The sequence below is a fragment of the Paramisgurnus dabryanus genome, chromosome 19 (assembly GCF_030506205.2).
Source record: "Paramisgurnus dabryanus chromosome 19, PD_genome_1.1, whole genome shotgun sequence".
NCBI classification, from domain to species: Eukaryota; Metazoa; Chordata; class Actinopteri; order Cypriniformes; family Cobitidae; genus Paramisgurnus; species Paramisgurnus dabryanus.
In genome coordinates, this window is record NC_133355.1 from 2,791,111 (window position 1) to 2,935,289 (window position 144,179).

Sequence of the window (144,179 nt, forward strand, 5' to 3'; positions counted from 1 at the left end):
TGTCTTCATTGTTGTTTTGTTTTTCTTCCTCCCCTTGCTTCCTGTAATCATGTCACTGCTAGAGCAAGCTCCTGATTGGTTAATGCGGCGTGAAAATCTGACAAAGTTCAGATTTTTTAACTCTTGGCTTTCCGTGCCGCGACATTCATGCTTATCACGCCACAGGATGCATATTTGCGTCTTTGCATTGAATTAACATATAAATCACTGCCGTTTGCCGCCTCTGGTGTGAACACAGGAGGTAATAGTTCATTATTTTTAAATCAGAAGAGATGTAGGAGTGTTATCCAAACATTATTGGTAAGGAAAGCCTCTTATACTTGGGAGTAGATAGTATTGAGGTGTTTCTGGGAGGTTACCACTTCATCTTCAAATAATGATTATGTCAATCAATAATGATTACATCAGTTGACATGGCAATGTTAATTTGCGCAATTGAAATAGAAATGGTAACACTAAAGCCGAGCGCACAACTCAACACCTTAAATATGTGCACTTAGACAAAAAGTCCAGAACCATACCCAATTTGTAGCATGTGATATCTGATACCTTGTAGTGTGCACTTGGATCAGTATTTTACTTCCTATGGCTCGGTTTTACAGACAAAGGCACATTTATAAAATCCACTTAAATGTCCCAATTAAACTATAAGGCTACTCTTGGCTAAATCTAAACCCTGTTTGTGAAACCCAGAGGCGATTCTAGGTTTTTAATATGGGGGGGGGCTTAGCCCCCAATGAGGGTGTGATTAAAAATGTTTGAATACAATGACTGGATTTTATGTGTACATTTGTGTACTGACTGCCTTTAATATATTCTGTGCATGACTGCCTTATCATGCAATGCCACATTCATAATAATTAAAAATACTTTGTTTTTCAAATGAACATAATGACCAAATATGATATGGTTTTTAAAGTACACTTTCATGATATTCAACTCTATTTCCACTGGAGATAAACAAGGCTTGAACACTTATTACAGTGGATGTGAAAGCGTCTTGTATTGCTACTGCACCACATTACTGTAAACTGTTTTATACAGATGTCATCTATCAGTTAATGCACACATCTTTAGCGTTTGCGCTGCTATGTGGCTGTGGAATTGCAATGAACTTGAAAAAGGTGCTAAATAACCCAGACTGAAAGCTGAAGCCCATCTCCGCTGTCATATGAGACTTAAAGGGATGAAATCAATCACAAATTCGTGTACAGATTGTGGAATAAATCACAGTTTTTAGTGGAGCTGGGCAGAAATTTCGGGGGGCTACCTAAAATGGCCCAATGATGATGTAATCTGAAACATAAGCAAAGTTTAAAACGGTTTGAAATCTTTTATTACTGTGTAATTCTTTTATAACTTAACACACATGACAAAAATACATACATGTGACTTCTAAAACCTCACCATACAAACAACCTCATTTACATGACAGGTTTTGTCATATTTACTCACTGGACATTATAAAGATCATCACTTTTATTTTTGAAATATTAAATACATTTACATTTGCATGTATACTGAAACTCGGTCTAACAAACACGTTTAAAAAAAGTTTTGCACGTACAGAGCTAAAGCGGTGTATAGCTGCTAACTACACCTTAAACCAAAACAGTTTTCTGTCAAGTGTCTTCTTCTGTTACTTCTGCAGTAACACATGACACTACTGTATAGATCAGTGGTCTCCAACATGGTGCCCGCGGAGTTGCCCGCCAAAGCACAGTTTATTAATAGCCTCAATTTTAATATGTATTTATTACATATTTTTTATATTAGCTTGGCTTCTTTTATGTATGTTAACTTTTTAAACATATATAAAACATATCAACAAGTAAAAAAAAATTTTGTGGTAAAGGTACAATTATATCCAAAAAGTGGCCCTCCAGATTGTTTTACACATTGTAGCAGCTCTTGTTCACAAAAAGGTTGGAGACCCCTGATATAGATCATCTGACAGCAATGTTTAATAAAGCCGACATACACATGCACTCCTGCAGATATCATCTTAAAATAAAAACACATCATCACTAAGTGAACATCCTAATTTCAGTTTAAACCATCATTGATCATTTAAAAATCCTGAGGTGATGAGGAGGAACTGATATTAAAATGAACATTAGGTCACTTCTGATCCTTAGATAATAAATTTTTCCTTATTATTGTTTAATGACCATCAGCACGTTTGTTTTTATTGAAATGGTTTCCTTTGATTTTCATTAGATCTCAGTAACAAATCAATACAACTTGATGTAATTTGTATTTTTCATATTTGTGATTTAGTTATCGGTGACCGCAGGGGCGCTGCTAAGGATTTTGGGCCCCATGAAAATAATCTTGACAGGGCCCCCAACACAGCTTAGACTTTTTGTCATATTAATTTACATAAAATCATGCGCTTTTATGGTATTTTGACTACCAATGGGGTGATAAAATTTTACTCGAATTAAGTGTTTAAGAAAAAAGAAATCTTTTTTCACAATTCTTTTCTCACCCCATTGGCAGATCATTTTGCTTGTTTTAAGGACAATTTCACTTAAATTGTATATTAATTTGTCTTAAAACTAGACTCATTTACTAAGGTAATTTTGCTCATCAAGAAAAAGCATCTTAATTTAAGAATTTTTAGATATTTCTACTGAAAACAAGACAAAAATACTAAGTAAGAAAGTCATTTTTTGCAATGTTGAACGTTTAACTAAAACTGTGTATTGTTATTTTTTCAGCGTTTTCTTGACCTAACATGGGGAGAAAATGAGTTCCCTTATCATGCACTTTTAACACTATAACGGCCACCAGCAGTCATTTTAACCGCAACATTTAAACTTATGCATTGCAAAAAATGATTTTCAAGAAAAAAAATCTTAGCATTTTTTCTTGTTTTCAGTAAAAATATCTTAAAATTCTTAAATTAAGATGCTTTTTCTTGATGAGCAAAACGACCCAAGAAAATAAGTCTAGTTTTTAGAGCAAAAATATTACATTTAAGGGATTTTGTGCATAAAACAAGCAAAAAAAATCTTCCAATGGGGTAAACACATTTTTCTTGAATTTTTCTTGAATTTAGTGTTTAGGAAAAATGTTCAAGATTTTTTTTGCTTACCCCATTGGCAGATTTTTTTGCTTGTTTTATGCACAAAATCAATTAAATGTAATATTTTTGGTCTAAAAACTAGATTAATTTTCTTGGGTCGTTTTGCTCATCAAGAAAAAGCATCTTAATTTAAGAAATTTTTGATATTTTTTACTAAAAACAAGACAAAAATACTAAGAATTTTTTTCTTGAAAATATTTTTTTGCAGTGTGGTAATAATCTTTAACACTAGAACTGTTCGTGTTTCCTAAACAAATAAATTTTTTTAATACCAGGAAACAGCAAATAGAATAATTTAAAGTTAATAATTTTTACTATTAAATATTTTTAGCACCACAATTTTGGGGGCTTCTCTGGGCCCCCTCTTACTCGTGGGTCCCGAGAATCGTCATTGTTTACCCCCCCTTTACAGTGCCCCTGGGTGACCGGCAGGAAAGCGTCATCCTTCTGAAGGATTATCACAAATGTGACAAATAGCACTAAAGCTCAAATTAAATTCCCATTAACAGAGACGTCCTGGCCGATTTCCACTCAGAAACACCTTAGCTTCCCAAATACAAGAGCGTTTGAGTCACTGGAAAGCATTGAAAGACTGAATCACATTAAAAACACATTAAAGTTACCGGTGTGAAGACTGCTCATTATTCCTTCCTGTTTTTTTTGGCAGGGGTGATTTTGGTGTGCTAACAGCCGCTCATCAACACCCAAGGCACAAATAGAGTCAGCCAGCTGTGGCATCAGGTTAAATTCTGTTCTCACATCAGCTCCTCAAGTCTGGCTCAGATTGACAGTCTGTAAATAACACAAACACACACGCTGTACATCTAACATGAGTTACCAGACATGGTCAAGAGTTCCTTCAGAATATATGTAAAGATATTCATTGATTTTTAATGAAGAACCACTGTGGGGAGGTTAGTGAAAGTTCCAGTGTACTTACAGTAAAAGCTTAAGTTGATCTGACGTAAACAAGACTGTCAACGACATTTTCTGCAACCCATTTTACTTTCACGTGAGTGAAACAAGAATTTCACTTAGAGAACACATCTATTGAATAAATCACATCATGGACTGTTCTTCAATTTCTTTTGATTTTTTGGCCTCATATTAACTCTTTCCCAGCCATTGATGAGTTATCTTGTCAATTTAAGGTCCCGTTCTTTCTGTTTTTGAAGCTTTGATTGTGCACAATATAACATATGTTCACGTTAAGTAAAAAAACTGTTCTAGTGATGTCATTTAAAGCAGGAAGTAGAGGACTGTAGTCCAAACCGGCCATTCGCTGTAGACTTTGAAAGAGGAATTCTGTTAAAGAAAATATATCGCCTGGCAGTGAACTTTGACCTTTATCATTGTACAGAAATTATTTTTTTTATAGCAACATTACACACTAACTAAAGTTTGAAAAAAACGTGACCTTTAAGAGAAAACATTTTCCTGCCAATGACACTTTCCTGATGAGTTTTTACGGTAATCTGGATTTTCGCTATTATCCACTAGATGGCACTCTTACTCAATTTATAAAAAAAACTGAAGCAAAAACTAATTTAATTTATTGTAAACTCCGTGAATGTTTTGATAATTGTTCTGAATCTGATCTCTAACAAAATTCCTTTTGATCTTTTTGCTCAAAATTTGGTATTTTTGAAGAAACCTATATTTATTAAACCCATATTTAAGAGGTTTTAAAGAGAGAACAAATGAAGATAGGAAGCATTTTTCCTGTTTGTTTGTTGTTTGAAAGCATAGGGTCTGTTCTTTCATTTGATATATTTGCATGTTTATATATTTATAGAAACATTTTTTCCCTAGAAGACATTTTGTAAAACTTTGGTGAAAATCACAAAAAATGCTGGCGGACAACTTTTTAAAAAAAGGTTGGGGGGAATGGGTTAAATATGCCATCAGCTTTGACTAAAATGACATCCAGATCAAGATTACACTACGTCAGGGGTTTTCAACTACTCTGAAGGCCAGATTTTAAAAATGTAAATATGATCCGGGCCAAACCTTTTACTCCTATTTTAGCTTTTATATTTTTTTACTTTTACCTATTATATATATTATGTAAGGAATAATTGACGACGGCCATTGAATTATAAGAAAATAATGCACACCCAAGGTGGTCATTCGCGGAGTGCTGTTACACCGTGGGTGTGCATTATTTTCAAATAAGAGTCAATTATTCCGCTTATACCACGGTTACCACAAACATTGATCTGGTGCCTATTTTTAAGACATTTGACAAGTTAAGTGTGCGGTTATGGAAAAATAATCAACACCCATGGAACATTTCTCAACCAATCAGAATACAGCATTCAACAGACCTGTGGTATAATATATACTATAGGCTAACTTGTGTTGTTTTTGTACTTTTTATTATAGGGTCATATTAAAAAACATTGAAAAACAAAAAAGATGCACACATTGTTGTATCCAGTATTTTGCTTATTAATTACTGAAAACTCATATTTGGCCGTCATTTGTTTTGTACAATGGAAAGGCAGCTTTAAAGTAACCACGCTGATTTTAAATGAGACAAAGATGACCGGCGGGCCTCCACTTGATTAACCCAGCGGTATACACAACCTTAAGCATTGAATTATTACAGGTCTGTAAATGTAAAGCTTACAGATTTTAAACCGTCAGTCGCTGGACTTTTTAACAAACGATTCAAATGACATATTGAATTCAAAATAATGTGGAAGATATTTTGTGCATACAATTCTGAGTTGAACATATATTTTAACACTCAAAGATATAAATACATCATTGTAGTCTTGTTTCTTCTTTACAAGTGGAGGTCAAAGTGCAGCGTGACTTGAGAAATGCTTTACAACCCTAAAGTGAGTGATGTCACATGATCTACCCCTTTACTTTCTAAAGCCACTTCATTAAAAAAAACTATAAATTGTGTAACAAAATGTACTGACATTCATCCATTGTGACGTCTTAAATACCGTATAGTCTTCTTCTGGTGTGAAGTGTTCAGTTGTGTATTCTCTGTGGTCTTCATCCATCACCTGGTTTCTCCTGTTAATGAGCTTTTCCTTCACTTACAACCGACGGAGCTCAGGAGAAATACGCTGTACATAATTTGAGTTTTGTGCTGCTGCTGCGAACGTTCAGTTTCTCTGAATATCATCCAGAAATGCTTGTCATTACAAAAACCCACCTCTCCAATCTTAACTCCACAAAGAAATAAGGAAAAAATAAGAGATTCACTCGCTTGGGTTACACATATTTTTGAATGCAGTGCACCCCGATTGACTCGATGAAGACACGTCATCAGAAGAGCTGCGATAGAAACTCAGGAGCCCAGTTTAAAGCCGTCTGGACCACGGCCAGCGCGGTCGCCCCTAGTGTGGCAGAAAGACCCCACACTGCCATTTTAACCAACTGATTAGTGGTTGTTGGTTGGGTGTTCATGGGAAGGGCTAACTGGTTTTCATGGCGTTTCTGGAGCTGCTCACGCAGGACTGAGTCTGGACGCTGCATCAGCGTTGACCTCTGGAAGTCCTTGAAGGTCCTGATGGCGACGCTGTGGAGATGAAGAGAGAGGTTATATATGAAAATACCTGAATATAAATGCTCAAGTATTTAGTACAGACATGCTTTCAAATATACTAACGGAGTCAGGGCAAATGTCACAAAAAAATCACGTTCTCACTTAGTATTTTTGTCTTTTTTTAAGTACAAATAGCTTGATAAAAAAGGAGAGGTCCCGCACACTATCCACTTGCAAAAATAGAAAAGATTTATTACAACGTTTCAATCTTTCGATCTTCTTCAGGCATCAAAACATCTAGGATAGATGTTTTGATGCCTGAAGAAGATCGAAAGATCGAAACGTTGTAATAAATCTTTTCTATTTTTGCAAGTGGATAGTGTGCGGGACCTCTCCTTTTTTATCAGTCTATATTTGGACTTTCGAGTCCTTTTTTCCTACGCACCTATCGCACACAGGTGTGCGACGTTTATTTGATTGAAGTACAAATAGCTTAAAATTCTTAAATCAAGATGCATTTTCTTCATGAGCAAAATAAAAAGTCAAAAAGAAAAAATATCACATTTAAGTGAATTTGTGCATAAAACAAGCAACAACAACAACAAAATCTGCCAATGGGGTTAGAAAAAAAATCTTAATTCAAGGCAACTTTTCTTACCCCATTGACAGATGGTTTTGCTTTTTTAAATACAAATTCACTTAAATTTATGTTATTTGTCTTTATACTAGACTTATTTTCTTAGGTCATTTTGCTTAAATGCATCATGATTAAAGTATTTTTAGATATTTGTATTAAAAACAAGACAAAAACATGAAGTAAAAAGGCATTTTTGCAGTGTGCATGTGGTTATTTTTGTATTATTATTTTACTTTAAAACAACTTTAACAAGATTTTGCAGTAAAAGAGCCGTGATAATATACATTTTTAATGTAAATCATAAGGTAATTTATAAATTTTACTTCTAAGAAAAACATACTTCTTATTAACTCTTTCGCCGCCATTGACAAGATTTCTCGTCAATCAAGAGAAAACGCTTCTCTGCCAATGACGAGATTTTCCGTCTCTCCGCAATAGTGCTATTATCCACCAGGTGGCACCCTTCCGCAACTTTTTAAACCCGGAAGTATTGACCTATGGCAAGCGACTGCATGTCCGTAGCCGTTTCTCAAAATGCGTTCTTGTCTGTACTTGTGTTCTTGTGGACTTGTGAAAAGTCATCAGCCACGGCCCAAGTTCCAATTCAAAGTTCGCATCAAGCCCAAGTTCACATAAAATCCCCGAATGTGTTCTTGATCCGCCCATTTTATCGAGGATGCATCAGAGGAGACTTGTGTGGACTTATGAGAGCGAAGTTTCCCAGAATGCATTTTGTGTCAGGAGTTCATTCTTCCGAGTCTGAACTTGCAAGTTAAATTTATCAAGTTATGTACAAATATATTTGTAATGAGAACAGTTATTTAGCAAAGAAAACACTAGATTGCATTTGTAAAGCATTACATTACCTAATACAGTTTGAAAACATAAAACACAGGCATTATGCTTTTAAATCGTGCTTCCTTATATTCCTTTCGACCACTGAATCAACATCAACACCTCATTTCTAGTCATGTGTGTGAGTCCAATCACCTGTCGCGAAGACTCATTCCCGCAGAACTGGCAGAATTCGGCATGCGGACCATCTACACTCCACCTGTGAAACCATCCGCATTCTCCTACTGAAAATGAACTAGACACTTGCGACTGCACCATCCTGCCTGAAAGTGTTTTTCAAATATGCATTTAATATTTAATAATACTGTATAAATCATCACGTGAGCCGGATTGGACACCCCTGCTCGACAGTCTGGAGTCTCTATGGAGTTTCATTACAGTCTCTATAGCAGAACAGTAAACACGAAACGCAAATTTATTTCACTCATGATAATAAAACATCCAGAAACTCATTCAGTGTTTAATGAAAGAGTGCCAGATGAATCGTGGGTACTCGCTGACGGGCTCAAAGTCTTTACTGGTTCTTCTGGTTTTCCTTTTCTTTGATTCCCAGTGTTCTCCAGCTCTCATTAGGATCTGTGGCTAATGCGACACAGCTGAAAATAGCTGACGGGTAACAGCAGAGCAATTAACTTCTAAACTTTTCCTTTAGCAGCCGAAGGCCCGGGAGACGCAGGGTTTGCTCTGATGAAAGTCAATCTGACGCCAGGACGTGGGATCTGTCACTCAACTCCAGCCTTAACCTCTTACTACACATGTGCTGGATTACAGGCAGGCATTTTAAGGAATACTTCGCCAAAAATGTTATTTGATTTTGCATTTTCTCACCATTCTTCTGTATGACAGTGCATATGACACCTGTAAAGCTACATAAAGGAGAAAAACATTGATGTACATGAGCACTATGTATCCAGATCTTATCTTCATGATCATGGATAATTTTTCACAGATAATGCATCATTTCAATATTTTTCTTACACAAGATAGAGTATATTATGGCTTCAGAAGACTTAAAAATATAGCACACGTCATAATTGCTCGTTTTGCGACGTGTTTAAAGTCCCTGACACATTAACTGTGAATGTATTGCATGTAAATCTACCTTTGTGATCAAGATTTTATGTTGTTGGGATGAGGGATGAACTATTCCTTAAACTCTTTACATCTGCATGGAATCTTTCCTTTCATCTACACCAAAGATTTCTCGGCGATGGTTTCCTCTCTTGGAGGTGGCACATGATGTTTGATGGTTTCTCTTGTTCCTTCTGGTCTGTAAAACGCTTTCTAATTTTGCCGTTTCCACTCTTGAAAGGCAGCAGATTGTGTGACCTCTGTCACATCAGTCTTCTGTTTTTCCCCTCGCTCTCTTCCTCTGCCTCAATCTGTTCCTTTTGTGGTGAAGGAAACGCAGCAGATGATGGATGTGTTTACACTGGAGGAACATTTCTATGCTTGTACTCAGTCACTTAACTTTAGTCTTGCTGGAAATCCTCTTTTCTGTCCTATCGGTGTGTATGGACCACCTGCTTTCATGTGATGCCGATGAACCTGATCACCATTAGATCCCTGGGAGCCAGCTACTAGCTTTCAAGTGTGCATGCTTAAACCTCTCTCTCTCTCTCTTTCTCTCTCTTTCTCTCTCTTTCTCTCTCTCTCTCTCTCTCTCTCTCTCTCTCTCTCTGATAATATAATGGGTTAACACAGTTCAGTGAGATGGTCTAATTCAATGAGTCCTTTCTAACACACATGATGGTCCTATTATTAGACACTTGCTGCTCAGATGGTATGCCCAATTACCCATGAGTCCACACTGTGCTCTTGTGTATCCTACAGGCTTCTGTGAATCAGCTCTGATGTCCTGTTGTCCCGATGACCCGTAAGCGCCGGCTCTTTGTCATGTCACCCAGAGCTGCTCATTCAACTGTGGTAACACTCACTGTAGGACTTTGCTTACTCGATTTTATCTCTCTCACACACATACAAAGAAAAAATGGTCTGCAGGACTCTATTCTTGTGTAGCCAGCATTATAAACTATTGTCCAAAAACCTTTGACAAAAAGAGACAGTCAAAAAGCCAAGTGTGGTCGAAAACACAGATCACTGTTACTCATTTGTTAAAGAGTTCAGTTTAGCAACTAGTCAGACCATTAAACAAACAGAAACCGGAAGTAAAGTTCTGACCAGATGCGCAATCGCGTCACCACACGTGTGTCCGATGAAACGAAAACCATCCAATTTTTTTCAAATATGCCGCACTTTCGCCGCATACATTGCAGATTTCCATGCACAAAATATGCGGGGCATGCATGATTTCATAATCCCTGCGCATTTTTGTAGGAAAAGTCACATAGATCTTGAAAGTTAAAAAATGTTGCATTAACGTCACACAAGCGCAGCCATGTCCCCTGCTGCCATGGGAATATTATGAAGTGACGTGATTATGTTATATGAACATTATTGAAAAGATGAAAGTTCACACAGTTTTTGCAAGTTCTCGCTATTTCATCGCAAAAATATCCCGCCTATTCCATCGCTTTTTTTTTTTTGCCCGCAACAATCACAAAAAAATTCCGCATTTTTCTGGAAGGACTGGTTAATGCAATGTCCCCAGCATGCGCTGGTCATAGCAGCAAGCACATGGTGCGTTGATCATGCTGAATGTTTGACACTGTCAGAAAACTGTCGTAGGAAAATGTCGTCTTTGAACCTCTCTCAATGTATGACATAGGACCACCGATGAAGAGCCACAATCACAAAAATCTCGACAATGGTTTCACGATGGCAATCTTTCGTCTGGGAGAGCCAAAAATCATGCTGTGACTTCTAGCTCGAACCCACAGTGTACAGCGCGATCTAAAGGCGATCGACGAAAACGCATCTTAATACCAGGTATAAACAACCTCAAACATCAGTAACACCTGTGTTTCTCATTCCTTGTACTGGCTTACCCGAGTGTATCTAAAAACAATATGTACTGATAGGCAAACATAATATCTTTAAGACAGAGATGCACAGATACAACCTTTCTGTCCTAATACCGATATTTGATTTCTTACAGTAGAATGACATCTACTGATATCAATAGTTGTGCTTTTAACTTCTTATTCCAAATTATGGTGTAAACTGCAACTCTGTATGTAAAATAATCCCACAGCTTGAGTTCTGAAGTGTTTTTTTGATTGCCAGGATATAATCTGCCCTGATCATCGGCTGTTTTCTGATAGTGGGGAAAATGATTTTATCTGCTGATACAGATTATACGCAGATATAGGAGTTTCACGTATGCAAGTGGTGAAAACAAAAGAAAAAAGAAAATAACTGGCACAAATGATAAACACAATATGAGCCGGTGGTATAACAGCTGCATGTCTGAGCTACATCCTACAGCAGACTGCAAAAACAGAAAATGCAGATCAGAAGTGAATACCCTTACAACGTTTTGCATTATTATAATAAATCTGCACCTTTAAAGTCGCCATGAAACGGAAGTAGCGATTGCCTTATTTTCCCCATGGTGACGTATATCCGAATGAAACAGCTTTTGAGATGAAATAAGGCAGGTCTGGATTTGAATTTATCCATCGAGATCTGATTGGATCGTTTGAAGTTGGGTCGTGTTGCTAATTGCTAATCGCTGCGATCTTTTCCTGGACCCCCCCCCACCTGCCATACTTATGACCGGAAGTGAAGAGAGATCGTTTTAAGGAAGGGAGGAGATTTGCATTTTTGATTAAAGATTATGAGCACACACAAATTTTTTAAAAATAATGAAGCTCACAGATAAGTCATTTGTTAATAATACCACAATATTAAAAAATATATATACAGTTTTTCATTTCAATTTCATTGCGACTTTAACGTGAGATGCACGGTGAAATGCAACAGGCAACACTAAACAATAAGATCATTCTAGGTGATAATATAAATCCAGTGTGTTTATAAAACATCAGCCGAACGCAGGGCCAGTGTTTTAGCCTCCGGTCGTGTTCGGGGGGATTAATGAAGAACATTTGGGGGTCAGAACCGTTAGGGAGAGCGTGCCACTCCTCATTACTGCACTCCATAGGGTCAAACAGTACAATAGAGAGCAAGGTCACAGGTCACGCCCCTCCAGAGAGTCTGCTCATTTCACTGAAACACACACGCAGGACCACAGATGAGCCTGGGGGAGGGGTTATGCAAAACACGCAAGGGCTTTAATAACCCAGTGAGGCGGGGCCTGATTTGCATAAGACATGCAGATAGATAAAAATTAAATCATCATTCTGTTCGTCTCTACTCCATCACTTCTGCCTCTCTCTCTCTCTCTCTCCCTCACTTCTATCTCTATTTATTTCTCATTCCTGTCTTTCCATCTCATTTCTGTGTCTCTCTCTCTCAATCTCCGTAGTCGACGGCAGACCTTAAACGAGACAGATCTTCTCTCTGATGGCTTTTTCGGGGCTCAGGGACTTGAATTCAGTTCCCTCAGAATGCCAGAGGAATGCCTTCCCCCCCGCCGTTAAGAGATAAATCATTAAAGTGCCTTCACCTGCATCTGTGAATGTGATCTGCAGGCTGACAGCGAGCGTTTAAACACACAGACGGCTCTGGCTGAGCGTCCTTCACATCACAACAGGAGCTCAACTGAGGGGATATCATATCATACTCAATAACTCCACCTGCTGGACACAACATGAAACAAACACCTCGCAGGACCCAACATGTGACTGTTGCATAGATCTGAAAAAAGTCTTTGGCCGGCCAAAACCAGCGCTGTTGTTTTAGCAAAGTTTCAATGATATTCATTTTTTACTCTCTTTGTTAAGATACAAATAATATGTACACAAAAACATGTTTTTAGAATTAAATGGCTTCTTTAGGTTAAAGTCAGTATTTAGTGTTAATCTCTCTTAACACATCTTGAACTCTTTTGAGGAAACTGAAGTCTTTGGATTAGGATTAGAAAATAGTATTGTATTTCATTTTGGTTTTAAGGGATAGTTCACACAAAAATGAACATTTTGTCATCATTTGTTCACCCTCGTGTTGTTACAAACCTGCTGAACACACCTGCTTACGTTTGTAAGCAAGCAGATCTGGGGCACCATTGACTTCCAAAGTAGAACAAAATAATAACATGGAACTGAATGGTGCCCCAGATCTGCTTGGTTACAAACATTATTCAAAATATCTTTATTTGTGTGGAAATTTATACAGGTTTGGACAAACTTGAGAGTGAGTTAATGATGACAGTATTTTCATTTTTCATAAACTGTCCCTTAGGAGAGCCTGCGTGTTCCCGCTATTGATATTGTCTATTTTTAGACAAGTCATCCCTCCAAGGTCAGAAAATACAGAAATCCGTATTAATACGGAAAAACCACATCTCTGAAAACAATACGTTTAAAGCGCACGACTTTCAACCCTCAACATGGCAGGAACATGTATGAAGTGAAATGTATCAGTTTATAAAATTAATTTGACTAGGGGGTTAACAAACAAGCAGAAATGATGAAGACACATCAGCCTATATATATTTATAGATAAACTCACATGTTGTGTGACTGCAAAGCTACAGATTGAGCCAGCAGAGAAGGCGGGCAGCTCATGAACAGACTCTGAGCTCGACCAATCAGATCCTCGTACGGCAGATCCTGAGGCATTCGTGAAAGCAGCTGATGAACGCTGGGCATATCACAATCACAGTTCTTCACCTCCTCCTGTCTGTACAACACAATCTGAACAAAGAGAGAAAGACAAACACAGAGAGACCTGTGAGCAGGGGAGTATGCCAGTCCACTTGATACATACTTGAAAATCTGTCGCAATCTGATTGGCTGGAGTTACGTAGTTTCCAGAAGTCATAGCAGTCCACGGGGACACAAAACTGAATCTAAGAAAAGTATATTTCAATGTGCACAATGTTTGTTTTGTAAATGAGAAATTATTACAACATCTTTAGACAAACATACACTTAATAGGGATGTTTCAATACTTTTACTTGTTGTGTATGTGTGTGCATGCATACTTAGCAAGCACGCTAGATTTACATCTAACATATGTAAGATATAAAGGTAAACTGTATTTTTCTAGAAATAGATGAATAATAAAAGTTGTGTGGTAATTATAAATAAGGTAATAATAGATCATTTCAATCTAAAGGCAAATCCTAGGGTTGTAAATAGACATGTAAAACTGTCTCGGGATCATTTTTGCACTTAATAAAGCCACAAACCTTCTGTGTAGATATCAGAGAATAATTTAACAGATTATTAAAATGCATTCTTTGGCACCTTTAAGCTCATAATAAAGCACTGATCACAGATCAGTTCACTACACAACAGCAGGATTAGAATCAGTATCTGCATCCCAGCAGAGGTCAAATAACAGCGCTCCATTTCTAAACCTCACTTCAACCCTGTGCTGTTCAGATCGAAGCTGGGTCACGTCCACCTCGACTGAGTATCCGCATATCTCCAACCTAAGAGGATGAACTACATCCCTTTATCCTGACATCAAACGGCCCACGGTCCCTTTGGTTTCCGTGTTGTGTCTGAGCTCGTGGAGACAGAAGAAAGAGGGGCGTTTAAAAGATTCGGCACAAACACATGCAGCCCTCTATAGAAACCTCTGGTGAATTCATTAGAGTTTGGTTAATTAACTCATTCCCAATACAACAAAGTGCCCTGGATTCTCACATTAGACGAGGGGGAAAATGCAAAAAAATCTTCTCTTCTCTTTGAAACAAGTTGTTTTTGTTGTTGCTGTTGATGAATTAGCCATCACGTATCGCCTAAATAAGTGAATTAACAAATACAGAAGCAAACATAGTAAACAGTGTCTGGATTTCAAATGCTTGTGTATATTCTTACGGGCTATATGACTCAATCGTGTGGAGGAATAGTTTCTATTCAATCATATAGATTCAACCTTTTTCAGACCAAAGTCAAGGATGCATTAATGGACAGAGAGGAGGAGCAGGGAATGTTGAAACATTATTTGGAGGACTCCCAGTAATAACACGGATTTAAAGGGTCCCAACCCGGACCCCCTGTTGAAGACTAAAATAAATAACTGCTTTCTCCTTTACATCTGATATGCTTTAGCAAATGAAAATACTTCATTAAACTATACACCTTTCCCTGTTTTTTTACATTAACACACTGTAAATAAGGGCTGTAAAACGATTAATCGCGAATAATCGTTTCCAGAATAAAAGTTTTTACATTATATATGTGTGGGTATTTTGTATAATAATTATGTATAAATAAATACACACAGATGAAGACATTTTTAAGAATTTAAATGTGTATATACATTTTAATATTTATATATAATTTCTATATTTTTTTCCTTAAAATTATACGTGCATGTGTGTGTATTTATTTATACATAATTATTATACACAGCACACAAACATATAGGATGTTAACAAAAACTTTTATACTGCAAACAATCAATCACAATTAATCGTTATGCAGCCCTACTGTAAATGTAGAATTTTTTGTCAAATCAACATATATACTTAAAAATAAGTTAAACAACTTCAACTAGTTTTTATAAGTTATGTTAATTATTCACAGGTCAAAACTTAAAATAGTTTGTTGAATTGACTTGCAAAACAAAGTTGTTTTTTACCATTTTTTACAGTGCATTTAAAGGTGCTGTGGAATGTAAAACTGTTCTGACTGCCGAGTTAGCGCTATATGCTAGTTAATGCTATATGCTAGCGTTTAGGCTGAAGTTCTACTATTGACGTTAAAGCAACACTATGTAGTTTCCATGTAAAAATGACTTACAGCTCCCCCATGAGGTTGAAAAGCGCAACAGTGCCTGGTATCAGACACTCTTTTGCAGGCAGGTGGAGGGGCGGGGCTCTGTTTCCTACCCTCCACCGCCACTTTCAGAGTGTGCTTGTAGCAGCTAGGAGGCTGCTCGGGTTGCAGCAACAGTACAATTTGTCCAGTTAAAAGTTGTTATATCGCTGAAATAATTTTAGAGACATTATTTAAAGGTAAAAAAACTACATAGTATTGCTTTAAAGTTACGTTTTGCAGGTCCATACTGAAAAAATCACAAACTTCCCACTCAGAAACGTCCATTAACAATCTCCAAACAATTGATTATTCCTCAAAATCTGATACAGACTCAAACATAAGATCTGTTTACACACACACACAGAGCTACTGAAGGAGAAACAGCCAATCAGAGCAGAACTCAACATTATTATTCATGACCCTTCAAATAAGGTAATAATAGACCATTTCATTATAAAGGCAAATCCTAGGGTTGTAAATGGACATGTAATGTAACAACGTAACATATTATTTCAAAGAATTCTTTGGTTCTTTTAATTAAAAATATATACATTAATCCATATAAAAATTCTTTACTGTTTTATCGTACATTTGCAGCAAAAATCATAGTAAGAAATAAATTCTGAATATTGCATCATTATTGGCTTTTTGTACTCATGTTTTTAATTTAAATCATCTTTGTTTCTAATCATATAGTATGTATATGAATTTGTTAATGCAAGTAGGGATGCTCCGATCAGGGTTTTTGCAGGCCGATACCGATCACCGATTTGTTGTCTTCGTGATCGGCCGATACCAATGCCGATACCAATTTTTCAAGCTGATATGCAAGCTTTTTGATGACTGTTACTGTTAACATTTTTTTCTAGATAAAGTAATAACACAGATGTTGCCTTTGTTGTATTACTTGCAGTAATTAGGTTTATTATTGTTTTAATAGAGAATCAAAAAATTAGCACAACAAATATTTCTTCTGCAAAGAGAAATTTAATATGCCTTTAAAAAGTCTTATGTCTGTTAAAAGTGATAAAAATAAAACATTTCACAGTCTAAACTGTATGAATTAAACATACACGCATTCGAATGAAGTATAACAGTTCTTTAGTGAAGAGCAGAAAGTGATTTTATTGAGAGATGAATTAGGATACTGTAGCTTTAAGACGTGAGAGAGATCACTCTGCTCACGTGCACTGATGACTGAGGCTTCTGTGTGTCCATGCGCCGGATGTACGCGGACGAGAGCAGCTGTGAGGAAAATGAAAGTTTAAACGCTCAAACTTTAAAACGCATGCAAATAATAAACTTTTGGCATGAGGATGCAATTATCCGCGATAGATGTGTGTTGTATACGCTGTTTAATGGGGATGTGAAGACGCGTCGCGCTGTTGATCAGATCGCGTCCTCATAGAAAATACGCTTATCTTTGCAAACGCAAAGAGAGAAATGCAAATCTGCATGTCACACACGAGCGATGGGTTATAAAAATGCTCGCATTGCGTAAAAATGGTCTCTAGCTGCAGCCGCATTCAGGAGCCCTATGTTGACAAAGGTAAACAGAAAGATCGGTTTAGGAGATCGGCAAATTTAGCGAGGACCGATCGAGTCATTTAATGACGTTATCGGCCGATACCGATCGGTGGCCGATCTATCGGAGCATCCCTAAATGCAAGTGTAAATATTCTTGTTCATATGAAAAGAGCGCTGTTATACTTAGGATACTTGGCAAGCGTCAATCTTGGATGCATACTTTTGTTTGAAAGAGTCACTGTTACGGCACATAATAAACACACATAACACTGAATATCATCCAGCAGACACTTGGTTTAATATTTTCTGACCTAACAGCAATGATTCCTCTCCACTCGCTTGCATAGAAAATGCAGCCTGGCCTCGATGTCTCTGAACACAGAAAACCACTGGAAAAAAGAAAAGATTCATCTTACCACAGCAGCAAAGTAGACAGCCATGAGCGGGTGAGAGGCCAGGAAGAAATCATAGAGCCGGAGAATGTGCCGGAAATCTGACAGAACGTAGCCGTACCATGTGATCAGCCAGCTCAGGGCAAAGATAGTGCCAACCTCGGCCCTGTAACACAGAAAATGTCTAATTATCAGTAATAAACAACGTGTAACAGATTATTGTATATCTGTAACAACATATGTTAATAACCTAATTATACTTCACCCATTTTAGTTTACATATCGGTCAGACTTAGACTCTAATGCTGTTTTAATGATAATTTCAGTGATTGCCCGTTCACTCTTTAAAGAACACAAATTATGCTCAATTTTAAAAGAAAGTGTCTGTGAAGTTTCGTCTTAAAATAATTATAGCATGTCCAAAATGCACCTATTTGGGGGGAGCGCTGTTTCCATTTGTGTACTTTTAAATGAGTTACAGATTTCCCCTAAAAAACTGATCGGATTCCTGTGAATAGTATCTCTAGCTGCATTAATGCTGCAATGTGCAAATAAACCAATTTAGAAAAGCTTCTGGGTAAAATTAACCAGTCAGTCAGTGACTGTGGGCGGGGCATTATCGGTGTGATGTCACATTAACAAGAAAATCAAAACAGCATGCCTAATGAGACTGCTTAGGTTAATGGGGATTAAAAAATGAGAGGGTGTTTTTTATTGTATGGTTGTTGTGTTCACACACCGCCAACACACATTTATGTCCAAGCACCTTATAAAAGTGGATATGTGCCCACTTAATGAATCCTAATGAAACACACAGTCCCACATCACAAATCCTGTTTTACTAGAAAACACATCACAGTACAGCAGTGCTGCAAATGATGTTTCATGTTTACTTGAAGGGCTTTAAAACAGTCTCAATGGTAACATGATGTTAAAAAAGTAGTTTGACCTATAAACTGGCACGGCAGGGCTTCCTATAAAACGTGATATCACTACAACTTGGCAGAGCTTCAACAAACCCTCATTCAGCACATGAAAAACACATGAAGGGATGTTTGACACGTTCATTCATTACGACACTTAAATTTCATACGAGCAGTTTAACAGCTGAAGGGCCTTTTTTCCATCTTGTAAATGCGTTGCATGGTTTCCGCTGTCATGACTAGAAGATGTGAAAAGGAAATAAAAAAGCCCAAAGCTCCACCCCATTATATGGACAGACATTATGCTGTGAATTCCTACTTAGAAAAATGTCACAGGACATCAAAATAAAGCTCTATGATGATTTGTACCGTTGCCTGTGTGCATGATATCAAATATGAGGATATAACAAAATACAACAGAGCATAAACCAAACTCACTAATAAAATCACATGAGAAGTTCAAAACAGTTCTGTTGAGATCATCCAAAACTTTATCAGTAGACAGTTAATGCATCTCTGTCTGGAGAAACTGATGCAAGTCTATGTAAACCAACACAAAACATCATGTCGTTTTTAAACCGAAGCGTTTTGCCACAAGCTTTTTATAAAGTTCTGCTTTTTATTAACTTGTTTGGAGAAGTCAGAGAGTGAAAGCAACAGCCCGAGCGAGCAACACCATTAAACCTGTGAGACCGACGAGACGCTCGCATGCAATATTTACAAAGAACCTCTTATTCTCTACATTTTAAATGACCTGTCATTAAAAATAACCTGCTTTTATAAACCAGAGCTGAAACTGCATGCAAGAAAACGCAGAGTTACACTGTTGAAGACCAAAGAAATTATGCTATGAACAAAACTACATATATGTGCTCTCCTCATATGCATACTTTTCATTGTATTAAATTAATTAACATTTATTCATTTAGCCGACACTGTATCCAAAGCAACTTATAATTTTGGACATTTGGACAATTCAAAAAAATGTACACAAATATTCAAGTAGCTGTACAGCACTGACTGCAAAATATTTATTAAAGTTTTTTTAATTGTTTCTGCACACATTATAGACGGTTTCAGCAATAACAACATAAACAAGCGGCTGTCGTGGTCCGCACGTAACTTCCGGTAAAGCAAAAAAAACAACACATAGATTACCTAGGAAACCAAAACATGTGTTATTTTCGACAAGGCATTTGTTCAAGAGATCAGTTTAGCAACTAGTCAGACCATTAAAAAAACAAAACTGGAAGTAAGGTTCGGATCCAGACGTGAATCGCGTCAGCGCACGTGCGTCCGATGAAACCGTCTATAAACACATTACAAAGACTGTGAAATGTGTAGTACTGTATTTGCTGAATTGACACCGTTATTCCACATTTCTGTGTTCATGATTATATGGGCGGAGCTAAAACTGTGGCTCGATGATGCACTGGAGCCACTGAGCATGGCCCCGCCCCTAAAGCAATCACAAGCATCCATTCAGGTTGTAGCTGTACCTGAAAGTTAAGAGAGATGGCAGCTTTCCTGCAAGTGGGCACAACCCCAGGGTTTGAGAGTGGAGAATGTTGTTTTTTTGCAAGATTTTGATAACTTATTTTATTTACTTGGTGTTTTTTATCATTCAAATTTGACTGGGTGGTTAATAACACATTTTTCTGTGTATGACAAACTTAGAACATTTAATATCATCACTTCACACTGACTTAAAAATGACGATCTTAATTTTTTTTACTTTTATAATGTATAAGTTATTATTATTCATCATAATTCTTTATGCTGTATATATATATATATATAATCAGTTATACATTTAATATTGTTTTTTTGAGCAGCACTGATATATTTAGCAAATTTTTTTGCAAAGTATCTCATATTGTAGCTGTAACTTATGCAAGAGCCGTGAGAATCATTCATAAGGCATGCAATCCACCTTTGGATGGGGTGACGTGCTAAACAGTAAATGGTTTAACTCTACACGTAATTCTTCCCCCTCACGCGTCTCATTCATTTTAAACACGACTAATTTTATTGATTCAAGAGCAGTTATAGGCAACAAACACAGAGGACCGTGATCTATTTCACAGACTCCAGAGGATTTTATAGTCTCAGACTGTGTGTAATAGTCGAAGATAAACCTGTTAGCAGGTGACACACTGCCATGACTCGGTCTAAACATGTAAAGACAACATCTGCTGCCCTCTTTAGGACAACCACACAACTGCACTACAACCTCACTGAGATTTAAAGGCATGTTTTGGGTTAAAAATTATTTACATCTGTGCCTCTTGAATTATTCAATAATTATTTTTAGTCTGGATAAGAGAGTGAATTAATCCATTAGTGAGATTAATGGCGTCACCTGATCATGAAGTCGTGTAGCACAGGGTCCACATGCTCCAGAATGGGCATCAGGTAGTTCAATATGTGTTTTGTGCTGTCCATAGTGGGGTCCATGAAATCCCTGCAGATCCCAACAGAACAGAAACGGTTTGAGTCCTTTGCTAAAAAGTCTTCTAAAAGATATTGTAAAAAAACTCCATGAAGCTTCACCTGAGATGGTGATTGGACAGTTTCTCCATGAGCGCAATGGTCATTCTCTCTCCCACCACCAGCAGGAAGGTCACAACAAAGTCATGATATCCCTGATAATAGTGCAGCTGAGGGTTTCTCCTCAATACATCCAGAATGATGTCAATCAGCTGTTCCTGGAGAACCTCCCGCTCATCCACACGCATGCCTGAGACACATTTATATACAACCTTTATTTATCCTTAAACCAAAACATCGACCCCCACTAACTGGAAGCATGCATGAAGGCCAGTAAATGAATAAGTGAGATCATATGACAGCGTGTCATGTCTGTTCTTCAACTGATAATAGATATCAGACACTGACCCTTAGGGAAGCGCCTCATTGATCTCCTGACATCAAGCACCACCTGTCTGAAGTCTTTGTGGTTCTCACGGACATCTTTGGCTTTGGAAAAGATGAAGAGTTTGACATTATACTTGAACAGTTATTGTGTTGAAGAAAGCACAAACAAACACTTACAGGGTTTGGCAGGAAGATTGTAGACATTGACATTGAGAAGTTTGGGCCAAACTTTTCTCCTCATGTCATCCGTCAGCAAACCTCCTTCACTTATAGCTGCCTGCCGCAGGGTCTCAATGTTCACAGGGTCGCTGTTCAGAGCCTGATGGATATGCACAAGCTTCTGTTTCTTCCACGACAAATGTTCTGTAGGTGGAGTACAAAAAATCTGAGGTAAAAATTACCAATCAACAAATGTAACGGGTAAAAGTAAAGACTGGTTAGTCATCTGACAGCTTTCCTGGGGAGCAGAGGATAGAGCTGGGGGCGGGGTTTAAGCAGGAGTAGAGGTCAGGGAGGGGTTAAACCAGGAGCAGAGGTTGGAGCGAAGTTGGGGGTGGGGTTTAAGCAGAACGAGGAGAGAGCGGAAACAGGCTGTAGAGGAGGCGTGGCTTAAGAGGGGGCGGGGTTTAAGCAGAACCAGAAGTTAAAGCCAGAGTACACATTAGGGCTGGGCGGTATGACGGTATATTCCGTTACCGCGGAATAAAATGTCAGACGTAACAGATTTTTCTATTCCGCGGAATGCAAATAAGTGGGCGTGGCTAACTCTGCCCTCCAGCATGTTAGACTGAGTGTGACGGAGAAACATGTAAAATAGTTCACTTATAAAAAATGAACGAGTTATTTGTGTAATTTTTATAATAAGTGCCAGTGAATCCACCGCGGGTCACGCAGCGAGACTCTTGTCTTGCTCGCTCTCGCGCGCACTCTCTCTCTCTCTCCTCATGCAGCAGCTGGCCGGTCTCTCGCGTGCAGAGATCTCTAGGCACGCGCAAGGAGCTGCGACGCCAAATAAAGAGTTCGTCTCGCACATAATGCTAATAGTTGTAAAGTTTTCTGAACTTTAAGCAAGCTAAGACAAAACTCGCGTTTATATCAGTGACACGTGCGCTTCTGGAGCGATGTAGTTTGACGCGCCATTTGCTTATACAAACATATTTGATCGGAAAGACGAGAAAGAGATGCAAATGTTTAGGTCTAATAGAAAGTAAAGGGCGTCATGACCTTAAAACAAACTTTATGATCATCACATCATAGCACCTGTCACATTTATAATATCTAGAGCTTCTTCTCTCATATACAGGACAGGTATTTATCCTTTTTGCATATATTTATACCTGTTCATTTTACATATTGCAGATGTTTATTGTAATGTATGCATAAATACAAGATACAATGAAGCCATACTATAGCTTTAATAGTCTATAAAATTAATAACTCAAATAAAAACAAATTCTGTCCAATCAAGACTTATCTGTTGCTATCTTCTGGGCATTTTTACTTTAACATTATTAACTTTAAATTGCTCATATTTTAAAACTGTGGTGAGCATTTAGTTAAAAGCTATAGTGAGTGGTGTATTTCTGTACATTTTTATCATCAAAAAACAATATAAACAAAAAAAAAACATGTATACCGTGAAATATTCCGTTCCGTGAAATAAAATGACTCATTCCGTGAAATAGATTTTTGGTCATTCCGCCCACCCTAGTACACATTGTACAATATATTTGAACCGTCAGTAGCATAACAGGCCTTTTGAATTGTAGATGTTTTCACGGCATTCAAGCAAAATACTAACGCAAATACGCACTCAGATCACTGTCAAGTCCGACTGCATTTAATTTAAGCCAAAATATTTTTTCACAGATGCACACAATAATTTACACTAGTGATTGGCGATATTAAAGCACTGCTTCATGAAGCCTCGAAACATTTAATTCAATTCACTTTTATTTAAAAAGCGCTTTTCACAATTGTATTCAAAGCACCTTTACATCAATAAAAGCAAGAAAAAACAAATGTACGAATCTTGTGATTTTAGCAAAGCAGGCTTCTTTACGTCATAACTGTTTCAAAACTCCGATGACTCACCACTAGGGGGAGTTGATCACAAATTGGCCAGTGGCTAATGTGGCTAGGTGAACTCAGCTCAGTTATATTATGCTCATAATAAAATAATTTCATAAAACAGTCATCCTTCTGACTGATAACACTACAGTTTTGCTTACTTTTTATTTATATACAGATTTAATGAGAAACATGTGCATCAATATTAAAAGGGGAGTTAGAGTGTAAATGATCTATTTGCCCTAAATAAAACTAAAAACACAGAATACACTTTACTTAATGGCTTAATTAAAGGCGGGGTGCATGACATCTGAAAATCAATGTTGATTTTCAAAATCACCTAAACAAACACGCCCCTACCCCAATAGAATCTGGACCTTCTTTTTATAGACCCGCCCCATACAAACACAATAGAGACAGAGCACAGTTATGCAAATTTGAAAAACACGCCCACCGGGGGGAAAACAGTCCAACCGTCTCCATTGACTTTGTATTGCGAGAGGCTGCATCCTTGTCATTTCTGGCTTATAACAAAAAACAGAATAATGCCTAAAAGCTGCTGTGTGACAATATGTAGGGATGGGCACGAGTACTCGATTGCTCGAGTACTCGAACGTGGCATCGATGATCGATCACGAAAACGATGATCATGTGGGTTTATTTATTTATTTATTGTGGATATGGCGGCATTTGGGTGTCTGGATAGCGTTACGAGCGCATGTGGTACTAGTGGTAGTAAAGACTGGGTCTGGAGATGCGTGTTTGACGTCGTGTCGAGCTACGCAGACCGACGTATGACATCAGTAACATTACCATGCGTGATTCAAAAACAAACAGATTCCGCGCGACCGCGCATCAGCAACCCGCCGGTCTGCGTAATGCGCGGCAGCCCGCGAGCCCGCGAAGCCGGTCACACCTCACATCACTGAGGCACTATGGTTTAAAAGGATGCCGTGATCTTCGGAAATACAGTCAGTCAGTTGCAAAATGTACAGCGCCGTCAAAAGTTCAATGGGTTATCATCTCATATTTAAACATCAAATGTCAAGAGATACCAGAGAGCCATACGAGCATTTACATTACATCTTGACTGAGGTAAGAGGACGGCACGACACAGCTAAATGCTAAAATGATAGCAAAACACTTAAAGCTGCTTAATGTTATGAAGCTTGTGCTTTGACTGGACGTGTTTAAAAGTGCGCTAATTATGATGCACATCCACAAAGGGAGTTAAACTTTCTTTTTTTTAGATAACTTAGTTGAAAACTTAGTTGAAGTCTTGCATTTATGCAGATAGATGCACGTTGTACATTTATGTTGTATAAAGGCTTAATATTATGCAGAGCGCTTCGGTTTGTGTTTGTTAACCCTTTAGTTTCATTCCATCACGCAGCTTTTCCTGATAGAGGTTTCTGTTAAAAACATTTAATTCATTAAAACTCCAGTATGTGTTCATTGTTCTGTCATAGTTTCTTCGAAATTAAGTTTTATTTGAGTGTTTTTAATAAAAATATTTTCATTTTCACCATGACGTGTACGCCCCGCCCCTTTGATTGCCCCGCCCCCAGTTAATCGAGTACTCGTTCTTCAGACCTATGGATTAATCGAAATGAAAAAATGACATAAATGCACATCCCTAACAATATGTACAGCTAACAAGCCAAAGAACCCAGAAATAAGTTTTTATAAGCTGTCGAGCAGTAAAACCCAACCTTTAAGGAGAAAAAAGTGAATCGCCGACTACATTTCCCCCTAGTGGACGAAGTTCTACTAATAAAAGTACTATGAAAAGTTGCCTGTTTTCCACTTTTGTGTCTTTAAACGCTCGTTTTTTGATGTCGACAGCTTATAAAAACTTATTTCTGGGTTCTTTGGCTTGTTAGCTGTACATATTGTCACACAATAGCTTTTAGGCATTATTCTGTTTTTTGTTATAAGCCAGAAATGACAAGGAGGCAGCCTCTCGCAATACAAAGTCAATGGAGACGGTTGGATTGTTTTCCCCCCGGTGGGCGTGGTCTCTATCCAGGCAACGATGTCGTTTAGTAGACACGCCCCTTACTGCTGATTGGATACAAGTGTGGTTTTGGTAATCGGCCCGATTCCCTTTCCCAAAGCATTTTTTTTTAGAAATCTTGCATCCCTGCTTTGAGTTAAAACTTTTTTTTTTTTTTAAACATATAAGAAAAATCTTGCAATTAGTTTGAAAAAGTGTAAAATGTTTTTTTTTTGCTTTTACAACGTTTCCGCCAGAAGATGGCGCCATTTTTGGGTGTTTCAAGAACTTCGAAATAGTGAATCATATTTCGAAGCAATTGGTTCAATTGATTCAAAGCTTCGAAAAGGTTCGTTTCTCCTTTCCCTTATTCACACTTTAGAGTCCTGCTTTAATTAAAATCAATGTAAAAATGATAACCTCATAAATATTACGATCATGATTAGCATCACAGTAAGTGACGTCATCACTCACATGGGTTTCAGCTGGCGTCACTCTCTTGTCTTCCGCCATTTTGAGGACCTGAAGTGGTCGCAAAAGAACTAGAAGCTATGCCTTCAATATGTTGTGAGCATCAAAATCGCTATTTTTACAACACTAAGAAGGCTCGACAAAACATGATATTTTGCTCGAAGTATTGCCCGTGTCTCTACACGTGAACTCGAGCATTGAGAACATTGTTTGTGAACAAAGAGTTTACTAAAAAGAAGGTTTTGAACAACTGACTTTGGTTGATTTGGCTTCCGCTCGCCGCCATCTTCCCAGTCTAGATGTATCGATCTGCGAATGGAACGTAAGGATGGAGGAGAGTAAAGATGGATAGCTCCTAAAGCATAGTTCCATATAAATGCACAGATAATTCGTTGTTTTGTCGCAAGTGAAAAACAATATTGACCTTCTAGTTGAAAAAGGAGCCTCATATGAGATTCATTCATTCCCCTTCGGAAATCGATTATTTCCGTCTGGCAGGGATGACGAGCAGACACCATAACAGCCAAAATCAGTTGTACAAAACTTTCTTTTTATTAAACTCTGTGTACACAAACAATGTTCTCAATGTTCGCGTTCATGAGTAGAGATCCAGGTGATACTTCGAGCAAAGTTTCATGTTGTGACGCGCCGCCTTAGTGTTGTAAAATAGTGGTAGTTCGGTAGCAGCGAACAGCGGCTGGAAGAACGTATCGGGGATTGAGTAGGCATCACACCCAAACCAAGGTATATTTTTTTAAAGTCGCGTTTCTTTTCATGACAGTCGAGGTGCGACATGTTGTCTTTCGTAGCCATTTCCCGTATCCATAAGAATCATAGACAGTAAAAGATAAGAAATCCGTAAATCGTAGCAAGCCAGCCAATGCTTGTCAGTAGCCTACTGGTACTCGGTAGGTCCTCAAGATGGCGGCATAACGTAAAAAGTCACATGACTGAAACCCATGTATATATTTCTCACACACGCGTGCAACAGGCCATACACTGATAGACCTCACACACATTCATTCCGCTCATACTGTAAGTTACAACCAGCGTCAGACCTGGTTTGACAACTTTGATGACAAAATAACTTTTTCACATTCAGTGACATCATCATAAATCGCTGGTTCACAACCAGTGACATCAAAATAAATCTCTTGCTCGCCTCGTTTGCTGACTTTAAGGAATCTCTCGCAGCCTGTCAGTCCGACAACATACGTGGATCTCCCACACACCATCACGATTTTTTTCTCATGGATCTCTCACATTTGGTGATCACAAGAAAGGATCTCTTAGACTTTACATTCTGTGACAGTCATCATAGATCATTCAGTCAGTGAGTTTAATATATCACACAAGGTACCTTCATTTCTCTTCACAGTCGCTCTTGATTCAGTTCCCCGAAGTCTATTTCTCCCTCTTTTCATCTTTTATGCAATATACAGTCATGAGGACATAAACCACAAAGTTTTACAGTGATAATATAGTACACTTAATTCAAAACAGACTATCAACACGAAAAGAAAGTAATAATCCCCTCAGATCTCGCTGGTGACGTCGAGTTGCTCTGCGAGTCACAAGAGCTTTACTTCTATTGGCTGCAAACGCCGGTGAGTCACTCAATCCTGACTGGCATCTACTTCGCACCTGATTGGTCAACAGAAGCCTTGCACTCCAACACCATTGGTCCAATTCAAAATGTATTCTGAGCATGCGCATAAAGAACAGTAACAGGCGGCGTGTCGGTATTTATTTATCAAACTGATTAAAATTAGTCGTTTTAGGTATAAAGAAATGATAAGTAATATTAATAAAATGTATGTGGTAATTAAATATAATAATAACAGAAACGTGTTGGTTGTCTAGTAAGCAGTAACTTAACTGTTTTGTGTATATTTTACACAATTTAGATTGCTAAGATTTGATAATTAATTGTAGTGTTAAAGTATCCTGTTAAACAAAACCCTTGTTTACACTGAGGTATTTAAACGTATAAATAAAATACGATATAGAATTAGGCATAAATGAACATACACTTATCATAAAATCAATGCAAATGCATTTTATATTCATAAGTGTTTAAACACTATTGGCTTACAGCTGGCTAACATTGTAAAACAGTGTAATAAATGACTGCTTTATGAGGGGGAAATGTGTCAGGGTGCATCGGTGTCTCAATTATTGCGCAACCTGTGCGCAGCCCGGTCGGCTTCATGTTGCCCTTGTATTGGATTCAACGCGCTATTGTGATATATCGGTAAAACGTGAACGACATGAGAGAAACAACGTGTCGGTCTGAATCCATGTCATTGTGAAAATGGGCGACAGACACGAGAAAGGCCCTGTGAAGCGCAGGAGAAGAACCACGATCGCCGGAGAGGCTGCGGGAGCTCGAGCGCAGCGCGGTGGCGCAGGAGAGACGCTCAGCGGAAAGGTGCTCGAGTCACCTACCAAAAAACACGACAGTAATGATGGCAATAATCACAGACTCAGGTACATTGTGTTTTATCCATACGTTTATACATCGAGCATTTTCCCTATGTACCAAATGATGCACGGGCTGTGATGTGAACTGTTAGGATGCCAGATCTGTAATATGAAGTGACATATGAATATGAATATTAATAATAAACGTATAGGTCTGAATATTATATACATATGAATATTATAGAGTCTGTCTATAGAGAGAGAGAGAGATACTAAGTTATAAATTGTAACTAATGCATAATATACATATATAGGCCAATAAACATGCACATTTTTCATCTTGATAGCTTGCATACCTCTGGCAAAAAGATTAAAAGTATGAAAGAGTCACAAAGTCTAAATAGCATTGCATTGTAAAAATGTTTAATGAATGCAAAATGTTTTCTAAGTAAGTACTTTGATTGGTTCGAAATAATGTCATTAAATTTCACGAAAATTAACTAATGTTTTACTACAGTTAAAACCAAAACAACATGATTACTCTAGTAAAGCCATGTTTACCACAAAATAAACCATGGTATTCAAAAATAATAGTTAAACAATAGTTACTAGTAAAAGCATTATTTTGGTAATAGTAATCAATACACCAAAAAAAAAAAAACATGGTTACTATTACAAAAAAAACCATGGTTAAATTTCATAAGGGTTCATGTAGGTTATCCACTAAAAATTATATTTAGCTCTATCATATATTACATGTTGAAGTGGTTTAGTCAAAGACAACACTTCATTTCTTCATTAGAGTTAATGGTTTAACTATGACTACTAGTGTTTGAACCAGTCACCACTACATTAACATTATTTAGCACTAATCTCTCATAAACAGATAGTGAGTGAAAGTGAGAGACTTGGTCTTGACTGGTTCCTCTATTCAAACTAATGATGAATGCCATGAATGATGAAATAATGAAGCCGCTTGATATGAGGACATCATCTTGCATCAGTATATGTCCTAAGAAAGCAGCTACTACACTATGTGTTAACATGTTAACCGTTTAATAGATAGCTGTGGTAGTGAGGACAGTGGTTTTTTGCTATGGCCTACATCAAACCTAACCCCTTAAATGTATACATTTAGTAATACTCTTTAGGTCCAAATCTTTACTTTTTTTAATGATTAGTGACCCAGTAATGGCTTGGGTTCATATCTTGATCATTTTCTTTAACATTTCTTTAACGTATTGCATGGGTAATACTGAGATTTTGACTTAAACTGGGTTTCTGGTTGCTGCAGTGTTTCATCAGCAGTATAAGTTTTAGTCTTCAATCAATCTCTCAAGATTTCATCTTAGTGTCTGGGATGTAATAGCAGATATTACAGCGGCCCCAAAACTGTCGTACATTAGTCACACTTACAATATCACTGCGTTAGATAACATTGACAAACAAATGCAGAACTTTCTTCACTTTCTTTTATTTCCTGTTTTTAAATGAAAATGTGAACTTTTATGCAACTGGTGTGAAGGTGGAGGACATTTAGTGGATGTAGAAAGTCCTAACAAAGCAGCTTTGTTAGGACTTTCTACATCCACTAAATGTCCTCCACCTTCACACCAGTTGCATAAAAGTTCAAATTTTCATTTATGGACATTCTGTAGTCTCTAAACTTATGAACAATAATATGTTTTTATTTTGAATACACGTTATATAAAATGTTTTGCTCTAGAAGTGTGCTGGTGTTGTCTTTATTTAAAAGAAATTAAACTTGGTTTGAAATTTTAGATATCTAATAGAATTGGCTATAATATTTTCTGAATGTGAAGTGATCTAGGGTTTAAATACTAACATGTTTCCTTAAAAACTGTTGTATCCAGCAAGCATAGCCATCATTGCTATGTCTAGCAGTGTTGGGGGTAACGCATTACAAGTAACGTGCATTACGTAATAATATAACTTTTGTGAAGTAACCAGTAACACACTACTTTATAAATGTACACATTAAAGGTGCAGTGTGTAACCTTTAGAAAGATCTAAAGACAGAAATGCAATATAATCTACATAACTATATTATCTTTGGTGTATAAAGACCTTACATAATGAACTGTTATGTGTTTATTATCTTAGAATGAGCCATTTTTATCTACATGGACATCGCCATTTTGTGCCGCCATGTTTCTACAGTAGACAAACTGCTGTAAAGAGCACTTTTATCACTACTGTACAACATGTTTGTCCTTTGGCGGCTACTGTAGCTTCCCTATGCGTTTTGGTGAATGGTGGATTAAGCCATTGGTTGCAATTCACAATCTCACTGCTAGATGCCGCCACAATCTACACACTGCACCTTTAATATTTGAGTTACTTTTAAAAAAAAGTAATGCAAGTTACTTTTCAGTTTAATTCATTAGAGAAAAAAAATTAATAAAAAAATGTACTGAATTAAACTGAATGTAGTCACGTTTGAGGAACAGTTTGAGTCAGAAAACGGAGATGGCAGGCCAGAGCTTGACATTTTTGTGATTGAAATATGCAATTTCTGAATGCTGAACTTTTAAGTCATAAAACTGAAAGAGATCACGTCTTAGCCAAGTAAGAAAAAGTAACCCAAAATGAACTTAAAAGTAACGCATGTATTACTTTCCATGAAAAGTAACTAAGTAACGCATTTAGTTACTTTTTTAGGGAGTAACTTAATATTGTAATGCATTACCTTTAAAAGTAACTTTCCCCAACACTGCTGTCTAGGTTAACTATATATAGATGTAACCCACTTCTAGCCAAAATAAACTTGAATTATATAGATGTCTTTTAAATGCAAAATTAAAAAAAGAGCACATACACATTATAGCATCAGAAAACCTTTTCATCATCTTCTTCATCTCTGTATGTCCTCAGCTGTCACACACTACAGGAATCTCTGCTCAGCTCTGACAGCGGTTACAGTAACTACAGAGGGATTCTCAACTGGTGCGTGGTTATGCTGGTGAGTTAACCAATCACATGGCATTAAAGGTCCAATAAATGAAAGAAGAATAAAGTGTCTGATGATGAGCACTTTCACCGACACAAGCAGACAGTAAAGGAGAGGGTTTGACATTATGTATTGTCATTGTCCAGAGAAGACATGAGCTTGAGTTATGTTTAGCTCATCGCTGTTACCTGAGCTCAAATACTGACTCGCAGGTGGCTTCGTTCTGATCACATCTGTTATTTTTATTTGCCCTTTGGCTTGATGTCTACTCAAGGTTTGGAGTCTTTCCACCTGTTTGTCCTCTTGATCTAGAAAGACTTGAGCACTTTAAAATATTCAGCATACAGTATGTTCCCATCCACACAGGTGTTTATGAAGACTTTTGCCCTTTATCGGCATCCCATTTATTCAGGTCTGTTGGGGATTGGAATAAGTAAAAAGTTTGACCTTTATTCTTGGCTTCAGTCTCATGCAATCATCAGACATTTAACACAGTGCCAGACGTATTCATATTACTTATGACATGAGTTACTACTGTACAGCTTAAACCAATGCAGTCACAGAACAGATATAAGAATTTGGATTTTACTTTTAAGTTTTAAGGCAACAATGGGCCATTTAATTATAAGAAAATAATGCACACCCAAGCTGGTAATGCGGTATGACGCGAAGCGGAGTGCCGTTACACCGTGTGCATTATTTTCAAACATTATTCTGCTTAAACCACAGTTACCACAGACATTGCTCTGCTGCCCATTTTTTAAGACATTTGAAAAGTTAGGTGTGCAGTTATCGAAAAAGTATGCATACCCGTGGAACATTTCTCAACCAATCAGAATACAGCATTCAACAGACCTGTGGTATAATCACGATTAATCATTTGCAAAATAAAGGTTTCTGTTTACATCATGTATGTGTGTGAACTGTGTATAATTTTTTTGTACAAAAATTATGTGTATATACATTTTTATATTTATATGTAATTTTATATATTTTTGTAATTTTATAATCTATAAATATATATTTTTTAAATTATACATGCATGTGTGTGTATTTATTTGTACATAATTATTATACACAGTACACAAGCATATATGATGTAAACAAAAACTTTTATTCTGCAAATGATTAGTCACGATTAATTGTTATGCAGCCCTACTTAAAATAATTTGCAATGTCCCCCTTTTTGAGTAATTTTTCCATTTTCTTTTTTGTCTAGAAGCAAAATCTTGATCTCTTTTTAAAGAAGACACTTTCAAGTTTTTCACTGAAGTGTCTGGAGTTGTGGATATTAAATGTAAAAATAGTTATAACATTTTTAGTTTATTTAAAAAAAAAAGAATGCAATAAAGTATGTGTTTTATATTAAAAATACATACAAATGGAAATGTTTTACTCCCAAAATGCTATGAAAATAAGGCCAGGAGTCTTAATTAGTTAAAAGTTAAAGGTTTTTGTCACACTTTTAGGGGTTTTACCAACAAAGGCCACTAGGTGTCAATGGTTTGCTCCATACTCACAAATCCCAAGTTAATAAATTACTGTCACTGCATTATTAATAATGAAAAAAAGGTTTTGAAATATGAAAACTACATTCTTACAGCTTTCCAATGAGATATAGGATGTCAATATTTTTTAAGATTTATAATTTACAATTATGAATATGTAATAATTATTATGTATTCCTAAGGGGTGAGTGAAATTTAACAAAATGACTGTCACTACTAAATTTCTATCATCAAATGGCCTTGAAATTTGAAAACTACAACAGAGATTTCCAACTATATATATAGTTTTTAAGATTATTTCAGGTTTATAGGATATCTAATAATAAATATTTAAAAACACCTTGGGCCCATCTGTTGGCCAGTGACATTTTAGAAAATCACCTGCACTCTTAACATTATTTTTGCAAAATGGTGATGAATTATGAAAACCTCAATCTCAATCTCAAATCCGACGATTAGTTTCTTAAGATTTGTGCTGGTTAAGACTAAGAAATTATTGTTTTCAATAGGCATGGGTATAAAATTCTGGCGGTATGATAACCTTTAGCAAAAATAACACAGTTTTGCGGTATTGCCATTGCAAATCACATGGCATAATGATTTAATTAATTTTATATAAATACAGCTCATACTTGGATATGGTATCAAAGAACATTTTAGTGGTTTTGAAACCTTGACTGTTTAAAACCTCGGTATACCGTAAAACCGGTAACCGTCCCATGCCTAGTTAATATAGTAATGCCAAACGTCCCACTTGTGGGACAGTGCAGTTCAAAGGTTAACCAATAAATCCCTCATTCTTTATTCATTACTCCATCATGCTCATGACATCTCATATTTATAACTTATTAGACATTAAAGGATTTTTCCGGTAACAAAAGAAACCTCTTTTCTATTTTTGTTGACAGTTTAGAGTACAGTATGTGTTGTGTGATGTAATCTAATCATGTGTTCAATAAAAGGCAGTAGTTTGTATTTTGTGAACTTTGCTCTGGTTTAACACCGGCTTCATTGGCTCAGAGCAGCACATTCACACATGATCTCTAATAATAGTGTCCATGATATTCACATTTAATATGCAGTTAGATTAGAAACTAATGCTACAAGGTCACATCTCAGTCAGACTTATGATTATGTGTCAATCAAATGACAAGTCTGTCAGAAAGTCTTAAAGATTCTCTTCTGTATGGTAATGAAGTCAAACGTTTCAGAAGATTACTTCAAAGAACGCTCAGAAATGTCCTCTAAAAATAAACATCTATTTCACACTAAACCACAGAGACACAAAATGAAGCAGCTTCTTCAAAGCCGTGGAAAGCAAATCACGGTTTCTAAAACCAATATTAATCCTGGCTTTGAAACACTTTTTCAAATCTCTTTCACCTAGTTTTTACACCATATTCCCATGAAATGCCTCAAAGTGCTTTGAATTCATTAACGGTTAATTGTGAAAGCCAGCCAGTGGAAACCAGCTGCTTGTGAGAGATTTTACTTGAAGAGCATTGAATACATCATTGTGAAGTGAAGTTTATGTTCAATGCTCCTATGTTCTTCACACCAGTCCCAAATATAATTGACTTTTGAGAATATGTCTGTACAATCATTATAAACAATAGTTTCTTTAATGTACAAGGCAGGGACATGTCAGAGGATTTTTGAAATGCTGTTGGACTATCTTTTCAATTTCTAATTGTTACATCTGAAATATTTAAAAAAGAAAAATTGTGATTAACCAATTTATTAGCCCATCACTCAATGTAAGGTTTGTGTCACAGCTACTCTAAACTACAACTATATTTGATGATGATCAAAATCATTTGTTTATGTTTGTGTAATGTTTAAAGAGAACCTATTTGTTTGCTAAATAAACAAGGTTATTTTGTGTATTTGGTATAATACAATGTGTTGGCGTGGTTTATGGTTAAAAAAAACACATTATTTAACATAAAATTTTTGTAGCTCAAGATATCCTGCTTTCCTCAAACGGTCTGATTTTGTTAAAAAAAAACTCATCGATCTGAAAAGCTCTGTGTCTCTGATTGGCCAGCTAATCTGTACGTTGTGATTGGCCTGAATACCTCTGACATCAGCAGGGAATGTGACGCTCCTTACCATGTTTAAAAGATTCACAATGCAGTGCTGACAGGAGTTAACTTACGGGCTGTGAATCAAAGTGGGAGGAGTTTTGATAATGACTCCTCCCATCATGTCCACGTCAACAGGCCGAGGAAGTAACTTGTTGCCTACAATCCAAGTGTTTGTTGTAGTCCAAGAAAAGAGATTTACGTTGGAGATGATAACTTGTGTCATCGTTTACTGTGATTTGTATCTTTTGCATATCATTAACATGAATAAATACACACTTACACACCAAAGGAAATATAAAATCATGAATCGAATAATAGTTGCCCTTTAATCCAGCAGCAAGATTTAAGGAGTACACAACTTGAAGATGAATGTGTAGACACAAATTTGGGTACAAAATCATGAATTCACTCACATAAAATGATGAGACATTGAGAATTATCGGAAAAGAAAAAAAGTTGACATTAAAACACTCAATGCTGCTGGCTGATCTCTGAGAGAAATAGACAAGTGGTCTAATACATCTGTTAAGTACTGTATATAATTGATTAAGTTTCAAATCCCATTTAGCGTGTGAACATGGAAAGAGTTTGTAGCAAAAAACTGCACAATAGTCTGTAGTATTTCTTATTCTGCCTCCTGATATTTTTGCACCTTATTTTATGTATGCACATGTATTTATGTATGTATTATGTAATGAATATAGTCATTAATATACTGGTTACTACTTTTACTTCTGGTTAGATACTTACAGCATTCATGTGTACTTGTACTCTGCACAATGACAGTAAAGTTAAATCTAATCTAATCTTAATGGCAGATTTTGCGAAATATTATAAACATGTAAACAAGAATCCAGTAATGATAATAACTTGACCAAGAGGTCAACTTTAAATAAAATGCCAAAATGATTTATAAGCATTGCACTGAATTGTATTATAGAAAACTAGGTACAAACATTAGTTTTAGTGAAGTTTTGTCAAACCCACAGTTGAATGATCAGTAACATGTTTTTCTTAACATCAAACATATTTTTTTATTGTTTTAGACATCATCAGTCAGTATATATATTCTTTGTTCATGAATTGAGTTTTTTTGTCTCTCTACAGGTTTTAACCAATGCACGTCTTTTCCTGGAGAATCTTATAAAGTAAGTTGAAGATTTAATTTGTTTGGGGTTTTGTCTGAATAAGACAGATATGAAGTAAGTCCAGCATGAACTAAAAGCATGTTATCAAGCACTTTTATTTAAAGCATGTTCTTTATACTGATCCAAGGCCTGTTAACCCTACGGAAACCTTTGATGGTTATATTATTAAATAAACTAATGATGAAGAATCACTAAACATCTGTGATATCCAGAGAGATGTTTGGGTGAGACCCGTTACATTCTCCTCTTGTCCTCAGGTATGGCATACTGGTGGACCCTATCCAGGTGATCTCTCTCTTCCTGAAGGACCCTTATAGCTGGCCTGCACTTTGCCTGATCATTGGTACAGTTGTTTGTCTTGTATCTGTTATAAAGCAGCTCATGCTGAAGACATCATTTCAAGTCATTTGCATGCAGATTTATCATAAATGAATAAAACACAGTCTAATCTGTGGCTTTGCTCTTTCAGTTTCTAATGTGTTCATAATGGCAGCTCTGTACATTGAGAGACGTCTGTCTGTGGTGAGTATCATGTGAAATATAAACTGAATTAAAGAGCTTAACAACATGTTTACTAAAAGGGTAAATCAGGATGGCATTAAGACATTAAAGAACATGAAGCACTTTTTTTAATACAGTATCTTCCTCATAATCAAGTGTAAGAAACACACAAATGCATTCTTGTTTAATTGCAAGAAATATCTCAACTAAACTAAAGTCTCATAATCTGATAATGAGATTTGGAGCATCACAGTTTGATTTCACATTGATTTAAATGTTTGGTATGATCTTACACAGTCAATATTAAAGATATAAACATCCAATTGTTTTCACATTATGTAGGATGATTTTATGTAGAAAACGTAAATCTAAAAAAATGACTTTAGCTGGGTGTTCACAGACTGGGACAAATATTAGCATCTACTGTTTATTTGTGCAGTGAAATTAATGATAGAATATGAATAGACGTGGGTTAAATAATGTCCAAAAAACTTAATTATCTAAGAGGAAACTTGATATTGCTTGTGATAATCAGTTTCAGCTGAATCAGTCTTTTCAATGTGTTTTATAAAAAACTTGTGTGATGTTTAATGTAAAGCTGCTTTGAAACAATTGTGAAAAGTGCTATATAAATAAAATCGAATTGAATCAAATGTACTTTCCTGTTGATGTCATGCAGGGCACGATCTCTGAAAGCACTGGAACATTCCTTCATTTCATCAATCTGGCTGTTATTTTATGTTTCCCAGCGGCCACAGTCCTCACTGTGACCTCCATGACTCCAGGTATAACCTCTTACAAAAATATCAAAACCTGCTTTTCTATTTAATACAACTATTGTGTAAACTCATTATTATGGAGTAGTTGTGTTATTTTGTGTTTTGCAGTTGGTGGTGTTTTTGCGTTGGCGGTTTACACCATACTCTTCCTCAAGCTTTACTCCTACAGGGACGTCAACAAATGGTGCCGAGAGATCAGACAGGCCCAAGCTCGAACCCTCTTTCGATCACACTCCTGTAAGTGACGCTCTTTTAGTCATAATAATATAACTAATAAAACTATAATAATAATAATAATTTTACTAATAGATGCTGAATATGCATACACAGAGAAAAATATTGATTGAATCTGTGCATGTGTAATAATGCTGCAGCACTACAGTGACACCTGCTGGAAAACAACAGATGACTGTTTTCAAACTCTGTCTGTCTGTCTGTCTGTCTGTCTGTCTTATGTGCTTTGTTTGTTTCTCTTGTAGGTCCTTCTGTGCACAGAGCCAATGGATGCACTGGAAACACGCATGTTTCATATCCGGGTAACCTCACACACAGAGGTTAGTACTGCTTCAATTTAAATGAATCTATGAATCTTCAAAAATCTTGAAAAACGATATATTATTGGAAAGCTCTAAGAATGTCGTTTTCATATTTTAACACTGTTTTGCATTAATAATAATGCAGTGACAGTAATTTATTAATTTGTGACAAGATTATGCAGCTAACTGTTGACACCTAGTGGCCTTTGTTGGTAAAACCACTAAAGGTGTGACAGTTATCTAATTTTTGTGATTTTAACTTGAAATTTGGATTAGTATTGGTTAAGACTTGTGGCTTTTTAGCATTGTTTTTAAATATAAAATACATACTTTATTGCAATATTTGTATTTGTAACAATTTTTTTTATATAATACTTAGAACTCCAAACATTTCAGTGAAAAACTTTAAGTGTCTTCTTTAAAATAAGACCAAGATTTTGCTTCAAGACCAAAACACGTTATACACGTTTTCAGTAAAAGGGTTAATGAGTTTAAATTACAAAGGCATTTCAGTTCATTTGTGATTAAAATGTATGAGAGTTATTTTGTAACAATGAGCTAATGCTCATTTACTCCTCCATCATTTATCAACGGTGTTTGTTGGCTTCTATATTTACTCACATGGCTATGATTACATATTTATATAATGTTAATTTCTTACAGATATGTTTTATTTTGTTTTCGCCCCGACCCTCTGCTACGAGCTGAACTTCCCGCGGTCACCACGAATACGAAAACGCTTCTTACTACGCCGACTGTTTGAGATGGTGAGATGACATCAGAGATAAATATAAACATATGAACATCATCATTATGAGTTATTCACCAACAGTGTTTCTCTATTCCAGCTGTTTTTAATCCAGTTAATGGTTGGATTAATTCAACAGGTTTGTCATTTCTGTTGTAGCTTTAAATCTTTGGTTTTTTGTTTGTGTGACTCTTTTGAAATGACTTCTGTGTTTTTAACAGTGGATGGTTCCCACCGTTCAGAACTCAATGAAACCCTTTCAGGTAAAATCTTAATTTTACACTGCATAAAGCTTAATTAAGTAAAAAAAAAAAAGATTTAAACCAGATACATATATCCATGTAAAACAGAATGACTTCAGACATGACCACACACACACACCTGATCTACTTACATTATTAGTATGTCCTAGTAATGAATCTTTTGAATCAATTGAATTGAATCACTTGAATGGTACAGAATCAGAATTGATGTGAATCTCTTCTGACAGGACATGGATTTCTCCAGAATGGTGGAGCGTCTTCTGAAACTCGCTGTAAGTGCGGACAGACGCTGTGGTTGCTTTGGCTGTTGTTGCTATGGTTACTGTCATCACAGCTGTCACTGTTGCCCCTGGTGTTGTGCGATATTTAATGTCTGATTGAAAAGACCTTTTACCTTGAGTTGTTGTATCACATATAAATCACCTGCATTCAAAATCGTTTACTTTCATACAAAATAATCAGTATGCGAAGCGAGTATGTTCAAATTCATAGTATTCGGAAAAACTTGGTGAAAAGTGCCTGGATGACCTACAACCCAGCAAGCAATTTTGCACTTTAAAGACATCTATTAGTCGTCCAAATACAGTTCAGACGTCTAGGCTAAAACAAGAGCTGTCAGTAAAAATTTAATAAATGAAATAAAATAAATTAATTAATAAAAGCAAACAGTTTGTAATCAATGTTGACTCTGCTTGCATGATGAAACATCAGACATAGGTTATTTTGCCAAATACAACATGTGACCAACTTCATTTTGGCTAGAATTGGGTTACTTGTGTAGTATATATCGGGTTAACCTAGATGCTGAAATGACAGCTATTGCTTGCTGGGTACTTCCGGCTCGATTTTTAAGTGTGCATTTGATTTCTCATGAGGTCACGTGAGCTGAAATTTATAAACCAGGCGGTCCTTTAAGTGATTTAGGTACCAAGAAATGCATTCCTTGTACTTTATAAGGAACACGTAAGCTAACAGTGACGATTGTTGAAATTACATCATAGGTCAAAGGACATATGGCGGTGCAGTATATCCTAAATGTATTCATACTGCACACACATATACTATACAGCACATACTGTTTAATGATAAAGCAGTAGATACTACAGCACATAATGTCACAGTACACGATTTTGGCCGCAGAACATTGTGCTGGCAACATAAGGGAACACACAAACTGATGAAATATTTTAAAATTTATTAAAAATTAAATATATATAGATTTTTTACAACATAATCGATGATAGACATATCTGTGTCCCCTCTCCCTCCACAGGTACCCAATCATTTAATCTGGCTGATCTTCTTCTATTGGTTTTTTCACTCGTCTATGAACTTCGTAGCTGAACTTTTGCAGTTTGGAGACCGCGAGTTTTACAGAGACTGGTGGTGCGTTACTCTACCTAAACCCATTTAACCTTAAAACCATCAGCACATCTGCAAACGGTTTCACTGATGTGATGTGTTTAATTAATGTGGATTGATGATGTCAGGCAAAAAGAAAATTCATTTGATTTCATTTTGAATTAATATTACAAAGATAAAAAATTTTTTGGATCAAGTTCTGTAGTTCATAAAACCTTTGCAAATCTTAACAGACTCTGATTGGAAATTAGTTTCTGTTGACTTAATTACTCTTCCTAAGTTTACCTAGAAGTCCTCCACATGTTTGGCTTTTTATTCTTGGGTATTCATGTCTTTGTAGGAACTCTGAAACGGTCCCATATTTTTGGTCAAACTGGAACATTCCTGTGCACAAGTGGTGCCTACGGTGAGACAGATGGAGACATTTTGCATTAATTTTTTTTTTTTTTAGAAATATCAAAATTATGTCATTGTACTGTATCTTCATTAGTTTGAGTATTTCTTATTTTGTTCCTCTCTTTTTCCCTCTCAGACACTTTTATAAGCCCATGTTGATGAGAGGAGCAAATAAATTAACAGCCCAGATCGCCGTCTTCTTCCTCTCAGCTTTTTTCCATGAGGTTTCACTGAATCTTATGATTTGTTTTACAGTAACTTCATGTATGTTTCAGTAGAAGTGATGGTGTGTGATGTTTCATTTCTTACAGTATTTGGTCAGTGTGCCTTTAAAGATGTTTCGGCTGTGGGCGTTCTTGGGTATGATGTCACAGGTCGGTCTTAAATACCTAAAATTGTTCAATAAATCTGATTAAATCTGATGTTTCCTCATCTTACATTCTGTTGACTCGTTCAGATTCCGCTGGCTTATTTTGTTGGTCGGTACTTGAGAGGAAACTATGGCAATGCCGCCGTCTGGATGTCTCTGATCATCGGTCAGCCCGTCGCTGTGCTGATGTACGTCCATGACTATTACATCCTACATTCTGGGGACGCCTCACAGAGCAATGCAGTATGACACAAGATGTTGAATGTGAAAGCAATTTATCTTTTTTTACAAGAAAGAATAAGAGACTTTATCAGAAATCTCTAAGCAAAGTAAGCAGGCTTGTGTTTTATCATGTTCATTTGAATGTAAACACTGCCAATGAACACTTCAGTCTTTGTTTTTCTCCTGTATGTTCTTGCACTTTATTCATAAATGCATGATGTTTGTCAATCTTTTTAACAGGGATTATTTTAAGAATCTAGCTGCTTTTATGTTGATTAAAAAAATTGATATCTATTATAGTTTACATCATGGAGATATACAGTAAATGCATTATTACAATGTTGTTCTGTATGTAATCTTGTTTAAGCCAAAATGATATATTTGTGCCAATCTAACTGCCTGCTATATTAGTTGGGAAATGAAGGGGTTTTATTTGAGCCAAGCATCTGTGCTGTTCTTCAAGATTTTTAAATGAAACCCATTGTGGTGCTTGACTTTATTATTGCTGCGTACAGCTAACTCAGTGTTTTGATACCATGACATAAACACAAGGTATGTGCTCTCACAAACATTCAATCCACACCTAACATTACATTCAACCATTTCCATTGCAATTCTTGTGGTGGGATTTGATAAACGATGTTCTTGCATAACTTTGCTTCAAACCTTTGGAGATATTTCTTTCAATCAGATAAACAGCAGATATTTTCTCTAAAAGCCAAAGTTTGTAACTAAATTTTACATTCTCTCTCTCTGCACTGAAATGTTTTGGCAGCTCGTGTTTAATAAAGCTTTTAAAGACACCAGAATACGTCTTGGTTTTTAAAAGTATTATTCTTGGTTCATTTCTCCACCAATGTTTCAAAAGAAATTTTCATTCAAAAGCTCTGTGATCATTCATAACATCCCATCATTAAAAGTGGAAAAGTCCTGTGTGTGTTTAAGACTAAACTGAAATGAACTGCACATAAAGCACTAAGAATGATCTCATGAAATCACATATAAGCCATTGACAGGGGTATGAAAACAATATATTTAAAGTTTATTTGAAAATACAGCAAATACATATAAGTTGTTCAGGAAAGCATCATGGGAGCGGTCAGTGACACCTGAACTCTTCCAATGAGATCAACTCTAAATGTTTCATTGCTCTTCAGTTTGACTTTTTACACCAATTATAACATCAATCCAATGTCATCACTTATCAACCTCAGAGCTCATTTTGCATCTGTTCTGTACATAACATCGTGCGAATTGAGGGGGGCTGGGGTGGACCCACTATATAACACACCAATATAAATTAACTGTTCTTTATTAAAGCACTATTAAGGGTAATTTGGGGTTTCTTTGATTAAAACTTTAATCCAGGACCAACAAAAAATGTTGATCCAGGATAACTTCTTACTTTGTGAAATCACAGTGACTCTATAATGACAGGTGGGTGGGGCTTAGCTTAGGGGACCCCCATAGTCTTTGACATAATTTGAACACTGGTTTATGATCTGTATCTGTGGAAAAACTTAATTTATTTTAGAAATAAAAAAGATTAAACAAGCAGATGCATTCACACAGATCAGATTTACTTTGTGCATATAAAATATTTATTAGCAGACAATAAAGAGGAACACATAAAAAAGACCCACAGAAATCTGTCTGGTGTGAACGTGTGCAGATCAAACAAAGGAAGGAGATGATGAAATCCAGGCAACCATTTCACTGCTGTCAAAAGATTAACAAGATTAACACTAAACCCACCTACATCTAACTTGAGTTTAGGCACAAACTTTCTTTATAAATGAATTTGACTTTTATTGTCTTGTGACTTGAACTCACCTTTGCTTTGTTTTGTACTGGTAAATAAAGTTTAAATTCAGCCGGCAGCTCATCCTCCGAATACAGCCGGTCAGAGAAATAAACCCTTCTGATGCGACAGTTTGCATGGATCTGCACAACAAGACCGGCATCATTAACCCTCTTAAAACCTTTCCTTTAAACACTATTTAACATATAAGTGCTTTTCCATTGACTTTGGTGTATATTTGCATACATATCATAACCAGTACTCTACAGACTTTTCTATATAAGTGCAGTAGCAGCAGTTTGTGTCTCATCGCCTGCTCACCTGCACTCGCAGCGTCTCAATATAATTGGTCCCATACGCTCGCCGTGTGAAATCTGACAGGTTGAACTGGATTTGATTCCAGCCGTCGTCGAGTCTCATGGGCATCGTGCAGATGAACGGCTTTACACGAGTCGTACTCTGATAGTTACTCGCCCTAAACCGCCGTCGAACGTTCTTATCGTCCAGTACCTAAAACCAAATCAAATACAACATACAGGAATATCATTCATACGCACTCCTCTTTTCAAATCAAATCTGTGAATCTGCTGTGACTTTTATCCAAATAACAAACTCTACAGCACTTTTCTGGAGATTACAACAAGATTCGTACCTGAACTTCAAATGTGAAATACTTTTTGAGATTCTTAATGATCATTACGAGAAAGGGAAGTTTGATGCCGAGGGTCTTCTTTGGGTCTGCTGGACATGTGATGTAGGTGGTGCTGTCAACACAACAAACATAAACATCAGGTTTGCTCTGATGTATTCAATGAGAGATGGTGTGTCACACACACTTACCTCACATTGGTTCCCTCCACCTCAAGGACCAAAGACTGGATGTCATTGTCTGTAATCCGTTTAATGTGTCCATTTCTGACCTATTGCATAAAATATATAAGCACACGCCATCACAGATGGATCAATTGCAAACATATTAACATATTACTTAAAGGTACAGTGAAGGTACAATGATACAGTAATTGTATTATGTAGGGCTGCAAATGGGCTGAAACTTAATCTGGGGAATTTTGCAAATATTTCAAATTGGAAACTTAATGGGAGATTTATATAAACTATATCATATACAAACATAAATAAACATTTTGTTGGGTCAGAAGCAGACATGTATCCAAGGTAAAACTAATTTTGAAGAATCCTGATACTTATGCTCATCAAGACTGGATTTATTTGATCAAAAATCATTTAGAAATCATTCTAATAATATGAATAATGCTGCAAGATTTTTAACTACATTTAAGTTATTGGCAACTATGCATTTATCAAATTCCCCGTTTATTCCCATGGAAAGTTTCCAGCCTTAAAAATTCCAGGAATTTTGCAACCCTTGTATTATGGTAATGCTATGGTACTTCAATATTATGATGATAACCATACATTACTCAATATTACTCAAATACCATAGTGTTTGCATGGCACTTTAATGTACTATTATGGTAAAAGTATATTATTACGCTCATGTTTATGCCCAAAAAATGACATGATGACATAACCTGGTCAAACTACTATGGTATTTACTGTAACTTTAAGTATTCTTAAGTACTGCACGATGCTGTAACATTAATCAGATGTTAATATCATACTCTACATACACTCAATGTGTACGTGTAGTTGTACACATGTGCGTATGCAGTAATGCATAATATACACCTGTAGTCATCTCATTCATAATGTTAGCTGTCTATTAGCCTAAGTTGAGCTAACTCTCTCAAGCTAACACATTATTTTATAAACATAAGTTTCTGCTCACCTTCTTGTCCCATATCTGCAGGGGTTTGCTGCCGATGCTGTAGAGGATGGATAGAAATCCGCTCTGAAATGTGTTTTTAAACATAATCCAGCAGATTTAACGCAAATAAACTCGCATTAAACACCGCTTATCTGCTTCCGGCTGGATCGCGCGACTCTCGACTTCTGGTTCCGCTTACAAACACACAAATAAAGACTAATTTTTATCGTATATTAAATGAAAGTGTGGTATAAGTTGTGTGATTTATCCTCGCAGCAGCACGGTGAGGGGTTTTTGGAGTTTATTTTGAAGTTGCTAGGAAACGTGACGTGATCCGGTTGTCACATCGGACCCTTTAATGTTGACGCGGCTGTTGCTATAGTAACTGCAGCTGTGACAAAAGCTGCGTTAAAAAAAACTATTGCTTTATTTTATTATTTTACTAGTATATATGCTATATTATTTTATTATTGAAAACATAAGTATAATATTAATATAAAACAATATTATTTTATTTTAAAAAAATGTATTTAAAATAAAATATATAAAACAAATGAAATCTGTAGTAAATACATTTATTTTTATAAGTAATACGACATTTCGTTTATTTTTATTTTTTTAATAAACTATAAAAAATATAAATTTAATACAATATACTGACATAATCATACTCTTTTTAGTATGCAATATGTATGCTGTTGGCACTGAACATACATACATACATACAACATACATATAACATACAAACACATACATACATATTACTTTTTTATTTCTTAGCATGTTTGTCACACTTAAATGTTTCAGATCATGAATCAAATGTAAATATTAATCAAAGCACTTTTTCACACAAGGCCATGTGTGTTTGGATTTTGTTTTCCCTTCCTAATAAAAACCTTCATTTAAAAACTGCATGTTATGTTTACTTGTGTTATTTTTGATCAATATTTAAATTTGTTGTTTCATGATCTGAAACATTAGAGTGTGGCAAACATGCAAAAAAAAAAAAAACACAGGGAGTGGGCCAAAACACAACACAACACAAAATGTCCTTCATTCAGCATGCGGTCTTGATTTTCCAATTCATTCAGTGTTAACTCAATAATAACAGACACTATATGATGATCTATGTTACATAACTGATAGAACAGAAGATTTGTGCAAAGATATCAGTGTAACCAAATGTTTATATCAGCCCCAATAACATTTCACACACTAGCAAGACACAGTGCTGCGTTTGTTCCTCCGAACCCAAATGAGTTTGTTAAAGCTATTCTCTGTCCACTGGTGTTCCAAGACTGTGCTGTGCAAGGCACATAATTCAAGTCAAACTCTGGGTCTGTTCGGTCCAGATTCAGCGTTGGAGGCAGGGTGCCATGGTAACACGCCAGCGCCGTGAACGCTGCCTCCAGCGCACCTGCGGCTCCCAGAAGATGACCTGTGGCACCTTTAGTAGAGGACACAGCCAGTGAATGTGCATGCTGCTGAAACAATCTTTTAATGGCCTTGTTCTCAGCGGCATCTCCTAGCGGTGTGGAAGTCGCGTGGGCATTGACGTATGTCACGTCTGAGGCAAATACTCCAGCGTCACGAATCGCAGCGGCCATGCACCTGCAAAAGGTAAGAAACACAAGAAATAATCTGTTATAAGGCAGTAGATGATGACTGAAGTATATACAGATGTACTGATATTCGGACTGATTTAAAAAGTAAGAGAATTACCTGAAGGCTCCGTCTCCATCTGCGGTTGGTGCTGTGATGTGACTGGCGTCTCCAGAGAGCCCGTAGCCCAGCACCTCTGCATAAACCCGAGCACCTCTCTGACGGGCGTGCCCATACTCCTCTAGAACAAGCACTGCTGCCCCCTCACCCATCACAAACCCATCTCTCTCTGGGTGAAATGGACGAGAAGCCAGTCTGGGTTCCTTGTTCCAGCTGGTGCTTAGGGCCCGAGCACGAGAGAACCCTGCTATAGATAGCGGGCCGACGCATGCCTCCGTGCCACCGGCGAGCATCACCACAGCATCACCGTGAGCGATAAAACGGGCGGCGTCTCCGATAGCATGCGCCCCTGTGGTGCATGCAGTTGAAACAGCATGATTGGGACCCTTCAGTTTGTGTCTGATGCTTATGTGGCCGGCGGCCATGTTGACCAGGATGCGAGGTACAAAGAACGGACTGACCTTGTTGTAGCCACGTGTTTGAAATGCAGCCGCCGTTCGCGCAATCTCCTCCAGAGAAACCATACCCATGCCCACCGCAACACCAGTGCTAAGCTGTTCCTCAAGGCTGTTGGGAAACCACCCACAATCCTCTAGGGCCAGCTGGGCAGCACCTATTGCCATAACTGTGGCTGGAGACATACTGTTGATCTCCCCTTTGGATACAAACGTGTCCTCTTTAAAATCTCCATCTTTATCTCCTCTGGGAACACGAGCTGCCACCTTGCATGGCACTGTTTTATATTCATCTGCATCCAGAGCAACCAAACCACTCTCTCCACCAATCAGACGCTGCCAAGGAAGAGCACTTCCTGTTCCGAGGGGTGAAACGAGTCCGATGCCTGTGATGACAACCCTCCTCTGAGCTCTTACTCTGTCTGTGCTGTATTGTCTCCTAGTGGTACTCAAACACGAGCAGGTCTTTAAAGTCCCACCACAGAGTCTCAGTAAGAGATTCGGAGAGTATCTCAGTGACATGCTCAGCCTGACCTGAGAGGATAGAAGATACATAAGATCATGACATCACTGAAGCACTGAAGCACGTAGAAGGGGCGTTAAGATTTGAACAAAAATATTAAAAACATTATTTTGAGAATTTAATAAGATGATTATCTTGTGTGCTTTAATGTAAGCCAGAACATCTGACATTTTGTATAATAGGTCACATGGTATATTGCACCTGACCTTACTGTCTGTTTACATTGTGCATATATAATAACAATAATAATATTAATAAAGTAATAATAATAATAATCATATAAAATGTTGTTTAAAATATTTAAATAAATTAGAGCATATTTACATGACCTTTTCCAACACAAGCATGAAACCCTAATATAAACTCAAATATATTAAATATAACTTACATAATGGACATAATGCCTTCAAGCTAGAATAACCTTGAAATATTTTATCGCAATATATCAGTCATTAATTCCGTATTATATATTTAGACACAGACATTCAGTTGCTTAATCAATTCAACTAAAAATAAATAAACTTGAAGGTGAAAATAATTTAAATGAAACACTTACTTTAATCCACGTGAACTCTACAGTGGCTGATATAAACAAACCAAGCGAGACCTATGAGCGAGCCAGTAAGTGACACATTTCCGGTTCATGGAGAGAGCTTTCTATAATAAAAGTGCCCCGAGTGCTGTTTAAACAGTTCTCGATTAATACAGCCTAATAATATGTTGAGCTCTTCTTTTTCATCTTATTTTAAATAAAACACGAAACGTATTTGTAAAAACGACCATTAATATAAATAAATACTACTATCATGTTTATTTTCGACAAACTTAGCGAACTACCTAAAGTAAGGTATTTAAACACTTCTCAATGGAGAGTATTTTTAAAACCTGAAAAGTCACTCGTGCGGATATAATTTTAAAAAATATTTCAAAATAAAAAATAAATGGCTAAAAAAATATATTTACTGAAATAACGTTATACTAGTCAACCTTTGAAGTGGATCAAAGTATATATTTTGAAAAAAAATATTTTTTACATTTTTTCATATTTGGCCAGGAAAAAAGAAGTTTTTTGCCATAGGTTGTAAAATTAGAAATGTATTTGTTGCCCTCTGAAATACATTTTCAGATAAATGAACGTTAAAACTTAATATATTTTAACTTAAAAAATAAATTAACCTAAATCAAGCTCTACTTTACAAAATGTATTTAGCATATATTTAAGTCATATTTTTGGTGAGAGAAATTTATTTTTATTTCGAATTACAAACAGTAGATTATGAGGTCGATTTACAAACGGTGATTTGGCGCCCTTAAAGCGAATAGGCTACGAAGGAGAAGACGACTTTGTTTCTCTTTACACATTTCGACAAGTGTTTCAAACTATTACATTATACAACAGAAATGACTAACACGAATCAGAGTTCTCAGTTAAATCTCTGTTCTTCAGAGTCACTGAGGTAATTATACGGATAATTTACCATAACTGTGATTCAGATCAATACATTGTGGATATGGTGTGAACTTTTGAGGATGAGCCTTTATTATCTGGCTCCTCTACCCTGAATAAACTTTCTTTTGTCGACTCCATGGAAACAGGAGACTTTGAAGAAGGAGGGGTTTGCAAACTTTCCCTCAGTGTGGTGAGATCGTGGAGGCAGAAGGAGGAGTTTTACCTCAGACAGTGAGTTTGAGGAGGCTTAAAGGAGGAAAATGCACTTCTTGGCTCCTGCTGATGGAGGAACCGCTTTATCTGCACCTGACACAGAGCCAGAGGAACAGAAAACACCAGATTGATATTTTTTTATGGCATTAACAGACCTGTAGGTTTTATTGCTGTGTAGTTTTTGTGTTGTATTGTATAAGATGTTGTGTGAAAGCTCTTGTGCAGTGCGGTTATTGCCTCTGGCCCTCAGAGGAGATTGGATCACACTGGAGCAGAAGATCAAAACTTTAGACAAAGGAGATCCAGAGCTTCTTCTGTTTGATGAGGTGAGATGAATTTAATATGATGAATTTTGAATTAAAATGATTAAAATGTTTGACTATCACTGAATTAATGATATAAAAATATTAAAGCAAGTTTCCTTTGCAAATAAATGATGCTGGAGATGGAAATAAAGTCTCACAAGATTTTTAGTGGATGTGTGAAATCAGTGCTGGGCCAAGATTAATCGCGATTAATCGGAAACAAAATAAAAGTGGGGCTGCATTATATATGTGTGTGTGTGTACTGTGTGTAATTATGTATAACCACACACAGATATATACATTTCAGATTTTTATATATACATTTTTTAAATGTATATATACATAATAATTACACACGACACGGCAAACTCATATTATGCAAAAAAGCATTTTTATTTTGTATGCGATTAATCACGATTAATCTTTGCCCAGTACTAGTTTCAAGTTTTAGTTTAACACACATTGACAAGCAGAAAGTCTTCACAAAGAAATTCCTCTTTATTTGCTTGTTATTTCAACAGTATTTTGATGTTCTATCCTTTCAAACCTGATATACTTTTGTGTAATATTTTTACTTAAAAAGTAAGCTGGTAAGCTTAAGTAAGCTTAATTTGATACTTTTCAATGTGATATAATAACTTTTATGCATTTTTAGATGCATACAGTCTAAAAATAGCTAAATAATAATAAATGAAAAAAGAAAATGTCCTTTTCTTTATGTAAAATCCTTTCTTTAGTTAACTTTCCCTTTAAATTCATTCATAACACTGTGCCAGAAATCTGTCATCAGTGTAATGGATGTTCTTTGTATCTGGACAGTATTTTAAATTAATGAGCCTCTTGTGTAAACCCACACACTTAAACCACATTTAAAGATCTCTTTTACTGTAAGTACACTACTGAATCATTTCTTCCTGCAGTGAAATATTGAATTCCTGATTATGTATTCTGTCTCTTTCCTTCAGGACTCAGGTTTAAACCTCCTGATGGTCGTGGTGCGAGACAACCGTCTGTCTATTCTTGACAGATTACTGGATCTGGGGGTCAATATGAATGACAAAACAAAGGTAGAAGTTTCCCACAGTCTCTCAAATAATAACTTCACAGAAAAAACTTTTCTCAACATTTACCACTCATCCAGATGTTGTTCATTACTGTCGCACAATTACGTATTTTAATAAAAATGGTTTGATGGTTTAGCAGCTCATTAAAAATGTTTTTAATATTATGTGAAAGATATGTCTGAACAGATCATTTGCAATCTGCAATTTCGGACACACCTTACAAAATTTATTTTCTTCTTATATTAAAAACCCAATTTAAAGACTTCTGTTTAAGTCTATAAAAGACCAATATAAATTTCTTTACATATTAATTTATTTCATGTATTATTTTATTTTAATGACTAGTTGGATACAACAGTCAACAAGTGGCCAGCATACTTATAATGGGAGTGCAGGAATGTAATCTAGTTTGATGACTTTACTATTATTGGAATGTGTTGGAAACATTAATGAGTAGGTGTGTCCAAACTTTTAATTAGTAGTATGTCAATGGCAATATCCGCAGTGAGTTTACTAGCTGTGTGAGACACACAGTCACAGCTGGTGAATAATTGTGTCTCTGTGGGTGTTTATAAGCTCAGCACACATCAACAGTCAGCAGCGGGTCGGATCTGACGGGGTGGATTGGAAAATAAAAGGCGGAGAGGTGACAGAACGTTTGGAAAAGTTTTTAGTGCGGGACTGAGTGGGTGAGAGGATTTTTATGCAAACCTTCAAGGCTTTTTGCCACATCTGCTGCTCTTGCTAAAATCCAAACGTATTTTAAAATTTTAATCTTCTTGGCATAACAGTATATTGCATTAAATTTATAACCACTTAACCCTAAATCTGATACAAATTGAGCAATGGTAGAGCATTGCGTTAATAACATAAAAGGTCATGGGTTTAAAACCAGGGAACATAAATACTTGAAATAAAAAATGTACACCTCGCTTTGGATAAAGCGTCTGCCAAATGTTTAAATTTAAAATCAAAGTTTACCTTATTTACAGTTTGCATTTGTAAGATACAGATATAATTTTTTAGTTGGGCCAGGAAAAGATGTAGTTGAAGAAATGTCATCTTCAAAGTGATTTGACATCGAGAAATGTCTTGAAACAACAGATTACAAAAAGTTTTATAAAGCAGAACTACTGTTTATGTTTTAACTGAAGGTTCTGATAGATGGATCCTGTAAATGTGTGTAAATATTAACGGCATATTTCTTTTTCTGAAATCATGGGAGAATCATTAGCAGGAACTAGATTTTGACAGTATTTTCTTCAGTATTTTCTGACCCCTATGATGCTGTGTTCTGGATGGTTGTCAGGGCGTTGTAATGTTTTCAATAAAGGGTTATTTTAGGTGTTTTTAGGGTGTTGTGCAGGTTCAGGTGGTTGCTTACTGGCCCAGGTTAAAGAACACTACATCTCCTTAAACCTCTTTGATGTTCAGGGTTAGGTCCCTGCTTCAGTATCAACCTGTGGTTGATTACTATATTCAAGTCACATTTATTTGTATAGCACTTTCTACAATCTTTCAGTGCTTCAAAGCAGCTTTACATGGAAGATGAAGGAAAAAACACAGAAAAACATCTGAAACCCTGGTTCCCTGAGAAGGGAATGAGACGCTGTGTCTCCCTTGCCATACTTATGGCGTACCACCCGCTCCGACATAGGCCAGATAAAGTGTGCATTCCTTTCCTCATTTATCTGGCTTCCACCCAGGGTCTGAAATTAACAGCCGTCAAATGCGGGTAGATTTTCCGTTTGGCGACTAAATTCAAAAGGCTACCCGCCACACTGGCGGGTGATTTTCATACCAAAATATTAATGCAATATAATGTGTTTGCCAGTAACTAATCTGGGGACGAGGTGAGCTAGCCACAGAAAGTCTCTACGCTCCAAGTCTCGCACTAGAGACGGTCTGTTGCTAGCTAGTACTGCAGGTAACTTGAGGTCTGCAGCTATCTGCTGCATATTAGCTGACATTTACCGTGAGTGAGCCAACCTTTGAAACCAAAACTCACAGACGAAAAGGCGGATGAGTTAAATAAAACAAGAAAGTTTTGTGAGAAATGGAGGGATGGAAATAATAAAGTTTCAAGAGGCTGGCTACAATATGATTCTGACGCTGCCGTGATGAGTTGTTTGGTGTGTCACCAGTATGCTTAAGATAAAAACAAAAACCACTAATTTGTCATCGAAAAAAAACGACGAAACTTGAGAACATTTGTGACCATGAATACAGCAAATGAAATTAATGTACATGTGACAAAAAAGGCTGTTTATTATTCTGGCCGGTAAAAAATATGTTTGACTGGTGGTTTTTTTCATCTACCAGTCCCCGTGGCAGGTGAGCCAAAAAGTTAATTTCGGACCCTGCTTCCACCTGTGATGTCACGCCCAACCATTGGTCGAATTTGATATACATATTCAGACGCCGCTATGCTGTAGGCGTTCCCCATAGCATCAGCTCTGACACAGCGTAGAGTTCCTTCGAAAGGGAACTGAGAAATATTAATAATATGTATAATGAAAGCTAGAGTATTATGGCCAATTATATTGTGCTTATAAATAGTTTATAATCTATTGAAATGTTATATACTTTTTCATTGAATATCAAACATGTTGTCAATTAATTTCATAAATAGGAGGCATCATATTAAACAAGACATGCCTTTTCATCCTACACTTTGGAAGTTTACTTATCCATTTGTGTTGGGACAACATCGATTAACTGAAACAATGAAGATGACTGAGTTTTCAGCATGCTTTGCTCTCATGACAAATGAAGACAGTAAATGTTGAAATTAAGTACTAAACTGTGAGTTTTTAAGCAAGATAAAAGTTATGAGGACTTGTTTGTGTGTGTTGTTCAGTAATGTTGAAATTCAAGAGTTTTCTGTTATGTATGTCAGTTTTTGGGGGATACCAAGTGTGAGTGTTTCACTTAGGTTCAGGGTGAGCATGTTAATACCATTCTGGCATGTATGCAACTTTACTCATTAAGTTATCATCTGCAAATACTTGTGCTTCCTGTCAGCACCATGCATTACATATGGAACAAAATAAAGATTAATAAAAATTCACTCAACACAAATTGAATTTTCAACATCAATTAAGTGAACTTAATTATTATTCTGTAAATATAATCCCCCCGGCTTATGTTCAGATAAATCAAGTCATTTGTTCGATTACATTTTATTTATACCTGTATAGCACTTTTTACAAGTGTTTAATTGTTCCAAAGCAGCTTTACATTAATAAAAACAAGAGAAAACAGAAAAATCATAGGACAACAAAGTAGCACAGTTCAGCGGCTAAGATTAATTTGTACTAGTAAGGGGAGTAACAATGTAATATGTAATGTAACGTAAGTCTAAATTAAGCTGATGTCAGACTCCCAAGCAGAGCCGGCGCCAGACCATAACTAACAGGGGAGCACTTGGCTTCCAACGGGGGTGCACGCAATAGCAACAATAACTTGCAAAAACAAGACATTAAAACAACAAATACAGTGCAAGCACACACTCATACAACAAGTACAGACTTGTCAGCTCATTTCCCGTATAAAGTGCAAAAGACCACAACCTATGCGCAAAACTATTGAACTTCGACTGCGGCGTGAGCGCAAGCTGAGCTCCGCTGTTCTCGCGCTTTGCTCGACGCAACAACAAACCGCCCTCGCGCGGCGCAAGCCATTGAAATGAATGGCTTTCATAGCGCAGCGCACACCGCGTCCTAGCTTTAAAAAAGCCGCTTTACCATAATCACGTCGTAATGCTGTTAACGGTCTATAAGCCACACTTCACATTTAAGCTTACGTAATTTAAAACAACGCTAACTTACCTTTAAAATAGCTGAAGACGGCGTGTAAGAACATTAAACTTCCTTAAAACAGTGTCCTGTAGATTTGTAAATTCCACCTCGACCTCTAATCTCTGAGTTTGAGCCAGTCTGTGTTTTCATGAAGTCAGATGAAGCAGGCGGTGCTGGTTCGTTCTAAATGTTCTAATATCCATATTTTACACGATCCTAGGAGTTGAAAAAACTTCTAGGAAAAACCCTGTGAGGAAAAAGTCCTTGGGAGAAAAAAACTCTTGAAAGAGAGCCAGACATAGCTAATCCTATAGAAGATATACTATATATTGAGTACTTTATTATAAAAAGTTATGTGATTAACTCTTTCACCGCCAGTGTTTTTTTAAAAAGTTGCCAGCCAGCGCCAGCGTTTTTCATGATTTTCACCAAAGTTTAATGCCTTCCAGAAAATGTTCTTCTTTAAATATATAAACATACAATATACCAAATGAAAGAACAGACCCTCTGCTTTCAAAAAAAAAAAAAAAACGTTTCATCCTACCTTAAGTGGTTCTTTTGTAATCAGCTTTTGAATATGGGTAGGTTTCTGCAAAAACTCCACATTTTGAGCAAAAAGCAGAGATAATTCCATTTTTGTGAAGGACTTTTCATAGAGATCCCATTCAGAGCGATCTTTAAAACAGACACGGACATGCAGCCGCTTGCCATAGGGCAATACTTCCGGGTTTAAAAAGTTGCGGAAGGATAATAGCGGTATTGCGGAAAGACGGAAAATCTCGTCATTGGCGGGGAAGCGTTTTCTCTTAATTGACGAGATATCTCATCAATGGCGGTGAAAGAGTTAAAAAGTTTTAATAAATAAATTAAAAGTAAAAAAAATGAAATAAAGGGAAGTGGTCAATAGAAATTGTGTGAAAATAGGTGACATAAATTTATAAGTTAAACCAACAAGCTATTTTTTTGAGTGATATCATCAAGCGCACCACACACCTACAAAATTGAAACAACTTTGTGATTGTAATCGGACTATTACTTTACAAAAAAATGCTTTATTAACAGAATTTACAGAGCTACAGTTGCCAACGTCTGACAGGGAAAACCCATAATCATTTATAAAACAAGCGCATCTCTCCTCAACAAGCCGTGTGATTTGAGTTTCATCATCTGCGGCACAGCCGGGTAAATTCTGAGGTTTAGGAGTTCGTTCCGAATTGTTGAACTTTAAAAGAACCACTAATTATACGATAGCAAAAGAAGAAAAATGTAAGTAATGAATTACTACAAATGTCAGTTACAACATATAGGCATCAATCTCAATTCAAAGGAGCCGTCTGTTTGGCTGCAATGTTGTTTTCTCTCAATCTGATTTTTGGACTTGTTTTATGGCTGATGTGCTTTACTTTCCATTCTTTGATTTTGCAAAGGTCATTGGTGCTTTTCTCCATCCATCACTTCAGAGTCAGGAGAAACATCTAGAGAGTTGTGTGCTTGTATATTGTCATTGGCATGTTCAGATTGTGTAAAACCCAAGAGCATTGTTGAAGTCTTAACTGTGTAGACCTGCAGTGAGTAATACTTCAATATTCCAAGCACCTTTGGTAATGGGATCATCTGGCCGTGTCATTATCAATCAAAACCAGTTAAGAAGTTTGCGGTAGTATAATGCAAACCACATTGGGTCTAGTCTGAAACGATTTACAGAAGAATTCTTCTGTGTAATATCTTCCGTGCGTTTTTGGAGGTGTCTGGTTGCTCGCACAGACACGGGAGAGCGGGTGTGTTAAGGGCTTTGAAGGGATTTGGGTCGCCCTTGGGTGTCAGGAATGGGGATCCAATGTTAAGCGATACAGCTAGTTCCCAAAATCTCTGTGGTTTAGAGAAGAGAACACGGGAGGCCAATTAATATATAGCAAGGAACGTACGAGATACCATGTTAACCATTTTTTTGCTTACATAGTCTCATGTGACATTGATATTTCAAATAGTTTCTTGTGTCAGACAAATGTGACCTTGTCTGTGAAATCCAGATTTGGAGCATAAAAGTTTGATTTCACATTAATTTCAATCTTTGAAATGATCTTATTCAGTTATTAAAGATATCAAGGTTATATTTTCACAGAACACAGAACAAAAATAAATTTAATTTAACATATTTAAAATTTGAGCATTTAATCCATTACAATATTGTTTTTAGTGGTTTCTAGGTGTATCACATTTGTTTTCAATCAACCTATGTGAACATGACTTATTTGAGTTAGGATCACATGAATAATGTTGTATTAAAGCAATATTGCCAAAACTGGGTTGGGATTTCCAGTTCCCAGTATGCTTTGCATGAGACTGAATAATGAGAGTAAATGTCCAAATAAGGGTTATTTAATGAAGGGTATTTGAAAGAGTTTCTGTTTTGTTGTTGGGTTTTTAAATGGATACCATTGTGCAGATGAGTCGAGCATGAGATCAGTCTCATTGACATCTATTAGTTATGTAGTATTGTTTTGATCAGAAAGCATTACATTGTAAGAGTAAATGTCTTGATTTTTTAAGCATTTACATTGGAAGTGTTTATGCCATAATCAGCTTCTGTTTCAGTTGAGTGTTAGTTATGGTTAGCTTGCTAATGTGTGCTGTTGTTGTCGTATAATAACTTTATATTTCGAAATTTAAGTAGAACGAACATGATTTAAATTTAGATAATTTAATTGCGTGCAACCACTTACCTTAAAACAATTGAGCAAATTCAATGAATATTTTTTGTGAATGGTCTTCACATTATTTAGGATACTTTTATGTAGAAAAAGAAAATGATTTTAGCTGCCACAGCTTTACAGACAGTAGGTAACTTTCTATAAAATAAATCATCTGTTTTAATGGATAAATGTAAATGTAAAGTTTTTGTTGCTGAACCTAGCAGATTTCTTGCCATTGTTTTTTTACTTTCAAACTTTATAAACCATATAGTGGCTGACATGAATTAAGTTTTTGGTAGAAATGTCAGATTTATCTTATAATATGTTTTAAAACAGCAGTCCACTGTGTTTTTCACAGGGTTGCCCCCTTGCATTCCTGAATAAGTGTTAGTGATTTAAGAAAACCCACGTCTGTCTTTTACATGAGGTTTTTAAGCTCAAACCACACTTGGCTCTGTTAGTGTTGGCATAGAAACCCTGCTGGTATTCAGTGCTCCATTCATCTTCACTATTAAGAAGTGTTTCACACGAGACTACACTTCATTATTTGAGACCTTATATGTTTATGTAGATGTTTTAGACTAATAACAGCTTTTGTATGCTTGTATGCTGTTTTAAGCTTTTGTTATGCAATGTTTCGGTCAATTTCTTTGTGGTTTACTTCACTATACTATAAACATTTCTAATAGCATAAATTACATGCAATAAATCCAAATACAGTATCAACAGTGTTCTTGAGAGAAGCAGCATTTATGATGAAATGTTTATGTTTCTTTATTTGATAAAGAGAGATCTTATGAGATCTGGGGTCATCCTGTAACCCCTGGTGATCCCTCTGGAATGTCATTCTAACTGTGTGTCTGATTCACATAAACAGATGAAGTGATGTTGCGTCTGTCCTCAGATAACTTCTCATTATAGCTTTGCACGCCTTTGGGAGAATAATTCCCAATACAACACATTTTGAATAAAGTGGATTTTGATGTGAATGTTCTTATTGTAAATGTTATTTTTGTTCAAATGAAATTTTGTTATTAAACCATCTGTCTTAGACCTCCACTCAATACTTCATATAGATGTACAGATGGGCCGGTATGAGATTTGGCAAAAAAAAACAAAAAAACATTCAGGCCAGGTAAAAATGTATTTATACATTCTTTCAAAAATGTTTTTAGTGTAAACATCAATCAATTGCATGACTTAATTGTTTAAATGGGACTTTTCAAAAGACTTTTTAAGATGTAAAATAAATCTTTGGTGTCCCCAGAGTACCTATGTGAAGTTTTAGCTCAAAATACCCCATAGATCATTTATTATAAGGTGTGAGCAAAGATTTGCTGTTTTGTGTGTGTCCTTTAACATGCAAATGAGCTGATCTCTCCAGTAAATGTCAGTGCAGTGGTTGGATAGTACAGATTAAGGGGTGGTTTTATTATAATAAGATCCCCTTCTGACATCACAAGGGGAGCCAATTTTCAGTGAGCTATTTTGTACATGCTTGCAGAGAATGGTTTACCAAAACTAAGTTAATGGATTGATCTTTTCAGGTTGATAGAAGCACTGGGGACCCAATTATAGCACTTAAACATGGAAAAAGACACAGATTCTCATGATGTACCCTTTAATTAATTTTGTGTAAACACAGCTCATACCTTGGAAAATTATATCATAGACAATTATAATCAAGGTTTTTTGCCCATCTGATGTTAATCTTCTTGACTACCTATAGAGTATTATTACATTCTTCTCCAAAAAGTCTTTATTTTGATCAGATTAAAAAAAAACATATCAGCTCTTGCGTACCATGGGAGGAGTGAGTCGCGTGCAAGCAGCACACACAAAACATTACCCCACTATCTCTGGATAACTTGATTCACTACATGTTTGTGTTGTTTACATTATATGTACTTACGCACTGATTTTTAACAAAACACAGACATTTGATGCAGTTTTACTTACCGCCTGCGAACCAGTTGGACTTGGGACTCGAATAAAGAAACTATATCCATTGTTACATAAGGCTGGCTTACTTGGAAAGCTAAACAAGGCTTTCTTCTCCTTACTAGGGTTGTTGTGGTGACAGATTTGACACATGCTGCTCTGTGACGCGCATTCAGCGCTGCTGAATTCACACATTCAGTTACTAGTCTCTCTAACGAAAATAAATGATTTAATTACAAGAAAAAAATCAAAACGACAGAAGACGGTGCTGCGGTGGGCAAGTGATCTAACCAATGAGAGGCTGAATCATCGTGTATCACCGGTTATACTGACTATTGCAACAAGCCTTCTCCTTAAATCCAAAAACACACGTCTTCTTTCGTGCCATTGTTGAGTCTTGATATAAAACAAAGCTGTCGCGTGCAGTGATGTCTTTGACTTCTATTCAAAGGAACAACAATGCCAATAAGCGTTCTCGATCTCGTTCTCACTCTGATTGACGTAGGTGTGCTTTTTCAGGGGATGTACCCATAAAAGAACTATGGAGTCACCCATGTTTAAAAAAAACTTTCCGAAGCTTGTAGGAAAGGCCCAGAAATACTCCATTATATGCTTTTTTGCATTTGTTTATCACAAGGGTTACATGGGTTAAACTGTATTAATAGGTAAGAATGCATAAAATAGCATTACCCCCCCCCCCCTTAAAAAAAAACCTCACAGCCTCTATTGAGTTTTGGATTATTTAGGTCATCATGTAATGTTTTGTTACAACCATAGTATATCACCACACACAATTGTTGTTGTTGTTGTTGTTGTTGTTGTTGTTTTTTTTGGGGGGGGTTAATGTTTTCCATTATTACAGAATCAGTAAAAATCATTTAATGTGTATGTTTTAATGTCAGGCAGTGATATTTAATATGATCAAAACTGTCAATTACACAGAATATTGCCAGAATGTCACCGGTGTAATGTGTAATGCTATCAATTGTTGTTGTGTTTTTATGATGATTATTGTGTTGTGTTATTGTGTCAGGACGGACGATCTGTGTTACATGTAGCAGCTGCTCACTCTAAAGATGAGATTGTCAAACTCTTGGCAAAAAAAATCGACCCTAATTTACCAGGAGGGGTAAGATTCTAATTTCAACAAATCTTTATCTTATCACATTGAGACTATAATGTGTATGTGTTCTTCTATGTGGTACCCATTCTGCTGTTAAACACCTTTTTGCAATTAATAGTTGTTTTTGACCAACAGTTACATTATTTATTGATGTTGGACATATTTTCTATATTTTTTTAGAATCTCATTTTTGAGGAAGACACTGCACAGCATGTTGCTCAAAATGTTGATAATTTTTTCATCTTTCTATTAAATGTACATTGAGAAACAGCAGATGTATGAGGATAATGTCAGCTATGTTTAATGTTGTAGCCCAGCTGTCAGCTACCCCTACATTACGCAGCATCTCGGCCCACTGGAGGACTTCCCGTCGTGCAAACATTGCTCAAATTCAGCAGCAAAGATGCTCGAATCACCCCAGACAAGGTACCAAACTCTTTTTATTTACAATAGTGATTAAATCTGTGATATTTACTCGCCCACTATTCATGAGCAGAGTGCAAAGGCTCTTAACCTTCAGATAATTTTACAAACATTGATCCAAGTCTTTTAGCTCATCAAACATCCCGTGCAATAATGTCATGTGAGCTGTATTTGTGAAAGAGTCATTATTATGCTTTCTGTATACAGTATTAGCGGTCTGTAATGTTATGAAACACACTGATTGTGTAGTGATTGTAAGATCTCTATGGCTACATTCACACCACAGGCGAAAATCTGCCTTTTTTCCCAAATGTGACCCATATATGATTTCCATTGAATTTGATAGTCTGAAGAGCAGAAATCCACTTTTCAACGCCACTTTCATATGTGGTCCTATATCGATTACATATCTGATGTATTGCAATGCGACTTCAGTCTGAACAACCATGTCGCATTTCATCCAACTTTTTCGAGCAGCATCCATGCTTATTTCTGCAAATACAGTGTGCTGAGTCTGAAGTCACGTCTTTTGCGAATGCAGGTCACTACAGGGACGTATACGGTTCACACATGAGACTGAAAGCCTCAAGATAATGTGAACAACAGCGCAAAAATTCAAACTGAGCATCAAGACCTGCAGTGTAAACTAAGCTTATGAGATCAGATGATCTGAGCATCAGTATTTCAACATGTTGTTTTCCTCTGTGTCCAGGATGGCCGTCTCCCACTTTTGCTGGCTGTTGAGGCTGGGAATGTTGGAATTGTACGGGAACTTCTCTCCAGCCAATCGGAGCCGCAGCTTCGAGCTGTGAAATCAGTAAGCACCAAATGATCTTTCACAATTGATGAAGACTTCATACGCATACATTTTTAGTCTAGTTTGATGTAATGCAAAGTGAAGCTAACAAACTTGTTCACAATTATGGCAATTTAGGCTTCATCTTTACATAAAACAGTTTCAATAGGAAACTCTGGTGACAAAAAGTGATTTACAGTTTTAAGATTTGAATAAGTGTTGTGTAATATTGATATTAAACTATTAAAGGAATTATTTAAAAAAATTAATTTGTAGCTGAAATAGTTAAAATATTAATATAAAAATATAATTGAATAGTTGCAAGCTGTTATGAAAGAAATACCCTCTAAAAATGCTGGGTTATTTTCAACCCAGCATTTGGTTATAATGGGACAAACTCAGCCTTCTAGTTAAATTAAATTAACCCAGAAATTTTATATTTCACCCAATGGGAACCCTGGTTTAGCTCGTCCCTTTTTGGGGTATAGTTAAAACTGTTTGTAGTTAATGTCTATATTTAATTGTGTTAAACTATTATATGAAAAGTTTATATTGTTTAAGAGATAGTTCACTGTGACACTATTAAAGGAGCATTAAAGGAGAATTTCTTTTAAACTGATAAAGATAGTTAATCATGTTAAGGGATAGTTTACACCAGGGGTCTCCAACCTTTTTGTGAGCAGGGGCTACTACAACGGATAAAACTATCTTTCTAATATAGTCTACTCAAAACTTTTAGTTTTTACTTGTTAATTTTATTTTACTTGTTTATATGTTTTAGTATTGTTTAAAATGTTAACATATATAAACCAAGCCAAGCTAATATAAAAATATGTAATTAAATAAATATTTTAATTGAGACTATTAATAGAATGAGCTTGTGTGGGCTACCACGTTGGAGACCCCTGGTTTACACTGATAAAGATGAAGTTAATAATGTTAAAGAATAGTGTAAATTAAAAAAGACGGTAAGTTAATTTGTTGAACATATAAAGAGACTGTTAAATAAGTACTTTACACTGTTTACACCTTTAAGGAATGGCATGAGAGTGAGTAAATAATGAGCTCAGGTGATTGGCAGTTGTTTTGGAATAATATAATCTGAAACAGAATTTGGTGAACTTTTCTTTATATTCTGATGGTTGAATTGTGTTTCCAGGAAAACGGAGACACGGTGCTTCACATCTCCTGCAGACGGAAAGATGTCGAGACGGCCAAAGTCCTGGTGGAGTCCGGGGCAAATCCTGACTCTCAGAATGTAAGAGGCTGTGCAAGAACTCACATACACCAACAAAAGAGAAATACAATAGACTTACATCTCATACTGAAGTAAAGATTTAAAGTCCAATGCAAAGACAATACAAACAATTTCATGACCAAAAAGACAGAAGTTTGGTAAGATAAGGCTCATTCTTAACCTAAAGCAATTTATATTACACAAGATGAAAAAGGTAAATATTATTGAAGAGTTTTCCAAAACAAATCTTTAGAGTATTAATGTTGCCATTACTAAAAATTCAACAACCAAAAATAAAACATTTGTAATACCACAACTGAGTATCAGGAGCAATGACACACAAAACAATGACATTGAGTTAATGGATGATAGTGTGGTCATAGACATTAGAGGCTCTTGTGTATTGGCATTAAAAATCCTCCCTGTTAATGGATTTTTATTCCGGAGTATGATGACGATGATAATTATAGATAATCACAGATGAAGAGCCTGATTGGTTTATTCACATCCTGTGAATCCTCAGATGAGTGTCTCTTCTGTGACTGTGTCTCCTCAAACCACACGGAGGAAAGTTTCTCTATCACACTTTGGGAGTCTCCAGTGATTATCAAGTTGATCTCAGATTGACACAACTTACATTACATTACATTTATACAGAAGCTTTTATCCAAAGGGACTCACTGTGCAATGCATAACATTCAATCTATACTTATATCAGTATGTGTTCTGGGGGATCGGACCCATGACCTATTGCTAACATAATACTCAATCAAGCAGTAAGAGAATGGAGTTAATGTTGATAGCATAAATCAGACAATTTGGTCTTTGAGGTTACAAATACCCCATCATTTCCTGTGTTTCCCCCAAAGTTTCAGTACATACCTTAATTTCTTAAATAGTGCTCAGATTCAAGATGCCAAATTCTGCGATTGAGAGTCAGAGATTGCATTTAAATGAGAAAAGTCTAAAGTGACTTAATCAGGATGCAATAACATGACACGAGCCTAAACATTTTCTGATAGATAATCCACATTACTGTTATACAGTAGCCAGTGGTGCACGACAGACTTTTTTTTTGAGAGTTCACGATGCAAAGCTTGTCATGAATTTAGCCTGTCATGTGTGTGGCTCGTCATTTCAAAATATGTGTTTGGCGCGTCATGTAAACTTAAGTGCATCACATGTCATGTCCAGATACGAGCCTGTTGCAGATGCTTCGGAGGGGTTTATGATAAAAGAGCACTTCAAAAAATGACTTTCTTACTAAGTATTTTTTGTCTTGTTTTCAGTAAAAAAATCAAAAAATTCTTAAAATAAGATGCATTTTCTTGATGAGCAAGAAAAGAAAAGTTTTTTTTAATAAATTTACTTTTTTCATAAACACTTCATTTAAGAAAAAAATTCTTATTCCATTGGCAGATTTTTTTGCTTGTTTTAAGCACCAATTTGCTCAAAGGATGCATGGCTCATCAAACTAATAAAGCCAAAATGGCTTAAAAATACTTTAAAAAAATGAAATTAACATGAAAGCAAAAAATATATAAAAAGCTAATTGAAAGTATAAATAAAACCAAAACCGGAATTTTTTTTTTATTGCATTGTGTCAGATGCATTTCAAAAATGTTACACAATGATACAGGAAAACTGAATTTTATGTAGTTTTGTTTTTCCTGTTCCTAAAAGTCCTGGAGCTGTGGAGTTTTGCGTACACACACTTCCACACAAAAATCCATGTTCATATTTTTAAAATCAGTCTTTGAACAGACGTACGCAATTTGCTTTGCAGGGTTTTGGAAAATAAGCTATTCTTGCTGCTCGAAATGATTTAAAGATTAAACAGGTGCTCTTTTTTATGTCACTGACATAAATTAGGCATCGTTGAAAGGCAGAAATCTGTTCAGCTCCGCACAATTTCAAGATCATTTGCCATTTTATAGATATCACATCTAAAAAGTTAAGTGTACGCATACGTATATTTGTTTTGTGAATCACACGTATGCGCTTTTATGAAATTATCATACGATCAAATTTAGGACGGTTTCTACACAGCATTTTATAAACGAGGCCCCTGGATGCTGTGATCCATGCATCCTTTGATTTGGCCCATCAGTGTTGTATCTAAGCTGGACTCTTGATCTGTATTTCACCAAACTAAACTGAGAAATTGCTTTAGATTAAAAGTGAAAAGGTGATTTGGAAAAGCACTCAGACAGAATGCATCTCTCCTCATCAGTTATTTATTATTCACAAGACGCCTTTGATTCATTAGAGAACATTAGAGCGAAATACATTCATAGGAAATACAGACACACACACACAAACAAACACAATATATGAGTCACAGAACGGACACAACTAAAATCCTTTGAGGTTTTCCAACATACAGTGTTAGTCAATGTTGTGTTATGTTAAAACATAAACATTGTGTGGCATTTAGATTAACCTCAAACTTTAACTTCAAACATTAGATTTTCATTTCTTTTAGATGTTGTAAACTGAATTTGACAGATTGTTGTTGATGTTATTACCCAGCATGCCTTTCTTGTTTGCTCTGAACAGAATGAATGGCAGACGCCTTTGCACATCGCTGCTTTTCAAGGAGATGAGCACATGCTGAAGTTTTTATACCATTGCAAAGCCAATCCCAACATTTTAGACAAGGTAAAATAAAACACACATACATGAGTGAGTGAGCAAGAGAGAAAACATGAAAAATAATCACATATTGTTGACAGACTGAATCAAACATTTTAGGGTAAATAGTAGCTCTTAAATCCATTAACTAGAAACACTTTCAGTTTATCTCTAGAATAATCTATTCAGAACACTCCCAGACATCATTTGCAAGCACTCAAAGCATCCTCCTGGTATCTGTCTTAGCAGCCTGACTGTCTGTCCATTCATTTATTCTTTGTAAAATCATATACGTATGTTGTTGTTTGTTTTGTTTCTCAGATGGACAGATCTCCTCTGCACATCACAGCCGAGCAAGGTCACACCAGTGTGGTCGAAATTCTCACCGAAAAGTTCAAGTCATGCGTGTTAGCGAGAACAAAGGTGAACCCTTTTTAACATGTCAAATGCATGCCTGAGGAAACTTAATGTCTTAGACTTTCATCTTTTATAACTAAAGAAACTAATTTTGGTAATTTTTAATTTTGGTTATCAAAATATCATTGGGGTATAAGTACATGTAATTTATGTTGTAAAACAAAACATCAAAATGAATACACTGCAACAAAAGACAAGCAAAAAATCTGCCAATGGGCAGATTATTATATATATATTTTTTGCTTGTTTTATGCACAAAATCACTTAAATTTGATATTTTTGGTCTAAAAACTAGACTTATTTTCTTGGGTCATTTTGCTCATCAAAAAGCATCTTCATTTAAGAAATTTAAGGTATTTTTAAAGAAAATTAGGCAAAAATACTAAGAATTGTTTTTCTTGAAAATAATTTTTTGCAATGTACATTGGGAAAATTACTTTCTTACTTAATAGTTTTTTCTTGATTTCAGTAGAAATATCTAAAAATTCTTAAATCAAGACGTATTTTCTTGATAAGCAAAATGAAGTAAGAAAATAAGTCTAGTTTTTAAACAAAACATATACAATTTAAGTGAATTTGTGATTGAAACAAGCAAAAATATCTGCCAGGTTTTTTTTATTACCCCATTGGCAGATCTGCTTGTTTTAAGCACAAATTCACTTAAATTGTATATTTATTGTTTAAAAACTAGGTTCATTTTGCTCATCAAGAAAAAACATCTTAATTTAAGAATTTTAAGTTATTTCTACTGAAAACAAGACAAAAATACTGAGATTTTCTTGAAAATCATTTTTGCTGTGTGGCCATAGGCCATAGGTCTTCAACAGGGGGTCTGGGACCCCTTTGGGATCCGTGATGGTATTACTCGGTGTCCTCCAAATACTGTTTGAATAAAAAAAAAAATTGATATCAAACACAAGTGCATTTATATGCTTATAACAACCATTAAATTTTATTAAGATGAATGAGCGTAAAGTTCATGTTAAATTTTAATGTTATGTAGTATGTTTGTTTTGTATATAAAAAGTATTCTTTAAATATTTTTGTAACATAACCATCATAACAAATGATGTAAATTCAGACATACAGTACTATATACGCTCAGGTTGAGATCTCTAGAGACACCTGTGAGGTTATTGAGGACTTTATCTCAGGAGAAATATCTTTAAAATCACCCATGCAAAAGTCTCTTTTGTTTCTTCTCCATTTAATTTCATTACCTTTCTTTGAGAAACACATTAAGATAACATTAAGAAAGCTTTTTAACTGTTTGTATGATTGAGTACCTAAACGTTCAGTCCATTATTAATTTATTGAATATTTTAAATGAAACTCTGAATTCTGTGGTGTAGGATGGAAACACACTATTACACATTGCATCTCAATGTGGTCACCCTGGCACTGCACTGGCATTCCTGAGGAAAGGTGTTCCCCTACATATGCCAAACAAGGTACTGATCTCAAAAAATGATCACTTATATTTATTAATATTTTTTTATATTACATTAAACACAAACAGAATTGATAAACATTTGCTCAAGATCAGTTTAGAAACAAGGTGTGATTTTATATATATATATTTATAAAATAAATCTTGATTGGTTAATAAAGCTATGTTATATTAACCCCTGTAATGTCACTGTTATTGCTGTAGTCAGGTGCGGTGTGTTTGCATGCAGCTGCTAAGAGAGGTCACACAGCTGTAGTGAAAGCTCTGCTCCAGAAGGGGGCGCGTGTGGACTCTACTGATAAGACGGGACAAACGGCCCTGCACGTCGCTGTGGAGAACTGCAAGCCTCAGGTGGTGCAGATGCTACTGGGGTTCGGTGCACATGTGCAGCTTAGAGGAGGAAAGGTAACTGAGTTATGAGGATAAATATTCATTAGCTCGAGTTTTACTCAAGCAATCAGTGATGTTTTAGGCAGTGTTTGAATTATGACAAAGATTATGGGGTCCCCTAGCTAAGCCCCCCTCGTCATTATAGGGTCACCATGATTTCACAAAGTAAGATGTGATCCTGGATCAACGTTTTACCCTTAATTTAAACCCAACCATTTTACCCTCAAATTAGTTTAAAACAATATTTTGAGAAGAATTTTAAGAGCCCCTAACCCTATTCTAAATCTAACAATCTGTCAATTCCTCCAGACAACATGAGGCACACTTGAGAGTTTACATTTATTTCAGACAGAATCTTTTGGATTAGTTTAGTGCTCAATTGGGACAAATAATGGACAGCATCGCTATGTGGGAGTGCAGTACGAGAATTTGAAATGTATGTAGTATTTTAATTTTAATAAAAACCTGGGGACCCCCCCAGTTATATTTTGTGCCTCAATGCTTATAGGAGGTCTGGGACCTTCCCAGCACACCATTGGTTTTAGGCATGTTTAATGCCATGTTACTGATTTTGATGTATGTCTGATGTGCACCGTATGCAAATTTTCTGTATGCATGGAATTCCTCGGATGAAGGATTACATGCATAGAAAATAACCCAAGCACAATGTGTGAGGTACTGTATCCCATAATGCAATGCAATAGCTTGGTTCCTTTTCCTGTTTAAAAAATGCCTTTATTAGTCACAAATAATGCTTCAGGAAAGAGATGATAAGAGTAAAAATTACAGTAAATGTATTTCCACTGCTTGCATCACACTGGAACTAGAAACCAAGAGCAGTGCATTGTGGGATACAGTGACTCATACAGTGTGCTATGTATGTGGTATAAACACAGAAAATTCATACATGTAGGTATACTTATGTTGCATTATACTCAACATTGACATGTGCTTTTGTGTAAAGGCACAGGAAACCCCTCTGCATATCGCAGCGAGAGTAAAGGAGGGTGAACGAGTGGCCGAGATGCTGCTAAAGAGCGGAGCAGATGTGAATGCAGAGCAGGAGGTCAGTCAGAAGGTGGCGCTGTATGTTCATGTACACATCACTACATTTAACACACTTCATCTCTGTATTCAATATCCTTTCTCAGAATGGGGAGACGGCTATGCATGTTGCCGCCCGTCATGGATCTCTGCAAATGATAAAAGCTTTGATCCAGGAGGGAGGTGACGTCACCTTTACATCAAAGGTATCTCGTCAATTAGGAGAGCAATTAGTTTGCAATGCAAAGGTTGCTGCAAAGGGAGCAGACTGATACTGATGAACTGTACTGTACAGTATGTGATCAAAATGTTTTATGCATTATTAAAGTAAAATCAAATTTTTTTTACCATATTAGCTCATATTTATTGAATCTGTTTGTAATGTTCATCATAATGTTTCTGGAGTAACATGTAGTACAGTGAAATATAAAGTCCCAGAGCTGTACTGTCATTATTTTGATTATCATCGTTTCAAACAGGTGGGTGAAAACCCTCTGCATGTTGCCGTGCGTCACTGCCATGCACATGTGGCGGAGGAGATCTTAAACTATCTGATGAATGAGAGAAGCCACCAGGAGGCGCTGCTCTGTGTCCAACAGGGGAATCAGGTCAGACTTGCCACCACATGACCACAAAATACACAAGAATCAAATCACATCCAGCATGCTGTGCTTTGTGTGTAGGACGGTGAGACGCCACTTCATCTGGCAGCTGAACTTACAGGAGACTCAGTTCATCAGACAGACGAGGACCTCGACATCATCAAGATCCTGATGGAGCATCATGCTGACATCACTGCTGTCACCAAACAGGTGTGTGTGTGCGCGTTAGAGGTCTTCACGGGGTCACTTAGATCTGAAAAAACAGAGGTCCAACCGGAAACTAGAGTGGGTTCTGGTCTAAAAGTTTTAGTGAAAGGTGTTTCGGGTCATTTCAGGTCAGGTACATCTCTTTGGACCTGAGAAGACATCTAGTGTGTGCATCATCCAATCAGATTAAATACTGAATTTATATGACATTATAATTGTTTGTGATTGTGTCAGAGTGGAGAGACGCCTCTACATTACAGTGCCAGAGTGGGAAACACGGCACTTCTTCAGGAGATGCTCGCTTACGTTCCCAGCAGCCAACTTCAGACTGCTGTTAATAAACATTCAAAGGTACTGAAGTATCCTGATCAACACTATTAGTTTAATTATTTAAAGAAGAAACTACAAAATAAACTTTTTCATTTTCTTTAACCACAATATGAAACGTCTCGGTTACGGATGTAACCCTCGTTCCCTGAAGGAGGGAACGGAGACGTCACGTCGTGACCGACGAATTGGGAACTCGCTTAGAGAGACCAATCTGCTTCGTTTACTACAAAAACGCCAATGAACTTGGCATTGAGATATTTGCATAATGCTGGCGCCGCCCCGCCAGGTGCCTTTATAAGCAGCAGGTGCAAATAGGGAAATTAGCTTCTTTTCGCTGAGAAAGCCGGGAGAAAGTGACCGGTCGATAAACAGCAGGTGGCAGCACCTGTGGCGACGGGACGTGACGTCTCCGTTCCCTCCTTCAGGGAACGAGGGTTACATCCGTAACCGAGACGTTCCCTTTCAGTCGGTCACTACGACGTCACGTCGTGACCGACGAATTGGGAATCCCTATCAAAACGCCACTAGGGGCTGACCTCTTCCAGTGACTGCGTAAAAGCCCTCCGGTTCCACTTAAGGAGGAGGAGGTAGGTTTTAAGGCAGAAGGCCGGGCACTAGATGTTCCTTTAACCCCACAGAAGTGCCAGCGACTGGGAAGCGCCCTACCTGAGCGGGATAGGAACGCTGCGGAAGCCACCACCCGTCTTAAGGGCTAATGGTGGGCGAAAGTCAACCGTAGTTGAGGTAAAAATGACAGCCGTGGCTGTGTAAGCAAAGCAGTGCTCTGCTAAGGGAAACGTGGGCTGGTAGGATTAACCCCACGGAAAATACTCACAAAGGAACCCGGTGGGACACAATGTGGAGCCCGAGCCAGACACGTAGGTTCGCGAGGATACAGCTAGTGAAAGGCTGACAGCCAATGCTCCGCAACAAAGGCTGCCAAGGCAGCGGAGGAAGAACAATTCAAACCATTACGCATTTTTGTTCTTGAAGGCCTTCCATACTGACACAGTTATGAAGCATCAGTTGGAGGCTGCAAGCCGACCTGCGAGACTGTTCTCCGTGCTCCCCCTGGTGAGGAAAGAACACGAGAGGATACAGGCTCGATACGAACACTGTAAAATCTAGTGAACGCATTAGGTGTCGCCCAACCAGCAGCTCTACAGATGTCTGTTAGCGAGGAACCACGAGCTAAAGCCCAAGATGAGGCAACGCTCCGTGTGGAGTGCGCTCTCAAATTAAAGGGGCAAGGAATACCCTGAAGATTATAAGCCAGGGTGATAGTATCAACTATCCAATGAGACATCCTCTGCTTAGTGACAGCTTTCCCTTTCTGCTGGCCACCATAACAAACAAAGAGCTGGTCTGAGGTCCTGAGGCTTTGCGTGCGAACCACGTAGAGTCGCAGTGCGCGTACGGGGCACAACAAAGCCATGGTTGGGTCTGCGTCCTCCGGGGGCAGCGCTTGCAAGCTCACCACCTTATCTCTGAAGGGAGTGGTGGGAACTTTGGGCACGTAGCCTGGTCTGGGTCTCAGTGAGACAGCAGGACCAAACTAAAAGCACGAATCGTCAACAGAGAATGCATGTAAATCCCCTACTCTTCTTCATGGAGGCCAATGCTATCAGGGTCAGAGTTTTCATTGATAAAAACCTCAGACTCGTAGACTGCAAAGGCTCAAAAGGGATACCTGAAGGCTTCAGCACCATGGACAGGTCTCAGGAGGAAAGAGGGAGGGCGCGAGGGGTTTAGCCTGCGAGCGCCTCTTAAATGTAATAATTAAATCATGCTGGCCAACTGATCTGCCGTTGATAAGAGAGTGATGAGCAGAAATAGCGGCGATATCAACTTTAATGGCGGAGGGACAGCCTACCATCTAACCTATGTAAAAGATATAAAAGCACAATGTTAATGGGCATTCTCTGGGGTCCTCGCGTTGCGAAGAGCACCGGGTGACGAGAAAGGTTTCTTTAAGCGCGTAAGCCCGTCTCGTGGACGGTGCTCGAACCGCGTCGATGGTGTTAGATACCGCTTGCGATAAATCACCTAAACCTTGCGCGCGCTCAACGACCATACATGGAAATCCCACAGGTCGGGGCGCGGGTGCCATAATGTGCCCCTTCCTTGAGAAAGAAAGTCTTCCCTCAGGGGAAATCGTCAGGGAGGGGCTGTCGCGAGGAGCATTAACTCTGAAACCCAATTCCTGGAGTCCAGTACGGGGCGACTAATAAAAGGCTCTCCTCGTCCTGCCTGACTTGCACAGAGTCTGCGCAATAAAGCTCACTGGAAGGAATGCGTCTTAACGCATCCCCCGCGGCCAGCTGTGTGCCAACGCATCCACGCCGAGGCTGCCCTCGGTTAGTGAATAAAATAGGCGACAGTGGGTATCGTCCGGCGACGCAAACAGATCTATCTACGCACAACCGAACTTCCTCCAAATTAGCTGGACCGTCTGGGGGTGGAGTCGCCATTCGCCGGGGGCGCAGCTCGGGAAGCGCGTCTGCCGCTGTATTGAGCGTACCCGGGATGTAAATGGCACGAAGGGACCTCAGATGCTTCTGACTCCAAAGGAGGAGATGACGAGCGAGATGCGACAGGTGACGAGAGCGCAAAACCGCCTTAACGGTAAATAACGCAACAGTCGCAATGTTATTGGTGTCGGCTAATACATCCTTCCCTCGCATCTCCATAGCGGAGCGTACAAGTCCCAGATATACAGCGCACCGCTCGCGGCAGTTGGGGTGCTATGCACACCCCTGAGACTGCAAGCCCGTCATACGTGGCTGATCATCCCGTGCTGAGGGCATTGCAATATACAGAATGCCAGGAGACCCCTCAGGGGCATATCTTCTATCGGAAATGCCGGGTCTACCACGGGGAAAAATTGAAATGACACGCAGGTGCAATGTTTACACGGTGTATGTCGGTGTGCCACGCTCTCCTCGAGACTCGATCGTAAGCCAACGCTGAAGCGGTCTCATATGAAGCAGCTAGGGCGGCGTCACAGCCGCAGCATGCTGTCATATGTCCAGGAGCTTCTGAAATTGTTTCAGAGGGACCGCGTACTTCCCTCGAATTAAAGCGAGGCAAGTCAGAACTGACTGGTTGCGCGCTCTTGTAAAACACGCCAATTAGTCGATCGAGTCTTATTTCCATACTGAGAAAAAGGAACCTCTGCACGGGGCAAAGTTGCTCTTTCCCAGCCGACCTGAAGACTTAAACGAGCGAGATGCCGAAGCATTAACTCTCTGTGTTCGCGCACGTCTGCCAAGAACGGGCTATTATAAGTCGACGTAGCTAAAAGCAGAATGCGAACAACGCTCTCTCTGACATTTTAATGCCGTGACTATGGAGACACGGAGAGAGAGAGAGACAGCTCGAATGGTGCACTTAGTATTAATATGCCCACCCCACGACGCAGAGCGAAAAAACGGTCTAAAGCGAGGGGAGATGGACACATAAAGTACACGTCTTACAGGTCTAAGGCTGCAAACCGATCTGAATATTGAAATACGAGCCTCGGCGTTATCATCCAAAAAGAACACCTTCGTAGAGCCGGTGCGTAAATCAAATCGATCGTAACCCGCCGCGTACTTTGGGTACTATGAGATAAGGCTGGAAAAACCCCATCATCATCATCTCGGTAAGAGGGACCGGCTCGAACATCCTTCGCCAACAGGATATCGACTTTTGCACGCAGTACATGTGCATCGGACGCTTTCACCACAGTGAAACGAAAGCCCGAATTTTGGGGTGTGCCGGATTCGTAACCGAGGCGGATCGTGCGTAAAACCCAACGAAACGGGCTGGGAACTGAAGCCAAGCACCCAGGCACCGTACGAGGAGAAATAACGACACTACCGAAGTACCCGCGGTGGGGCAGCGAAGCGAGACAGGTGGGACTGCCGGTGCGTCTGCTGTGACAGCATAAACATCTACAGTATGTGTGTGTGACACTGACCTGAGCCCGCTGAGGGTAACGGTCATCTGGTCTCCTCTACGGAGAGCGCAGACTCCGATGAGGGTGCTGGTGGTCCGGTCTCCTCAGCGGAGAGCTCGGACTCCTCAGGTCACCCGTTGGCGATAGAGGAGAGGTAGGGGAGCTGGTGTGTACCCGCTCACGGCTCTCTCGATCCTCCGGAGACCTAGAGAGGGAAGAGGAATGCACTCTTATGTGTGGTTAAGTGGGTACCGGCCGAACAGCCGGTGGAACATATGCAAACCAAGGATTTTCCACCCGACCCTCTATCGGGGGAAGGAGCTCCATCTCCTGAAGAGTGATCCTCTGCCAATCCGGGTCGCCCTTCACTGGCCACTTAAACTCCCGAATTTCACGGGAAGCGGCTAAGCGGGCGGGGCGAGCTGCTGACGACCGGTTCCCCTGCGCTGCCGAGATGGGGTCCGAGGAGGGGAACGGAGGTGGTCGCCGCAGGACGCCGACGGCGAGAGGCAGACTGAGGAGCCGGCGTGGTGGACCAAGGGCAGCTCTCTTCCGCCGGGGCATGACCTAGGAGATCGCCTCAGTCTGCGCAGCGGAGCTGTCCGACTCCCCTGGCTCGCCGAAGAGGCCGGTCTGAGAGACAGGAGCATTCAAGTTGTTCTCGTCTGCGTCCGTCATGTCAGCCAGACACAGCCAAAGGTGGCGATCTTGAACCACTGTGGTGGACATCGCACGACTGAAGGTCGCGGGCTCCCTCGTAAATCCTTGGTGAGCCTGCAGCAACGTTATAGCGTGCAGGGCCGAAGCCGCCTCTCCGGCATGCCTGATGGGCAGCGTCCGTAACCGGACGACTGTCTACAAACACGGGAGGAAAGGGTTGGGTGGTCCCTCCAGGAACGCATCCCGCTCCACTGAAGGGGTCCCCGCCCTTAGCGGCTCCGTTGGTGAGGGAGGTGAGGGGTGAAGCTGAACGGCCGGACGGCCGCAAATCACGTCAGCTCTTCGTGCCGCGGGAAAGAAAGGCACAGGAGGAGAGGACCGAGAGGCCCGAGCAGCTCCGAAGTACCAATCATGTGGGCGGGACGGTTCGGGCGGAGAGGGGTTAACCTTTCCAACTCTACCGTCTCCGCCGCTCGCGGGCACGGCCGCCATCTCCGGAACGACTCTGCCTCGGAGGAAAAATGGACACCCCTCTGATGCTGCAGAAGTGACGGGACCAGAAGGAGGTCCAATGGATTCGGCAGACATCGTAGAACACGACTCTGCAGTCTCCACCGGAGCCTCAACCGGTTGAGGATGAGAAGGCCGGTAGGCGGAGGACGCATCCTCCATCCTACTCAGCGTAGTGACGCGAAGGGCGCCCTGCGAGCGCTTGACAGCCGCACCATGGCGGCGTTCAGCACTGCAAAGGCGCGGACAGCGTTCCCGTAGAAACGACAGTCATCTCCGCAATCCAAGAGGGTTATGCTCTCACAGAGAGAACAGAAACTCTCCACGAACGCAGCCCCGGAGTGCTCGATGCCTGAGCACGAAGACAGCGCTCGTGACCGTCACTGGAACCCTTATACTTCTCGCATCCAAGATCGCACGGGCGAAAAGCTATCCTGAAAAGGACGCTGATCTCCGCATATACGAGAGAGTGGCTGCCTTTAAAAAGACACAGAGCTCTCACGTATCACTCTTTTAGGGAAATCACTCTTTAGGTGCTCAGCTGATGATGCGCACAGGGAAGGCAACGCACACACTAAACTCAAAACAAAAAAGATGCAGAGCCGTGGAATACTGCGAGCGTCCGCTGTGTTAGTACTGCTTGTCAATCAACTTCAGCAACCGTTCCCAGAAGAGCAGAGAGTAGCTTCTCAGTAGCAGATAAAGCCGGCTTTCGAAGCGAAAGAGCTAATTTCCCTATTTGCACCTGCTGCTTATAAAGGCACCTGGCGGGGCGGCGCCAGCATTATGCAAATATCTCAATGCCAAGTTCATTGGCGTTTTTGTAGTAAACGAAGCAGATTGGTCTCTCTAAGCGAGTTCCCAATTCGTCGGTCACGACGTGACGTCGTAGTGACCGACTGAAAGGGAACCAACACACACACAACTCCTTTTTACTTATTAAAACATTACTTACTAAGAAGTTGTCTTGTTCTGTTTATATGACGTTAACAGCTCGGTGGCTGATTATTAATTATTATTATATACAATATGGACATTATTAGGGTCACTTATTGTTTAAATAATAGTAAAGTCATCTATCTTTAATAGTCAAAACTTTACATTAATTATGGGTATTCTGTTGTGACTAAAGAAAAATAATTCTTCATTTTTTTTATCATTTGTCTAGATTTTGCAGAAATCTAAATGACATTTTATCAAACAGCTTCTTGAGTTTTATCCTGAGATGATTTTAAACCAAGTTCACATCTATTCTGAGCTTTTTCTTTACCATTCTAATCATTTTTGGTAACACTTTACAATAAGGTTGCGTTTGTTAAAATTAGTTAAAGGTATAGCGGAAGATTTTCGTTTTCCGGGTGGATCACCACTGTTATTGGTCATCCCAGATGTCAATCATTATGATTATATGTTGACGTATAACCGTCGCACGTGCTCGCCTCTACGTTCGCTTTCTGCACATGCGCACTTTCACGTGTATGTGTGTTGTGCTACGGTTTCAACCATTCATTGAAGGTCGCGTTCTCACTGTGTTTTTTTCAAAATGTCTGAGGGTCGCAAGAGAAAAAGTGTCTACGAATTGTATGACAAGAAGAGAAAGGACTATAAATAAAGAAACAAGACCAGATGGGAGACTATTTCACACGCACAAGTCACGAACCGCACAGACACGGTAAACATGCTGACAGAAACTTGTAAACAGAGCGAAGAGAAGAACTGAGCTCCTGCACGCTCTCTCTCTCTCGGTCTCGTGCACGCGTTTAACAGGCGTTCCCTCTCGGGAGCATTTTTTAAAAATATCGAGGGGCGGTTCTTTTAAATAATTCGGGAAAATCTTCCGCTATACCTTTAATGTTTTAGTTAACATGAACTAACAATGAAGAATACATCTACAGCATTTATTAATCGTAGTTCATGTTAAATTCAGCATTTACTTACATATTTATAAAATCAAAATGTAGTCATAAAATCATTAGGTAATGTAGGCCTACCATGAACTAACATGAATACTGGCATTAACATAGATTAATAAATGATGAAAAATGGTATTGCTCATTGTAACTTGTGCTTACAGGGCTCCAGACTGCCACCAAAATTAGAGAGTGTGCCACTGAATTTTACATCTGGTCGCACAATTTGACCACATTGTACTTTCTGCATCTATCATGAAAGTATTTATTAGTAATGTAGTGGAAATGAGTAGAAATGTGAATATTTGGTTAGCATGTTGATTTACGGTGTGTGCCCCTAAATTTTCTGGTTGTGCCCCTAAAATTTTCAGTTGGGGGCCACTGTGCTCCTAGTGAAAAAAGTTAGCCTGGAGCCCTGGCTTATGCTTTTACTTATTGTACTTTATTATAAAGTGTTACCTATTTTTGAAATAATATTGTACATTTAGAAGAAATTTGGCACAGTTTGCACAACACAAACACCTTCAGATTTCAAGAAACATTTGAGTCGAGTTGCTCCAAACTTGACTGGTAGTACAGTTTGTTAAACAACAGTTGTTCCTGTTGCTCAGTTGGTAGAGCATTGCCTTAGCAGTGCAAAAGGTTATGGGTTCAATAATCACATACTAATGACGATTAATGCACTGCGAGTCATGGATAAAAGCATCTGGCAAATGCAAAAATCTCAATGAAAAATATAAACGATTCATGCATGTAAATAAACGTGAAATATTTGTTTGAGCACAATCTCAGTTAAGAAAAAGTCATAAGTCACACGGGTATATTTGTAGCAATTGCCAACAATACATTGTATGGGTCAAAATGATACATTTTTATGCCAAAAATCATTAGGATATTAAGTAAAGATCATGTTAAATGAAGATATTTTGATATTTCCTACAAAATAAGTAAAGTTTGTATTAGTATTATTTGTTGCTAAGGACTTCATTTGGACAACTTTAAAAGCAATATTTAGATTTTTCCACCCTCAGATTCCAGATTTTCAAATCTCGACCAAATATTGTCCTATCCTAACAAACCATACATCAATAGATAGCTTATTTATTTAGCTTTCAGATGATGTATCAATCTCGATTTGTTCAATTTTTTTTTAAATTTTTTCCTACAGAACGGTCGGTCTCCTCTACTGTTGGCCGCAGAACAAGGACACACAGAAGTCGTGCAGATCTTACTGCAGCACAATGCCAGGGTGGATGTGTTTGATGAGGTCTTTTATAATAAATCAGCTCACATCTCACTCATATCTGACTGCACAGATTAATTTGATTTATAGATTTGATAGATTATTTAAATACATTAAAAAGCCAGTTTGATGTTATTGCTTTTTCAGAAACATGGTTAAATGCCGACAAAGGTTATGATTTGGGAATCGAAGGATATAGTCTGTATCATGTTGACAGACCGGGAAAACGAGGAGGAGGTGTGGCAGTGTTTGTTAAGGAAACATACAGAACTACGATTATTGAAAGAATGTCTGTGGCTATAGAAGGACTTCTAGAATGTGTAGCAGTGGAGATAGAGTTGGAAACAAAGCAAAGAATAATTATCGCTTGTGTGTATAGAGCACAAGGTTCAAATGTAGAAGTATTTAAGGATAAACTCACTGCACTTGTGGATTGTTCAATGTTAAAAAAGACTATGTGGTTATGTGGTGATATTAATGTCGATTTAATGAAGACAAAAGGCCAACCAGCAACTAATGATTTTTTAAACGAAATGTATAGTAAAGGTATGTTTCCAGTGATATTACAACCCAGTAGAGTGACAAGGACAACTTCAACATTGATTGATAATATTTTTTTTAATAATATTGATATTACCTTTTATAGTGGTCTGCTTTTATGTGATATTAGTGACCACTTACCAGTTTTTATGGTCTGTGACCTAAAACTTGGTAAGAAGACAAGAGAGGCTGATAAAGTTAAATATATTAGTAGTCGGACGGAGAAGGAAATAGACTCATTTAGGAAGGATTTGATTAATTATGATTGGAGTAAAGTTTGGGTTGAGGATGTTAATAAGGCTTATGAGGCATTTTTGAATATATTTGTAACCCTTTATAATAAAAATTGTCCCTTAAAAATGGGTAAAGTAAATAAGTTTGAAAAAAAACCATGGATAACAAGCGGGTTACAGAAGGCCTGTAAAATGAAAAACAAACTATACCGAGACTTTATTAAATATAAGTCTCGTGATCATGAATTTAAATATAAAAGATACAAGAATAAGTTAACAACTATAATGCGACAGGCAAAAAAAGATTATTATAAAAATAAATTGTATGAACACAAGACTAATATTAAAGAAACTTGGAAAATTTTAAATAAGGTTATGAAGCCAAACTTTCAGAACAATAATTTACCGGAGTATTTTGAGCACAAGGGTAAGGTTATTAAAAATGGAATAGTTATTGCAAATGAGTTTAATTCCTTCTTTGTCAATGTAGGACCAAATATTGCGAAAAGAATTGAAAATTCCAATCATGTAGGTAATAGTGTGACAGGAGGTAGTAGAATCTTACAGTCAATGTTTCTTGACGAAATAACTGAAACTGAAATCTTAGACATTGTGAGGAAGTGTAAAACTAAAACCTCTTGTGATGGGGATGGAATAGATATGACCATTGTAAAAAAAACAATAGATTGTATACTCCAACCTTTAACTTATATCTTTAATCTTTCCTTTAGTTCAGGTGTTTTTCCTCAAAAGATGAAGACTGCGAAGATAATACCTATTTTTAAGAAGGGTGACAAACACGAATTTAATAATTATCGACCTGTTTCAATACTTTCACAGTTTTCAAAAATATTAGAAAAATGGTTTATTTATAAATTGGATTTATTTTTGGAAAAAAATAATTTACTGTTTGAGTATCAATACGGATTTCGTTCTAATAGATCTACCGCTGTTGCATTAATTCATTTAACAGATGAAATTCTAGCTGCAATGGATAAAAAGCAGTATCTTGTAAGTATATTCCTGGACTTACAGAAAGCGTTTGATACTGTCAACCATAATTTATTGTTGTCAAAATTACAACAATATGGATTAAGGGGTCGGGTATATAAATGGCTTGAAAGTTATTTAAGTAATAGAAGTCAGTATCTACAATTTAAAAACTATAATTCAAATCATAAAACGGTGGTATATGGAATTCCTCAGGGTTCGGTAATTGGTCCTAAGCTTTTTATATTGTTTATTAATGATATATTTGAGGCCTCCAAAGACATTAATTTTTTATTGTTTGCAGATGACACAACAGTGTTTAAGACAGGGGCAGATTAAATAAATTAATGGTTACTATTGAAAGAGAAATGTCAAAATTAAAGAAATGGTTTGATTATAATAAATTGTTTTTGAATTGGGATAAGACAAATTATATGGTTTTTGGAAATAAGGGAAAACAAGAATGTACAAATTTAGTTATTCAAGATGTAAACATTGAACGTGTTTCAGAAATCAAATTCTTAGGGGTTATTTTAGACAGTAAACTAAGTTGGAAGTCTCATATAGATCATATCAAAAGTAAAATAAGTAAAAACATTGGTATTCTTTATAGAGTGAAATATATACTGGATGAAGCCTCATTAAAGCTTTTATATTTAACTTTAATTGTCCCATATTTAACTTATTGTACTGAGGTGTGGGGTAATGCATGCACCAGTTATACAGAAAGGTTGTGCTTACTCCAGAAGAAAGCAATAAGAATTGTGACGCACAAAGGTGGTCGGGACCACACTAATAAATTGTTTATCAAATTGCAGACTTTGAAATTTTATGATTTGGTCAAACTTAAAATATTGCAAATTATGTGGAGAGTGAAAAATAATATGGTGCCAATACATATTCAAAATAAATTTAAGTTAATTATAGATAGTAAAAATAGAAGAAAAGGCAACTTTTGTGTACCATATTCACGTACCTCAAAAAAACAAAAAGGGTTTATGGTAATTGGGATCAGTTTATGGAACTCTTTGGATAATGAGGAAAGATCATGCTATACGATAGTTCAATTTAAAAAAATATATATAAAAAAGGTATTTCGAAAATATGAAGAAAGTGAAAAATAAAAATCAATGTATAATAAATATGGAATTGTTAATTATATACATGTGAAATAAAATTGCACTTTGATATAGAGAATGGGAGTAATACGAGCTATATATTCTGTGCAAGACTAGATATTTGGGAAAAGGGGCATGAATATATAAGACGATGTCTTCTTCATGCTCCTATTCAGCATTAGAAGATATTATTTAGTTGTGTATGAGATTATTTTGTGTTTGTAACAATATCATGGCTGAATAAAAGAATTTGATTGATTTACTGATATTTCCTTAGTCCAGTCCTTCAAAAAGTATAGTGATGGTAGTTGAGAATGATAAATTATAGCTAGATGTGACGTCCAACAGGAGGGGAAAGCGGCGATCCATCTGGCGGCTGAACACGGTCATCAGGATATCGTTGACATCCTGCTATCCCATAAGGCTTTTGTGAACGCAAAGACCAAACTGGGCCTGACTCCTCTTCACCTCAGCGCTCAGAGCGGTTCGGCACGGCTTGTCAGATTATTGGTGGAGACGCATCAGGCCACTATTGATGCTCTTTCTCTGGTAAGATCTCAGATGTTCTATGGAAAGACTTCAAATGTTTCTGCTGATTCAATCTTCTGATTCAGTGCATCTCTATCACATCTGTAGAGTAAACAGACACCTCTGCACTTAGCGGCTGCCAGCGGGCAACTGGACGTCTGCCACTGCCTGTTAAATCTGAAGGCGGACGTCACTGCCACAGATATTGTGAGTTGCAAAAACTGAGCCTTGTTTTAGTTGCTTAATTGATAGAGCATTGCATTCACACCTCAAATGTCAGCGGTTAGAACTCTAGGAAACACACATAATGAAATAATGTATTACTTGATGCACTGGAAGTCACTTTGGATAAAAATCATGTTTAAACGTGATGTAGCACAGCATTAGTTTGTGTTGTTTCAGCATGGGCAGACTCCTCTTCATCTGGCCGCTGAGAACGATCATTCAGAGGTGGTCAAGTTGATTCTGGGACACAGGCCGGAGTTAGCCACACTAGCTAACGTGGAGGGAGCCACGTGTACACACATCGCCGCGGCTCAGGGCAGCGTGGCCGTCATTAAAGAACTGCTGATATTTAATCAAGGAGGACTCGTCACTTTAAACAGCAAGGTCAGATTGTTAACAGTATTTACTGGAAATTACATTAGGACTGAATATGAACAAATACATTTTGTCTTGTTTTATCTTACACTGTAAAAAAATTCTGTAGAAATGACAGTATTACTGGCAGCTGGTTGCCAGTAACTTACTGTAGATTTATATTTATGTTATTTACTGGCAACAGTTTGAACATGAAACTTTTTCAGACTTTATCTTCTACAGTAAGTTACTGGCAACCAGCTGCATAATTACAGCAATTTTTTACAGTGTACGTTTTATTTCTCACTCGCAGGCTAACGGTTTGTGTCCGCTGCATTTAGCTGCGGCTGGTGGTCACACAGAGGTTGTCAAAGTTCTTCTGGATGCTGGAGCATCAGTTACAGAAGAAGACACAGTGAGTTAAGAAGACAAATACTGACTAACTAGCTGACAGATGAGCCATGTCACACACACAAGCTTTAACTCACACAGTAAACTGGTTTATCCCATACGGCAAAAAAATATATATTTTCAAATATAATTTTAGATATATTTCAAAAAATGGCCCAAAAAATATTTTTCACCAATATATTATTGGCCATTTTATATTTTGAAATATATTTTAAAGCATTTATATTAACATCTCAATGAAAGGAAAACTTTGCATTTTACATACTTGTAAACATAGGTTAAAAGTTAAAAGGTTCAAATTAAATGTAAGCTGCAAAAATACTATACTTATAATTTTATATTTTACACATACTATTCATTTTATATTGATAATTTATACATTTTATAAAAACTTTTATATTTTGGCCAAGAACATAATATTTTTTGCTGTATGGATTGTAAAATTAGAAATGTATTTGAAATATATGTTGATACTGTATACAGTATGAAGGTTAAAACTAAATATATTTACAAATTAAAAAATATATATATAATTAAAGGGCCGTTAACGTAGGTGTTTTCAGTAATATAAAAATAGTCTCTGGTATCCCCAGAATGTGTCAGTAAAGTTTCACCACAGATCTTTTATTATACGATGTTGAACTTGATCATTTGTGGCTGCAATGAAAAATGCGCTTTTTGTGTCTCTTTAAATGCAAATAAAGCTTCTGTTCCCCCCCCCCCCCCCCCCCCCCCGTATGTAAAGTAGGGGTTAGAGTGCTTACACATGCTTAGGACGACATCAAAACATGCGTCTCTGGCAGAAAATTGAACTATACACTCATAAAGCAGAGTCTGTGAGCTGTCATGGGTGGGGCTTAATCAATGTGACATCACATTGATAGGTGATCCCCAACAGCCTGTTTTGTGTGACTGTTGTGCTTTAAAAGAGATTATACAAAGAAGAAGAGATGGATTTGTGTAATACCAGGATGTTTCTGCACACACAATGGTGACTCATTTTCTGATCGAAACACATTTAAAAGTCCTTTTTCTAGGATGAGGGGCTTTAAGCTTTACTTTCTACAAATGTATTACAATCTCAGTTATGAACATATAGTCTCTTTCAGAACAGACAAGAGCCAAATGTAAAGTTTATTGTGAGATGTGATTGTTGTTATGATGACCTTTGACCCTGTGTTTTACAGGAAGGGATGACAGCAGTGCACTTGGCTGCTAAGAACGGACACACGCACATTCTGGAGGTGTTGAAGTCCAGCGTTTCGCTCAAGATCCAAAGCTCGAAGGTGCTTCAGTATCAACAAATCAACTCAGTGGTTTTTCAGTAGATAAACTGTAGTTCTTATTCAACTGTGTGTGTGGTTGTGTAGACGGGGTTAACAGCTCTGCACGTGGCAGCATGTTTTGGACAGCTGGATGTCGTGAGAGAGATGCTGATTAAAGTTCCAGCTACAATCCGTAGTGAAGTTCCTGTCGCCAGCGGCAACAGCCTCAGTCGAGATGAGATGAAGAGACATCTGCCACTAGCCGAGGTGATGCACTGACACTACCACACGAATAAGTTATTAAACAATCTCCTTTATTTGAAAACAGCAATATATCATTGTTTATGTAAGGAATAATTTGTTGTTATCACATAATATATCCCCACATGGTGATATACAGCCACACGAGTAAATATATAGACACAAAATATTGATTTGATTTATTTTGTTAGCTCATTTGTACGAAGTGCAAATCTTCTTCATGGAAAAAACATTTCCTAATGGCTTTAAGCTAAGACGCATATAAACTTTAGTTTTAAAGTATTAAAGTTAACATTTTGAAACAAGAAATTATATGCAAGCACAAGAAGTTTTCATTTTATTTATTGTCTTTCTATGAGTTGTGTGTATAAAGTTGTTTGTGTGTATTTAGTCAGGCTACACTCCTCTTCATCTGGCGGCTCAGTCCGGTCATGAGAATCTGGTTCGGTTGTTGTTGAATTCTCCTGGTGTCCAGGCTGATGTGCAAACAGATGTACAGGCAAGAGTCCCGCTGCCCTAATGAGTCTGAAGCCCAGAGTTTTACCGCGGTACTTACCGTTGTGTGTCTGTTTCAGGGCTCCACTCCTCTGCACCTGGCAGCTGAAAGCGGACACACGGCTGTGGTGGGTCTCTTGCTCAGTCGCTCTGGATCTCTTCTACATCTGACAGACAAACGCGGGTGTACCTGTCTGCACCTGGCGGCTGCACACGGCCATGTGGCCATGATGAGAGTCTTACTGGGTCAAGGAGCTGAAATCAATCATACAGATAAGGTGAGAAGACAAAACCTGACATGATATTTATCATTATTTTATTCGATATCAAATTACCTGCCTTGATTCCTGGTTATTAAGAAACTTTCAGAGAATGTTTGGATAAATGTTAATTGTTCTCATGATAAGCTGTTTATGTTCTCACAGAGCGGATGGACTCCACTGCACTACGCAGCTAAAGCCGGCTCTCTGGAGGTTGTGTCGTTTCTGGTGGAGAGCGGAGCGTCGCCGCGAGCTGAATGTCGTGCCGGACGAACTCCACTCCAGTACGCTGCTCAAGAGAACCATGAGACCACCGTCATCTTCCTGATCAGACGAGAGAAGAACATCCTCAGACTGCTGGATGACAAGAAGGTTTCATTCATATACAACTCTAAACCATATTGTGTTGGTTAGGGTGTATAAAGTATAGTGTGATTGATCTGTAGTTTATATATGTAGTTTGTTGTGTTTTTTCAGTAACTTGTGTTCAGTCTGATGGTGTGTGGCTGTAGTTTGTGTTTAATTCTGTAAGCGGTTCTGTTTCCTTAGTTTGTGTTTAATTCGTTGTTGCATTTTGTCCGTATTTGGTGTTTAACTCTGTGATGCGTTCTGTTCGTATTTGGTGTTTAATTCGGTGATGCGTTCTGTACGTATTTGGTGTTTAATTCGGTGATGCGTTCTGTATGTATTTGGTGTGTAATTCGGTGATGCGTTGTGTCCTTAGTTGGTGTTTAATTCTGTGATGCTTTCTGTCCGTAGTTGGTGTTCAATTCGGTGATGCGTTCTGTCCGTATTTGGTGTTCAATTTGGTGATGCGTTCTGTCCGTATTTAGTGTGTAATTCGGTGATGCGTTCTGTCCGTATTTGGTGTTTAATTTGGTGATGAGTTCTGTCCGTATTTGGTACTTAATTCGGTGATGCGTTCTGTCCTTAGTTGGTGTTTAATTCTGTGATGCATTCTGTGTGTAGTTGGTGTTTAATTCAATGATGCGTTCTGTCCGTACTTGGTGTTTAATTCTGTGATGCGTTCTGTCCGTATTTGGTGTTTAATTCGGTGATGCGTTCTGTCCTTAGTTGGTGTTTAATTCTGTGATGCGTTCTGTCCGTAGTTGGTGTTTAATTCATTGATGCGTTCTGTCCGTACTTGGTGTTTAATTCTGTGATGGTTCTGTCCGTAGTTGGTGTTCAATTCGGTGATGAGTTCTGTCCGTATTTGGTGTTTAATTTGGTGATGAGTTCTGTCCGTATTTGGTACTTAATTCGGTGATGCGTTCTGTCCTTAGTTGGTGTTTAATTTGGTGATGCATTCTGTGTGTAGTTGGTGTTTAATTCTGTGATGCATTCTGTGTGTAGTTGGTGTTTAATTCAATGATGCGTTCTGTCCGTACTTGGTGTTTAATTCTGTGATGCGTTCTGTCCGTATTTGGTGTTTAATTCGGTGATGTGTTCTGTCCTTAGTTGGTGTTTAATTCATTGATGCGTTCTGTCCGTACTTGGTGTTTAATTCTGTGATGGTTCTGTCCGTAGTTGGTGTTCAATTCGGTGATGCGTTCTGTCCGTATTTGGTGTTTAATTCGGTGATGCGTTTTGTCCGTATTTGGTGTTTAATTCGGTGATGCGTTCTGTCCTTAGTTGGTGTTTAATTCTGTGATGGGTTCTGTCCGTACTTGGTGTTTAATTCTGTGATGGTTCTGTCCATAGTTGGTGTTCAATTCGGTGATGCGTTCTGTCCATATTTGGTGTTTAATTCTGTGATGCGTTCTGTCCTTAGTTGGTGTTTAATTCATTGATGCGTTCTGTCCGTACTTGGTGTTTAATTCTGTGATGGTTCTGTCCGTAGTTGGTGTTCAATTCGGTGATGCGTTCTGTCCGAATTTGGTGTTTAATTCGGTGATGCGTTCTGTCCGTATTTGGTGTTTAATTCGGTGATGCGTTCTGTCCTTAGTTGGTGTTTAATTCTGTGATGGGTTCTGTCCGTACTTGGTGTTTAATTCTGTGATGGTTCTGTCCATAGTTGGTGTTCAATTCGGTGATGCGTTCTGTCCATATTTGGTGTGTAATTCGGTGATGCGTTCTGTCCGTATTTGGTACTTAATTCGGTGATGCGTTCTGTCCTTAGTTGGTGTTTAATTCTGTGATGCATTCTGTGTGTAGTTGGTGTTTAATTCGGTGATGCGTTCTGTCCGTACTTGGTGTTTAATTCTGTGATGCGTTCTGTCCGTATTTGGTGTTTAATTCGGTGATGCGTTCTGTCCTTAGTAGGGCTGGGTATCGATTCAGATGTTCCAGATCGATTTGATTTCGATTCATAAGCTATCAAATCGATTCGATTCGATTAAATTTTCGATTCCGGTTCTCAGGTAGGTTTTTATACTCGATTCTCGATTCAACTCAATGAATATAGATTTAATACACATACTTTATTGATAAAAAAGAACAGTGAACAGCAGTTTACAAGTGGGTAATTAATAAAAAGAAATTAAAAGCCACAACACGTCTTGCTTGCGAAATCTAAAATGCTTCCATTCCTCCGTTCAATGTTTGCGGAAATAAATATGAAAAAAATCGATTCTGCTCTTTGAGAATCGATTTTTAATCGACCACGTTTTAAAAAACGATTAATCGAAAAATCTATTATTTTGCCCAGCCCTAGTCCTTAGTTGGTGTTTAATTCTGTGATGCGTTCTGTCTGTAGTTGGTGTTTAATTCAGACTTCAGTGTTGCACTTCCTTCTTTCAATGATATAAAAATCATAATTTTGCATCATTGAAAGCAGGAAGTCCAATATCTTTGTTGAGGGGGTGAGACTACAAACACCCCTTTTCTCGGTCAAATAAGCACCAAATTCTAAATGTATGTTACAGTTTGACTACAAATATGACACACTTTCAATAAAGATTAATGTTTCTACGGGTGAAATTCTCCTTTAATTCAGTGATGTGTTCTGTCCATAGTTTGTGTTTTATCTGAGGTTCTGTCTGTATTTTGTGTTCAGTCTGATGTTCTGTCCGTAGTTTGTGTTTAATTCAGCGATGTGCTCTGTCTGTAGTTTGTCTTCAATCTGATGGTGTGCGGACGGATGAATGATAATCTTGCTCTGGAGGAGTTTGTTCTGCACTCCTCCGCTCCGCTGGATACAGCTATACGTTTGTCACGAGCCCTGACTCTGGCCGCTCTCAGAGAAAAGGAGCGTTCTGTTGACCTGCATGCAGCCGCTCAGCACTGTGAGATGATGACTTCTGACCTCCTGACATTTGCGGCATCGACTGGGGGTCAGGGTGCAGGTCCTATTATCAGGGCCGTGGACCACCGTGGTGCCAGCGTACTGGACTGTCTGATCGAGGCCAGACAGAAGGGTGTGGTGTCCCATCCAGCTGTACAGAAGTACCTGACGGATGTGTGGTATGGAAGCCTCCAGTGGGACTCCTGGAAGATCTTGCTGTTGTTCTTCTGTTTGTTATTCTGTCCTCCTCTATGGCTGGTACTCTCACTGCCCCTCAGACACAGGTAACAACTTATATTTTAGCTTTTTCAAAGGAATATCACAAAGTGTTACTTTAGTTACTCAAATGTGTCCAAACTTTTCTGTGATGTTGTGTGTGAGATTAAGCATGATTTTGTGTAATTCTTTTGCAAACTGCACACAGCTTCAACACCATCCCGATCGTGAAGTTCATGAGCCACCTGGTGTCACACCTCTTCCTGTTGGCTCTCTTCATCTTGACCATCGTTTATCCCCCCATGAACCCTCTGTCTCAGGCTCGATTGGTGCCCGGTTGGTCCGAATGTCTCCTGCTGATCTGGCTCTTCGGACTGCTGGTGTCCGAGCTGACGATCCCTGGCGAGCGAGCCGGTTTAGCCTGGATTCGACTTCTACTCCTGGGTTTTTCAGGCGCCGCTCTTCTCTGTCACGTCCTGGCCGTAATCACCCAGTGGTGGCCACCGGCTCACCTTCACTGCCTGTTTGCCCGGAATGTTCTCCTCGCTGTTTCCATGACCCTGGGCTTCATACAGCTTCTGGAGTTCCTGACATTCCACCATTTGTTTGGCCCGTGGACCATAATCATTCGAGACCTGATTAAAGATCTGTGTCGGTTCGCTGTAATTCTCATGCTGTTTCATACGGCCTTCACGCTGAGTCTGACGGCTTTATGCCAGCCTCTGTATCCTCAAACCAATCCTCAGAACAACAGCGGCATCAATGCCACTGAAGTCGTTGTACCTGGCCCTTTAAATATGTCCGTGCTCCTATTTTTCGCTCTGTTTGGCCTGACCGACCCAGACAAAATTCCAGACGTGGAACGTTCGCCTCCCGCGACTGCTATTTTGGCGAAAATGGTCTTCGGTATCTATTTGGTGCTCACCTTTATAGTGTTGATAAACCTCCTCATCGCCATGATGAGTGACACTTACCAGCGGATTCAGGCACAGTCCGACACGGAGTGGAAGTTCGGCCGTGCCGTCCTCATTCGAGATATGAGCCACAAGTCTGGAATTCCCTCACCTTTCAACCTCTTCACCAACCTGTTTTATTATATGAAGGTCTTCTGCAAACGTGGAGGTATGACTGAATTTCAAACTTTAAAAACTTTCTTCAACCTTATGTGTGCCCATACGGCAAAAATTTTTTTTTTTTAAATATATATATATATTTCAAAATATACAAAAATGGCCAAAAAATTTATTTGCTGAATATGTTTACAAAAATTAATTTTTAATTTTTCCATTTTTTTTATATTTTGAAATACATTTTAAAAATAAATATATTTTAAAGCATTTAAAAGATATTTAGCCCTCCATATGTGACCAGTCACGGAAAGTAGAGACACAAGTCGGATCTGGGCATTTTGAGTTATTCATAGATTCTGAAAGTGCAGTTTCTAAGCTTTCCAACGATGTGTAACACATGGAAATCTGATAAGATTAGGAGAAGTTGTGGCCATTTGAATATAGGAACTCAGAAATACTCAAACCGAGAAAATCGAGACGAAAGGGACTCTTCTTTTCAGCTGGGGGAGACAATAGGGCTCATTTACATCTCATTTAGCTAAGCCATGCCCCCTGTAAAACCCTTTTTGAGATGTTCTAGCATCATATGTAGTATTTTATGACCAAATGACAACCCGCAAAAATAAACATGACTCTTTTACCTTTGTGGGGATCACAAGTCGAATCCAGTCTGTTTCAGATTATCCAATGACCATATTTGTCCACAAATGCGTATAATCCGTGAAATATAGATTGTTTACATCAGATTTCGCATGAATGTCTGGTAATACAATATAATATATAATCTGAAGACTATTTAAATCGTAACATGTAAGGGTATATGAGCTTACACTCCGTTAAACACATGAACCCGCCTTCAAAGTTTGTATTTAAAATAGGGAAGTAGTATAATAGATCATCCAAACAGCGCCGTCGAAAACGTGACATCCTTTAGAGAGGTTACCAATGGCTCGCTCGTTCCTCCATCAGCCAATGACTTCATGGAAAATATTGATAGACAAAACATGTAGCCAATTATATGAAGAATACAACTATATCTGTGTAACTTCTGTGTGTTTGGACTCATGCTGCGCTGCAAGAACTGACATACAGATGACGTCAAAGTACCGCGAGAGCGAGTCGAAATTAAACTACTCCGTAAGATTTCTTGAAGAGCTCTCGCGGTACTTTGACGTCATCCGACTGCGGCGCCGCATAAAGTCAGTGACGCGGCTGACGTACGATGCGGCTGACTGTTATTTGTTCCGCCCCAGCTTCTTTTATTTTTCTTTTGTTTTGTGCGCCCGAGCTTTACAGTCTGGGGAGACGCAGGCTATAAGTTTGAAAAAAAAAAAAACTTAGCAAACATATCTGAGGAACAGGGCAGCGCGTCACTACAGTCACGTGACTTCACGCTCGAGCCGGAAGAGAAGACAATGCTGAATAAAGTCGTAATTCTGCTATTTTTTGACCAAACTGTATTTTCGATGCATCAACACAATCTTACTGACCCACTGATGTCACATGGACTACTTTGATGATGTTTTTATTAACTTTCTGGACATGGAAACCATACATAGATTTCCAATGAAGGGGAAAGCTCTCGGACTAAATCTAACGATAAAACATCTTAAACTGTGTTCCGAAGATGAACGGAGGTCTTCCGAGTTTAGAACGACATAAGGGTGAGTCATTACTTACATTATTTTCATTTTTGGGCGAACTATCCTTATTTAGTAGTCACGCTGTTCCCTTTGGGGGCGGAGGCGAAAACACAAGCTTATACAGTATGTAAATATACACACAGACAATGACGCCCCCCGCTGCACGCTAGAATCTCCAGAAAAACAAGCCTATTTTAACCGCAAAATGTACGCTTTTAAATATACAAAAACTGCTATCTCAAACATGGAGAGGCTTCTTCGTGATCTCAACTAACAGATTCTGCAATAAAACGAAAATCACAAATTTCGAAAAAAAAACTTTGTTTCTCATTTTCTCGAAACTTGTGCTGCCGACTTGAGTCCCTGGTTTCCGTGACGGGTCACATATATTCAAAACAAGGAAAAATATTCACATAGCATTAGAAGAAAAACTTTAAGTTACAAAACTTTTAAAAATAACAGGTTTGAATACCCATACTACAGAAAAAAAATAATTTATTCATCAAAAATTCATTATTTTTCATCAGTATATTTTTGGCAAGTATTTTGTATATTTTGAAATATATTTGAAATATAATTATTTTTAAACATTTATAGTCCCGTTGTATTAGAAGAAAAACTTGTTACGGTATGTTACAAACCTGTAAACATAACATTAAATATATTTTCAACTGCAAAAATATACTTATCATTTTATATTTTATACATATTTATACATTTTATACAAACTTTTATAATTTAGCCAGGAAAAACATACATTTTTGCCGTATGGATGGTTTAGTTATTTTAGCAGAGTTAACATAGGCTAATCTGTCAGCTTGACAGTATGAATAACAATAAACAGGTTATATGTTGTGATTGTTCATTATTAGTTTATGTAACCTAATGCATTCACAAATATTACTTTATACCACCATCTTATATAAAGAAATTAAAAACGCACAGTCACAAAGCTGTTTGCTTTTGTCCTGGCAAAACAGAGGTCAAACTAAAATCAAGTTTAGGAAAATTAGAAACCTGTGGACCTGTGTATTTTTTTCTTATTTATCTTAATATTGTAATTTAGGGCTGCAAAACGTTTAATCGCAACTAATTGTTTGCAGAATAAAAGTTTTTGTTTACATCATGTGTGTACTGTGTTTAATAATTATGTATAGTTAGTTGCGATTAATCGTTATACAGCCCTAATTGTAATTATCTTTTTTTAATTAATATCCGGTCAAAATGGACCCGTGTGTATGTGTGTGCATGAATGAGTTTTGTGGTCTCATGGTTTTGTGCAGGAAAGATCTGCTCTACTGATGATCATGATGTGATGAATGATAATGAAGATACTGAAGGTCTGTCAAGATCACATTCTTTAGATCTAATGCCTCATACATCAGTCAGCTGGGTCAGAGGTAACAAGAGATCACAGATCCTCCCTGATGGCAAGTACTTACACAAACACACATATAAATAAATCATTTATAAAGTAAAAAATTTTTTGGGGTGCACTGTTCCTACATTTAACCCCTATGAAAATACTGGTAGTGGTGTTGTTGTTCTGACACTGACATTTCTTAATAAAATGTCCTGCATGTCTTCATTAGTCAGGATGTAATATGATGGCATCTTTTCTTGTATATGAGCAGGCAGACAGATGATGTCCAGACCTGGAGGACAGCTGCGTGTTGAGAGCGTGGTTCACTGGCCACAGATAGTCCAGCAGTTTTTAACCCAACACAGACAGAGAGACTGATCTTCTCCAGATGAATGCCCAGCATCATGACAGATATTCTGAGTGTTTCACTTCTACCACCTGTAACAATGGCACCAGAAAACAAACAACTTAAGACTGCCTTCATAACCCAATCTGGTCTCTACCAGTTTAACGTGATGCCCTTTGGTCTTAAAAATGCTCCAGCTAACTTTCAAATGCTCATGCTGCTTTGTCTACCTGGATGACATCATCATCATCTACTCCCCTTCAGTGTCATATCATTCATTGGACCTCCAAAAGGTGTTTAACAAACTTCATCAAGCAGCTCTTACTATTAATTTAAAGAAAAGTAGCTTCGGCATGAAGGAAATCAAGTTCCTAGGGCACATAGTTAGTACAGAAGGTATCACTGCAGATCCGGAAAAGGTGCAAAGCATCCAGTCATAACCCATTAAACCAAAACCTTAAAAACGTGCAAAGGTTTCTTGGCTTGTCTGGTTGGTACCATTGTTTTGTGCCTGGATTCTTCAAGATTGCAGAGCCATTGATTGATCTAAAAATAGGACACTTACCAGCAGTTTTTAACCCAACACATACAGAAAGACTGATCTTCTCCAGATGAATGCCCAGCATCATGACAGATATTCTGCACTGCCTGTGACCAGATCAGTCTTACCTTTCTGTTTGATAAATCAGCATTAGTTTTGTTATGTGCGCAGCTCCACTTTGTTTCTGCAATCTGTTGAGTTTTATAGAGTCTTTGATGGATTTTGTCATTTTTCATTCATTGGGTTTGTGTGACATCATATATCTGTGTCAAGTTAATGTCGAATGAAATGTTGAAAATAAAAAACATTCAAGCACTGCCCAGAATTTGTTACAGTATTACTCTTTAGTTTTTACTGTTGTAAGTTTTATTAGCGTTGTCACAGTGTTCATGATATTAATAAATATCTTCTTGTAATTGTTTTGTTTTGTAAGTCCATGTAAATGACACGCATGTCAAACTGGAGTGCTGTACTTTCATCTATACTGTATATTACTGTATACATTTATAGAAATAACAAAAATCCTGTTTGTTTGCTTTTGTCTGTTCTGGAAAAAGAAATAAAATCACACATTTATCAGAGTTGTTATAATTGACGTTCATGTTTAACTATACCAACATCATTACGTCATTTATCCTTTATGTTAATGTAAACATGTGACCATTCATCTAAAATCAGATCTTACAGGTCTGATCCTCCTGAGATGAGATGAAGCAGACTCTTCAGTTTTATATCTGATAATATCATCTACAGGATGAATCTGTTTCACACCAGACAAGAGCAGCTGGAGATTCATAACTTTTAAACTTAAAACAACTCAGATTTATGTTGGTGAATTCTCTGTCAGGTTTAACTTTGGATGAGTGATGAGTGAAAGAGTAAACATTTATAATGAGATGAAACTGATGTTCATCTGTGTTTATGTTCAGAGAGAGAGAGAGAGAGACTCATCCTTCCTGCATTAAAGAAAGATGAAGATTTATTATCCTGTAATGAATGACATTGCTGTGAAGTAAATCTACTTCATACTTTCATGGCAGTCATGAGTTTACATTTATAAGACATTTAGACCAAACAGACAACATTGTGTTTTTCTTCTTTTATTTTACACATCTTAAAAATCCCATGAATTTTTTGAGTTACTTAACTTTAGTGTGATGTGTGGTGATCTTCATTATTAAAGGTGCCATAGAATGTAAAACTGTATTAATGTAGTCATAGATGAATAATAAGAGTCTTTTTTAATAAGAATATAATAACATATTGTGAGCCTCAAACATCAGTTCTTTTTCAGTTCAGTTCAGTTTATTTATTTGTAATTGTTACAAAAACAACAAAATATCGATGGAGCAAAAACAGACAGACACATCCTTCAAGTTGTACACCCATTCACTCCATCACATCCCCCCTTTTAAAAACCAACATGCAACTTAATGTACACGTACCCTAAGTACCCCTAGAAACCCTTAAAGTGCTATGTCCAATAAAGTGCTTGGTGCAATAATGAATAAATCCAAAAGATAAATAAATCTAATGCAGAGTCCAGAGGTATTTAGACCTCATCACAAAGGGATGCCGATAGATGGAGGGTGGCTAGACTGTCCATTTAGCAGCCTGACTGCATGGGGGTAAAGACTTTTGGCCAGCCTACTGGTTTTGGCCCTGATGGATCTGTACCTTCTCCCGGAAGGCAGTGGTTTTTATTTAACCAGGTTAAAACTCATTGAGATTAAAATCTCTTTTACAAGAGTGACCTGGCCAAGAAGGCAGCAACAAATAGTAAAAATATACACTTATACAATATACAACAAAACATAAAACACACTCATAAATCACAACAACAATTTACCAAGGGATAAAACATGTAATTTGTTGAAACATGATTGTTTCTTTCTTGTTATATAAACTTGTGCATGCAAAAGAACGCTGGAAAACAAACCAACATAACACCAACTGTGACGTTACAGTAAAGATGTTACAAACGAGATGTACATTAAATTAATCACAATGTTTTTACAATGCTAAAAACAAAGTTGTGACTGCTGAGTTAGCGTTATATGCTAGTTAATGCTATGTTATCGTCTACTATTGACGTTACAGTTAAGTTTTGCAGAAATGTCCATTAACAATCTCCAAACAATTGATTATTCCTCAAAATCTGTATCTTTATCTGATACAGGTTCATCTACAGTCCTTTACTTGTAGTGAGATTAAACCTGTTTAACTCTGCGGACAGGGTCCAAAGTGACTTACTATGAAATATTCCTTAAATTTTTAATGGTCTGTTATGGACCAAGTAGCCTACCCCATATGAGATACTGTTTAAAAGCTTATAATCTGAATTTCTATTGTATTAACAATATTAACAAAATTATTTGTTTAATTTCTTTATATGACTGCCGTTTTACGTCGAAATGTTACAAAATGGTCCATGTTTACCTTTGCTCTCGCGGTACTCTAATGTCTGTTGTGATACGTAATAAATTGTGTACGTAATCAGGAAATGATGTTATTTATAATGTTTGGATGCTAAGACACACAGTAAAGATGTTCCTAGTTTATCTACATTATGGTCGAGTGTATTAGTGTATTCAATGTCAAGCTAGAATTCCAAGCAAGCAGATACCCTGAAGCAGAAAACTGATTACCGTCCTTGACACGCATATGATTTATACCCTGCGTTTTGGTGACCACTTCAAGCCTGCGTAATGTTTGCTGTGACACTGTTTAATACAAGAGAGTAATACAATTAGATATTTGACATCTATAATATATTTATATACATAATATAATATTAAACCCTTGGCATGCACATTAACTGTTACCTCAGTTTAATTCAGAGTGCAGGTTTGGTGTATTTTATTAACACAAATCAATCACGAATCCCCATTTTTTGCTTCTCCTCTTTCTTAGTGGATGAATTAAATCAAATTTACCAGAGACCAGCTTTTGAACACTTTTATTAGTATAATATAATGGGATAAAATAATAACAGGGATTATAAGCTCAGCTATAAACTCAGTAAAAGCTTTTGTTTCAATTTAATTTCTAAAATACAATTGGATTTTTATTGTAAACCTTTTATCCAACAATTTAACACAGAAATAGCAAAAATCCACACTATATTAAATTAAGTTGTTTGGCAAATGGTTACTTTAGAAAGAACTTCTATAATAATTAAAAATCTAGACAAATTTGGCCAGAATGTTGGAGCACACCCCTAGTTTTTCAAAAGACATCCTGGGATTTTTAAGCACAGGGAGTCAGGAGGACCTTAGTTTAACGTCTAATCCAAAGAACAGTGCTTTTCGACAGTATAGTGTACATAAAAAACTGCAGATTTATAAAATTTTGTGATTCATGCTCTGATTCTTGATGTTTGTGTGTCTAATTGTGTGTAATATTTAAGTGTCAGTATTTTTAAATTCTTCAGAATGACAAATCTCATACAGTATCAGTCAGATAGTGTTGTGTAAGATGCAAATTATCAAACCTTTATAAGCCAAATAATACACCTATTTTTATATGTAATTCTTCTGAGCAATTTAAACCTGTGATTTGTTATTTTATACTCCTTTTGCTTTGTTAAACTCTTTATGTTACTTTTATGTTAACAAAGTAACATATGGTTTTGTATTGACTAGTTTATGAAGAGTATAGAGATTGATGCATGTATTAGATAGAACAAAGCTTAAGGGATGCATTACAGTTTAAAGGATGATTTAAAGACCTTTCTACATGGGAGAAAGCGCAGAGGAGCTCGGAGAAGAACAACAAAGAGACTTCGTTGTGTATTTAAGAAATTAGGGGAATTTCCCAATAAACGTAAGGATCAAAGGCGTTTCATGAGGCCCTGAATATGATTCCTGGAATTCGGACTTGAGACCGTCCCTATAAATTGATGCTGCTGCAGAACTTATTCAGATCTGGACTCGCATCCAGCATCTACGTTGTCTGACAGCCTGAAATCTTGTGTGCTCTAGACTTAATACTTTTTAGACTTTGTATTTTTGTTTTAGCTAATTTGGTACTTTTATTTCTTTTCTTTTTAATTTGGCAAAACTTGTAATCGCAAAAAACTAAATTGTATTAATACATTTTATAAAAGACAAGAAGAAGTCTGCTTTTGTGAACAAATAATCAATCACGAGGATGTCTTCTGACAATTATGTGAGTATGATCTAATCTGAGTGTCACTTTACTTAAAGTAATGTGATTGGTATACTTAGGGAAATCATTTCAGATTCGACTATCCTTGCCTACCCTGAATAAAAAGAATAGGCAAAAGGTACAAATTTCCCCCAGTCTCACAAAATTTCGTTATATAGTCACGTATTTTTTTGATTCTTTTTTCGTGCTATTATCACGAATTTTCGCGATTTTTCGTAATCGTATCACGAATTCCTGTTTTCGTGTGATTATCACGTATTGGTTACTCAACTGTTTTGTCCTATTTTCTTACCATTGTCGCTTCGGTTTAGGGTTAGATTTACATAAAATGACATCCCTAACCAAACCCAACTCTAACCCTAACGCCAGGCGACATATAAAAAAATAAATCAGGAAAAATAGTATAAACCAATATATAAAGTGACATTCTAATGCAAGCACCAAATCTAACCCTAAACCGAAGCGACAATGGTTTAAAAATAGGAAAAAGCAGTTGAGTAACCAATACGTGATAATCACACGAAAACAGGAATTCGTGATACGATTACGAAAAAACGCGAAATTTCGTGATAATAGCACGAAAAAGAATCAAAAAAATACGTGACTATATCACGAAACTTTGTGAGACTGGGTAGCAATTTCCGTACCCTAAAACAATAGTAACCATTGACCATATTAGGAATAAAAAATATGATGGAATTTAATTGGTACCGTAAACTGGGTGTTTCCCATCATTTCTTTTGGGTTCATCAGAAAAAAGAAATTCATACAGGTTTAGAACAACATGAGGATGAGTAAATGATGACAGAATGTTCATTTTAAAGTGAACTATCCCTTTGAAGAATATCAATCATATTACCTTAATAAAAGTAACACTCTAAGATGAGATCATTCTCACATAAAATTAGCATAAGACTTCCCTGTGGTTGTTTTCTCTGAGCTAAGTTCACAAAAGCAGACGACTTCTTGTCTTTTATAAAATGTATTAATACAATTTGTTTGTTTGCGATTACAAAATGAATAAGATAAAAAAAAGTAATGAAACAAAAATACACAGTCTTAAAATACTAACTTTAAAGCAACTAAGTTTTCACCATGTCAGACAACGGAGATTCTGGCGGCATCCAAATCTATATAAACTCTCCAGCAGCATGGATTTATAGATAAGGTCTCAAGTTTAAGTTCTTTAATCATATCTAGGGCACCATGGAATGCCTTTGATGCTTTGATCTTACATTTACTGAAAAACACAGCTAACATTTTCTTATGTATATGACAGAGTTTCTTTGTTCTTCATCTGTGGTGGAAATTCAGCAATAACCTGATAGACTGAGACAAGACAGAATGAATGCTAAAACAAGAAGAATTTAATGCTCCAAGGGTTTGAAATTACATGATTGCAAGAGTAATTCTTTGGAAGTTTGCTGAAAGTTATGTTTGTTCCATGAAAAGCCTTCTAATTTTACAACCCTGATGAACTTGGTGCATCTTGTCTGGGATTCATTGGTCTCTCCGAGGAGATATGCTTCCCTGTGGAGACAAAAAATAGAAATAAAGAAAAGAAGTTAAATAAATTAAAGAATGTGTATGTCAATAAAATGAGTCAATGAGTGTTTATTCAGAAGTGGATGGTATGTGTATTGTACCATCATTGTTGGTGATGTTGGTATTTGTGTTGACGACTGATTGACCTGACACCTGGATGCCTTGAACAGGCATAACAACTGAATTCGGACATGATTCAGGAGAACATATGTTTTTAGGTTGATCAGAGCCACTCATCTGGACAAAAACATTTAACAAAAAGACATCAAGAGATTCATTCATGTTTCTTACAGATATTGACAGACATTGGCATTTAAAATATATACTGATATTAGGAAACAGACATGTGTGAATTTCATCTTAACTTTACAGATTTCTTATGATTGTATTCTTTCACTTTAGTTGGTAGTTGTTTATTCATTGCCTTTTCCACATGTAAATCTTCATTGTATAGCTGTAGTTTTGTTACCTTAAATTTGTGTTACCTTAGTAAGATGATTCAGTGTTTTCTTCAGTCTGTAGCTGTAACGAAACAAAATCTGTTATTTGATTTAAAAAAGTTCTGCTTTTCTTATAATGCAGGAAGGATTTAAACAACTTTGCAGTTTAAAACTTTAAAACTATGGTGACGTCACTTTCTGTATTTTATAATTTCTAACATTACATTTAATCTTTGAATGTTTCATCAACTAATGTATGTGTATTATATAGTAATTACACGGCTCTCTAAAATGCTTATGTGCAAGTGGGAGGAAATGGCCTCTACTTCAGTAAATGTTTTGAATCCTCATTTTCTTGCATCCCATTGCTTTTTCATTATAAATTTGGCATACATTGTAGGCATACGTTCGTGTAAACGGAAATGCAAACAGTTTGCATTTGAATTAAGTTGAATAACTGCGCTCCACAGTGGTCGGCGGATGCAATTGCATGTCTGCAAGGTTCTCTTGCATGCACTGACTGGACCATTTTTAACGGCACTTTGGATGAGAGACTCAGTTACAGCAATCCCTGCAATGGTACTCAAGCTTTGTGCAATGGATCTCTCCCCGGTTTTCTATTCCATAATGCATGAGTCCCCGTAATGTTTTTTAACAGTTAATTCATGTTAATGTTTTTTTACACTTGCACTCCCCGTAATGTTTTTTAACAGGAATTTACTGTGAATCACAAAAAATACAGGAAACAACTGGCAGCAGTGTTACCATTATTTTCCTGTTAAATCACAATATATTTTGTTTCCATTAAATATTGTTAATTATTTTTATCATAGTAACGTGTACCACTGAGTGTTATAGACATTTTTCTAGCTTGATTTAATACAAGAATAGGCATAATCCATCAGATAACACTTAAGTAAAAGAAAACTAATAGTCCGTGTTGAAATTAACTTTTTTATTGTAATACAAACACTGTACTTACAAATGTAGGCACACATGAATCAGACAAATCACAGAAATATATTGTATATCATGTTCATTGCTGACATAGGGGTCGCTGGATGGAAAATAACAACTGCGTCTGTCTTAAACTAGCAAAGACACTTGCGTTTGGCTTTGCATTGTGTCAGTGCAAGATAAAATTGTTACACATAGGCTCAGATTAATCACAATCAAATCTAATTTTCTCATGTTCATGGCTTAAAAAGTAGCAAATACATTTTACACCCAAATACATTGTTCATTATAAAAATTTCTGACCCTCAAAACATATGTTACCTAAACCTCTAAAATTCAACATGTATGAATACATTAAAACTGATACTTAACTCATCATCAATAAAGAACAATAAACAAAACTAGATAGGTACATTTCCTGAAGAAAATGTGAGTGGTGCTTGCCGTGGCAAAATTCTGGAGATCATATATGATTATACTCCAAGCCAAAAGTAAAACGATCCAACTCCCGTGTCTCTACGATGTTCTGATGTGGAGATATAAGGCTGTGTTTATCCGGTTGCTAGGGTACTGTATTTGGTTGCTAGGGAGAAAATTGGCATCCACTAGTGATTATACTCCAAGCCAAAAGTCAAACGGTCAAACCCCCGTGTCTCTACGATGTTCTGATGCGGAGATATAAGGCTTTGTTTACTCTGTTGCTAGGGTACTGTATTTGGTTGCTAGGGAGAAAATTGGCATCCACTAGTGATTACCCTCCGAGTCATGTGTCAAACGGTCCAACCCCCGTGTCTCTACGATGTTCTGATGCGGAGATATAAGGCTTTGTTTACTCTGTTGCTAGGGTCCTGCATTTGGTTGCTAGGGAAAAAAATGGCATCCACTAGTGATTACCCTCCGAGTCATGAGTCAAATGGTCCAAACCCCATGTCTCTACGATGTTCTGATGCGGAGATATAAGGCTTTGTTTATTCGGTTGCTAGGGTGCTCAAATTTGGTTGCTAGGGGCGTGGCTTGGGAGTGGCCAATGATGTGCCCAATTGTTACACCCCTAGTCACAAGTAAACCGGTCCAACCCCCGTGTCTCTACGATGTTCTGATGCCGAGATATAACTGTTTGTATTTTATGTTGCTAGGGTGCTCAAAAGTGGTTGCTAGGGGCGTGGCTTACTTAGTCTTTAAGGATCCTAAGATACTCATTGGATACATAAGTAAAATGAGCCCACCCCCATGTCTCTATGACATTGTGGTGCAAAGATATCCATCTGGGCATTTTATAATGGCAGTCTATGGGATAGGTTGCTAGGGTGCCCAAAATGGTTGCTAGGGTAACATTACACCCCATTGTGGGGGACGTCCTGACAGAGTCTAGCACCCTTTTTAAATTTAGTAACCAACATGTTTCTATGAAATCCTCGGTCGGACCTTTGACCCGTCAAAACTTTTGCAATGTTAAGTCTATGGGATTTTGCCCCATTGACTTTTCATTGGGCATTTTTGGGCACCTTTTACACCCCAGGGGTACAACTTACACCCCATTGTGATCCATGTTCTTACAGAGTCTACCACACTCTTCAAATGTTGTAAACCACATGTTTCTACAAAATCCTCGAGCGGAGCTATGACTCGTCAAAGTTGGGCGCAATGTTAAGTCAATGGGATTTTTCGGGTGGTTTTTCGCCCCCCTTTTGGAAATTCTGCACCCGACCGCTTATAAAAGTCATAGCCACCATCTCTTCAAAAAACCGGTCGATTTGAGCCCTCTTTCATGGGACTACGGCAAACCGTGCGGGACGAGTTACGCGCCGAAAAAGTGTGCAGACATAAGAATAATAATAACTAGATAGGTACATTTCCTGAAGAAAATGTGAAGTGGTGCTTGCCGTGGCAAAATTCTGGGGAACATATATGATTATACTCCAAGCCAAAAGTAAAACGATCCAACTCCTGTGTCTCTACGATGTTCTGATGCGAAGATATTAGGCTTTGTTTACTCTGTTGCTAGGGTACTGTATTTGGTTGCTAGGGAAAAAATTGGCATCCCATAGTGATTACACTCCGAGTCACGAGTCAAACGGTCCAACCCCCGTGTCTCTACGATGTTCTAATGCTGAGATATAACGATTTGTTTATTCCGTTGCTAGGGTGCTCATATTTGGTTGCTATGGGCGTGGCTCAATACAACTTGGCATCCACTAGTGATTACCCTCTGAGTCACGAGTAAAACGGTCCAACCCCCGTGTCTCTACGATTTTCTGATGCGGAGATATAAGGCTTTGTTTATTCGGTTGCTAGGGTGCTCATATTTGGTTGCTAGGGGCGTGGCTTAATACCTCTTGGCATCCACTAATGATTACCCTCTGAGTCACGAGTAAAACGGTCCAACCCCCGTGTCTCTACGATTTTCTGATGCAGAGATATAACGATTTGTTTATTCCGTTGCTAGGGTGCTCATATTTGGTTGCTATGGGCGTGGCTTAATACAACTTGGCATCCACTAGTGATTACCCTCTGAGTCATGAGTAAAACGGTCCAACCCCCGTGTCTCTACGATTTTCTGATGCGGAGATATAAGGCTTTGTTTATTCGGTTGCTAGGGTGCTCATATTTGGTTGCTAGGGGCGTGGCTTAATACCTCTTGGCATCCACTAATGATTACCCTCTGAGTCACGAGTAAAACGGTCCAACCCCCGTGTCTCTACGATTTTCTGATGCGGAGATATAACGATTTGTTTATTCCGTTGCTAGGGTGCTCATATTTGGTTGCTAGGGGCGTGGCTTGGGAGTGGCCAATGATGTGGCAAGTGATTACACTCCGAGTCACAAGTAAAACGGTCTAACCCCCGTGTACCTACGATGTTCTGATGCCGAGATATAACTGTTTGAATTTTATGTTGCTAGGGTGCTCAAAAGTGGTTGCTAGGGGCGTGGCTTAGTAACTCTGCAAGGGTCCTGAGAGGCTGATTGGATGCCTGAGTAAAATGAGCCCACCCCCATGTCTCTGTGACACTGTGGTGCAAAGATATCCCTCTGGGCATTTTGTAATGGCAGTCTATGGGATAGGTTGCTAGGGTGCCCAAAATGGTTGCTAGGGTAACATTACAACCCCATTGCGGGGGACGTACTGACAGAGTCTTGCACCCTCTTCAAATTTAGTAACCCACATGCTTCTTCGAAATCCTCGCTCGGACCTATGACCCGTCAAAGTTTTTGCAATGTTAAGTCTATGGGATTTTCCCCCATTGACTTTTCATTGGGCATTTTTGGCCACCTCTTACACCCCAGGGGTACAACTTACACCCCATTGTGATGTATGTTCTTACAGAGTCTACCACCCTCTTCAAATGTTGTAACCCACATGTTTCTATAAAATCCTCGAGCGGAGCTATGACTTGTCAAAGTTTGGCGTAATGTTAAGTCAATGGGATTTTTCGGGTGGTTTTTCGCCCCCCTTTCGGAAATTCTGCACCCGACCGCTTATAAAAGTCATAGCCACCATCTCCTCAAAAAACCGGTCGATTTGAGCCCTCTTTCATGGGACTACGGCAAACCGTGCGGGACGAGTTACGCGCCGAAAAAGTGTGCAGACATAATAATAATAATAACTAGATAGGTACATTTCCTGAAGAAAATGTGAAGTGGTGCTTGCCGTAGCAAAATTCCCGGGACAATATATGATTATACTCCAACCCAAAAGTAAAACGGTCCAACCCCCTTGTGTCTACGATGTTCTGATGTGGAGATATAAGGCTGTGTTTATCCGGTTGCTAGGGTACTGTATTTGGTTGCTAGGGAAAAATTTGGCATCCCATAATGATTACACTCTGAGTCACGAGTCATACGGTCCAACCCCCGTGTCTCTACGATGTTCTGATGCAGAGATATAAGGCTTTGTTTATTCGGTTGCTAGGGTACTGTATTTGGTTGCTAGGGAAAAGTTTGACATCCCATAGTGATTACCCGCCGAGTCACGAGTCAAACGGTCCAACCCCCGTGTCTCTACGATGTTCTGATGCTGAGATATAAGGCTTTGTTTACTCTGTTGCTAGGGTACTGTATTTGGTTGCTAGGGAAAAATTTGACATCCCATAGTGATTACCCGCCGAGTCACGAGTCAAACGGTCCAACCCCCGTGTCTCTACGATGTTCTGATGCGTAGATATAAGGCTTTGTTTACTCTGTTGCTAGGGTACTGTATTTGGTTGCTAGGGAAAAAATTGGCATCCCATAATGATTACACTCTAAGTCACGAGTCAAACGGTCCAACCCCCATGTCTCTATGATGTTCTGATGCGGAGATATAAGGCTTTGTTTACTCTGTTGCTAGGGTACTGTATTTGGTTGCTAGGGAAAAAATTGGCATCCCATAATGATTACACTCTGAGTCACGAGTCAAACGGTCCAACCCCCGTGTCTCTACGATGTTCTGATGCGGAGATATAAGTAGGGGTGTGACGGTCATTATATAACCGTGAGACCGACGGTTATAGTTGAACACCGTCATTAGAACTCTATAACCGGCAAAACCGTGTTATTAAAATATTTTTTTTAAAACATTTTTTATCATAAAGAATTTTTAAATACTAATTAAAAACAATTGTTAACAGTCTGTGTTATACGCCCCCTCACGTTCTCATGCAGTGAAAAATACAGAGCGGAGCAGACACTGACAACGCGCTGACATACAGGACAGACCAGGTTGCTTTTCGGTTACTTTTGAGATTAAACATATTAAACAAAGTCTCACCTTTGAAATCATCTCTTCCTTCTAGTTAATTTATAGCATCAAATAAACATGAATGACCATGAGAAGGAATGTTGTTTTAACCGCGGAAAGGCGTCAGTCGACTCTCCGCTTTTCAAGTCCAAATCCTCCCATGCTAATCTACTAACTCTCTTGAACGCACATTCACTGCTAGTTGTCTTGCTGTTAGTTTTAAAGAAACGTAGAGCAAGTAGCTAATCAGCGTCTAGTTTATTCAAACGCCGGGTGAGCACTGTGCAGCGCGTCTGCGGAGAGCGTTTGCTGCGCGTGGCCATTGTGCTTTTACACCGGCTGCGTTTAATAACAATCTCAAGTTCACATTACTTTCTTTTACCTGCATTTATGAGCAAAACCTCTTCAATACGCTTTTAATCCACATTGTTTTCGTGCTGTTCTGGTCCGTGTAATGACAGATATAGACACAATTACAGACATAAAAAGTCCAATGCACAAATCTGTTTCTCTGAAGATTATTAAGATAGATGATAGATGAGAGAGTGACAACGCAGTCTTCTGGCAACAGTGTGTTTTTTAAATATTTCATTGCTTTCTGTTAAATTGTTCAAAGTTATTACTGTTTAAAACACACTTGGCATCACATTCATGATTTGATGGTAAAATGACACTTTCCCGTCAATGCACAAGCATTTAAATGAGCAAAACGCCCCCCACCGACGGTTATGTTATGAACCGTCACATTTGACTCACGTCATAACCGTCATCACCAATTCTAAAACCGGCACACCCCTAGATATAAGGCTTTGTTTACTCTGTTGCTAGGGTACTGTATTTGGTTGCTAGGGATAAAATTGGCATCCCATAATGATTACACTCTGAGTCACGAGTCAAACGGTCCAACCCCCGTGTCTCTACGATGTTCTGATGCGGAGATATAAGGCTTTGTTTACTCTGTTGCTAGGGTACTGTATTTGGTTGCTAGGGAAAAAATTGGCATCCCATAATGATTACACTCTGAGTCACGAGTCAAACGGTCCAACCCCCGTGTCTCTACGATGTTCTGATGCGGAGATATAAGGCTTTGTTTACTCTGTTGCTAGGGTACTGTATTTGGTTGCTAGGGAAAAAATTGGCATCCCATAATGATTACACTCTGAGTCACGAGTCAAACGGTCCAACCCCCGTGTCTCTACGATGTTCTGATGCGGAGATATAAGGCTTTGTTTACTCTGTTGCTAGGGTACTGTATTTGGTTGCTAGGGAAAAAATTGGCATCCCATAATGATTACACTCTGAGTCACGAGTCAAACGGTCCAACCCCCGTGTCTCTACGATGTTCTGATGCGGAGATATAAGGCTTTGTTTACTCTGTTGCTAGGGTACTGTATTTGGTTGCTAGGGATAAAATTGGCATCCCATAATGATTACACTCTGAGTCACGAGTCAAACGGTCCAACCCCCGTGTCTCTATGATGTTCTGATGCAGAGATATAACTGTTTGAATTTTATGTTGCTAGGGTGCTCAAAAGTGGTTGCTAGGGGCGTGGCTTAATACCTATGTAAGTATCCTGAGAGACTGATTGGATGCCTGAGTAAAATAAGCCCACCCCCATGTCTCTATGACACTGTGGTGCAAAGATATCCATCTGGGCATTTTATAATGGCAGTCTATGGGAGATGTTGCTAGGGTGCCCAAAATTGTTGCTAGGGGCGTGGCTTAATAGCTCTGGGATGATCCTGAGAGACTGATTGGATGCCCGAGTAAAATGAGCCCACCCACTTATCTCTACGACACTGTAAAGCAAAGATATCCCATCTGGAACGGTTTTATTCCCTTATATGGGCGTGTTCCCTGCCCCATTATAAGTCAATGGGAAATTTCGGGGGCCTCTTACACCCCAGGGGTACAACTTACACCCCAATGTCATGTATGTTCTTACAGAGCCTACCACCCTCTTCAAATGTTGTAACCCACATGTTTCTACAAAATCCTCGAGCGGAGCTATGAGTTGTCAAAGTTGGGCCCAATGTTAAGTCAATGGGATTTTTCGGGTGGTTTTTCGCCCCCCTTTCGGAAACCCTGCACCCGATCGCTTATAAAAGATATAGCCACCATCTCCTCAATAAGCCGGTTGATTTGAGCTCTCTTTCATGGGTCTACGACAAACCGTGCGGGACGAGTTACGCGCCGAAATTTTGTCCAGAAATAAGAATAAAAATAATAATAATATCCCTGAGCAATAATAATAGTGATGCTTTGCATAAATGCAAGCACCACTAATAATAATAACTAGATAGGTACATTTCCTGAAGAAAATGTGAGTGGTGCTTGCCGTGGCAAATTTCTGGGGACAGTATATGATCATACTTCCAGTCACGAGTAAAACGATCCAAACCCCGTCTCTCTACGATGTTCTGATGCGGAGATATAAGGCTTTGTTTACTCTGTTGCTAGGGTACTGTATTTGGTTGCTAGGGAAAAAAACGGCATCCACTCGTGATTACCCTCCGAGTCACGAGTCAAACGGTCCAACCCCCATGTCTCTACGATGTTCTGATGCGGAGATATAAGGCTTTGTTTACTCTGTTGCTAGGGTACTGTATTTGGTTGCTAGGAAAAAAATGGCATCCCATAGTGATTACACTCTGAGTCACGAGTCAAACGGTCCAACCCCCGTGTCTCTACGATGTTCTGATGCGGAGATATAAGGCTTTGTTTACTCTGTTGCTAGGGTACTGTATTTGGTTGCTAGGAAAAAATTGGCATCTTCTAGTGATTACACTTAGAGTCACGAGTCAAACGGTCCAACCCCCGTGTCTCTACAGTGTTCTGATGTGGAGAAATAAGGCTTTGTTTATTCGGTTGCTAGGGTACTGTATTTGGTTGCTAGGGAGAAAATTGGCATCCACTAGTGATTACACTTCAAGTCACGAGTCAAACGGTCCAACCCCCGTGTCTCTATGATGTTCTGATGCAGAGATATGAGGCTTTGTTTACTCTGTTGCTAGGGTACTGTATTTGGTTGCTAGGGAGAAAATTGGCATCCACTTGTGATTACACTCCGAGTCACGAGTCTAACGGTCCAACCCCCGTGTCTCTACAATGTTCTGATGCTGGGATATAAGGCTTTGTTTACTCTGTTGCTAGGGTACTGTATTTGGTTGCTATGGAAAAAAATGGCATCCCATAATGATTACACTCCGAGTCACGAGTCAAACAGTCCAACCCCCTTGTCTCTACGATGTTCTGATGCGGAGATATAAGGCTTTGTTTACTCTGTTGCTAGGGTACTGTATTTGGTTGCTAGGGAAAAAATTGGCATCCCATAATGATTACACTCCGAGTCACGAGTCAAACAGTCCAACCCCCGTGTCTCTACGATGTTCTGATGCGGAGATATAAGGCTTTGTTTACTCTGTTGCTAGGGTACTGTATTTGGTTGCTAGGGAAAAAAATGACATCCCACAATGATTACACTCCGAGTCACGAGTCAAACGGTCCAACCCCCGTGTCTCTACGATGTTCTGATGCGGAGATATAAGGCTTTGTTTACTCTGTTGCTAGGGTACTGTATTTGGTTGCTAGGGAAAAAAATGACATCCCATAATGATTACACTCCGAGTCACGAGTCAAACGGTCCAACCCCCGTGTCTCTACGATTTTCTGATGCGGAGATATAAGGCTTTGTTTACTCTGTTGCTAGGGTACTGTATTTGGTTGCTAGGGAAAAAATTGGCATCCCATAATGATTACACTTCAAGTCACGAGTCAAACGGTCCAACCCCCGTGTCTCTATGATGTTCTGATGCGGAGATATAAGGCTTTGTTTACTCTGTTGCTAGGGTACTGTATTTGGTTGCTAGGGAAAAAATTGACATCCCATAATGATTACACTCCGAGTCACGAGTCAAACGGTCCAATCCCCGTGTCTGTACGATGTTCTGATGCGGAGATATAAGGCTTTGTTTACTCTGTTGCTAGGGTACTGTATTTGGTTGCTAGGGAAAAAATTGGCATCCCATAATGATTACACTCCATGTCACAAGTCAAACGGTCCAACCCCCGTGTCTCTACGATGTTCGGATGCCGAGATATAACTGTTTGAATTTTATGTTGCTAGGGTGCTCAAAAGTGGTTGCTAGGGGCGTGGCTTAATACCTATGTAAGTATCCTGAGAGACTGATTGGATGCCTGAGTAAAATGAGTCCACCCCAATGTCTCTATGACACTGTGGTGCAAAGATATCCATCTGGGCATTTTATAATGGCAGTCTATGGGAGATGTTGCTAGGGTGCCCAAAATTGTTGCCAGGGGCGTGGCTTAATAGCTCTGGGATGATCCTGAGAGACTGATTGGATGCCCAAGTAAAATGAGCCCACCCACTTATCTCTACGACACTGTAAAGCAAGGATATCCCATCTGGAACTGTTTTATTCCCTTATATGGGCATGTTTCCTGCCCCATTATAAGTCAATGGGATAATTTGGGTGCCTCTTACACGCCAGGGGTACAACTTACACCCCAATGTAATGTATGTTCTTACATAGCCTACCACCCTCTTCAAATTTAGTAACCCACATGTTTCTACAAAATCCTCACTCGTACCTATGACCCGTCAAAATTTTTGCAATGGTAAGTCTATGGGATTTTGCCCCATTGACTTTTCATTGGGCATTTTTGGGCACCTCTTACACCCCAGGGGTACAACTTACACCCCATTGTGATCCATGTTCTTACAGAGCCTACCACCCTCTTCAAATGTTGTAACCCACATGTTTCTATAAAATCCTCGAGCGGAGCTATGACTCATCAAAGTTGGGCGCAATGTTAAGTCAATGGGATTTTTCGGGTGGTTTTTCGCCCCCCTTTCAGAAATCCTGCACCTGATCCCTTATAAAAGTCATAGCAGACGTGTCCTCAATAAGCCGGTTATTTTGAGCCCTGTTTTATTGGTCTACGACAAACCGTGCGGGACGAGTTACGCGCCGAAAAAGTGTCCAGATATAAGAATAACTAGATATAAAAGTTTGAGGACAAACTTTATGTTGGCTTGACAAAGCGTAGCCTGAAGGTTTAAAACGGTTTGACAGAAGATTAGTTTAGTAGGCTATCTGGCTGTTAGTATGTTTGAGTATGAAGCTAACATGATTTAACATGAAACCATCATGATTTAACATGATGTTAGCATGATAAGCATGAAGCTAGCATGATTAGCATGATGTTAGCATGATTAGCATGATGTTAGCACGAAGTTAGCATGATGGTAGCATGATTAGCATGATGCTAGCACGATTAGCATGATGCTAACATGAATTAGCATGAAGCTAGCATGATGCTAACATGAATTAGCATGAAGCTAGCATGATGCTAACATGAAGTTAGCATGATGCTAACATGAATTAGCATGAAGGTAGCATGATGTTAACATGAATTAGCATAATGCTAACATGAATTAGCATGATGGTAAAATGAATTAGCATGAAGTTAGCATGATGGTAAAATGAATTAGCATGAAGTTAGCATGATGCTAACATTAATTAGCATGAAGCTAGCATGATGCTAACATGAATTAACATGAAGCTAGCATGATGCTAACATGAATTAGCATGAAGCTAGCATGATGTTAACATGAATTAGCATGAAGCTAGCATGATGCTAACATTAATTAGCATGAAGCTTGCATGATGCTAACATGAATTAACATGAAGCTAGCATTAAGCTAACATGAATTAGCATGAAGCTAGCATGAAGCTAACATGAATTAGCATGAAGCTAGCATGAGGCTAACATGAATTAGCATGAAGCTAGCATGAAGCTAACATGAATTAGCATGAAGCTAGCATGATGCTAACATTAATTAGCATGAAGCTAGCATGATGCTAACATGAATTAGCATGAAGCTAGCATGATGCTAACATGAATTAGCATGAAGCTAGCATGATGCTAACATGAATTAGCATGAAGCTGGCATGATGCTAACATGAATTAACATGAAGCTAGCATGATGCTAACATGAATTAGCATGAAGCTAGCATGATGCTAACATGAATTAGCATGAAGCTAGCATGATGTTAACATGAATTAGCATGAAGTTAGCATGATGTTAACATGAATTAGCATGAAGCTAGCATGATGCTAACATGAATTAGCATGAAGCTAGCATGATGCTAACATGAATTAACATGAAGCTAACATGATGCTAACATGAATTAACATGAAGCTAGCATGAAGCTAGCATGATGTTAACACGATTTAACGTGAAGCTTTCATGATGCTAACATGAATTAACATGAAGCTAGCATGATGCTAACATGAATTAGCATGAAGCTAGCATGATGCTAACATGAATTAGCATGAAGCTAGCATGATGTTAACACGATTTAACGTGAAGCTTTCATGATGCTAACATGATTTAGCATGAAGTTAGACAGATTTATTATGAAATTAGCATAAAGCTAGCATGAAACTAGCATGAAGCTAGTATGACTTAGCATGAAGCTAGCATGAAGCTAACATGACCAAAAGACCCAACCCCCATGTCTCTATGATTTTCGGAACCAGAGATATAAGGCTTTGTTTATTATGTTGCTAGGGTGCTTATATTTGGTTGCTAGGGGCGTGGCTTAATACCTCGATAAGAATCCTCAGAGACTGATTGGATGCCTGAGTAAAATGAGCCCACCCCCATATCTCTATGACACTCTAAAGTGAAGATATTCCATCTGGGACACTTTTATTCCCTTATATGGGCATGTTTCCTCCCCCATTATAAGTCAATGGGGAAATTTGGGTGCCTCTTACACCCCAGGGGTGAAACTTACACCCCAATGTGATGTATGTTCTTACAGAGCCTGCCAGCCTCTTCAAATGTGGTAACCCACAAGTTTCTACAAATTTCTCGCTTGCAGCTATGACACGTCAAAGTTTGTAGCAATGTTAAGTCAATGGAAAATTTGGGGTGTTTGAGCGCCCCGTTTAGGAATTCGGTAGGTCCCATCAGTTAGAAAAGTCATAGCAACAATCTACGTACCAGTCTTAAAAGTTTTGTAAAGTTTTGTGGGTGTAGCTTGAAAGCTCTAGGAGGAGTTACTGTGAGAAAAAGCCAACATAATAAATAAAGATATAAATAATATATAATAAGTATGAGCAATAGTAATAGTGATGCCTTGCATAAATGCAAGCACCACTAATAATAATAATATCCCTGAGCAATAATAATAGTGATGCTTTGCATAAATGCAAGCACCACTAATAAACAAATAAAAAACAGTGTCACTGCTTAGACCACTAACCATTTTCTCAAAGCACACAATGAAGATCCTTTGCGAAGTCTTGGGTCTGTATATGAGAGAGAGAGAGAGAGAGAGAGAGAGAGAGAGAGAGAGAGAGAGAGAGAAAGATGAGTTCCATAATTTTACATTTTTAATCCAAAATGTATGGCTTGACCTAACAAAAGCTAATGTATACATCTTACCATTTTCAAATGAAATCCCACTAAAAGTCCATGAGCTTGCTCAAGAGGCTGGCGACATGTGAATTGACAGTTCTTCTTTTTTTCCCCCTTTGCAGCATTTGTCCCTTTTTTGGTCTCTAAAAAATTATACACTTGTTAAAAATCGAGTAATTCACACAGACTAACAGCACATCAAAGACAACAATTGTACATGAACTATCCTCAACATGCACTAACTGATTTTCAAAATCAAAGTTAATTGCTAAATCTCATCACCAGACCTGTTAAAACCATGCTTGAGCCACAGCTAGGCCAGAAAAAATGTAAGTGTTAGCAGACAATATCTTACCTCTGGATGAATTCAAGCGTGAAAACAGGAAAAAAAGACACCAGCCCTGTCACAAAGGTGGACTGGATCCCTTCGCAAATTTGGCCCTCAAGGCTGAGCATCCAGCGCTGGAAGCGTCTTCTCGTTTCTCCTAAAACAGAATTTTTTTAACTATGAAATTTCTGTTTTAGCTTTAATTTTGAACACAGTTTAGTTTGATACCATTGAATTCACTACATACAACACTAAAGACAACTGTCATATCTACAACCAACTTACCAAGAAGTATCAGACGAGGAGTTGCAGGTATAGAGAGTGAACTCTCAAGGTCAGCTGCAGTGGCATATCCCTACATAGAACAAATTAAACACAATATTAATGACATAAGACCATCACTGAGTGAGTGAGTGAGACAGACAGACAGACAGAAAGACAGATGAGAAAATAGATAGATAGATAGATAGATAGATAGATAGATAGATAGATAGATAGATAGATAGATAGATAGATAGATAGATAGATAGATACTGTAGATAGATAGATAGATACTGTAGATAGATAGATAGATACTGTAGATAGATAGATAGATACTGTAGATAGATAGATAGATAGATAGATAGATAGATAGATAGATAGATAGATAGATAGATAGATAGATAGATAGATAGATAGATAGATAGATAGATAGAGAGAATGAGAGATGGAGAAACAGGATTAAGCAAGTAAGAAACCATTCAAATTTCCACCTGGTTCTGAGATATGGGATATCTTGAACAGCAGTGTTATCAGGGATGGTACCCTGCATCTGTAATAAAAATAAATAAATAAATAAACAAATGTAAACATTGATCTACAACTCAATGATAATTAAAACAGCAAAAAAATAAAAATAGGATGCACTATGCCAATGCAATAAAAAAGTGAATAGCTGTTAACATGGCTAGATACTGCACTAGCCCGATCAGTAGCCTACTGTTTTTGCTGGATTTACCTCATTGATAGCATAAAACATATATATATAAAATAGTCACAACAGCATGTATGGTTGCCCAAACAGCTATAATTCATCAAAGACAAGCAACTGTCATGAATTCATTAAATAGAGTTTTAGACCAACTATCTAGCACAGGGGTGTCAAACTCAATTTAATCCTGGGCCACATCAGCATTACGGTTAATCTCAAAGGGCCGGTTGTATTTGAACGACTGTATGAATGTATCAACTCTTTTATTACTGTACATTGCATAATTTTCCCTGCATTTGCTTACTATTGGTTTTGTTAATAACTCAATTAATACCTAGCTTTGAAAGTAGAAGCCCAGGCAAATAACGACAAAGTGTATAGAGTACAACTATTCTACAGATTATTTAAAAAATAATTGTTGTGACAAAAACACATGTTGTATGTGAGTACAGTACACTCAAAATATTCTGTTATCCTTCATTGTGCAGGTCAGAAAATGAGAGGCATTTTAGATACTAATAAAGATTTTTACAATCTCCACCACAAAATTATGCATTTATTAAACACATCTACCCTCGCTTGTCATTTCTTGCCCTCTTTACAAAAAAGCTGTGATTTTTTACCTGGCTTTGAGTGTCTGACTGATTGACTGACGTCTCATGAGTTCAGTGTTGTAGGCTACAGATCAATAGTTTCAATCGTTTATTAAAAGTAATCAGTTCAGATGAGTCATTAGTTCGCGTATTTAGCGGGAATAGACGCGTAAAAAACTAATCCCAGCTGGACATCGCGAAACATTTCTGTACACGAGACGGAAAACATTTTCTCGCTGGATCCGCGTGAGCGGGCCCGAGAGAGGGAGAGAAAGAACGAGCAGATACTGTCCGTTTCCATATGCGGAGGTCGCATAAGCAGCGTCATCAAGCCTGGTTTATTTAAGTTAACTGACCATTACATTCGCAAGTCATACGCATATTACAACTATTTACTATAAACAAAGAATAATATTTAACTTTATAATTGTTAATATTCTGAGTCTTGATGACGAATGCAGCCTGGAAATGCGATCTCCGAAGGCTGCAGCGTTCGCATTCAGACACGCCCACTCTAGTAGTGCGCGCGTGCGGGGCACTGCTCGTTCTTTCTCATGCAATCATCAACATTACCACTATAATTACATTACAAAAAGACTTTGGCGGGACAAAAATTAGTTTTGGTGGCTGCTAAAAAAATCTATATAGGAAATAACCTGCAAAAATAAAATTTATAATAACAATAAAATAATCTGTAAACTCTCGCGGGCCACATAATTAACATAATTTGTAAACTCTCGCGGGCCAGATGAAATGAGGGGGCGGGCCGGATTTGGCCCGCGGGCCTTGAGTTTGACACCCCTGATCTAGCACAAGAAACAGCTATCAGTAAATACATTTATAGCCGTTTGATTTTCAGGATGAATCTGCTTTAACCAGATGTGCACATGGCAATAATGCCACACAAACCAGACCACAGGAATAATAAATGTTATAGTTGTTTATAGATTTGGATCGTACTATACATAAATGGACATTAAAATAAGCGCATTCTTAAATTAATGGACAAATCATCGAAATGTTGCTAGCTTGAATCACCTTGCCTTATTAGCTAGCTAAGTTACTTCATTTCGTGTGGTGTAAGTCCCCGTAAGTCCGTTGCGTTTAGTATACATCAACATCACTGATAGATGATTAAAACTTTTAAGAAACTCTTTAAACTCACCTGATTTTTGTGATTTTGGTCAATGACCGCGATCTTCCGACATGGTTCTCCGTGTTCGTCGCCGGTTAAAATGCCGGCTTCTACGTTACTTCACAGGATGCAAAAAAATACTGTATGAACATGTTATTTCAAATAGTGCCGCCAAATCAAGTGGCGCCTGCCGTGCTGCGTGTCATACGGATATTTACACCGTTTTCAAAAAGAACAGGAGAGACACACACATTCGGAGCGCAGTTACTCAATAAATGTAACGTTATAAATAATAAATGCCGTCTCGCGTAAAATCCGGAGTGTATTAATAGGGTAATAAATATTATACCCACGATAACAAAGACATTTGCGTATGAACAGAAAACATTGAGGTGTAAAATAACAGGAATGAGGTGTTATTTAACAATAAGATGTTAAATAACAAAAATGAGGTGTTATTTTACATATATCTCCTAAAATTAACAGTAAGGCGCAGTTATTAAAAATAACAGGTTAATCATGTTGAAATTTGGCCGTAAATTAACAGAAACATTTTACAGTGTGGGAAATCACATGACTGGGTTTTGCGTTGCACTGTGGAAAATTTTGGGAAACGAATGTTCTAGAGCACTGGAAGGATACAGTTTTACAGTTAAAACCAAAAAACCATGTTTACTGTAGTAAAACCATGGTTTTGCTGATAGTAATCAATACATAAAAAACATGGTTACTACCTTTAACCACAAAAAACATGGTTAATTTTCGAAAGGGATACATAAACTAAAGCTTGAAGCAAACACATAATAATTTGGGCTCCCTGAGATCTCATATCTGCAAGATTCTGATGCACTTTCCATACAAATTATGCAACATTTTTATAGATTATAACGCTGCGACTGTGACTAATTCAATATATTTTTTCAAAGCATCTTTTTTAACACACTACACTATTACATATACACAAGATAATATTCAATACAACTTCTAAAACAGTTTTACTGTTTAAATGTAGTAATGATAAAACATGTAAGATTTTACGTTGTAGTTTGTACAGATACAGATGCCACTTTACCAACATCTCAGTGTAAATACGTGTTAATCATTGGAAAGGAGGAGATACATTTATAAATATAATGCACTGGTAAGTTATTTCACAAAGATTGTGTTTTTTTAAGAAGCTCAAGAGAAATATTGAGAAAGAAAATTACCTGTTGCTTAAGTCGCTGCTTCTACCGCGAACTCCTCGACAGAAATGAAGTTGAACAAGCACACCACACACACGTTTGAAGAATTTAAAGCGGAGGTAACAGTGAACCATTCATGGATTTCTCAGCCACGTCTTCACTAGGGATGGCTGACGCGAAACAGTCGTTCCGAAGCTTTGCGAGATCCCGAAGCGCAGATGTGTCGAAACCATAGATATGTATATAAAGGCTAGATGGCTCAAGGCGGAGTCAGCTGTGTCGTCACTTGGCGGCCATCTTAGGTCAGTGCTGCCGTAGTGCTGCTCCCTGCTGCTGTGGACGGAAGGTGAGTGACATACGCCAACTAAAATGCTCGTAACTTGCTGAATTCTTGACGGATTTACAAACGGTTTGGTTTTTTACAAACGTTATTAACGTGGCTATAATTATGGATGCTTTTACATGTTTCATGAATTTTTTATTTATTTTTAGTATACGTATTCAGTGTCATAGGTACATCTTTGACGTTTATAACAAACCAATCCGTTTGAAAATCGGTAAAAAATTAAGCAAGTTATGGTCATTTAAAAGTACCTGCATCATTAAAACTCAATGCTACGAGTGAGCGAGCGCCCTGTCCTAAGATGGCCGCCAAAATGCGGACGTTCAACTCAATTGGCCATCAGCGCGGACGAGCCATCTAGCCTTTATATACATATCTATGGTCGAAACACTGATCCGAAGCGTGATTCAAAACCAACATTATCTGTCTGCACAAGCGGAGGCTGCAGTTTCAGGACCGCAGTTTCAGGACCGCAGTTTTAGGACCCTCGTTTTTTTTAACAGCGCCATCTAGCGAAACTGTAGCCTCTGGTGGTGCAGGCAGATGCTACTTGAAAAAAGTGCCACAAATGCATATTTTCACCCAATTTAAACTACTTTTAAAGTTTTCGATGTTTTTAAAGGTTTATTACACCCAAATACTGCTTTCTTTATTTAAATTAAATCTGATTTTTAGGAATGTTAAGTAATTATTGGCTCTACGTTGCATTATTCAAGATTCAAAGCGTTTATTGTCATGTACCCAGTAAGGAAAAGGTTTCCCATTATTTAATAACTCATGGAGTAAAATAAACAAGGAATCGTGTACTTTAGCCTTTTTAGTCAATCACATATTCAAGAACAGAGGGAATACACAAGGATGACTCTGGGGTAGATTTAAAATTTTTGTATTTATAAAATTATATATTGCAACAGTTGAATTTTAACACACACAAAAAAAAATAGTGTAACACTTTACAATAAGGTTCATTAGTTAACATTAGTTAATGTATTAACTAACATGAACAAACCATAAGCAAAACATTTGTTACAGTATTTATTAACCTTAATCTTTAATTAAGCTAAATAAAGCGTTTAATTGTTTTTTCATGTTAGTTCACAATTCATTAACCAACTATCAAGTATTACTAATTGTTGAAATTAACATTAACAAATATTAATAAATGCTGTATAAGTGCAGTTTATTATTAGTCCATGCAATTAATGTAGTTAACTAATGTTAACTAATTAACCTTATTGTAAAGTGTTACCCAAATTTGTTAATGATGTGAACAACATAAGAACTGCATGGACAACGTCTTCACTGACTTTTAAGTGAGAGAAAGATAAAGAAATGAATGAAACCAGGAACATTTAGTTGAACATGTTCAACAACTCTTTAATTTTTGATTTCAAACTTTAAAGATTTTAGTCACCACAGAGCACACACATTATATACGGTACAAAATTATATCAATCTTCATACCAAGTAATGTTATATATTAGTATTGCATAGTGTTCATTACAGGATCAAAGGTTCTTGAAACATTCATGTCAATAAAGCACATCTGAGCAGATAAAAAATAATAATAGAGAGAGATAGATAAATATAAATATTAAATATTTAAAGCACACATTGTGATGTATACAGCAGCAACTGGATGCTCTCCCCTCTTTTTTTCAATTGTTTGTCTATGATTCGATTAAATTCCTCCACTTCACTGAAATAGTACATAAAGAACATAATCACTGATTAACAAAAATGCTGTTAAAAAGTGGTACACAGTACAGTACAGTACAGTACAATACAGTAAACAGTACATGACACAATCTAACACATGGTATTTTAACAGTCAATTATTATGATGGCCTACTGTTATGTCTGACTATAAAAATGTCACATGTCTCAATCAACATTAAAACCACATCTAAATGAAGAGACATATTCATAACATGTATTGTGTGGTAACGTCAAAAAGGCTGACTGTGATCATGTGACAGTTAAAACATATTTATATTATTTTAACTAAAAAAAAAAAACAAGTAACTAACTAACAAGTTTTTACAACCAGCGTAATACAGTTTTCTTGTACTGTCACTAAGTCAACACAAGCTTTTATGCAACAGTTTAATTAAACGAATGTGCTAACAAGTTATTTACAGCATTATTCTATAAAAAGCACGTTGAATGACCTCTGTGTATAAAATGTGCTACACAAATAAACGTGCCTTGCCATATTACGTATGATGGATATGCAAGACTATTTAGCAAATCACAATCACTATGTTAATCGGCTATGTTAACTTTCCAATGAAATGCATCACGATTGTATTTAATGTTCAAATAAAAATTGATTCAAACTTGATACTCACACTCTGCTTGTCATCCATCTTTGTTGGTCCTCTAGTTCGCTAGGTGGCGTTGTCACTAAAAACCTAGGGTCCTATAACTGCGGTCCTATGACTGCGGTCCCGAAACTGCAGCCTCCGCTTGTGCAGACAGATAATGTTGAACCGAGAGGCAGAAAGAAGAGACATGTAACGTTAGGCTAGTAGCGGTGTCTGTTATGAACATCCTGTAAGATTCAGAATTGCAAATGTCCTTGTTGACCTGATTTCATGTTTTTAGAGTGTTAAAAGAAGTCTGTAAACATGAAAGATCTGAAAAGTTGAAAAAATTTATGTTGATATGTCTTTAAAGATTGCTAAATATTGTGCAGTGCCTGGTTGTGGAAGAACAAAATCCCTGTATAACCTTCCCTTGAAACTTAACATTAGGAATGAGTGGTGGAAGTTTATTAAAATAAAGTTTCTGCTCACATGGGTAAACATCAAGTGTTTTATCACTTTATTGTACTGTGAATTCATTTGTAAAGAAGTCGATGCTGGATTTGCATTTTGTCATTTATGTGTATCACATGTAGCACCCAGAACAAATTAAAACAATTCTCCATGATGAATGAGAGCTATTGAATCATAGCAGTGGGTGTTTACTTCCAAGTCTTCAATGCGCCCCACGCATCAAAACCGAGCATTTCTCCAGCCAGCCTCAAAACCAGGGTACAAAATAGCCTATTACTTATTGCTTTGAGGTTTTTTAATGTAAAAACCACACAAACATCATGGGTAGACCTCAGACAACAGTATAAAACAATAAAAATGACAGATTACAGCACCTTTAAATAAATAAAATCATGACCCAAAAGCTGCATTTTGTATCTTCTTATGTTTTATTAAACTGTTATATTAAAATGAGTTTCAAGATCTGAATCATTTCAATGTAACAAATATGAGAAAAATAAAAATGAAACGTGTGTGCTGTCTGAACAATCATTTATATCAACACTTTAAATCAATTCATCTTCTCTCTAACAGTGTTTTAAATCATAATAACATAATCATGTTATAACACAATCATAATAACAAAACTCATCATTACTGCTGTGTGTGTGTGTGTGTGTGTGTGTGTGTGTGTGTGTGTTTGAGGAGCAGTTCTAAAGTGGCTGCAGTTACTGGAGGAGAAATGGTAAATCAGATGATCTGTATCTATTCACCTTATTCCGCCACGCCCCTTTTTAATTCTTCGCTCTTCCGTATTTTGTCAACTGACTTCCGCTGCTAATATGGCACAGTGCATTCGGTGGTTAGTTTGGTGGTTAGAAGATTGTTTGTAGTTCACTATAACTTTAGTGAAATGACAAATATCGCTACTGCTGTAAATGTTTTAAATTAGGAGCACAGTTAAAACTTCATACGACGCTCGGATAGTCTTATAATGTCCCATCAATCGTCTCGTGGTTAGACGATATAAAGCGGCTGCGGCAAGTAACCTATGGGACATATTACCTCGTCCTGTCAGGAGTTGATGGAGCAGCATTGGAAATTATTAAAGTACTTATGCCTACCAATATTTACACAGTGATTTCGTCTTTTTTAAAGCAAATGTGCACCTTAGCCAGTCCAATAACTATTTCGTTTTTATGTGGTACCCAGGGCAGGACTTAACAGGGTGGAGGCCCCTGGGCTTGAATAAATTTTGGGCCCTACACTCTCCGAATAAAAGATACAAAAGCTGTCACTGGGATGGTACCCTTTAAATGTGTCCTAATATTTACCATTTAGGTACAGAGATGGATACATTTGTACCCATTATATGCACTCTTTAGGTACAAAGGTGTACTATTTGAAAGTGTACCACCCCAGTGACAGCTTGTGTAAATTGTGCACATACAGTTAACAACCAAAAATAAAAAAGATATCATAGAGCTATATTATAGGGCAGTTTCCGACATGGTTTAGACTACTCCAGCACTAGACCTATTACTAGGTTATATTAGGACATTTAAGTAGTTTTTACAAACAAACCTTACAAAAAACATTACTGGTGTGCGTCTTGAGACAAAACAATGGCATATGTTAAGATATATCAGTGCAAAATGTGTTTACATTAAGACAGATCAAGCATGCATTTTAGTCTTGGACAAGGATAAGACCTGTCTAGGAAACTGCCCCTATATCTCTATAGCAGAACATAAGCCAAGTCTAAAATTAAATCATGTATTTTTAGGGCTGTCACACATTCAAATTAATCATGCACATTAAAAATACCCCATAACATTATGTTAGACTTATGTCTTGATAAACATTCACCTTATTACACACCATATAATGTAATGTGTAAACATAATCAACAAGTGTATTTTTTGCATAGCCTTATACAAGTGGTGCAGTGTATAAGAATGAAAAAGAAAAGATTTTAGGATGTTATTTAATAATTATGACCATCATATTAGACACCAAAAACCAAAGTGAAGAAGATGATCATTAATTATTGTTTGCGTCTGATATGAATGTAATACATTTAAACCTTGAAGGTAAATATAAAATGAACACTTTTCAGAAGTTTAAACTGTGATCCTCACCTCCAGATGAAGTAATAAACTGGACTGATGATTTAAATGTTGACATAATCATAGTTCAGTCAGGACCACTTGAGTCAAAAATAAAACAAATCTTTGCCATTTAAAATGTTTATTTGCAAGATGTTAAAATTACATTTGGCGGTATGGCTCTGTTCTGAATTCCCCAACCTTTTCATGAGCTCCATGAAAGCTAGTCAGGGAACAGCAGCAGCTTCTGGGGACAATCTCCCATATAAACTGGGATAGCAGCAAAATTCCCCCCAATTAGAACAGAGCGTGCATCAGTGACAATGAAATGAAACTGATTAAGTTAAACAGAGTTTAAAGGAGGAGCTAGGGGAGGAGGTGGGTTGCAGCAAAGCAGTGAAAGCAGCCAAGCAGACAGACTGAAAATCCATTTAAATAAGGCGCCCTGTTTGAAAGGGACCAATTGATGCATAGGAATCGGATCAGCTGATAGGCTGGGTTTAGGTTTGACAATCAGCTGATAGCATCGCTTGACTACGTGGCCTGCCTGAACTGACGCTGTACGCTATATTTGCTTTGTTTACTCTCCGGATTTTGTTATGTTTCGTAGCTCCGCTTCACTCGTTCACTTTTCCACAGAAACTGTTTGGTTACAGTGATGCAGACTGCGAGCAGATTGGATTTCATTTGGCGCTACACAGACCGCTTGGTGATGTCAAAGTACCGCGAGATCGATTAGAAAGCAGACTTCGTGTGATTTCTCGAATCGCACTCGTGGTACTTTGATGTCATTCGTCTGTCAGTTGTTGCACCACACGAATACACCCGTCTGCTTTACAGTCATTTTTGCGCTGCGAATCCGCGATAATTTGATTTCATATGATGATTGGATCGCGCAGTGCTGCATGAAGCCAAATACCAAATAGCCGACTGTATATGAGGTTCAACCCGCCAAAGTAGCAAGTGGAGCATGCGAATGGTGAGTGATTCAGATGTCAATTTATGAATGAAAGTGTCAAAAGTTTGTCACACGCTAGTATTACGTATCCTCGCGCTTATTTAGGTATACGGAAATCCTTGACCTTTCCTAGTGGGTATACTGCGTATACCTATATCACGTTAGACTACTACAAGACTGAAGAAACAAACAAACAAGGAAAAACAGAGTTACAAGACCATACTTACTCTAGTGATCTTTTTCATTTCACCGAGCGCTTCCTTTTCGCGTTGCTCTTTGTCGTTATTTGTACAGCTCATTCACGACTCTCATTTCGCGTATAGCATCTGGGTTTCAAAAGCAGTAAGCGCAGCGCGTCATATTCAGCACCAATATGACTGACATATATATTAACGAATTAAATGCAGCAACAAACAATTCAGCACCAACCAAATTAAAACGACTGAACAAATCAAACGAACGCAAGCAAGCACGGGGGCCCCCTACTGGCTGAGGCCCCTGGGCTCAAGCCAAATGGTAAGTCCGGCCATGCTTAAGAACATTGTTTAATAACGTCTCTGTACAGCAGCAGTTAATACATTACAGATGTGCTTCTCAAACTGCCCTTATGAAAATTAATCATGTTTTTTTTTGTGGTAAAAGTCCAGGGCCGCATTAATGCATGGGCTTACCTGGGCTTAAGCCCAGGGCCTCGGGCTGGAAAGGGCCCCGAGATGCCGGAAAAAAATAACAACCGCATTTTATAAAAAGTTGATACTCCCTTTAAAATTATGCTTAATCGCTTTGCTTTGAATGGCCGTGCGTGAATGCAGTTCCTGCGCAAGAAAATCTCTCACTTACTGTAGGCTACCCTGCAATCATTAGTGAGCTTTTTAAAATTTCTGTCTGAAATATCCATTATTGCATTTCTGATGAACAAAGACGAAACTGAGGACGCGTTTTTATCTTAATATGAAAGACAACGTGTAAACATTCATTAAATGATTCCTCGTAACATTTTAAAGCCAAGATGTACAGAACAGCACACAAAGATATTACACAAAATTTTGATAACTAAATCTAATAAATAACAAATTAGATTCTGCCTCGGAAGCCACGGCTAAGTTCAGCGATCTTATTTCATTTTGAGATTTAGCGTGGCAAGGAAATTAAAGACGAGAAATTACATATAATTTGTTACTGTAAATTATAAAAACAAGCTTTATATACAGTTCCTTAAACGGTTCATTTATAACAAGAAAACACTGAAATTAATCATTTCATAGACACTAAATATGCTTTATTATTTTGCACAGAAATATCTGATTCCTTACTTTCACTTTGATCATCTCTGTATTCACATGAAACATCTGATGTTTCTTATAACATTTGTTTCAGGAATCTCTTTTCTATCATTTGAAAGTTAACACCGACCATATTATTAAATAACAAGAGAGACAATTTTGTCAGATTCGGTAGAGATATTTATATTCGGTGCCATCACCGGAAAAAAAAACGGCTTACCTGTTTTGTAGCTCAACTTTTGACAAGTTAAGCAACCTTTTTAAATAAATTTTAAAACTTATACTTGTTGAAAAATCTGTTTTTTGATGTTTAGTTTGATGAACGCCTAAATATGATCACGCAGAACACCTAGCGCGTTCGGCTAAATTGAATGTGACAGCATGCAGCAGCGTAACGACACAACGGAAAGCAATCCAAAACTTACAGAACTTAAATTAGATCAGAATTTACCTTTATAATTAATAAAAAATAAAAACAAAATGAAGTCAGAATCAATAAGGTGCAGAACATGGGTGCAAAATGCCTAAATGCTCTGGGGAATAAAACCCCAGCCACAAATAGTTTAATCAGATAACACTAAATAATCTATAAATTAAATAAAAACAAAGAAATATTAAAATAAATTTTAAAATAACGAAAGTATAGAATTGCCTGTTTTGTCTTTTAAATTGCAGAAACAAAGAGACTTTGCAATGGTTTCTGGATATGGACGTGTAGCCCTGTCACAGGATTTAGGCTATTAACAGACTTTAAAAATATTTATTGAAAGCTACTTTTTCACATATTATTTACTTAGTATTATCATAATAGGCTGTTTATTTTTTATATTGGGAGAAAGCTGTTATATGTGAAATCAGATAATGTGCACTCTTATACAGCCAAAATTAAATGATCCTCATTTTATAACACATCTGCGAAGATTCGACTGTGCAGTGGTCGAATCAGGCTTCTCCTGTCAAAGCATCGAATCTTAGACTATTCGGGTCACCCCTAGCTAGGACTATGTGCATGTGTTATGCAGTGATATTTGTGTATATTGTGAGCATTCTGATATGGTTTTAATATTTTGTTATTGCATTTATTCCAGCAAAATAAAAGCCTGACAACTTGCACTTAATGCCCAGCTAAAAAAAACAGCATACCAGCAAGACCAGCATATGTTGTGTTTTGGTCAGTGCTTTAAGTGGGCCGGAACGCCCCGGTACTCATGCTGCGTTCCAGGCAACCTGTAACTCGTAACTCACGACTTCAAAACCACGACTCACGACTCTGAACTGGGAGTACATCGATCTAGTACGAGTTCACGGGTGGGAAGTCACGGGTTTGACTGCCGTTCCAGTGCACTTTCACCGGTAGAAGGTTGTAAAAACACGGGTTACTGGCTGCCTGGAACGCATAGGGTCGTGAGTCGTGGTTTTGAATTCGTAACTCACGAGTTTAAAAACCTGCCTGGAACGCAGCATCAGTACCGCCACTTCTAAAAATAGCTCTTGAGCGTACCACCACCTCTCCGTGCGCCCAGAACGTGCTTTTAGCGTACCGGAACGCTCATTTGCACATCTGTTTAAAAATCAGAGGTTTAATTTAATCATTTGGCTGCGCTGCCGCTTTTCAGAGCGCCCTTAATGTACGCTTCCTAATTCGTCCCACCGCGAGCAGAGACTACATTACCCATACACCCTTGCGTTTACAAGTTAAAAGCGCATTCGTCCGTCAGTCAGTGTCAACGTGCTCTGTAGAGGTGGATGTTTGTGTGTGAAACGCGCAACCATAGCTGCTCGGTTAAAATGAAAATACAATGAACACGTAATATGCCCTCCTTGTTTAAGACTCTGAGTAGTAAAAGAACACCGTCAGAATCAGAGGACTCGCTGACATCCCACCAAGCCAGAATGATAGCTGCAGGTAACCATGGTTTTTTGGTGTATTGATTACTATCAGCAAAACCATGGTTTTACTACAGTAATCAGTTTTTTTTAACTGTTGTAAAACCATGGTTAATTTTTGTAATGATGGGGAGGGGCGCAAGATTGTGCCAGGGGGCCCCAATCAGTGGTGTCAAAAGTATTCATATTCATTACTCAAGTAGAAGTATAGATACTAGGGTTAAAAAAGACGTTTGTAGAAGTTGAAGTATCAACTCAAGCTTTTTACTCAAGTAAAAGTGAAAAAGTACTGGTTTCAAAACTACTTAAAGTATAAAAGTAAAAGTAATGTAAGGAAAAAATTTAATTACGGAAAAAAGCCTAGGCCGCACCACAGGGGCCTTTTGTGCACTACCCTATCTCCTCTAAAACATGTTTCTAAAGGCCATAATAACTATAGTGTTATATTAAAAATGTTAATGTTAAACAATTTGGGATGCACTAGGGCCAGGGGTAGGCAACATCAGTCCTGGAGTGCCGATGTCCTGCAGATTTTAGCTCCAACCCTTATAAAACCTTGGCTACCTGTAGTTTCAGGTGACTTTATAGACCTTTATTAGTTTGTTCAGGTCTGCTTGTTTAGACCTGGAGCTAAACACTGCAGGACATCGGCACTCCATGTTGCCTACCCCTGCACTAGACTATCTGTTTCAACCACATACGGTACATGCCCATTAAAAATGAACGCATTTCAATACAATGCGAACAAATACATTAAAGCACTGGTTCTCAAACTGGGGGCCGCGAGATGGTGCCAGGGGCCCCAGTTTTATAATATTTTATGAAATACATAACTTTATTATAAATTCTGTGTAATTAAACCTCAAAAAATAAGGCTCCTAAACAAAAGCAATACATTGTATAATTTAATATGTTTTGTTTAATTCAAATTGTAAGTTTTAGAATGTTTATGTCATACATTTTCTTTGGGGGGTCGTGAAGGAATCCACTGTACACAAGGGAGGCGCGAAAAAAAAAACGGTTTGATAACCACTGCATTAAAGAACCACATATGTGTACTACTGAGCATTAACATGTGTTCCATAGAGAGGAAGATATGATGACTAGTTGCCTATAAATATTGTAATGGTGCAAAAAGTCAAAACTTCAGAGCAGGGCCGCTGCTGGCAAAACTTTTACAGTGGTGCCCTCTTTAGTTAAAAAACAACAAAATCACACACAACTATAGTATGTGTGAGAATAGAAATATGCTATTATTGTTTTCATTTAAAATTTTATTTTGACAGCAACACAAACTACAATTATACAAATATGCAATTATATATTATAGCCTATATTCCTGTATCTGTACTTGTGTAGTTAATGGACTTTAGTATACTTTACTTTAGTCAGTATAAATCCAAGCAATTAAGGAGAATTACTAAATGTCTTTCTTGTAAGTAAATTCAAAAAGTCAGGTTTAAGGAAACAGCTGATGTCTATTAACAAAAGCAAAAGTTGGTATGTATGGTTATGTGTTTGATTGATTTAACACTCAAGCATTCAGCTAAGTAGGTTTTGTTAATGCAAATAAAATTTAGGGTAGTTATAAGCATATACAAAACAACAGATGTCTTTAGCATAGATATCTTTGCCATGCTTCAAAACGCAACGCAGCACACCCTTGTCAAAAAATCCTATAGGATTTTTAATAAGAATCCTGTACAGGAATCCAATTAGAATTTCTATCATATTTTGGAACCGTTCCATTAGAAAAATCCTATAGGATTCCATTAGAAAAATCTTATAGGATTCCATTAGAAAAATCTTATAGGATTCCATTAGAAAAATCTTATAGGATTCCATTAGAAAAATCTTATAGGATTCCATTAGAAAATTCTACAGGATTCCATTAGAAAAATCTTATAGGATTCCATTAGAAAAATCTTATAGGATTCCATTAGAAAAATCCTAAAGGATTCCATTACAAAACATCTATGGGATTCCATTAGAAAAAATCCTATAGGATTCTATTAGAGGATATTTTATGGCGTTTAAACAGACCCAAAAGTCGCGCGCACAAAAACCACGCGCGAGCGCAAGATACGAGCGCGCAGAACACTATTCGCGCGCGGACAAGCGTCCTCGCGAGCGCGCAGAACACTATCCGCGCGCGGAAAAGCGTCCCCGCGAGCGCGCAGAATACAGTTCGCGCGCGGAAAAGCGTCCTCGCGAGAGGGCACATCCGCTCAGCACGCACAAATGTAGTCACGCGAGCAAAGGCTTGGATGAGCGCTCGCTCGACTCTCTCTATGCTCTCACAGCTGCACCACGCGCGCTCGCTCGATCAAGATGACTTTTGGGACTTTGGGGGCGGGACATTGACTGATGTCTCCGCTTCTGTGATTGGTTGTTTGATTTGATTAGTGACACGCATGATCTCTTGTTCCACTATCCGTATCCAGTCAATCTAGGTAGAGAAGACACGTTTATATGACCATTATGTCGGAGTAGGTAATTTATGTTAAAACATTAGTCTTGTTTAAACCATGCAATAAGCTCCCCTAACAAAAATGAACCATGGTTTTACTACAGTTAAAACCAAAAAAACATGGTTACTATAGTAAAACCATGGTAACCACAAAATAACCATGGTTTTGATAACCATGGTTTTTAAAAACCATAGTTAAACCATGGTAAGTGTAGTAAAACCATGGGGTTGTTGATAGTAATCATCAATACACCAAAAAACATGGTTACTACACTTTTACTACAATAAAACCATGGTTAATTTTATTAAGGGTCCAAACATAACCAAACAATAATGCTCATTTTAAGGTATTAATTTTGTTTGTTGTTTAATATGTAGATAATTTAACAACCATATTATGGCAAATGAAACTCATTGGGAAACTCAAATACAACAACAAAGTAAAATTAAATGCTATTTTGACCCTGAAAAGATACAGAATAAAACTAATATATTAAACAAAACTAGTATCTAGTTTTTTTATATAAACATATACACATACACATTTATACACACCAACACACCAGTCCATAATTTCTTTATAGTGAGTTGGTGTTTGTATGTATCATTTCTGGTAATCTTTGTTTACATATTCTTTACACTATACTATTTTGTTTTGTATATTTAAAAAAAATCTTACTGTTCCATTTGACATTTTTAACTCTCTCACATTTACTTCTTTTATTTGTACACAGCCCAACTGAAAATGCTATACATGTACAGTCTTTGTCATGCTGATTAGGTACACTAAAATTACAATTGTTAGATAATATCACCTTTTTTTATAAAGTTTTGTACAGGACTATACTAAAGTTTGCTAATGCTAAGTCCGAACCAACTATGTGACCTGACAATGTCAGTAGCCTACAGTATATATGCAAGATGATAAACAGTAAACATACCTGTAATAAAATTGGCAATGTTGTTTGGTTTTGCAATCATTAAAATTACGTGCTCCGACATAATGGTCATATAAACGTGTCTTCTCTACCTAGATTGACTGGATACGGATAGTGGAAAAAGAGATCATGCGTGTCACTAATCAAATCAAACAACCAATCACAGAAGCGGAGACATCAGTCAATGTCCCGCCCCCAAAGTCCCAAAAGTCATCTTGATCGAGCGAGCGCGTGTGGTGCAGCTGTGAGAGCATAGAGAGAGTCGAGCGAGCGCTTATCCAAGCCTTTGCTCGCGTGACTACATTTGTGCGTGCTGAGCGGAGGTGCCCTCTCGCGAGGACGCTTTTCCGCGCGCGAACTGTATTCTGCGCGCTCGCGGGGACGCTTTTCCGCGCGCAGATAGTGTTCTGCGCGCTCGCGAGGACGCTTGTCCGCGCGCGAATAGTGTTCTGCGCGCTCGTATCTCGCGCTCGCGCGTGGTTTTTGTGTGCGCGACTTTTGGGTCTGATTAAACGCCATAATATTTCTAAAGGATTTTAAGACACGACAAAAATATCCTTTAGGATAATTTGTAGAGGATTTTAATGGGATCCAATTACATTTTTTGTTTCTTAAAATATGCTTTCCTCTTTTTGATTTTGTACATTGTTGTTACACTGTAAAACCCGAAAAGTTAACTCAATTTAAACCGTTTGAGGAAACCGATTGCCTTAAACCAAACATTAGTATAAAAAATGATGACAGAAAAGGGTAAAATTATTACAGTTTATTAAACAATTGTTTATTTTACAAACATTTTTTTGCTTTTCTGTCCAAATTCACATTAAAACTAATATTAGATTTACACATTCCTTTATGAAATATATCAAGTATTCCTTTATGACTTTAATAGACTCAGTGTATTGCACACTTTTAATAAATCAGTGTACTGTTCCTTAACTCAAACGACATTTAAACATTTTTAAGACGTACACATTTCCCATGAAATTTCCAAATTACACTAGGTCACATTTGTCTATGCCAAGCATTGAGAAAAAACAAACATTATTGTTTCACTGATAAAATTGTGGTGTAGCATAATACTCACAGCATAATGAGTAACTGAATAGGTCCACTTGTAGTAACATTTCTTTAGTTTTTGTTGTGTTAATGACAGTTGGTAGATGAAAGTCAGTCAACCTCCTCAATGGTAAAGATCCAAAACTGCTCTAGACACGTTCATACTTACCTGTGAGAAAACACAAAAGTATGAATAAATGTTTCACTAAAAGAACTGTGGTATACTAACAACTTAAATAAATGTGGTACCTTTAAAGTTTTTGCGTGTGAATGATGGTTGGTTGAGAACAGTCAGCCAGTCTCCTCAATGGTAAAGATCCAAAATTATGCTGGATGCATTCGTGCTAACCTGGGAGAAAACACAAATATGAATTACTTTTCCACTTACAGAACTAGGGATGTGCATTTATGTCATTTGTCATTCGATTAATCCATAGGTCTGAAGAACGAGTACTCGATTAACTGGGGCGGGGCAATCAAAGGGGCGTACACGTCATGGTGAAAATTAAAATATTTTTATTAAAAACACTGAAATAAAACTTAATTTTGAAGAAACTACGACAGAACAATGAACACATACTAGATTATTAATGAATTAAATGGTTTTAACAGAAACCTCTAATAGGAATAGCTGCGTGATGAAGTGAATCTAAAGGGTTAATAAGCACAAACCGCTTTCTATATGACACACTCTAAATATAGTAAGCCTTTATACAACATAAATGTACATTGTGCATCTATCTGCATAAAATGCTAGACTTCAACTAAGTTTTCAACTAAGTTATGTACAGAAAGTTTAACTCCCATTGTGGATGTGCACCATAAACAGCGCCCTTTTAAACACGTCCAGTCAAAGCACAAGCTTCATAACATTAAGCAGCTTTAAGTCTTTTGCTATTATTTTAGCGATTAGCTGTGGCGTGTCATCCCCTTACCTGTTCTCAGTCAAGATATAATGTTAATGCTCGTATGGCTCTCTGGTATCTTTTTACATTGATGTTTAAATATGAGATGATAACCGTCCCCTAACCTGTTCTCAGTCAAGATGTAATGTTAATGCTCGTATGGCTCTCTGGTATCTTTTAACATTGATTTTTAAATATGAGATGATAACCCATTGAACTTTTGACGGCGCTGTACTTTTTCACCTGACTGACTGTATTTCTGAAAATCAGGGCATCTTTTTAAACAATAATGCCTCAGTGATGTGAGGTGTGACCGGCTTCACGGGATCTGCGAGTTGCCGCGCATTGCGCGGATCGAGGGGTTGCCGCGTGCACGGCGGGTGCGCGGAATTATCTGTTTGTTTTTGAATCATGCATGGTAATGTTACTGATGTCATACGCCGGTCTGCATAGCTCAACACGATGTCAAACACACATCTCCAGACCCAGCCTTTACTACCACATGCGCTTGTAATGCTAACCAGACATCCAATGCCGTCATATCCACAATAAATAAATAAATAAATAAAGCCGCATGATCATCGTTTTTGTGATCGATCATCGATGCCACGTTCGAGTACTCGTGCCCATCCCTATACAGAACTGTAGTATACTCACAACATAATAAATGTGGTAACGTTAACTTTAAAAGGTTTTATGAGTGAATGGCCATCCGTCAGTCCTTACTGAGAGAAATTCTAATTTGCGCGGGAAACACTTGTGCTAAACAGTAAGAAAACACACACAAATATGAATTAATTTTCAATTAAAAGAACTGTGGTGTACTAAACAATATTAAAAGAACAAATAAATGGGGTAACGTTACCTTTAAAAGTTTTTTATGAGTAAGAATGACCGTTTGGTCGAGAACAGACAGCCAGTCAATAAGTCCTTACTGAGAGAGATTCAAACTTGCACGGGAAATGTTTTTGCTAAACAGTAAGAAACACATAAATATGAATACATTTTTCACAACTGTGGTGTACTCAAAACATAATAAATGAATGAATAAATGTGGTAACGTTACCTTTAAAAGGTCTTGAATGACCGTTTGGTTGAGAACAGACAGACAGACAGAAAGTCAGTTAAAGTTAGTCCTTACTGAGAAAGAAACACACATAAATATGAATTAATTTTTCACTTACAGAACTGTGGTGTACTCAAAGCACACTAATCTGCTGATAAAAATGAGTGTGAGGTCAAATTGCTGTATCAATGTCGTGTTGTTTCATCGTATGTCCAACATTACACAAATTACTGTAACCGGGTGAGTATTACAATGTAGAGTCACGACAAACAACATGTTTTTAAAGTTTACAGATGCTTTAAAAGACAAGTTCGGTATTTTAGACTTAAAGCCCTGTTTTCAGATTGTTTATGGTGAAATAGAATGGTTTTGACTGAAATTTCGACATTTGCGGCTGCCCTGAGAATTTTCGCGTGTTTGTGTTTCAGCTCAGACCTCTACAATGGGTTTAATGGTGCACTGGAACAATCCTTCCTAAAATGCATTAAACTTTCGTTTACAAAGACGTGAAACTCACCGAGTGGTCAGGGGTGTTCACTGGTATGCTCACACAAAAATCGCTCCAAAAGACGCATTCCAACAGGTTTTATCGCAGTTTTTGCCAACTCCATTGACTTGTATTAGATGTGCTGTGAGGTACGTATTACTCCGCGCCGGAAACTTTGTTTCTATTCTTGCAATTGGCAAAGGCGGATTAGCGCCACCACCTGGGCTGGAGTGTCTATTATTCAAGCTCTAAGCGGAAGAATGTACCGGTGTGAGGCGTTTGGAAAAATAGGTCCACAAGTTAACAACGAATGCTAAAACAGCTGTTGGAAAGCATCTTTTGCAGCTATTTTTGTGTGAGCATATCAGTGAACACCCCTGACCACTCGGTGAGTTTCACGTCTTTGTAAACGAAAGTTTAATGCATTTTAGGAAGGATTGTTCCAGTGCACCATTAAACCCATTGTAGAGGTCTGAGCTGAAACACTAACACGCGAAAATTCTCAGGGCACCCGCAAATGTCGAAATTTCAGTCAAAAACATTCTATTTCACCATAAACAATCTGAAAACAGGGCTTTAAGTCTAAAATACCGAACTTGTCCTTTAAAAAGGTTGAAAGAGTTTGCAGTGCTTACCTGTTAGCTCTTCATATCTGTGTCCTGGCTGTTGCTTACTTATTTGGTTTAATTTATGGTTAATCATTTGCAGTTTTTGAGTTCATATCACAGTTTTTATTAAGTGAAATTTACCATGGTTCTCTCTTATAATAATAATATAACAATTGTAAAACTTTGTTTGTAGTTACCTCTATTCTGGTTAAAAAGGCGAGTTCAGTTTGAGAAAAGTGACGCAAGCTCTTTGACGTGCAGCAAAGCTGTTATGAACTAACATCAACAAAAAAGGTCGATAACTTATCATTAGTTACAACAAACATTTAATGCCTATCCAGTTTTGTCGTTTTATCACCTGAATTTGCGTATTTTGCACGGATACTCACGCTCTCGCTTCATTCATAACGGTTAAGAATGTTGCTGGGTAACGGGAACAACAACAGTAGCTTATAATGAGAAATTATGTTTTACACACGCTTACATTTCTAGACTGTGCAAAATATTGAAAAAATAGTAAAACTTAGCCACTTACCAGTTGTTTGTGCTCCTCAGAGTTTCCATTCAGACGAACTGAGTTGTGGCTAGAAGGGATACTAGCCGGCTTACAGTTGTGTCCAAAATCTCGTGAGCTCTCGCCGAACGAGCGCTGTTTTCAGCTAAACCCAACATCTCGCGAGATTTGGCCGTAGCTGTACTTCATCTAGCCAGAACCCTCAAACTGCTGAAGTTTTTGAACAGGACAAAGGATGCCTATGCCCAATGTTAATGACTACAAAGTGTGATAGGGAAGTGTAGACATTTTATGTATAAATATACAAATTATTTTATTTGTATTTTATTATGATTACTTGAGAAAGACACAATTTATTGTTGCTGTTGTTGTTGTTATTATTATTATTTATTACTGGTGCTCTTTGCAGTTAACTACATGTGTGATTTCTTATATAATAGAAATCTAATAAGTCAAATATGATCCTATAGGTCAAAATGAAATTTCGATAGGGTGTATAACAATGTCAAACAGGATTTGTAAAATCAAATACAATTCTAAAGGATACAGTGAAAATCCACTAAAATAAATCTGAATTTCCAATAGGATTGTATAATCCTTTAGAATCATACAGGACAAATTAAAATCCATTAAAATAAAGCTGAATGCCCAATAGGATTTTAAGAATCCTTTAGAATCCTACAAGACAAAGTTAAAATCCACTAAAATATATCTGAATGTCCAATAGGATTTTAAGAATCCTTTAGAATCCTACAAGACAAAGTTAAAATCCACTAAAATATGTAACATGATATAAATTGGTATTGTTACACTATTTAAATCACACAGATGAGTTGGTGTCAGCAGCCAGCTATACATTTACACAGGCTTGTGAATGTGAACTGACCTGAAAGTGATGCGCGAGTTTTATTGCGTACTTTTCCATTTGAAGACAGAATGCCGCGTTCTGTTACTGTACAAACGGATGGCGGATGATATCAAAGCAACGCGAGAGCAAACTGCTCCGCATGCTTTCTAATCCATAGATATGTATATAAAGGCTAGATGGCTCAAGGCGGAGTCAGCTGTGTCGTCACTTGGCGGCCATCTTAGGTCAGTGCTGCCATAGTGCTGCTCCCTGCTGCTGTGGACGGAAGGTGAGTGACATACGCCAACTAAAATGCTCGTAACTTGCTGAATTCTTGACGGATTTACAAACGGTTTGGTTTTTTACAAACGTTATTAACGTGGCTATAATTATGGATGCTTTAACATGTTTCATGAATTTTTTATTTATTTTTAGTATACGTATTCAGTGTCATAGGTACATCTTTGACGTTTATAACAAACCAATCCGTTTGAAAATCGGTAACTAATTAAGCAAGTTATGGTCATTTAAAAGTACCTGCATCATTAAAACTCAATGCTACGAGTGAGCGAGCGCCCTGTCCTAAGATGGCCGCCAAAATGCGGACGTTCAACTCAATTGGCCATCAGCGCGGACGAGCCATCTAGCCTTTATATACATATCTATGTTCTAATCGCTCTCGCGGTTCTTTTATGTTTCTCTGTGCAGCAGCATCGAACAAACTTTTGATCAACTGCAGTCAGCTGGGGGGCGGGGATTGCGTACAAACCAATAGGGTGTCGGAATGGTGTATGTTTATACTTCTCATCCAACCACAATCGCATTTATCTGGATGATGCAATTTATCAAGATAGGTTTTTTTTAACGATGACAAGCCGGAATGAAAAAAAGCAAACAAGCCGATATAATAGAAGTAACGAGGCGATTTTTAAAATGTAAGGAGTAGAAAGTACAGATAATTGCGTGAAAATGTTAGGAGTAGAAGTAAAAAGTCGTCTGAAAAATAATTACTCCAGTAAAGTATAGATACCCAAAATAGCTACTTAAGTAAGGTAACGAAGTATTTGTACTTCGTTACTTGACACCTCTGGCCCCAATCATAGACAGTAAAAGAAAGGCCCCAATTTTATGACATTTTTTTAAAAATTCATTCATTTATCATAAATTTTGTGTAATTAAAGCTTGGTTACTAACCAACATAACTACATTTAGTCGTTAATAAGTTTTGTTTAATTTACATTTTATGTTCTAGAGTTTATGTGAGTACTGGGGGGGGGGGGGCAGACGGAAAAGTTTTAGGAGCAACACTTCTCTGACGTCACCCGTCTTTTGCTTTGTAACCCCTCCTCTAGTGAGGATTATAGCCCGGCTCACTTTGAGCATACCCTCCATTTGTTTTGCTGGTGAAAAAGTCTCCAAGATACCTTTTTCCTTTAACGGTTTCTTTATTAAGATTATAATTATTTCATAGGATTGGTGCATTTCTTATAAAATACACTATTTACTCCGGCTCCGACAACCACATCAGGTCCATCACCATCAGGATCTGCAACGTCGGTTCCATCGAGGAGTTTGCACGAGGGGAAGAGATCCTTTTGAAGCAAAAATGAGGTAACATTGATCAAAACTCACTTTTGCTCACTTTTAGTCAAAGTTGGTTTATAGCGTGCTTACCGTCCTTACGAAAATTAACCATATTACCACAGTTAAAAACATGGTTACTGTAGTAAAAGTATGGTTTTGTAGGGTGCGATTTGCCGGGGGGGATGCGTGGGATTTCACCCCTTTCTGGTCAATGTATCCCTGCCTGTGCTTAATTAACAAGCCAAAGAACCCAGAAATAAGTTTTTATAAGCTGTCGAGCCGTAAAACCCAGCCTTTGAGGAGAAAAAAGTGGATCGCCGACTACGTTTCCCCCTAGTGGACGCAGTTCTACTAATATGAGTACTATGAAAAGTTGCCTGTTTCCACTTTTCTGTCTGTAAACGCTCGTTTTTAGAGCTCGACAGCTTATAAAAACTTATTTCTGGGTCCTTTGGCTTGTTAGCTGTACATATTGTCACACAGCAGCTTTTAGGCATTATTCAGTTTTTTGTTATAAGCCAGAAATGACAAGGAGGCGGCCTCTCTCAATACAAAGTCAATGGAGACGGTTGGATTGAATTCCCCCCCGGTGGGCGTGTTTTTCAAATTTGCAATATAAATGCACAACATCTGATCACACTGTAAATGTTTAATATCACTGCATGACATCTGATCACATATGAAGGTTTACAACAGGTAAAGCAAGATCACCCTGCAATAAATTAAGACACAGCTTAATCGGAGTCATCAGGAGCTGATCCCAAGTGTTTATCTGGAAGCTGTTGGTGTATGTACTGGTAAAGTGCTTGGCGACTGTGTAATGGATGCAATATCAACCCTGTGTAAAGCTGACACAAAGATGGTTGTTTCTCAGTAAAGATTTGTACATTTGTGCCAGCTCAACACATTGAAGCAGTTTCCCGGACAGGGTTTACAGGACTGGGCCTTAATTATATCAGGACATTTTAGTTTTTACAAACAAACCCTACAAAAAAACAAGACTGGTGCACATCTTGTGACAAAACAATGGCACTCATATATGTTGAGGTATGTCAGTACAAGGGGTTTTTAAATTATTGTTGCTCAAATATGCATTTTAGCCTGGTACCAGGATAAGCCCTGTCGGGAAACCGCACCATTGTTTTCCCATATCAGATGTAGTTGTGGTCAGAGACGGATTGATCCTCCATTGTGTTTCTGCATCACAGTTTAGGAACATGTTGATTGTATCATCCTCACAGTTGTCCACTGCATCACTACACATCAATGCATCTGTGAAAACAATATAATAATATTAATGATAATTACAGTGCATTGAAAATGCGCTGTACTGTTCTTACTGGGCTTTTTATTATTATGTTGGCTTGAAAAAGCCAACATATTGTTATTGCTTTTAAACTTATTATTATTATTATTATTATGTTGGCTTGAAAAAGCCAACATATTGTTATTGCTTTTAAACTTATTATGTTGGCTTGACAAAGCCAACATACTGTTCTTCATCTTAATCTTATTAGTGGTGCTTGCATTTATGCAAAGCATCACTATTACTATCTTGCATACTTATTATTATTATTAGTGGTGCTTGCATTTATGCAAGGCATCACTATTACTATTCCTCAGGGATATTATTATGTTGGCTTGAAAAAGCCAACATACTGTTCTTCATCTTAATCTTATTATTATTATTATTATTATTATTATTCTGATCCCTACTTTTTCTGACTGTAACTCCTCCTAGAGCTTTCAAGCTACACCCACAAAACTTTACAAAACTTTTAAGAGTTCCGTAGATTTATGCTATGACTTTTCTAACTGATGGGACCTTCCGAATTCCTAAACGGGGGGCTCAAACACCCCAAAATTTCCATTGACTTAACATTGAGACAAACTTTGACGAGTCATAGCTGCGAGTGAGAAACTTGTGGGTTACCACATTTAAGGAGGCTGACAGGCTCTGTAAGAACATACATCACAATGGGGTGTAAGCTGTACCCCTGGGGTGTAAGAGGCCCCCAAAATTTCCCATTGACTTATAATGGGGCAGGAAACATGCCCATATAAAGGAATAAAAGCGTCCCAGATGGAATATCTTCACTTTAGAGTGTCGTAGAGACATGGGGGTTGGACCGTTTTACTTGTGGCTTGAAGGTTGATCATTATGGGATGCCATTTTTCTCCCTAGCAACCAAACTTAGTACCCTAGCAACGGAATAAACAAAGCCTTATTTCTCCGCTTCAGAACATCTTAGAGACACGGGGGTTGGACCGTTTTACTTGTGGCTTGAAGGTTGATCATTATGGGATGCCATTTTTCTCCCTAGCAACCAAACTTAGTACCCTAGCAACGGAATAAACAAAGCCTTATTTCTCCGCTTCAGAACATCTTAGAGACACGGGGGTTGGATCGTTTTACTTGTGGCTTGAAGGTTGATTATTATGGGATGCCAATTTCCTCCCTAGCAACCAAACTTAGTACCCTAGCAACGGAATAAACAAAGCCTTATATCTCAGCATCAGAACATTGTAGAGACATGGGGGTTGGACCGTTTTACTTGTGGCTTGAAGGTTGATCATTATGGGATGCCAATTTTCTCCCTAGCAACCAAACTTAGTACCCTAGCAACGGAATAAACAAAGCCTTATATCTCCGCTTCAGAACATCATAGAGACACGGGGGTTGGACCGTTTTACTTGTGGCTTGAAGGTTGATCATTATGGGATGCCAATTTTCTCCCTAGCAACCAAACTTAGTACCCTAGCAACGGAATAAACAAAGCCTTATATCTCCGCTTCAGAACATCATAGAGACATGGGGGTTGGACCGTTTTACTTGTGGCTTGAAGGTTGATCATTATGGGATGCCAATTTTCTCCCTAGCAACCAAACTTAGTACCCTAGCAACGGAATAAACAAAGCCTTATATCTCCGCTTCAGAACATCATAGAGACATGGGGGTTGGACCGTTTTACTTGTGGCTTGAAGGTTGATCATTATGGGATGCCAATTTTCTCCCTAGCAACCAAACTTAGTACCCTAGCAACGGAATAAACAAAGCCTTATATCTCCGCTTCAGAACATCATAGAGACACGGGGTTGGACCGTTTTACTTGTGGCTTGAAGGTTGATCATTATGGGATGCCAATTTTCTCCCTAGCAACCAAACTTAGTACCCTAGCAACGGAATGAACAAAGCCTTATATCTCAGCATCAGAACATTGTAGAGACATGGGGGTTGGACCGTTTTACTTGTGGCTTGAAGGTTGATCATTATGGGATGCCAATTTTCTCCCTAGCAACCAAACTTCGTACCCTAGCAACGGAATGAACAAAGCCTTATATCTCAGCATCAGAACATTGTAGAGACATGGGGGTTGGACCGTTTTACTTGTGGCTTGAAGGTTGATCATTATGGGATGCCAATTTTCTCCCTAGCAACCAAACTTAGTCCCCTAGCAACGGAATAAACAAAGCCTTATATCTCCGCTTCAGAACATCATAGAGACACGGGGTTGGACCGTTTTACTTGTGGCTTGAAGGTTGATCATTATGGGATGCCAATTTTCTCCCTAGCAACCAAACTTAGTACCCTAGCAACGGAATAAACAAAGCCTTATATCTCCGCTTCAGAACATCATAGAGACACGGGGGTTGGACCGTTTTACTTGTGGCTTGAAGGTTGATCATTATGGGATGCCAATTTTCTCCCTAGCAACCAAACTTAGTCCCCTAGCAACGGAATAAACAAAGCCTTATATCTCCGCTTCAGAACATCATAGAGACACGGGGTTGGACCGTTTTACTTGTGGCTTGAAGGTTGATCATTATGGGATGCCAATTTTCTCCCTAGCAACCAAACTTAGTACCCTAGCAACGGAATAAACAAAGCCTTATATCTCCGCTTCAGAACATCATAGAGACACGGGGGTTGGACCGTTTTACTTGTGGCTTGAAGGTTGATCATTATGGGATGCCAATTTTCTCCCTAGCAACCAAACTTAGTACCCTAGCAACGGAATAAACAAAGCCTTATATCTCCGCTTCAGAACATCATAGAGACACGGGGTTGGACCGTTTTACTTGTGGCTTGAAGGTTGATCATTATGGGATGCCAATTTTCTCCCTAGCAACCAAACTTAGTACCCTAGCAATGGAATAAATGTTAGCTTCATTCTAGCTTCATGCTAATCATGTTAGCTTCATGCTAGCTTCATGCTAATCATGCTAGCATCATGCTAGCTTCATGCTAATCATGTTAGCTTCATGTTAGCTTCATGCTAATCATGTTAGCTTCATGCTAGCTTCATACTTATCATGCTAACATCATGCTAGCTTCATGCTAATCATGCTAGCTTCATGCTAATCATGCTAACTTCATGCTAATCATGCTAACAGCCAGATAGCCTACTAAAATAAACTTCTGTCAAACCATTTTAAATGTTCAGGCTACGCTTTTTCAAGCCAACATAAAGTTTGTCCTCAAACTTTAATATCTAGTTATGTTGGCTTGACAAAGCCAACATACTGTTCTTCGATCTAAGCTTATTATGTTGGCTTGACAAAGCCAACATACTGTTCTTCGATCTAAGCTTATTATTATTATTAGTGGTGCTTGCATTTATGCAAGGCATCACTATTATTATTGCTCATACTTATTATTATTATATCTTATTATTCTTATGTCTGCACACTTTTTCGGCGCGTAACTCGTCCCACACGGTTTGTCGTAGACACACGAAAGAGGGCTCAAATTGACCGGATTATTGAGGAGAGGTGTGCTATGACTTTTATAAGAGATCGGGTGCAGGATTTCCGAAAGGGGGGCGAAAAACCACCCGAAAAATCCCATTGACTTAACATTGGGCCGAAATTTGACGGGTCATAGCTCCGCTCGAGGATTTGGTAGAAACATGTGGGTTATAACATTTGAAGAGGGTGGTAGGCTCTGTAAGAACATACATCACATTGGGGTGTTAGTTGTACCCCTGGGGTGTAAGAGGCACCCGAAATTTCCCATTGACTTATAATGGGGCAGGAAACATGCCCATATAAGGGAATAAAAAAGTTCCAGATGGAATATCTTCGCTTTACAATGTCGTAGAGACATGGGGGTGGGCTCATTTTACTCAGACATCCAATCAATTTATCAGGATAGTCCCAGAGCTATTAAGCCACGCCCCTAGCAACCACTTTTAAGCACCCTAGCAACATAAAATTCAAACAGTTTTATCTAGGCATCAGAACATCGTAGAATAACGGGGGTTGGATCGTTTTACTCGTGACTCGGAGGGTAATCACTGGCCACATCATTGGCCACTCCCAAGCCACGCCCCTAGCAACCAAATGTGAGCACCCTAGCAACAGAGTAAACAAAGCCTTATATCTTCGCATCAGAACATCGTAGAAAAACGGGGGTTGGACCGTTTTACTTGTGACTCGGAGTGTAGCAACTGGTCACATCATTGGCCACTCCCAAACCCCGCCCCTAGCAACCAAATACAGTACCCTAGCAACAGAGTAAACAAAGCCTTATATCTTCGCATCAGAACATCGTAGAAACACGGGGGTTGGACCGTTTTACTTGTGACTCGGAGTGTAGCAACTGGTCACATCATTGGCCACTCCCAAGCCCCGCCCCTAGCAACCAAATACAGTACCCTAGCAACAGAGTAAACAAAGCCTTATATCTCAGCATCAGAACATCGTAGAGACACGGGGGTTGGACCGTTTGACTCATGACTCAGAGTGTAATCACTATGGGATGCCAATTTTTTCCCTAGCAACCAAATACAGTACCCTAGCAACAGAGTAAACAAAGCCTTATATCTCCGCATCAGAACATCGTAGAGACACGGGGGTTTGACCGTTTGACTCGTGACTCAGTGTGTAATCACTATGGGATGCCAAATTTTTCCCTAGCAACCAAATACAGTACCCTAGCAACAGAGTAAACAAAGCCTTATATCTCCGCATCAGAACATCGTAGAGACACAGGGGTTTGACCGTTTGACTCGTGACTCAGTGTGTAATCACTATGGGATGCCAATTTTTTCCCTAGCAACCAAATACAGTACCCTAGCAACAGAGTAAACAAAGCCTTATATCTCCGCATCAGAACATCGTAGAGACATGGGGGTTGGACCGTTTGACTCGTGACTCGGAGTGAAATCATTATGGGATGCCAATTTTCTCCCTAGCAACCAAACTTAGTACCCTAGCAACGGAATAAACAAAGCCTTATATCTCCGCTTCAGAACATCATAGAGACACGGGGGTTGGACCGTTTTACTTGTGGCTTGAAGGTTGATCATTATGGGATGCCAATTTTCTCCCTAGCAACCAAACTTAGTCCCCTAGCAACGGAATAAACAAAGCCTTATATCTCCGCTTCAGAACATCATAGAGACACGGGGTTGGACCGTTTTACTTGTGGCTTGAAGGTTGATCATTATGGGATGCCAATTTTCTCCCTAGCAACCAAACTTAGTACCCTAGCAACGGAATAAACAAAGCCTTATATCTCCGCTTCAGAACATCATAGAGACACGGGGGTTGGACCGTTTTACTTGTGGCTTGAAGGTTGATCATTATGGGATGCCAATTTTCTCCCTAGCAACCAAACTTAGTACCCTAGCAACGGAATAAACAAAGCCTTATATCTCCGCTTCAGAACATCATAGAGACACGGGGTTGGACCGTTTTACTTGTGGCTTGAAGGTTGATCATTATGGGATGCCAATTTTCTCCCTAGCAACCAAACTTAGTACCCTAGCAATGGAATAAATGTTAGCTTCATTCTAGCTTCATGCTAATCATGTTAGCTTCATGCTAGCTTCATGCTAATCATGCTAGCATCATGCTAGCTTCATGCTAATCATGTTAGCTTCATGTTAGCTTCATGCTAATCATGTTAGCTTCATGCTAGCTTCATACTTATCATGCTAACATCATGCTAGCTTCATGCTAATCATGCTAGCTTCATGCTAATCATGCTAACTTCATGCTAATCATGCTAACAGCCAGATAGCCTACTAAAATAAACTTCTGTCAAACCATTTTAAATGTTCAGGCTACGCTTTTTCAAGCCAACATAAAGTTTGTCCTCAAACTTTAATATCTAGTTATGTTGGCTTGACAAAGCCAACATACTGTTCTTCGATCTAAGCTTATTATGTTGGCTTGACAAAGCCAACATACTGTTCTTCGATCTAAGCTTATTATTATTATTAGTGGTGCTTGCATTTATGCAAGGCATCACTATTATTATTGCTCATACTTATTATTATTATATCTTATTATTCTTATGTCTGCACACTTTTTCGGCGCGTAACTCGTCCCACACGGTTTGTCGTAGACACACGAAAGAGGGCTCAAATTGACCGGATTATTGAGGAGAGGTGTGCTATGACTTTTATAAGAGATCGGGTGCAGGATTTCCGAAAGGGGGGCGAAAAACCACCCGAAAAATCCCATTGACTTAACATTGGGCCGAAATTTGACGGGTCATAGCTCCGCTCGAGGATTTGGTAGAAACATGTGGGTTATAACATTTGAAGAGGGTGGTAGGCTCTGTAAGAACATACATCACATTGGGGTGTTAGTTGTACCCCTGGGGTGTAAGAGGCACCCGAAATTTCCCATTGACTTATAATGGG

The 144,179-nt window shown here is 37.9% G+C and overlaps 6 protein-coding genes and 1 long non-coding RNA gene across 11 annotated transcripts in view; 3 read left to right on the top strand and 4 right to left on the bottom strand.

Moving 5' to 3' along the window:
* Positions 1-3,192: 3,192 nt before the first annotated feature.
* On the bottom strand, positions 3,193-31,546 carry LOC135774260 (TBC1 domain family member 20). Of its 4 annotated transcripts, none has more exons than XM_065284240.1 (9): positions 27,507-27,718; positions 27,309-27,404; positions 21,787-21,972; positions 21,631-21,711; positions 21,286-21,472; positions 21,095-21,196; positions 17,834-17,975; positions 13,627-13,811; positions 3,193-3,883 (listed from the first exon to the last, which is right to left on the bottom strand). In XM_065284240.1, the coding sequence occupies exons 1-9, from the start codon at positions 27,568-27,570 to the stop codon at positions 3,871-3,873; spliced, it is 1,056 nt and encodes a 351-aa protein (XP_065140312.1). In that variant the 5' UTR covers positions 27,571-27,718; the 3' UTR covers positions 3,193-3,870. The 4 variants fall into 4 exon arrangements, with proteins under 4 accessions (XP_065140312.1, XP_065140299.1, XP_065140319.1 ...); XM_065284227.1 differs by lacking the exon at positions 3,193-3,883 and adding an exon at positions 5,563-6,632; XM_065284247.1 differs by lacking the exons at positions 3,193-3,883; positions 27,309-27,404; positions 27,507-27,718 and adding exons at positions 5,563-6,632; positions 31,410-31,546.
* On the top strand, positions 28,303-42,264 carry dgat1a (diacylglycerol O-acyltransferase 1a). Its single transcript, XM_065284223.2, has 17 exons — positions 28,303-28,636; positions 31,466-31,553; positions 36,244-36,284; positions 36,542-36,627; positions 36,754-36,806; positions 37,465-37,570; positions 37,673-37,801; positions 38,044-38,118; positions 38,764-38,867; positions 38,949-38,987; positions 39,070-39,111; positions 39,339-39,383; positions 40,385-40,497; positions 40,814-40,879; positions 41,006-41,093; positions 41,181-41,243; positions 41,327-42,264. Exons 1-17 carry the CDS (start codon positions 28,461-28,463, stop codon positions 41,486-41,488), a joined length of 1,476 nt encoding a protein of 491 aa, XP_065140295.1. The 5' UTR covers positions 28,303-28,460; the 3' UTR covers positions 41,489-42,264.
* Positions 42,265-42,482: 218 nt separating this feature from the next.
* On the bottom strand, positions 42,483-45,376 carry cfap20 (cilia and flagella associated protein 20). Of its 2 annotated transcripts, none has more exons than XM_065281534.2 (6): positions 45,073-45,376; positions 44,103-44,182; positions 43,915-44,026; positions 43,584-43,772; positions 43,295-43,405; positions 42,483-43,177 (listed from the first exon to the last, which is right to left on the bottom strand). In XM_065281534.2, the coding sequence occupies exons 1-6, from the start codon at positions 45,154-45,156 to the stop codon at positions 43,175-43,177; spliced, it is 579 nt and encodes a 192-aa protein (XP_065137606.1). In that variant the 5' UTR covers positions 45,157-45,376; the 3' UTR covers positions 42,483-43,174. The 2 variants fall into 2 exon arrangements, with proteins under 2 accessions (XP_065137606.1, XP_065137600.1); XM_065281528.2 differs by having other exon boundaries at positions 42,483-43,180; positions 45,073-45,375.
* Positions 45,377-45,607: 231 nt separating this feature from the next.
* oxsm (3-oxoacyl-ACP synthase, mitochondrial) lies at positions 45,608-48,392 on the bottom strand. The gene is made up of 3 exons (XM_065284210.1): positions 48,308-48,392; positions 46,774-47,762; positions 45,608-46,662 (listed from the first exon to the last, which is right to left on the bottom strand). Exons 2-3 carry the CDS (start codon positions 47,748-47,750, stop codon positions 46,260-46,262), a joined length of 1,380 nt encoding a protein of 459 aa, XP_065140282.1. The 5' UTR covers positions 47,751-47,762; positions 48,308-48,392; the 3' UTR covers positions 45,608-46,259.
* Positions 48,393-49,382: 990 nt separating this feature from the next.
* On the top strand, positions 49,383-93,669 carry trpn1 (transient receptor potential cation channel, subfamily N, member 1). The gene is made up of 29 exons (XM_065284199.2): positions 49,383-49,740; positions 50,685-50,786; positions 60,251-60,346; positions 60,653-60,766; positions 61,476-61,580; positions 62,719-62,817; positions 65,356-65,457; positions 65,752-65,853; positions 67,200-67,298; positions 67,502-67,702; positions 68,652-68,753; positions 68,839-68,937; positions 69,211-69,339; positions 69,415-69,543; positions 69,775-69,891; positions 78,059-78,157; positions 81,363-81,563; positions 81,651-81,749; positions 81,945-82,151; positions 82,435-82,536; positions 83,720-83,818; positions 83,903-84,064; positions 84,450-84,557; positions 84,634-84,831; positions 84,979-85,185; positions 87,863-88,320; positions 88,461-89,374; positions 92,249-92,399; positions 92,604-93,669. Exons 1-29 carry the CDS (start codon positions 49,615-49,617, stop codon positions 92,704-92,706), a joined length of 4,830 nt encoding a protein of 1,609 aa, XP_065140271.1. The 5' UTR covers positions 49,383-49,614; the 3' UTR covers positions 92,707-93,669.
* An 18,856-nt stretch (positions 93,670-112,525) lies between these two features.
* On the bottom strand, positions 112,526-115,612 carry LOC135771307 (uncharacterized). Its single transcript, XR_010542886.1, has 5 exons — positions 115,555-115,612; positions 113,579-113,637; positions 113,112-113,181; positions 112,854-112,983; positions 112,526-112,641 (listed from the first exon to the last, which is right to left on the bottom strand). It is a non-coding gene; the product is annotated as an uncharacterized lncRNA (long non-coding RNA).
* A 20,689-nt stretch (positions 115,613-136,301) lies between these two features.
* LOC135774222 (NACHT, LRR and PYD domains-containing protein 3-like) overlaps positions 136,302-144,179 on the top strand; it is a 217,626-nt gene continuing 209,748 nt past the window's right edge. Inside the window, exon 1 of the mRNA XM_065284180.1 lies at positions 136,302-136,551. The gene's annotated coding sequence lies outside the window, so the exon portion shown is untranslated. The remainder of the gene's footprint in view (positions 136,552-144,179) is intronic.

Excerpts from the sequence above, each read along its gene's own strand:
- dgat1a (XM_065284223.2), top strand. The coding sequence starts at position 28,461 with ATGGGCGACAGACACGAGAAAGGCCCTGTGAAGCGCAGGAGAAGAACC. Across the intron at positions 36,285-36,541 it reads TTCCTGGAGAATCTTATAAA|GTATGGCATACTGGTGGACC; the intron begins GTAAGTTGAAGA and ends TCTTGTCCTCAG. Across the intron at positions 41,244-41,326 it reads TCTTGGGTATGATGTCACAG|ATTCCGCTGGCTTATTTTGT; the intron begins GTCGGTCTTAAA and ends TGACTCGTTCAG.
- oxsm (XM_065284210.1), bottom strand. The coding sequence starts at position 47,750 with ATGTCACTGAGATACTCTCCGAATCTCTTACTGAGACTCTGTGGTGGG. Across the intron at positions 46,663-46,773 it reads GATGGAGACGGAGCCTTCAG|GTGCATGGCCGCTGCGATTC; the intron begins GTAATTCTCTTA and ends TACCTTTTGCAG.
- cfap20 (XM_065281528.2), bottom strand. The coding sequence starts at position 45,156 with ATGTTTAAAAACACATTTCAGAGCGGATTTCTATCCATCCTCTACAGC. Across the intron at positions 44,183-45,072 it reads TGCAGATATGGGACAAGAAG|GTCAGAAATGGACACATTAA; the intron begins GTGAGCAGAAAC and ends TTTATGCAATAG. Across the intron at positions 43,773-43,914 it reads ATTTCACATTTGAAGTTCAG|GTACTGGACGATAAGAACGT; the intron begins GTACGAATCTTG and ends ATTTGGTTTTAG.
- LOC135774260 (XM_065284227.1), bottom strand. The coding sequence starts at position 27,570 with ATGAAAAGAGGGAGAAATAGACTTCGGGGAACTGAATCAAGAGCGACT. Across the intron at positions 21,973-27,308 it reads CCTTAAAGTCAGCAAACGAG|AACATTTGTCGTGGAAGAAA; the intron begins GCGAGCAAGAGA and ends CTCCACCTACAG. Across the intron at positions 21,197-21,285 it reads CTGTCCAATCACCATCTCAG|GGATTTCATGGACCCCACTA; the intron begins GTGAAGCTTCAT and ends TGGGATCTGCAG.
- trpn1 (XM_065284199.2), top strand. The coding sequence starts at position 49,615 with ATGTTGTGTGAAAGCTCTTGTGCAGTGCGGTTATTGCCTCTGGCCCTC. Across the intron at positions 65,854-67,199 it reads GCGTGTTAGCGAGAACAAAG|GATGGAAACACACTATTACA; the intron begins GTGAACCCTTTT and ends TCTGTGGTGTAG. Across the intron at positions 88,321-88,460 it reads TCACTGCCCCTCAGACACAG|CTTCAACACCATCCCGATCG; the intron begins GTAACAACTTAT and ends AACTGCACACAG.